The sequence below is a fragment of the Arvicanthis niloticus genome, chromosome 10, assembly GCF_011762505.2.
Source record: "Arvicanthis niloticus isolate mArvNil1 chromosome 10, mArvNil1.pat.X, whole genome shotgun sequence".
NCBI lineage: Eukaryota > Metazoa > Chordata > Mammalia > Rodentia > Muridae > Arvicanthis > Arvicanthis niloticus.
Genome location: NC_047667.1, coordinates 22,497,849 through 22,640,241, shown reverse-complemented (window position 1 = coordinate 22,640,241; position 142,393 = coordinate 22,497,849). Strand labels below are relative to the sequence as shown.

At 48.8% G+C, this 142,393-nt stretch overlaps 2 protein-coding genes and 1 pseudogene across 5 annotated transcripts; 2 read left to right on the top strand and 1 right to left on the bottom strand.

Annotated features, from left to right (window-relative positions):
- Positions 1 to 42,413: 42,413 nt before the first annotated feature.
- Positions 42,414 to 43,064, top strand: LOC117716638 (large ribosomal subunit protein uL29 pseudogene; annotated as a pseudogene).
- A 36,502-nt stretch (positions 43,065 to 79,566) lies between these two features.
- On the top strand, positions 79,567 to 123,775 carry Sox13 (SRY-box transcription factor 13). Of its 4 annotated transcripts, XM_076941195.1 has the most exons (15): positions 79,575 to 79,706; positions 91,835 to 91,906; positions 113,153 to 113,351; positions 115,552 to 115,663; positions 115,754 to 115,840; positions 116,688 to 116,860; positions 117,225 to 117,293; positions 117,649 to 117,763; positions 118,996 to 119,078; positions 119,236 to 119,398; positions 119,797 to 119,906; positions 120,011 to 120,107; positions 120,469 to 120,612; positions 121,417 to 121,633; positions 122,151 to 123,775. In XM_076941195.1, exons 2-15 carry the CDS (start codon positions 91,860 to 91,862, stop codon positions 122,422 to 122,424), a joined length of 1,890 nt encoding a protein of 629 aa, XP_076797310.1. In that variant the 5' UTR covers positions 79,575 to 79,706; positions 91,835 to 91,859; the 3' UTR covers positions 122,425 to 123,775. The 4 variants fall into 4 exon arrangements, with proteins under 4 accessions (XP_034369455.1, XP_076797310.1, XP_076797309.1 ...); XM_034513564.2 differs by lacking the exon at positions 91,835 to 91,906 and having other exon boundaries at positions 79,567 to 79,706; positions 122,151 to 122,572; XM_076941194.1 differs by lacking the exons at positions 79,575 to 79,706; positions 91,835 to 91,906 and adding an exon at positions 81,369 to 81,387 and having other exon boundaries at positions 117,652 to 117,763.
- Positions 123,776 to 125,829: 2,054 nt separating this feature from the next.
- On the bottom strand, positions 125,830 to 142,118 carry Etnk2 (ethanolamine kinase 2). Its single transcript, XM_034513279.2, has 8 exons — positions 141,568 to 142,118; positions 139,773 to 140,032; positions 136,749 to 136,871; positions 132,678 to 132,820; positions 131,367 to 131,450; positions 128,986 to 129,131; positions 127,501 to 127,574; positions 125,830 to 126,792 (listed from the first exon to the last, which is right to left on the bottom strand). The coding sequence occupies exons 1-8, from the start codon at positions 141,820 to 141,822 to the stop codon at positions 126,720 to 126,722; spliced, it is 1,158 nt and encodes a 385-aa protein (XP_034369170.1). The 5' UTR covers positions 141,823 to 142,118; the 3' UTR covers positions 125,830 to 126,719.
- Positions 142,119 to 142,393: the final 275 nt, after the last annotated feature.

Here is a 142,393-nt window from a genome sequence, read left to right as displayed (position 1 = left end):
GCTTGCTCCCTATGGCTTACTCAGCCTATTTTCTTATAACACTCAGGGCCACTTAGCCTGGGAGTAACACCACCCTCAGTGGCTGGACCCTCCTTCATCAATCATCAATCAAGAAAATGTACCACAGGGCTGGAGAGATGGCTCAGTGGTTAAGAGCACTGACTGCTCTTCCAGAGGTCCTGAGTTCAATTCCCAGCAACCACATGGTGGCTCACAACCATCTGTAATGGAATTGAATGCCTTCTTCTGGTGTGTCAAGTCAGCTACAGTGTATTCATATACATAAAATAAATAAATATATCTTTTAAAAAGAAAGAAAGAAAAGAAACAAAATGCACCACAGCTTTGCCCACAGGTCAATCTTAGGGAATTTTCTCAGTGGAGATTTCCTCTTCCACAAGTACTCCAGCTTGTGTCAAGTTAAAACTATCCAGGACACTTGGCTTGTCATGTCACTTCTTTTTTGTTGTTTTTGTTTTTGAGTTGAGACTTACACATCTGGTGTTAGGTTGTTGGCTATCCTTCTTTTTTAATTTAAGTTGCTTTTCTCATTTAAATGGAAATGTTTGCAGTGTCTGGGAGTAACTAGGTTGTAGTCGGATGAAGATCTCACCAGAGTAGAATGCTCTGTGCAACTACCACTGTCCAGGGTAGACCCACTATGAAAACAGTAACTGTCAACTACAAAAAAAAATCAACTTCTGTGCACCATCATTTTAGGAAGTAAGGGACATTGGTGGCAGCTTAAATAGCATATACTGAGATCTTAGCTTCTGGGTATGAGTGGAAAGGAGACGGAAAGAAGAAAAGCATTAAAACAGGGACTTCTATTGTGCTGGCAGAAAGTAGAAGAGGGGGCTTGAGAGACGGCACAGCTATAAGAACATTCATTGCTCTTCCAGAGAATCTGGGTTCCCAGCACCCACATAAGGGTTCACATCCACCAGTAGCTCTGATTCTAGATGATCTAAAAACCTCTAGAATTCTGGGAGCACTAGGCATGCATGTGGTGCCTAGGCAAACCTGCAGACTGTGGTGGTTTGGATATGCTTAGCCCAGGGAGTGGTACTATTAGGAAATGTAGCCTTGTTGGAGTAGGTGTGTCATTGTGGGCATGAGCTTTAAGACCCTAGCCCTAGATGCCTGGAAGTCAGTCTTCCTCTAGCAGCCTTCAGATGAAGATGTAGAACTCTCAGCTCTGCCTGCACAATGCCTGTCTGGATGCTGCCATGTTCCCACTTTGATGATAATGGACTAAATCCCTGAACCTGTAAGCCAGCCCCAACTAAAGGGTGTACTTTATAAGACTTGCATTGGTCATGGTGTTTGTTCATAGCAGTAAAACCATAACTAAGACACAGACAAACACATAAAACTAAATTTCTTAAAAGATAGAAAGGGAAAAGAAAAGAAAAGAAGAGAAGAGAAAAGAAAAGGAAGCAGAGGAGGAAGACGTAAATAGATGGTGGAACTATAAGTGTAAAAGTAACGAGAATAGAAGAGTTTCAGCTAGCCGGGCATGGTACTTCACCCCTTTTGATTCCAGCACTGGAGAGGCAAAGGCAAACAGATCTCTGTGAGTTTGAGGCCAGCCTGGTCTACTTTGTGTGAATTCCAGGTCAGCCAGGAATACACAGAGAGACCTTGTCTCAAGAAAACCATATTAAAGCACAACCAACAACAACTCTGTGTGTATGTGTGTGTGTGTGTGTGTGTGTGTGTGTCTGTGTTCTATGTTATCTGACAATACATATATAGATACAGATCCTGTCAGATAACATAGAAAGTTCAGTCTCTCAGGAGGCTAAGCCTCGGAGATCCTGCAAACCAGGCCAGGCTGTGTTCTTTGCAAGAGAAATAAAGGAACAATGAACACAAGATATAAATGTACAGGAAAGAGATGAAACCTGACTGGCCTGATTGCCGGGGTCACCCAGGAGTTCCTCCACCATGTGCAGTCTCTATCTTCTGAGCCCCAGAAGGTCACCTGCAGCGGGTAGTCCCATTCTCCCACTTAAGACGCTTGCACTACAGAGGCTGGTTCAGTCCATGAAAGAAGCTTCCCTGGCAGCGTCCCAGGTGCTGGCAGTATGCTGTGCATTCCCCTCAGGGTCCTGGTTGCAAATATAGATCTTCCCCACATCCCGAGTGATGGTTGCAGTCTGTGTGAAAGCTCCCCTGTAAACTCCGGTCCCACTGGGTTTCCCACTCCCTGAATTCTGTGCAGATCTGATTCAAAGTTTTGTTTCTGTGGTCTAGCAGGATTCTGTTAGCCCAGCTTCAGTTCATAGTCCTGTGAAATTTGGTCTGAGTTTGCTGAGAGTGTCTTAAGCTGCCTCGGGTTTCGATTGTTGGTGGTCTCGTTTGTTTGTTTCTCTGTTTTTTGTTAGTTTGTTTAATTGGTTGGTTTTTTGGGGGGTTTTCTTGGGAGGGGGTTGGTTTTTTGAGACAGGGGTTTTCCTTAGTAGCCCTGGCTATTTTGGAGCTTGATCTGTAGATTATTAGTCTGACTCTAACTTGGAGATTGTCTTGCTTCTGCCTCCCGAGCTCTCAGATCAAAAGCGTGCACCACCACTCCTGGCTGACACAGAAGCATTTTAAAATGGTGTCTGCTTCTGTTTTGTCAAGCTTCTACAGGTGAGCACCTAGTGCTGAGAGAAAGGGTTTTCTGGCATCTCCTGTTAGTGCTCTGGGTATGGCCTTTAAAAAAGAGTGTTGAGACTGACTGTCACTCTTCTGATAACTGCTTCTTCAGCTTTCCCAAGAATATTACCTAGAGGCTGGCAGACTCTGCTTGGTGTCATCTGTCATCCTGAAATGCCAGGGTACCAGGAGTGAGTCACAGTACTCAGTTTAGAGGGTGCTAAGGACTGAACCCAGGGCCTCGTCCATGGTTGGCAGGCACTCTAGCAGTTAAGCCACAGCCCTCAGCCCTCAGCTGTTTTTATGCAGGCCACATCTAGGCTTGGTGTGTTATTGATCTATTGATCTGGAATTTCAGGGCCTTATTTGTATTCTCTCTTTCAGCTTCTTGTTTGGTAACCTTGAATTGGACCTTATCTTATTGAACCTTGTCGAACAATCAAATTACTCTGATTGCCCTAGTGGTGAGACAGTGGATCCCCAGAGAGTGCCAGGTAGCACGGTAAACACTTGGAACAGTTGGAAATGAAAAGACAAAAGAGCCTGGTCCTGGAGGAGCCTGCCTGAGAGGGGGCTGATCAACACACACAGTGAGTGAGTGAGTGAGTGAGTGAGTGAGTGAGTGAGTGAGTGTGTTGGAAAGTGATGAGTACCTTCTTTGAAGAAAAAAATAATAGAAGAGCCTGGGAGAGGGGGGCAGAGGAGAATAGGCTAGAGTGTGACATCTGAACAAGATGCACAGGAGCTAAGTCAGCCTCCTGAATACCTAAGCACACACATTCCACAGAGAGGGAGTAACTGCTTTGCAAGCCTTGGGCAGGTGCATACCTGGCATTTGGGGAATAGCCAGGTGTCTGGAGTGGTGAATGTTACTGGTAGATATGGCCAGAGGAGCTTGAGATCTGGTTATATCCAGCCCTGAAGCCATTGTATGATCTAGCATATTTCATCTGAGTGACACGGGAGTTGTGTCGGGGTGTATTGTATTTTATTCTAGTCTCTGTGTGGGGGTGTTTTGGCTGCATATGTCTGTATACCACATGTGTGACAGGTACCTGCAGAGGCCAGAAGAGGGTGTCAGATCCCCCTGGAACTGTGTTTATAGACAGTTGTGAGGTGCCATGGGGTTGCAGGTCCTTTGGAAGAGAAACAAGTGCTCTAAACATCAAAGCCATCTCTTCAGCTCTCGCTGCGTCAGAATTTTGAACAGAGGAGTAACAGGACTAACAGGCCTCTTAAAAAGATGCCAAGTAGCCATGTTTAGAACAGACCTGAGTTCCAGGGCAGGAGCTGGGTGGTCCATTATTATCCTGCTAATCCAAACCAAAGTAATGGCGACAACGGGGAGAGAACAAGAAAATGGTTGGATTCTGGGAACACTTTGAAAAGAAACCCACAAGACAAAATGGGTGTGGCATTTTGGAGAAGAATGTTTTTAAACTAAGTGAGTAGTTTAGTTTGTACCTAAAATCCCCATGTACTCAGAAGCTGAGTCAGGAGGATTAATATGAGTTCATGAACAACCCCCAGTACATAGTGATACACTGAGTCAAGAAGAGGCAGGGTTGGAACTGAAGAGATGGCTCCGTGGTTAAGAGCACCAGATGCTCCTCCAGCAGACCCATGGTTCAATTCCCAGCACCCACATGGTGGCTCACAACAGTCTGTAGTTCCAGTTCCAGGGGATCTTATACTCTGTTCTGGCCTCTGCAAGTACCAGGCACAATCAAACACATTGTGGTGGTTTGAATGAAAATGTGCCTCCAAGGCTCGTAGGGAGTGGCACTATTAGGAGGTGTGGCCATGTTGGAGGTGTGGCCATGTTGGAGAAAGTGTGTCACTGGGGGTGGACTTTGAGGTTTCAGATGCTCAAGCCAGGCCCTGTATCTCATTTTCTTCCCGTTGGCTGCAGGTCCAGATGTAGAACTCTCAGCTACCTTTTCAGCACCATGTCTGCCTTCATGCCACCATGTTTCCTACCATGACAGTAATGGACTAAACCTCTAACTGTAAGCCAGCATCGTCAAGTGCTTTCCTTCACAAGTTGCTCTGGTCCTGGTGTCTCTTCACAACAGTAGAAACCCTAAGACACACATTTAAAAAAAAAAAATTAAAGGTGAGGATAGGTTGTAGCTCAGTTGACAGAGTGCTTATCCATCATGCACAAACTCCTGGGGACTCAGTCTCCACCACTGCACAAAACTGGTTCATGTCCGTAATCCCAGAGCTGAGGAGCTGGAAGCCAGAGGATCCAAAGCTGAATTCATCGTCAGCTACACAGCAAGTTTGGGACCAACCTGGAGTATGTAATACTCAATTCAAATAAATAAAATATGACTTACTCTCAGGCAACTGGAAAGAGAAGGCTGTCGTTGTCAGCTGAAAGGAGGGCAGTCTGAGATGTTCTTTACTCCTGATGGGGAAGTTGGGGGTTCGATACCTAAGTCGGGAGCTCTGAAGCTAAGTCTGGGTTAGAGGGGCAGTACCCTGCAGTCATTTCCTTTAAAGAGCAGGTACATCCATGGATGCAAACGCCATGGGTATCCTGGGAAAGTCTCCCAATGCATACGGAAGAGGGGCTGCTATGTGTGGCAGTTGTTAGCATATATAAACTACTCGAAGCCATTGAGCAGCACGAGAGTGTTCCTTCTGGCTACCTCCGATGATGCTCGCTCCTTGAGGGGCTGAGTGGGAAGATCACTGAAGACCAGGAATCTGAGAAAAGCTCAAGCAGCAAAAGTCTCAACACACAAACCAAAACATACCCCAGGCAAAATCCTGCGATCTCAGCGGAGGCAGGAGGACCAGCAACAGAACCCAGAACCGAAGCTGTTCAGGTCACAGGCACCTGCAGCTGTGACTGATTCTGCACACAGATTACCAGACTCCAGCCACCCAGGGCTGCCAGTGACACATCCCACGACGTGATGAACACTCATTAGCTAAAAGGACCCTCCTCCCCAGTCTCCCACGTTCTCAGGGTCACAGATTCCTTCCCCAAAATGCAAGACTCTCCCTCCCCTGCAGTCTGGAAATCAGAAGCAGTCTGACTACAAACAAGCCGTGTGTTCGGTTCTACTCATAGACCACGTGGCTTGGAAACTCCTCCTTTCTCTGAAACCTGTACAAAGGGGCCTCCACTCTGCCTTGTAGACCTGAACTCTCCTCAGAGCCCCAGCCATGCTGTCTTCCTGTGGTACTGATAACTCCTCTGATACATCTCTTAGAGAAGGCCAGTCTGCTCAGTGTTCCCCCTGAATCCCAAACCTGAGACTTCTCGATTGGTAACCTCAGCTACATTCTGGTTTCAGGCCAGTCTGGGCCACATGGGTCCTGGTCACAAGCAACCAAGCAATAGAAAAACTCCTGCAGGAGCTAGCTGTCTGTGGAGGGAGGGTCCATGGCGGGAACTCCGAGTTGCAGTAAAAATGGACAATGGAGTTAAAAGCAAGGGTAGGGTTTATCACCAGACTGTCTCCACCCGCCAGCTTCCAATAATGACATAGAGACTTATATTTATTTATGAATGCTTAGGCCTTATAGCTTTAGGCGTGTTCCCAACTAGCTCATATAATTTAATTAACCCATATATTCTAATCTATGTTCTGCCACATGTCCCATTACTCTCCCTCAGTCCCAGCACCTGTCCCTTTCTCTGTGTCTGGCTGATGACCCCTGGCCTCCCCCCATATCTGATTCTTTCCCAGGGTTTCTTTCTCTGCTCGGATGTCTCACCTTCCTCTCCTGTCTCAGCTCTTTATTCAACCAATCAGAAGGTGATGGAGAAGAATGTTTACAAAATGTGATGCAGGTGCTGAACAGTTAGAATAACAATAGACAGAATTCGACACTCTGCTGGTACTGAAATCAACATTTCAAATAATACAGAGACAACCTTTACACCGTGCACAGGAAGAGTATCCCGATGGGGGGAAAACAGACAAATCAACCTTGTGAGTTACACAGTGCATGAACACTATGGGAATAACCTAATAAAAAAATAAGGACACGATGGCTTTTAGGCATGATGGAGGAGGGGAAGGATTTTATTGTAGATTTGAGGGAGAAAGGAGCCAGATGCATCTGGAGGGCAACTCAGCTGGGCCGTGAGAGGAGAGGGAGGAAAGCAAGAGGAAGAGGAGGTGGGCAAGTGTACCAGGAAGCCAAGACAGCACAAGGGAACCAGGAAACCACGCAGCCTGGGCTGGAGAGATGGCTCAGTGGTTAAGAGCACTGACTGCTCTTCCAGAGGTCCTGAGTTCAATTCCCAGCTACCACATAGTGGCTCACGACCATCTGTAATGGGATCTTCTTCTGGTGTGTCTGAAGACAGCGACAGTGCACTTGCATATATAATATAAATAAATCTTAAAATGGCTGCATTTATATATGAAGAGAGGAGGGGGAGGTTTAGGGTAGGGGTGGTGTGAGAAGTTCTGGGAGGAATCATAGGTACAGAGTAAGTCTGGGAGAGCTGGGCAACTTTTATTTTGATGTGTTAATAGGCACCTCAGCCATTTGTTCCAGTTTCATGGTCTGATTTGACTTAAGACCCAATACACAGGAGGAAACTCATGCCTCGTGCTACAAATCTGCCCAAGAACCTATGGCTGACGAGTTCTTAGGCCTTATAGGGGGAACCTACACTGTTTTGCTTTTTTTTTTTTCCAACACAGTACCAAACAGCCATCTATGTTACTATACTAACTTATTAGTGCATATGTCAGGCCTCAACAGGGAACTGTCTTTGCACAGTGAACAATACAGCAACTGATCAAAGCACAGAGAATAAGAGACTATGAATACTCACCCCTAAACATGACATTGATAACCCATTCCTTCTCCCTCAAAGTTCAGGAGAAGGGGTGGAGAGATTGTGAGAGCCAGAGGTAGAGGAGGATGAGGCAAAAAAACAAAAACAAAAAAACAGGTCTTTAGATGAATAAACATAAAACAACTCTGGTTGTCTGCACACAACCTGCACAAGATCAAGCCAGTCACAGTTAGAAGGGGAATGTTAGTGAGGACCCAGGAGAGGACTTGGAGGGGGAGGGGTGAATCTGATTGAATTACATTGTATGCATAGGTCTGACTGGTTTTATATGAAGTTGACTTAAGCTGTAGTCATCTGAGAGGCAGAAGCCGCAATTGAGAAAATGCTTCTTGAAGATCTGGCAGTAAGCAGGCAAGCCTGTGGGGGTTTTCTTAATTAGTGAGGGATAGAAGAGAGCCCAGCCCATTGTGGGTTGGGCCATCCTTAGGTTTGTGGTCCTGGGTTCTACAAGAAAGCCTGAGCAAGCCAGAAAGCAGCACCCCTCCATGGCCTCTGTACCAGCTCCTGCCTCCAGGTTCCTACCCTGCTTGAGTTCCTACACTGACTTCCTTCAATAGTGGATTATAGTGTGAAATTATAAGCCAAATATACTCCTCCCTAAGTTGTTTTTGATCATGGTGTTTCATCAAAGTAGTAGTTACCTAAGACACCATGTATAATATTATGAAGAATACATCTTATATATATGAATATATATAAGATACAACATCATATTATATAATGTATTTATATATTGTATAAATTATATATACTTAGATATAATTATATATAAGAATAAATATTTTTCATATATATATATATAAATAATGTATATATGTGTGTATGTATGTGTTTGTATATATAGCAGGGGAGGGCTTTTTTTTTTTTAAGATTTCTTTACTTATGTATATGAGTACACGGTAGCTGTCTTCAGACACACCAGAAGAGGGAATCAGGTTCCATTACAGATGGTTGTGAGCCACCATGTGGTTGCTGGGAATTGAACTCAGAATCTCTGAAAGAGCAGCCAGTGCTCTTAACCTCTGAGTCTCATCATTAATCAGCTAACTGTCCAGACATCCAGGCATGGTGGCACATGATTTTAACAGCAATTTTCATGAAGCAGAAGCAGATAGATCTCCGAGTTTAAGGTCAGCCAGGACTACACAGTGAGACCCTGTCTGAGAACAATAACAAAATCAGTCAAATCAGGAACACAAGGGATGGGAAGCAAAGAGCTTGCAGCTGGGGAAGAGACGACAAGGCTCACAGATAAGAAAAAGGACAGGGCTTTGAGCCAATGTCTGCAGGCTGGCTGGTTCTCTATCCCCACCCCCCAAAGCCCTTGAAGAACACATGAGAGACACTATTGTCCCTCTAAGAAAGCCTACACCTATTTCTGGAAAAAGAACAGACCCCAAATTACCCTCTAGACAAAGAGCTAAGAACAAGGATAGCTATTGCTTTTAGTCTCTGTGAGATCAGACAGAACTCAGTACAATTAACGAGACATCGGCAAGATCGGAGGAAAGCAATGTGGCCAAGTGAGTAACAGCTAGAGACAACCAAAGCCAATGATGAGCAAGCTGGAGTCAGCAGAGGTGGGAAGAAAGAGCTTCAGCCACTCACCGCTAACTGGATGGATGGGCAGTGCATGATCTCCTCACTTGTTGAACCGGAAAACAGTCTCTGGGCCTCCTATTGGTTGAGCCTATGATAGCCTGGAGGACTAACCAATCTTTCAACCTTTGTCTTGTTTCTGCAACAGCCTGGCCGATGGTCCTAGGTGGTATAAGGCAAGCAGGGTGAGCAGGCCAGTAAGCAGCATTCCTTCATGGTCTCTGCTTCAGTTCCAGCCTCCAGGTTCTTGCCTTTAGCGCCTGCTTTTACTTTCCTAAGTGATGGATTGTACCTTTGAGGTAAAATGAACCCTTTCCTCCCCAAGTTGCTTCTGGTCATAGCCTCTTATCATAGATATAGCAAGCAAGCTAGGACAATCTGGACCAATTCAAAACAAGCACCACAAGAGAGACCAAGAGTAGGGAAACAGGAAGAAGCTAAGCCTGGGTCCTAAGACACTTCAAGATTTAAAACTGTGTTGAGGGTCAGATACATGGCTCAGTGGATAAAGGTGCTTGCTACCAAGTTTAAGGACCTGAGTTCAATCCCTGGAATCCATATGGTGGAAGGTGAGAAACAATTCCACACATCATAATTTGACCTTCACTTGCGAGTAGGTGTGCACGCACATGTGTGTGCACACACAAATAAATAAATAAATAAATAAATAAATAAATAAATAAAACAAACCTTCAATTTAAAATAAAGCAAATGGGGGCTGGAGAGGTGGCTTAGTAGTTAAGAGCACTGACTGCTCTTCCAGAGGTCCTGAGTTCAATTCCCAGCAACCACATGGTGGCTCACAACCATCTGCAATGGGATCTGATGCCCTCTCCTGGTGTGTCTGAAGACAGCAACCCTGTACTCATATACATAAAATAAATAAATAAATCTTAAAAAAAAATAATAAAGCAAATGGCCTGCAGAGATTGCTCAGTAGTTAAGAGCTCTAGCTGCTGTTCTGGAGGACATGGGCTCTTTTCCCCATCCTACGAGGCAGTTCACAAACATAAAATACCAGCACACATAAAATAATAAAAATCAACCTAAAAGATGTAAACTAAAAGTGAAGAGAAGTGTTGGATGGTGGTAGTGCACGCCTTTAACCCCAGCAGATGGATCTCTGTAAACTGAGGCTAGCCTGGTCTACAGAGCAAGTTCTAGAACTGCTTAGGGCTACACAAAGAGAAACCGCACACACATTAGAGAGAGAGAGAGAGAGAGAGAGAGAGAGAGAGAGAGAGAGGTCCGGTGGTGCATGTCGATAATGTCAGCAGTCAAAAGGCTAAGGCAGGAGGATGAGGCAGGAGGATGGTAAACTATATTACTGCAGGTTCTATTTGGTGCTGCTCATGAGGTACAGGCTGGCTTGTTGGGGTGCTCACATGGGGCTCTCACACTACAGTTTGAGGAGAAAGGATAACCACGGAGGCCAAGAAGGCATTGTCTGAGAAAGAAGAATAAAGACATTGTACTGTGAGGTGGCCAGTCAGATTAGCAGACTAGAGTGTTACTTGGGATGAACTCCCCCCTCATCATGAGCTTGGGACTCCACCCACTGTGCCTCTGTTGAACAGCCATTCGAAGAAAGGAGCAGGTATCACAATTGCTTCTCAGGCTTTGAGACACTCTGTATAGGGATGGCTGCCACTTAGACAAAGGGGAGGGGGTGGCCTGACTTTGCTAAGCCCCATTAGGGAAAGGCTGTTTCCTCCTGGGAAAACACAGCTATTTTAAAAGATTTGTATTTTTTAATCTCTTTAATTCTTTTAATCTTCTTTGTTACATGATTTTTTCTTTTTTTTTCTTTTTTTCTTTTTCTTTTTTTTTTTTCTTTTTTTGTCAAAAGAAGAGGATATGAGATGTATCTCTGGCTCTGAGTTGAGATAGAACTCTCAGGACTGCCAAGAAAATAGTAAGATTAATTTCTAGCGGGAAGCTTTCTGGGTAAAGAACAAAGACATACTATTATCCCCTCCCCAGAGTAAATCCAAATGGGCCTGTCAATCACTGGAGCAGAAAAACACCCCTCAGGAAAGCTGTCTGTTCCAGAGACTTTAGAAAATGGAATGGAGCCTGCCTGAACATGTAGGGCCAGACAATGGCTCCTCTGGCTATTGTCCCCTTACCTTTGAGTGTGTCTTACTATCTGTAATGCGTCTTATCTATCTTCTACTTTTTCTCTGTGTCTTTCCTGAACTCTTTGATGGACATCAGAAGAACTAAAGAGACAAAGGCCAGCTAGCTCAACATACCAGAAACAGTATGTTCTAGAAGCCAGCAGGTACAGATGTTAATCTAAAGGAGTTATTTACTGAATCCAGCCTGGGCGGCTGGTGGTACACACCTGTAATCCCCCCAGAAGGATCAAGAGTTCAAAGGCCAACCTTGGTTACATAGTGAATTCAAGGCCAGCCTGGCTCTATGAGACTCTTTTGCAAAGCAAACACGTGGGGTGGGGGGAGTGTCTTTTCTGATGTTTCTATGTTGCCAGTGAAGAAGCAACCAAGGACTGTTGCATAGAATGAGAGTGTAGAAGGCCTCAGGGCACCAGAGGGGACATGAGAAATAGGAGAGTAAGGAAGAAGAGAAAGAATAGGAAAGTATAGGGGATTGAACTCAGGGCCTTGTGCATACCAGGCAAGCACTTTACCACTGAGCTACACCACCAACCCAATAGTCAAGCGCTCAGAGTTGCAACCCAGTCAATGAACATGGGTGTTCTTCCTCATTGCATCTCAGCAGGGTGTGGATCTATACCTTATTTCTGGATGCCTTTTGTTTTGGATCCTTGTTGTGATATAGTAAATAAGAAATCAGGCCATAGTGAGTTCCAGGACAGCCAGAACTACACAGAGAAATCCTGTCTTGAAAAACCAAAAACCAAAAAAAAAAAAAAAAAAAAAAAAAAGAAAAGAAAAGAAAGAAAGAAAAAGAAATCAGGCCATAGTAAGTACATCCAAAAGAAAATTTCTGAGAAGGATTTTGGAACTCAGTGCTGCCCAGAGAGACAGGAAACTAGTGGCTGTCAAGCACCTGACTGAAGAGCTCTTGCAACAGGCTGGCCTCTTCCACTCCGAGGCAGGTCCTTTCTCTTTCTCTGTCCACTGCCTGCAAAGGGAGGTCCCATCATTTCTACTAGGTTTGTTTGACTTTTCCTGGGGCAACTGTGAATAGATATCCTCCTCATGCAAAATCAGACACAGTGACAAACTAAAAACAAATTCCACCCAAGTCTAAATAGGTGAACAAAATTATTGATCTGGGTGACTTATAGAAGGATGGGTGAGAAATTACTCACCGGATCATGTATGACTCAAAGGCAGTTGCATCACCATTGGAAAGCCCATTTGAGCATGTGTGATGACTTATGAAAGCTGAATTCCCAGAGTTCCTCTGTAGAACTTGCAGGCAGCTTGGCTGGTCAACACCACCTCTCCTGAGCTGTCCTTAGTACTCATATAGCCTTAGAGCAGCGTTTGGGTAGGGGCGGGATGCTTAAGAATCTCCTAAGTTTCAGGGACTTTCTAGGACTTTTGAGTTTGCTCCCTGACTGAGCCTTCTAAGTTTACTTTACTTCCTGAGAATTACAGAACTTCCCTCTGAGACTTAAGGAACCTCCCTCTAGGATGGAATGTTTTACTTCAGAGGAATTGCTGTTAACATATAATTATCACTATGTATGTAGCCCAGGCTAGCCTAAAGTTCACAGTCTTCTTGACTCAGATTCTTAAATGCTGGGATTATAGGCATAAACCACATGCCTAGCTATAAAGGGTAGTTTTTAAAAAGAGAAAACCTGATTGGTTAGGTGGCTGAGTAAGTAAAGGCACTTGCTTCTGAGCCTGACAACCAGAATTTGATCCCTGGAGCCCAGATTGTGGAAGGAGAAAACAAATTCCCACGAGTTATCTTCTGACCTTCACATGTACACTGTGGCATGTACACCCATATATACATACATACATACATACATACATACATACATACATGTGCACAACAAAACAAGTGTAATTTTTAAAAATCAAAACCAACTAGAATATGGTGACATGTGATTTTACTCTCAGCACTGAGGAGGCAGAAGCAAGTGGACTTTTGTGGGTCCGAGGCCAGCCTGGTCTACATAGCAACTTTCAGGCCACACTCAGTCTTCATGCTCTCAGTATTGTTTGGCAATATTTCATTTGAAAGGCAAAGTTTTCCACCAAGTTGCATGACATTCGACAATAATCACACACAGTGAGGCATGAGACAGCCATGTTTCATGGTGAATGTGTCTTATTTCGTCCCTGTAGCCCCCAAATTCTATCCTTTCCTTCAATGGTCTCAGGCATTAGCTGTACCAGATGGATGCATCTTACAACAAGCAATGAAGAGAATTATCAGCCCTTGTGAGCAAATGCTCACAAAATTATGATCAACTTCAAACAGCAGGATGAAGTGAGCCTACCATTCTCCCTTCATATTTGCTTTGAGAACATAATGCCATATATTTCTCCTCGCTAGAATTAGCAGCTATTAGCTGCCATTCTTTCTAGTCCCTTGTCTACTGAGGCAGATCAGATTACTGTCCAGAGTGATTCCTGTCCCTTCCTCAGAGAATTACATCACCTCTCTTATTGCTCCAGGCTTGGAAGACAAGTGTCCCTAATTGCAGGTGTCTCCCTGACTTGTTTGGAGGGTAAAAGGCTTTTGTAGCCTCCTACCAGATGCTTGGCTTTACTGGGAAACAACTTTTTCCCAATAGAAGTCTCTGCTTCTGCTTAAGGTTTTAAATTTTAAAAAAGCTACAAAGCAGAGCCCTGAGGAGCCTGATGTCCATTAGGCAGGAAGCACAGTTCCCTGATTACGGGACTTTGGGCTACTGATTGGCACGATAGATTATCTATCTATCTACCTATCTATCTATCTATCTATCTATCTATCATTCTATCTATCTATCTATCTATCTATCTATCTATCTATCTATCTATCTATCTATCATCTATTTATTTCATGTTGATGATGCATCTCTGGGACTTGCACATGCTAAGCAAGAACTTTACCACTGAGCAACACACCCTAGCCCAGTCCTTGTGTTTGCATTTGAGTTCATGTGCACAGGCACACGTGTGTGTGTGTGTGTGTGTGTGTGTGTGTGTGTGTGTGTGTGTGTATAGGGACATGTGTGTGCAAGCAGAGGCTAGAGACCAACCCTGGGTGTTATTCCTCAGGATCCATCTCCTTTGTTTTGTTTTGTTTTGTTTTGTTTTTGAGACAGGATTTCTCTGTGTAGCCCTGGCTGTCATGGAACTCACTCTGTAGACCAGGCTGGCCTCGAACTCAGAAATCCCCCTGCCTCTGCCTCCCAAACACTGGAATTAAAGGCCTGCGCCACCACTGCCTGGCTCCCTTGATTTTTGTTTGTTTGTTTGTTTTGTTTTGAAACAGGATCTCACTATGTAGTCCTGGCTGGCATGCAACTCACAGAGACGTGCCAGTCTCTGCCTCCTGAGTGCTGGAATCAAATGCATGTGCCACCACCCCAGCCACATTCACATATTCATCCATCCATTCATTCATTCACTTAAGAAAGGGTCTCTCTCCCTGGAACCTGAGGCTCACCTATTAGGCTAGGATAGCTGGCCACTGAGCCTCAGGAATCTGCCGTGTCTGTTTCCCTGATGCTGGGATTACAAGCATGTGGTACCAGGCTTGGCTTTTCTCCTGGGTGCTAAGGATGGAGTTTGGGTCCTTGAGCTTACACACCAAGCACGTCACAGGCTGAGCATCGCCCTGCCCCAGTACTAGCTTAACAACAGAGCACGTGGACAGGACCCTCCGTCTCATTTTGTAGCCCACATTCTCTCCTTTGGGGTTCACCCTTCTTCTTGTTCAAATCCTTGCAGTGGGTTCTTATCTGTCTTCAGGTATCTTTTTTGGGTCCTTACTCAGGCATAGAATGTTCCATTAATTTTTTCCCCCTGCACTTTGGTATTGTATTCCTCCGGTTTGACTACCTGCCATTTCATGTGAGGTTTAGTTTTAATGTGACTGTATCATCTTGGTAAATAATCTGACTTCCTTCTTTGGTAATTTCAAGGCTTCCCTTTCTTGTTTTCAAATGTGGCTATGAATTTTCAAATCTGTTGTTCCTTTCCCTTTCTGTGTTTGACAGCAGTGTCGGGCTCTCAGCTTGCGTGATGTAAAGCGGGCTGACCAGTTTGGATGACCCGTACTGTTGTGAGTCACCCATTTTTATATTGTGTTGCAAGAGTCCGATGCCTATTGGGTCCTAATGGAGTCTCTAGGGCTCTTTGGCCTGACTCTCTGTGATACTGATAAGCTCCCAGGGCTTTGTTTCTAGTCCTGTCTCCTTAGTCTTCGCCCTTTTTTCAGCCTCGGGCTGTTAGCTGAGTACCATCTGCCTCAGGGTTTTATTGCTGTGAAGAGACGCCATGACCATGGCAACTCTTATAAAGGAAAACATTTCACTGGGGCTGGCTTACAGTTCAGAGGATTAGTTCATTATCACCATGGTGGGAAGCATGGTTGAATTCAAGCAGACATGGTGCTGGAGATGGAGCTGACCTCCAGCTTCCATGTCTCTGTTTCCTGACTGTGCAATGCCATGTGACCAGCCTCCTCACACTCTTGCTATGAAGGACCTCAAACTGTGAGCCAAAATAGACACTTCCACAAAGTGCTTATGTCAGGGAACTTTTGCAGAGCAGCTGGGAAAGTAACTAATACTGGGTGCTAGCATTTTGTCTAGCCTCCGCCCCACAGTCACCTGGCAATGGCCAGGTGTGCCTTACTCACTATAAAAGGGGCTGCTTGCCCCTTCTCTCTCTCTTGCTCCTGCTCTCCCCTTTCTCCCCATTCCCTTCCTCCCTCTCTTTCCAAGTGCTCATGGCCAGACTCTACTCCCTTCCTCTCTCTCTCTCTCTCTCTCTCTCTCTCTCTCTCTCTCTCTCCCTCCCTCCCATTCTCCCCTCCCCACGCCCTGAATAAACTTTATTCTATACTATACTGTCCTGTGGCTGGTCCCTCAGGGGGAAGGGATGCCTCAGCATGGGCCCGCAGAGGCACCCCTTACCCCACACCTTACCACACATCCACCAAACACATTCCTTCTCTCCTTATCTTTTTATAAAACACAACACTGGGCCTCTTCCTCACTCTCAGCCACCTCAGAGGATGCCTTAGCCCACAACTGGTGCATTCTCTCTGGTCTCTGTCTCCAAGCTCAGCTGTGACCTCGCTTTCACAACTCACAGGAATATCACTCGTTTTAGAAAATTATGGGACAGCTCTTAGGATTTCGCAAACAGAAGGAAATGTGTTCCCTTATTAATAAGCAGACATCATTGTAGCAGTGAATTGTTGGAGTCCCAACAAAACATCAAATTAAAGGGTTTAATCTAATAAAGAAAAAAGACACCCTTTTATCCATTTTACATAAGAAAAAACAATTTGCTGGTCTTGGGGCTACACACCTTAATACCAGCACTTGGGAGCCAGAGGCAAGTGAATCTGTGAGTTTGAAGCCAGCCTGGTCTACAGAGTGAGTTCCAGGACACCTAGGGAGGGATACCCAGAGAAACCATGTTTCAAACAAACAAGAAAAACAAAAACAAAACAAAACAAAACAAAACAAAAAAAAAAAACAACTTTAGAGTCGGACCATTTGGCCTTAGATGACGCGTATCAGTAGTCAAGAACACATATTTTTGTTTGCTCTGCCTTTATACAAGACGTTGCAACTCCGTGTTTCTCTGGTCGCATAATGACTGCTGGGGCTCCAAACATCATAACCACATCCGCATTCTACGCATGGAAAAGACACTCTGCCTCTTCCACTTATATTGGATTGGCTCTCTGTAGCCGTAAGGAAAATCTTTGTTTTCTTGAATAAATTCAATATATTGTGTTTACTTTTCAGGTTTGCTCTGGTTTTGGTTTTGGTGGTTATTGAGACAAGGTCTTACTAGATAGCACAGGTTGGCCTCAAACTCTTTACGTGGTCAAGGATAGTCTTAATTCAATGATCTTCTTGTCTAGGCCTCTCGTGTGTGTGTGTGTGTGTGTGTGTGTGTGTGTGTGTGTGTGTGCACATGTGTGTCCATCACCATGCCCAGCCAGCATATTGCCTTCCCTGACACCTTTGAGACAAGGTTTCAAGTAGCCCAGGTTGGCTTTGATATAGAGCCAATGATGACTCCTAATCCTCCTGCTTCTACCTCCCAAGTGTTGGGATTATAGGTGTGTGCTTCCAGGTATTATGGGGTGCTGGGGATCAAGCCCAGAGCTTTGTACACACTGGACTAGCTTTCCACCACTGAGCCGTGCTCCCCACCCCAGACCTTGTCTTACAACAGAGCTTCCGATCCTCTGCAGCCTCCACTACCAGCTCGCTTCCCACTTCTCGACTTTGTTCTAGTTAGATGCTTTGATTTTCATGGCCCCTGGCTATTTTCAGAGATCAAATCAGTAGCTGTAAAATGGATAAAACACTAAACATCAAAATCATTTGACTATATCAAACTTGAAATGCCATCCAGGACACTGAAATCTTGGCAAAGAGTGATCGTCAGTTAACTCAACTCCACATTTCCTGGGCTACGGAGCCATAGCGCTGCTGACCACCTGTAGTGAGCACTGGGGACAATGGGCCTGACCTTGAGGAACTCCCATTTCACTGATGTGTGGGCTGGGCACAAAGTGGATATGCCAGTAGTTTCACACACAGGCCAGATTGGGGAGGAGGTTACACCCACATCTCTGGAGGTATCTTCAGATATGCACCATTGCACGTTGCAGGGTGGGGAAGTTGGTGAGGGGCTCGGAAATGGACTTGAGACCTCTGGTGGGTCCCAGCATCCTTACCACCGCCCCCTGCCTCCTCCGATTTAGGGTTTCTTGTATAAGGCCCTCCTAGAAGTCCCGAGGTAAAGTCCAGCCACCACGCCCTCCCTAGTTCGACTGGGAATCTCACTGCCCACCAAGATTACAAACCGGATACTACTGGACCCCTGCCTTCAAGGCAGACACGGGTACTTCGGTCGTGTTGTTGCTTGAGTCTAAGAATCCTGCCAGTCATGGCTGGGGAGGTGAGGTAGGCACAGGACAAGGCAGGAATCCAGGCAGTCTGAGACTTGAGAGGATAGGGCTATCCTCTGGGCCTCCCAGTAGCTTCCCCTAACCCCAGACTGCCCCCTCCCCTTCCTGTTCCCCTCCTTCCTCCAGCTCTGAGCAGCCAAGCTTAGCTTCCATTCAGGAAATCCCCTACCCAATTTCCACCTCCTGAAACAAAGACTCTCCAGAGACTATGCCCATTGTCCTTGGGACAGGAACAATGAAAGGGCGGAGCCGCCTCCGGCTGAGGGCGGGCGCTGGCCCTACTCCTGGCGGGTCTCCTGTTAAAGCTTTGGGCCAGGCAGGCGCAGGGTCCCACACTCTTGGGCAGAGCCTGCAGCCTTTCTTCTCTTAGCAGAACCGCAGAGTGGAGCTGGACACCTGCAGCGCCTCCCGCAGGCTTAGGGTGGCCCCCGCTGCCTTCTAAATCTCCTTCGTCCCTGGGGCTATTCTGTTCTTGCCCACCCCAAACTCAGAGTCCAGCCTAGCTCTGACCCTGGGGGACCCGGCCTCTTCCCTACGGCTCGCCTTACGGGGTAGGGTCACCGGAGGCCGGAGGATTCAAATGTGCAAATAAACACAAGTGGCTTTGATCGGGGCGATTGGCACAAGAAAACCTAACGCCCTGGCCGCCAGAAAGGGGCGCTTGAAAGCGGGCTGAGGAAGAGCGCGGGGGAGTTCTATTTCTTTCGCTGCTCTGAAAACCTATTTTGTTTGAAAAAGAAAATAGGCGATGCTGAGAGAGGGTCCCCGCCAGGCATTTCAGACTTTCCCTGGAACCGAATATCCCAAGAGTGGTTCTTTCTGTTCCCAGTAGGTGGTGGGCTGCCTGGACCCCACCCTCCCCGGAGGCCTCGCCTTTGGAACATCTCGGGTGCCCTAGGGAGAGACAGAGGCAGAAAGGAGCCTGGCTGGGGTGGGGTTGCAGGCTGGGAGGGGGCCGGGCCTATTGTCTCCCTGGGCACCAATCCACAGCCCCAGGCAGCTTAGAGAGGGCAGACAAAGGAGGGAATGGGAGGCACAAAGGGGCGCGGAATGAAACGGTAAGTAAAGGCAAACAAAAGTGAACCAGGGAGACAAAAGCTGGGAACAATATTCCCCAGGCAATAGGCTCAGGGAACAATAGGGACACTGACAGCCCCACAAAGACACCAGTGTCTCCAAGTAGACGTTATCTCAGGCAGTGGTTGGCAGCCCCACTCTGGCTGCAGCTATTTTCAGTGCCGCTTTTGTGCCATGCTGAACAATATTCCTTGCATGGCTGCTGATAGAAAGATGAGAAGGTTTCTGTTTGATTCTCCCCTTCCTTCCCTCCTCCTCCCCCAGTTCCAGCCCCACCAGCTCCAAGGCACTGCAAGCCCAAGGCGCTGGCCCCATCGGGGCTGCTTGCTTGTGTGTGTGTGTGTGTGTGTGTGTGTGTGTGTGTGTGTGTGTGTGTGTACGCACTGGAGAAGACCCAGGCAACAAGCCAAGAGGGTCTCTTGCAGCACTTCCGCCTGCCCTCTGTCTGACCAGGGCCTCTGAGTGAAAGACAATGAGGAGCATAGGTTAAGGCTGGGCAAGTAAAGCTTGGGAAACCAAGAATGTGAGGTGCATTGTTCAGAGGGTGGCTCTGCCTTCACCTCAAGTCACCAAATTACCTAAAGTAGTGAACCCTTAAAGAGACCTACTTGGCATTCTTGGCCTCACCGTTGCTAGCGCTTGACCCGAAAGGGGTCCCACCCTGCCGCGATGCTGCCTTCTCCTGTTGGTGATCCCCACCCACTGCTTCTTTCCTCCCAGTTCTTAGCCTTGCTAGCGCCCCACTCCACCCTTCCCACCTCCACCATAGCAAACCTAAGGGGCCAGCAAAGCCAACCCTACTTTAGAAAAGCACTGTTGTGGGGCACTGGCCACTCTTAGACCAGGCAGACTTGGCTCGAGGCTGCTCTGTGTTAGCCTCTCTGCGGTCAGAAACTCTGGCCTGGAATTCTGATCCAGGGGCCCCTTTCCTGTGGCTACCCTGTCAATGAAGAGAGTGCCTCAAGTCTCTTGGGATTCATGATGTCTGGCTTTACTATGAGCTTCAATGCTGCCTCAGGTTCTCTAACTGTTATGGATAGCATCGTGTTCAGGCCAGTCTTCTAAGTGGCTCGACTCCTATGAGGTCTCTAGCTTCCTTTGACAACTTGCAACCAAACTAGTTATAAAGGCACCGATAACAGGGCGTGGTGGTCCATGCCTTTAAATCCCAGCATTTGGGAGGCAGAGGCAAGTGGATCTCTGTGAGTTCAAGGCCAGTCTGGTGCACAGATCGAGTTCTAGGACAATCAGAGAAAGAAAGAAAAGAGAAAAGGACAGGAACTGATAAAAACCTAAGAAACCAAAAGGCTGTCACGAATCTCTGCCATCAGAAGGTCCAGCTTTGTCAACGCATTAGTGCCCCGAGGGGGACGGCACCTGTGCCTCTGTTGGCCGCACCTAGCTTTGTGTTAAACAGTTCGTGCTCATGGAGTTGTTGCTGGGCTGCTGGGAGTTAGGAAACCAGAGGCCTTCAGCTTAGCTGGCAGCTTGAATGTAGTGTCTGTGCCCTCGGCTCCAGCCTCTCCCTGCGAGAAACATGTACCTACAGGTTCCTCAGAAATGCCTCCCCTGCATCTGCTTCCACCCAACCCCTAAGACAAGAGCTCATCAAGAAGCCCAGATGGACTCGAAGTTGTCATTTTTCTGCCTCAACCCCCTGAATGCTGCCTTTAGAGGTTTATGCCACCACTCCTGGAAGGGATTTACATGTTAGTAAGATTTCCCTGTCCCAGAATTCCTGTGTACTGGGTGACAATCTAGCAATTTGCTTCTGTTTGTCATCTGACTAACACACACACACACACACACACACACACACACACACACACACACACGCAAGTTTGGTCCTAGCATCTGTACACTCAAAACATGGTGTGGGAAAAATAACCCTTCTGTTATGGCCCAACTCCTTATATGAGCCTCTGATGATTGTTTTTTTTTTTTTTTTTATGTGTCAACTTGACTGGGACAGGAAAGTACCCAAACACTTGGTCAAACACTAGTCTGGATGTGTTGTTAAAAGAGATTAACACATAATTTAGAGGGCTGAGGGAAGGCCTGGACGAGTGGCTGGGCAACAGAGCACCTGGCTACCACACAGAGGCCGAATAACAGAAATAAAAAACAACGCAGAATGCTGTTGACCATGGGAGTGGACCTCACTGGCTAAAGACATGCTGAAAACAAAGGACTGAGGAGGAGGGTCCTCCCACTGGGGTCCTCCCACTGCTGTCTTCCCAGGGACTCCCACCTCCATACCCTGCTGCCTCTCCATCACCTGCCTTTGCTAACTCACTGCTTTTCCGTTCTCAGACTTTTGACTGTTGGACCTGACTTCACAGATTTGACTCTTCTGTTTCTCTGGTCTGGAGACTAAAACTAGACCACACCATTGTTTTTCCAGGTCTCTAGCTTTCTGACAGAGACTTTAGGCACCAGCCCCTCTCCCACGCTTCCTTACACTAAACCCATTCCTCTCTCTCATGCACGCACCTACACCCCAGTGGCTACAGCTTTTGGTGCAGAGAAGTAGAGTGTTACTTCATGAATACTTGAATGTGTATTTTCTTTTCTTGTTTCTTTGGGTTTTTCAAGACAGGGGTTCTTTGTGTAACAAGAGCCCAGGCTGTCCTGAACTCATTTTGTAGACCAGGCTGGCCTCCAGCTCACAGAGATACTCCTGATTCTGCTTCCTGAGTGATGGGATTAAAGGCACGTGCTATCAAGCCTGTCGAGTGTGTTTTCTTGTTGTTTTTTGTTTTGTTTTGTTTTTTTTTGGGGGGGGGGACAGTGTTTCGCTATGTAGCCTTGGCTATCCTGGAATTCACTGTGTGGACCAGGCTGGCCTCAAAGTCATAAAGATCTGCCTGTCTCTGTCTCCCAAGTGCTGGGATTAAAGGTGTGCTTCAGGCAAAGGGAAGATTCAAAAAGCTAGGAACAGTGACACGTATTTATAATTTCAGTTTAGGAGCAGAGGCAGGAGGATCATGAGTTCAAGACCAGCCTGGGCTGTTTAATATGATGATAAGAGAGCTTGCCTCCGTTTGGCTCTGGATTTTATCCTTGGCCTTGCATAAACAAGTCAGGGTGGTATAAACCTGTAATTGCAGCACTCAGGCGATGGAGACAGAAAGACTAGGAATCTGAGGTTAACCTCAACTATGCGGTGAGTTCAAGGTTAGACTGAGCTACAAGTCTAGTTTTAAGAAGAAAAAAAGAAGAGAGGGCTGGAGAGACAGTTTAGCTATTAAGAACAGGGTCTGTCCTTCCAGAGGACCCAGGTTAGATTCCCAGCACCTACATGGCAAGCTCACAATTGTTAGAAATGCTGGTCCTAGGGGATCCAGCTCTGCTGGCCTCCACAGGCACTGCACGGATGTGGTACAAACTTAAATTCAAGTGAAACGCCCATACACATAGAAAGAAATAATAATAAAAAGTAAAAGAGTAAAGAGGTCATCAGAGCTACCTTCTTGATGTCAAGGGTGAGGTTACTGCCCCAGTTTCAAGATAGACATGGTCTAAAGCTTTAAGTGATCCCTTAGCAGTGAGATGCTACCCAGTAGTGTTTCTGGAGTGCAATCCATCCTGGCAGAGCTGTACGGGAGACTGCTGTCCAGTCTGAAAGGCAGCATCAAGCCAAATAGAACTACTCATGAACCATGCCATCTAGCAGACTATGGCTGGTATGACTTGGGTCTTTGCTTCATTATACTTTTTTTTTTTTTTTGGAATGAAAATGACTCCTAGGCATCTCTGACTTCTCATATTCATAGATGAAGGGTGCTTTTTGCCTCTGGCTTTGCTATTTCCAACCTACCTGCTTCTGCCACCCCATTCTCCCTAGTTCCCCACCACCACCAAGGGCTCTGCCTCCTGGCCCATGGTACTTGTGGGAGATAGTGACATTTGATGAGGTCAGGCCTGGCTGAAGAGAGATCATTAGTGGTGGTGGTTGTGGGGTGCATTTGAAAAGGATTATGGGATACTACTCTACTACTCACTTGATACCCACACAGCCCCATCTTTTTCTCTCTGTCTCCTACTCTCCCCCTCTTTCCCCTTACTGGCCATTCTGAGGTAAGGAAGTTCTACCATAGGTTCCTGCCCCATGACAGGCTCCAAAATGCAGGAGGTCAGTCAAGCCAGGGCTGAAAACAGGCAGAGTAAAGCTTTCCACCTTGGGAGTGGATTCACAGCGACAACGTAGCATGCTTACACTTGGTTCTCACCGTCTCTGAATGACACGAGTCTTTGCACTCCAGGGCTGAGCTTAACTGGGGCCCCACTTTGGATGAAATAAATGCGCTTGGTGTGCAGTAAGGGTGTGAACGGGACAGGGTGCTGTGGACTGAGTCACACTCCGTCCCATTCCTGGGTCATAACCCCCAGTGTGCCTGCATTTGGAGCAAGGAAGTACTTAAGATTAAATGAGGTTACAAGTATGGGCTCGGCGGGATTGATATCCTGATAAGGAGAGGACTAGGGAGTTCAGTCTTTCCTTCCTGCCTTTTGAGGACACAGTGAAGGGCTGATTAGAAGCCAAGATGAGCGCCTTGACCAGAAACCTTGGTCTGGGACTTTTACTCTCTAGAAGTGGGAGAAAATAAACTCCAGTTTATACGTTTCTGAGTCACTACGGTTGGTTTTGTGGCCCCAGCACACTAATATAATCTGTAGTGATGGAGGGGCCCTGCACAGGACTGCAGGGCTCTGTAGCACCCTACCACAGAGGACACATGGAGCCCCATTAACTTTCAAAGGAGGCCTCTTATGGCCTCTGATATCCTTGGCACAAACAAGACAAGAGCAAAATGACCTATGGGGTGCTGCTGTGTGCCTCAGGTTTAAACCCAGTTCCAGGCAGGGCTAGGAACCAGCCATGAGGACTCTGCTTCAGAACTCCTTAGAGGGCCAGAGAGATGGCTCAGTGGTTAAGAGCACTGGCTGCTCTTCCAAAAGACTTGGGTTGAATCCCAGCACCTACATGGTGGCCCACAATCATCTATAACTTCAGCTCCAGGGGCTCCAATACCCTTTTCTGGCCTCTGAGGTCACTGCATGCATGTGGTGCACAGACAGATGCAGGCAAAACACACCCATACACATAAAGTTGTAGAAATAAGGTAAAAAAGTAAAATTGGGAGCCGGTGGTAGGATATAGCCCTGTTGGGAGAGAGTTTGCCTAGGTTTCAGAAAATCCCGGATTTGGTCCCTAATGCCACCAAACAGCACACACAAAACCATAAAATAAAACAAAACAGAAAAGTCTCCACATTAATTACACACAAAAGAAAGTCTTTGTTGATGTCTGTGTCTATTTATTAATACACATTCTTGTGGTTATTTTCCTCTTAATGTGTTAAAATTTTTGCATGTTGTATTAAGATGGGGATTCCTGTGTGCTCAGCCCGTCCAGATTTATGAACTGTTGCAGAATGTTTGTGTGGCTGCATTCCTCTGTCCAGGAAGTCATTTCCTTCCAGTAGAGGGACAGCACTGTCTGAGGAGGTCAAGTCTCAACTGGATGAAGGTGGTCGGGCTGGCAGCCTATATGCCTATATAACCAGCCAAACCGGAAGATGAGCGCCCAACTCCTCCCGTCACACTCTCCATATGGAGAGAGGGCAGACAGAGGGAATATTAAAGTTTGGGATCGACCATCTCGAACCCACTCACAATTCATTCTGGAAAAGTGGTCAGCAGAGGTGAGGCTGAGGGGTCTTCCTTCTCTTGCTGGTTTTCAGCATTTCATAAGCCGAGGCAGCCTCTGTGGCAGATGTGCTCAATGGGCCCCTGTCTACTTATCACAGGCACTGGGAAGGTCAGGAACGCCAAGAACCACGTGTGCTCCAGCACCCCTCCTGCAGGTCCAGCTGTCCAGTGTCCAGCGGAGCTGATCTGGTGTGAGTGAAGGACCCTATTGCAAGGAATCGCACACAGGGGGACAGCAGCAACTTACAAAGAGCTGAGTCCCACAGGAGCTCAACAAAGTGCAAGGTAAGCACCAGAAGGGAAGGCCTGGCAGGAGGAACAGGAGCCTACCAGACGATGTTGGGACAAACTGGCTCGCAGGGGCTTAGAGGGTCCTCTCAGGCTGCTCTGCCAAAAGATGGGAGACTGGCTTCTACACCACACATCTGCCTCCTGCTCCGCTGGAATCGGGCAGGTCCTGGTTAAAGAATATGGTTTCAGCATATGGTGAGGCTCCTTTCTTGGTTCTCAGATGGCTGCCTTTCTGCTGTAAGCTTGTATGGAGGAAGGGACAAGGGCAGGGTTTCTCTGGAGAATCTTGTAAGGGCTTCAATCCACTCAGAGTGTGCAGCTCTCAGGACGCCATTCTCCCTCCAAAGTCCCGCCTTCTCATGCCATCTTCTACTGTGGGGTGAGGGCTCGCCGGATGAATCCTGAAGACTTATTGTGTGAACTTTGGTGAGCTTTGATGGGAGAGTAAACTAAAAGAAAGAGCTTTCTGCAGTATAGACGGTGGAGAATAGATTTTGTTTCTGTTGATGAGCGTGTGAAATACACTCATCATATACAGCTAGACGTTTGAGAGCCTTTTCTTCTGTCTCTCAAGCATTAGGGGTAGAACCCAAGCATAACTAGGAGGTGGCGGCACACACCTTTAATCCCAGTACTCCGGAGGCAGAAGCAGGCAGAGCTGAGTTGAGACCAGCCTGGTCTACATAGCTAGTTCCAGAACAGCCAGGGATACACAGAGAAACCCTATCTCAAAGCAAAACAAAAACAAAGAACCCAGGCCTTCAGGCATGCTAAATAAGCACTCTACCAGGGGGCTAGCCCCATAGTCTAGGCTCTTATTTTAGAATTAATAACAAAGAGACTGGCAAAAGATAGGTCAGTGGATAAAAGCACTAATTGCACAAACCTGATGACCTGAGTTCTATCCCCAATTCCATGAGAAAATAACTAAATCAGGCATAATACTGTCCATCCATAATACCAGAGCTGCCATAGTGAGACAGAAGGCAGAGACTTGAGAACCCCACCACCCCATTCCTTCCTGAAGCTCCAAAGCCAGCTAGCCTTATGTAGGTGGCACAGGGGCAGAAACAAGCAAGATCTGGTCTCAAAAACAAGGTGAAAGAAAGAACCCACCTTGGAAGTTGACCTTTGACCTCCACATGTGCTGGCCATGTAAAGGTGCTCACAGCCAATCACGGTGACCTGAGTCTGATCCCCCAAACTCACAGCAGAAGAAGAGAGCCTACTACTGTGAGCTGTCCTGTGACCTCCACACACATGGAGACAAACACATGTGCATTTGCAAACAGACATACACAGGCACACACGTGAACGTACACAGATAGAGTGGAACACACATGCACACACAGGCATGTACACATACACAGGCATGTACACATACTCACATAGGCATGTACACATACACACACAGGCATGTACACATACACAGGCATGTACACATACTCACACAGGCACATACACACATATGCACATACATATGTGTGCTCAGGCATGAGCCCACCTGTTGGAAGAGATGCCCTGAGCGGGAGTTCACCTGCCCTTAGAGAACCGAGAGCTAGCTAGAGAGACAGACATAGTTACGTGTAAACTTGGATAGGATTCAGTTTTAAGTCCAATAACTTAAGATGACAGTGAAATACAAGTGGGAATACATCTTCACACCTGGTGGAATGGTTACAATCCAGAACATTGACAAAACCAGATGAATGTGTAGACCAACAGAACATTCACTCACTGCTAGTGAGATCACAGAATACCACAGCAGCTTTGAAAAACAGTCTGGATCTTTCTCTTCTTTTCTGTTCTTTTCTATTCTTTTCAGGTTTTCAAGACAGGGTTTCTCTGTATTACCCTGGCTATCCTGGAACTTGATCTATAGTCCAGGCTAGCCTAAAAATCAGAGATTTGCCTGCCCCTGCTTCCCTAAGTGGCTGAGATTAAAGGCGTGTGTCACCACTGCCCAGTTATCTGGATGTTTCTATGGTAAGCACACTCTTACCATATCATATGGTCCAGCAACACTAAAGCCCGCAGGTGCATTTTTATAGCAGCTTCACAGATGGTTGCCAAAATTTGGAAGCAACCAATATATTCTCTGTAGATGAACAATAAGCTATAGTACATAAAGTTGGAAAAATATTATTCCGTCCTAAAAAGGAATGAGCTGTCAATCCAGACAAAAAGGAAGCTTAAATGTTATCATATATACATACATACATACATACATACATACACAACATGTGTAACTATATATTCACAACATGTGTGACTATATATTTGCAGCATATGTAACTGCTCTGATGCAGACACTGATAATGGGAATGGGGTATATGTGGGAGCAGGAATATTTGGGAACCCTGTACTTTCCGTTCAATTTTCCTATAAATCTGAAACTGCTCTAAAAGATAAAATCTATCTTTAAAAAAAAAGGAAGGAAGCCTGGAATATCCAGAGAAGATAAGATTGATATCAGTGATAAAAGAGACCTTGGGAAGCAGGCTTTGAAGACAAGGTGGAACTGGTCTGGCAAGAAATGAAGAGCCAGGCAGTCTTGGGAAATGGCGGCAGGCCTGCTGCAAAGTTCTTTCAAACACATGAATTTGTTCCAGCTAGGCTCATACATTAGAAAAGCCTCTGGCTGGAATGCAGATCGGCTTCTGCTTGATTACCAGGGGAGAGCTCTAAGCAGAGGGAGAAAGCCACACCCAGCTGAGCCAGGCGGTGAGGGGGATGCCAATGAACCTGACCACCCATGTGTACATTCATAGGTGGCGTCTACATGCAGAACTCCTGTGCTTGAGACAAACATCAAAGGTGGGCCTGGCAAGATGAAGTAAACCCTTCCCTTTCCAAGTTGCTTTTGGTCATGGTATTTATCTCAGCAACAGAAAACATACCAACACACTTCCTCTCTTCTTCCCTTCCTCTCTTCTTCCTTCTCTCTTTCCTTCCTGTTTCTTAAAACAGAGTCTTGTTGTGCAACCCAGACTGGCCTTGAATTCATAATCTTCCTGTCTCGGCCTCCCAGAGGTGGAAGGCACAGGCATGCTTTATACCATGCCCAGCTTACCAACGATGCCTTTAAGAGTTGGATTCTCCATTTTCTTTACAAACCTTAGAGTTTTTATTTGGGATTTTTGTATAACGTGGTAATTTATTTTTAAGTGCGTATATCGAGGGCCGGACAGTGGTGGCGCACGCCTTTAATCCCAGCACTTGGGAGGCAGAGGCAGGTGGATTTCTGAGTTCCAGGCCAGCCTGGTCTACAGAGGGAGTTCCACGACAGCCTGGGCTACACAGAGAAACCCTTTCTCGAAAAACAAAACAAAACAAAACAAAAAAAAAAGTGTATCGAACTGCAACTGAACTCACCATGCAAGTTTTAAAGTAAAAATAATGCGTACGTAGAGAGGTGTTAGTAAATGGCTGGGATCATCATTGACATGTGGAGAACTTTCAGACACAGGCTGGAATCAGCTCTATTTGCTCATTGAGCATCTGACCAGTACACTCTGAGTGCCTGCTATACACCAAAATGTTCAAAGCCATGGGGACCTGGCAGTGGAAAAAGAGACAAAAATCCATGCCCTGGGCTTGTATTCTCTTTGGGGAGACAGATCAAAAACAAGATAAATCATTAAAATACTTGTTGTGTTAGATAGTAATCAATGCCAGGAAAGGAAAACACAGAGCTGAGAAAGTGTGGTACCTATCGGGGGAGAGCCTCGGAGACAGTTCCACATCAGTTATTACTGTATAACAAATTGTGTGTGTGTGTGTGTGTGTGCTGGGGACTATCAAAGGCCTTGTACATGCTAGGAAAGTGTTAATCCCATCAGGTGAGACTAAGACCACTACCACATTTTTTTGAGCCCAATTTGAATGAAACAAACTTTATTAAATACTAGCCAAGATGATGTACACTAGCTGGGTCCAGATCCTGGACTCCCAGAGAATAGCTACGAATTACATCAGTCTGGTGCTTATAAAGGTAAAACCCACAAGGCTATGTGCTTTCCACCTTTATCCAGTGGGGGCAAGCATGCATCCTGAAAGACTTTCTGCATAAATAACTCCTGCCTAAGTGTGATCAAGCACATCCTGTGCAGTTGAGGCAACCAACCTTGTTTACAGAAATGAAAACACGTGGCTTGTTTATCTTACAGGAATACCAGCTCCCAGGGTTCCAGGAAGTAATCTGTCCTTAAACAACTGGGTCTTTTGGGTTAGAGACATTTTTGTTTTATAAATTTCTTAAGCACGGTAAGTAAAACTTAAAACATAACTTTAGCCCTCACAAAAGTATTCTATGAGGAAGGTACACTGGAGCTGCGTCCACAGCAGGGCTCCTGTACCGAGAGGTCGTACTGGTGTTGGCACCATGACCAAGACCTTTGGAGGACATCTGAGAAAGGATGTCCTTTATCAGGATCTGCCACTTCAGTTGAGGCTCTAACAGTGTGGCCTGCCTGCTAGATTCTTCTAGCTCTTAAGGGGTTGAGATAGTGGGATAAAACCAAGATTTGGGAGCCACAAGCAGACATCCTAGGGACAGAGGAACCATTAGAATAAAGGAAGTGGGATTAGTATATTGCCTCATTTGGAAAACAAGAAGGGAGAGAGTGAAAAAGACAGGGAACAGAACTCTGGCCTCCTCAGCTCAAGAGGCATGTGTGTTGAAGGGTCTATATTTATATGGGGGGGGTCTACTTAGCAAAGTTCCATGGTAAATCTCTGTGTGTATACATGTGTGTGCGTGTGCAGGTGTGGGTGTTTGTTTTTAAGAAAATCTCACTATGCAGACCTGGCTAACTTGGAACTTGCTATATAGGTCAGGTTGGCTTTCAGCCCACAGCAGTCCTCCCATCATTCCCTCCCAAGTGCTGGGGTTAGGGACGTGCACCACTCTGCTGGCTTACGATCACAAGTTAGAATTGTAGTTAGAACGGCTGTGGTACATCTCAGTGGTGGACTACTTACCTAGCACACGGAGGGGACCTGGGTTCCATCCTTAGTATGTATGGGGTTAGTGTTTACTCTGGTTAAAATGGAGACTGAGAACATAGCTCAAGGGCAGAGTGTCTACCTAACCTGAACAACACCCTAGATTTGATTCCCAGCACTGCAAATATGAAATAGCGTAATATTAAGTTGAAATAAACATTTGAAATCAATAGGAAATTAAAACCTTACTAAGATGACGTTAAAAGAGGGCGACCATAAAGTCGAAAATGATAAGGAAAAAATAAGAAATATAATTGACAGAGAACAAAAAAAAAATGTAAGCAAAACAAAACAAAAGGATTAAATAGGAACACACTGATCTGGGTGTGGTGGTGTACTAAAAACAGCTAAAGTTCCTCAAATCAGTTCAAGTTGAAGCAAGTAATTAAAAGGACCACATAACTCATAAGAGCATTATTAATAGCAGTGAGTACAATGTAAGAAACTAGGAAGCAACAGTTGGTCCTGAAACAACAGCTGCTGCGGGTGGTGACAGCACGGTGACAGCATGCCTTCTATTTCAACCCTCAGGAGGAAGAGACAAGCAGATCTCTGTGAGTTTCAGGGTTACAACATGAGGTATTGTCTAAACAAAAGAAAAAGAAACTAAGAGGTAAGTGTTCTGGTTTGAATAGGTTTGGCCCCAATAGACTCTCATGTTTGAATGCTTGGCCCATAAGGAGTAGCACTATTAGGAGGTGTGGCCGTTTTTGGAGTGGGTGTGGCCTTGCTGAGTGGGTGTGGCCTTGTTGGAATAGGCGTGTCACCGTGTAGGTGGGCTTTGAGGTCTCCTAATGCTCAATTTCACTCAGTGTGGAGCAGTGTGGCTCCCTTCTGCTGCCTGTGGATCAAGATGTAGAACTCTGAGCTCCTCCAGCGCCATGTCTGCCTGCACGCTGCCAAGCTTCCCACCATGATGATAATGGACCTCTGAACCTGTAAGCCAGCCCCAGTTTATGTGAGTTTGCCTTAGTCTTTTCACAGCAATAAAACCCTAAAGAAGGCAGTAAGGATAAGAGTAATGGTGTTTACATCTGAAGCAACAATAGATTGAAAAGCTTAGTAATGTCAGGCTAAGTCAACTAGAGACACTGAGGCGGCTCCAGCATCAAAGCCCCACTGCTTCCAAGAGTGGCTTCCAGACAGGCTCCCTGTTGTAATTGAGGGACACAGAAAGCTATTCAAGTGACTCTGTTCACTCTCTTCTTCTTTCCTAAGATGATAAGCAACAAGGACCAGTTAAACCAAAAGAGGAGTTGTGTTGCTACGCACTGGTTGGCTACAACAGTTGAGCTGCTCCCTCTTACAAAACTGGCTGATCTGTGACAAAAGGCAGAACAGGGTGGAGAATTTGCTTGGTACCTCACATTTCTGGCTCTGAGAGATTTGTATCTCGTGGGCCTGAATGCTTTATGAGTAAGGGATGGAAACAGAAGTCAGATTCCTGGGGTGCATCCCCACTAAGAGCTGCTCTGTCAGAGGACAAAGCAGAAATCACAGGTTTACAATGCCAGTGTACAGAGTACAGAGAACACTTGTAACTTGGCGTCTTTCAAAAGAGAAAGAAGCCGGGAGTCAGAATTTATGCCTTTAATCCCAGCACTCCAGAGGCAGAGGCAGGTGGATCTCTGTAAATTTTAGGCCAGCCTGGTCTACAGAGTGAGTTCCATAATGAGCAGAGAAACCCTGTCTAGAAAAAAAAAAGAAAGAAAAGAAAGAGGCTCTTCCAAATTCCTAGTTCAGTGGTCAGCACTGCTGTCATCTGAGGGCTGACAAGTGAGTGACTTGGGGTGGTTCCCAGACTCATGCCCCTCCCCCCACAGTAGTGCCTAAATGAAGAGCCAGTGACTTGAGGGTTACACACAGTCAATTTCATCATGGCCAGGGACTCCTGCAAAAACAGAGTTCAACTTTGAAACAACCCAACAGGGCACAGACAGAAGGTAACAATGGATAAAAAACTCTGAGATCTTTAAAGCTTGTGCCTAGTTTGTTGGCGATCTTCTATCATGCACACAGTATGCCAAGCTTTAGTGGCCTATGACAACAGATGCCCTGGATGTTTCAGAGAGGCGGGAGTTCTACAATGACATATAGCAGGCAAAGTCCCGGAGCCTTCACTAGAATTGTCTAGTTTCCTCTTGGTGTGACAGCAGCAACTTCCCTAACAGAGAGGATACCCTCATGTGTCACTTCCACTTGGCTCTTTCTATAGAGGTGAGTCACTGTGCTATATGCAGTCCACACTTTAGGGAGACAGAATCTCACATCCACATTGGTTTCTTCTTTTGTGTGACAGAGTCTCGTTGTAGATCTCAGGCTGGCCTTGAACTTATAAATATCTTCCTGCCTTTGCCTCCTGAATGCTGGGATTAAAAGATGCGTACACCACACCCAGCATGCCATGCTATGCTGGGCAGAGTTTGCTGGCTCCTGGCTAAATCATCCCAAACACCCAATCCCTCTTGTCGATTCCAATTCCTTGAGACTCCTGATGTATCCATTCTTAAAGGGAGGAACTGGCTACTTACTTTGAAACTGCCACGTGTGACAAGAATTGACGGCCCCTCCACCATCCTGCGTCTATTGATCCCCTGAGCATCCTTCTGTGTGGCATTTTGCTCTCTCTGTTCCTTGAACATTTGGTTTCTGGGGTTCCCTCCTCATGTTCATGTTTACTTCCAGCTACCCTGAACACCTACCTCTCTTGCAGTTTGGGTACAAACATCCTCCGTGTGTGTGCGTGTGTGTGGTAGGAAGAGAACCCAGAGCTTTGATTGCTCCAAGCATGCCTTCTACCACTTGCCTATATATCCAGCCCAGGCACAAACTTTTCCTCAAAGAGCCATGGATGGCTTCATGGGCCAGTCAGACTCTTAATAACAATTTTACTAAGCTGCCATTGTGGGCAAGTGCCATGGACAATATGGCAGGGAACATCTGTGTGCCAGTAAAACTTTATTTGCAAAGCAGGCTGCCAGCCTGCTTGGCATAGCTTGCTGACTCCTGGATAACTCATCCAAGTCCCTCGACCCCTCTTCTAGACTCAGTTCCTTAGGACTCCTGATGCATGTCCCCCTGCACTCTGAACAGTGCTTCCTGGTTGTCCCTGAGGGGGAACAAACATCCCGAGTTCTCCTCTCTACACTTGGGTTTTCTTTTCTGTTCTCTTCTTCTAAATGACAATTCCAGTTTGTCAGTTGCTAGAGCCAGAAACCCAGGTGTGATCCCAACTTATTCTTCTTCCCCACGTCACCTGCACATTCAGTCTATGACCAGTCTGCTTCAAGTTATCTCAAGACTGTCCTCTTGGCCACATCTCCATAGCTACCAACAGGGCTAAGCTTGCACCATCTTGTGCCTAAAATAACTCAATAGTCTCCAGGAGGGGAAAAAAAAAAAAAAAAAAAAAGAACACCTTGGGAGTATGTTACCATATGTGCCAAGGGGGCTGTGCATATGTAACCAAATTAAGGAAGCTTGCTTGTCTTAGATCTCTCAGTGTAATCACAAAGGATCAACCAGAGAGGAAGTGACAGGGAATCAGAGATCGGGAAGGGATCATTTGAAGATGGAGACAATACCACATGGCTCAAGGAACAACAAAGACATTCGGGTGCTGCTGGAAAAGAAGGACAGACTGTTCACATGGACCTGCAGAAGCAGCCAGCCTCGCCTGTCCCTTACTATCAGCCTACTCAGTCAGGCTTTGTGTGTCTAATCTCTGGAACTGTAGATAGAGCAGCTCTGATGTCTGAAGCCACTGAATCATTACAACCACAACAGGAAGTGACCGAATCTCCCAACCCTTCCTCCCAGCTCGTTCACTCCAGCCTGTTTGTCCACACCACCCCAAACACAAACGTGACCTATCACTCCCCATGGAAAACATGCCAGTGACTCCTCCTCCACCCTTAGTATAAACTTCAAGCTCTTGGTACGGCTGCACCATCCACCCTTCCCCCCACCCCCACCCGTTATGCCCTGACCATAGCCGAGTTTGCTGTCACGCTCTTTCAATGTGAACTGGATGCTCTGATAAAAATGCCTTCTTCTCTCCTCTCTCTTTCCTCTCTTGGTCTCCCTAGAACAATTCTTCTAAGCCCCCTTCAGTTTTCTGGCTTGAGTGTCATTTCTAGAAGGAGCTGGTCCATGGCCTCCGAGGGCCATTCTGAAGTCAATCTTATTGCAAGTGGTATCATACTGTTGAAGACTATACATCCATGTGGGCAGCACAGTATGTACAGCTCCTGACGAGTTGGCTGGTGCAGGGAGGGATGTGTGGACAGTCAAGGGAGGCTCCCTGGGGTGAGGCTTGGGGGGGTGTTCCATGTCTGTCTTTCCCCTTGAGACAAGCAGAGCAAGGGGGCCCTTGGGGACAGAAAGATGGAGCAGGCCAGGAGGTGGCAGCTGAACTGCCCTGATTTCCCTCTGCTCAGCCCTGGTGAGGAAGATACTGGAAGGATTGCCAGACAGCACTGCCCCACTGCTACAATTAACTGAGCCTTTCATTCCTCTCTACAAAGAAGAGCAAGCAAATCAAAGGGAGATGAAAGTGAGCGTCCCACAGAGGACTTTGAGAGAGGGAGAAGGACCGGGAGGGCGGCAGCAGGACCAGGCAGAGGCGGAGAGAAAGCCCCACAGGACAAACAAAGACGAAAGCCAGCAGATCCCAAGGATCAGACGTGGAGACACATGGACAAGAAGAGACCAGGCCACGTGGGACAGCAGCCTGTCAGGCCAGGAGGAGGGGATGAAGAAAGATAAAAAGCTTGTGTGAATGGCCGGAGAAGAGGGTGGAGAGGGACCCCAAATGGAGTTGGGACAAAGGCGTGAAAGGACAAGACTGCCACTGTCCCAAAAGCCACCAAGGAAGACAAAGAGGAGCTGAGACAAAGGCCGAGAGGAGATGGAAGGGAGCCATGTAGCCCTGTGTTGGTGACAGGGCTGTCAATCTGAGCACTTGGTGTGCTGTCCAGCACTTAGTAAGCTGGCTGGGAGAGGTCATCATGGGACTGGCCTCTGTTTAGTGCCTGCTTCCTGTTTTGGAACTTTATCTCAATGTAATTTAAAAAATAAACAGAAAGAAGTTAGCAAGCAGCTTTCAGACAGGTCGATAGCCCTTTGTTTGGCTTCTTTCTCTCAAAGTATTGCAAATTCATTGTTAGTGTTGTATAATATTCCACCATGTGACTGTGCCAGAGTATTCGTCCATTTGTCTGTCTGGTAAAAAGATTTTGGGTTAGACTCACTAGTCCTTATCCGAAACATTAGGTTGAGGTACGCTGCAAGGTTTAGAACAGAAAGTGTACACACGCACGCACGCGCACACACACACACACACACACACACATGCGCGCGCACGCTCGCACACACACTGCTCCTCACGAAGGTCTGCTGTAGTGTCCTTAGTCAAACACAGAATTTCTTCAAGGACGAGGGTGAATTTACTCTGCAGATAGCCTTTCGTTGGTTATACGTTTTAAGTTTAACTTTCAAACTGAGGTTTGAGTTTAGTTTAGTTTGGGGCCCTTTGGGTTTCAGGACTGAGGATCTCTCCTTTACTACTTCTCAGTGATGTTTGATCTTCTGGCAGAGAGGGATGGATTGAATACTACGTTAAAGACAACCATAGTCAGACGTTTAGGGTGGGCCTCAGAGTTGGCCAAGGGTTCAAGTTCTGACTCTGTGGGAGTGGGGGGGGGGTGACACTGGAGGACAGCCTGGCTGCTGAGCTCAGTCCCCTGCTGTGGCTGTTGGGACATCGTAAACTTCTTTGTTTTTCTAACCTCAGCCTGTAATCCGAGGAACAGTTGATTATATTTTTTTGGTACGATTTTTAAAAGCTCATTTCTTTCCTGTTTGCTCTCGTGCTCTCCTCCTCTGGCTCTGTTCTACTTATCTTCATCGCTCCTTATCTCCATTTTGTCCTTTATAATTTTATATTGCCTTCTTTTATCTCATCTTATCTCCTTGTTTTTTATTGCTATTGTGTTATTTCTTCCTGACTGTGAGGAGACCCCTGGGGTTTGGAGGGGAAAGCTGTGCTGTCTCTCCCCCTCCACCCGTCCCTGGAGCCAGTGTGCTCTGTGCCTGGGAAAGTTTCCTCCCCTGGGGAAATTCCTGGCTGGTGGGGAGCCTCAAAATTTAAGTTCAAGCCTTAACTATTAATTGGTGGTGGGACTTTTGAAGGCTTGGGAAACACTTGGGCTCCAGCAGGAAGCTGTGATAAGTGGCGGGGATTTAATTTTAAGCAAATATCTCTTTGTCTGCTGAACACTATTCCTCTCTCACCAGCTCTCTGAGTTTGCTGAGGTGAGGCCTGCAAGGATGGTGAGGCTTTGGTCCTGGTGCCTGGCTCCCCGCATGGTTTATAATGGTGCAGGAAGCACTGTCCCCACACATGCAGGAGCAATAGCATCTCCTTTCTAGCCATTGCCTTATGGACCTCAGAAAAGAAAAAGAAGCTACCCAAAGGATGGTTAGGCCTCCTGGTCTAGCAGAGGTGACCTCCAGCTGCCAGACTGCAGTGACCTTAAAACCAAAAGAAATGCTGGGCCTTGGTAGACTAAGAAGCCCTGGCTTTGGGAGGAATCAGCTTGTGGTGGGGGTAGGGGGGGAGCGGGTTACTAGTGTAACTCAGAGCTGGGGCTTTGCAGATTCTTCTGTCCCCACACTACAAACGCTGAAAGAGGAATGTGACCTGCAAGTGGCTGCCAGTGCCTAGGGGCTCAGGATCCCCTCACAAAGGACTGAAGTCTCCTTTTCCTGAGGGGTTGCGAGGTAGTAAGCAGCCTGGGCCAGTGCTGTCAGTAGCCTCCAAGCCGACTGCACCAGGATTCTGTACCACACATTCGTCCAATCTCCAACCCACCCCCCACTTCCACCCCACCCCCCACCCCCGAGGTCCGATCGTCACTCAGCTTTCTTGAAGCTGTGCCTTCAGATTCCACCTCTGTTGTGGTGAGCAAGGACAGTCGTCCACTCACTCTGGGGACTGAGTGGCAAGAGAGCCCTGCTTCCAGAGCCTCTTCCCCAACAGTGCAGTGGGGACAGGTTTCAGGGAGACCGGCAGTCCTGTCTGGCTATCTCAGGATTGAGTAGCTGATGAAATGTAGGGCTGAACAGGAATTATTTTTATTTCATTTAATCATTTTGCTGTACATTGCCTTTATATTGTTTTAATAATCTTTTCATTTACTCAAATTTGCTTCATCTTTTTTTATTAGCTACTCTACTTTCTCTCTCTCTCTCTCTCTCTCTCTCTCTCTCTCTCTCTCTCTCTCTCTCTCTGTGCCTATGTTCTGTTTTTCTCACCTTAATAAACTGGCTGCTGGGAGCACAGGTCTCAAAGGACAGCCAGGAGACAGGCTTCAGTTCACAGAAAGGAAGCCTTCTGCTCTCTCCTCTCTAACTGGCCCCAGGTTTCTTTGCCAGACATCTCCTGTCCCCAAGGACCCTTCTGAATTGTTAAAAACTTCTACTGTGGAATATGGAGCCTCTGGGCAACAGTTGTCCCCAAGGGAGACGATAATGCATTCACCCAAACTAACAAAAAAAAAAAAAAATACAGAATGCCGACACGTCCACTGTTACAGTCGGAATGATAACGCATATACAAAGTGCCAAAACATGCAGATACTAGGCCGAGAAGACAGTTCAGTGAGGCTTGCTTAGCATGCATGAAGCCTGGGTTCAGTTCTCAACAACAGCAAAACCCAGGCACATCTATAATCCCAGTACTCAGAGAGGGTGGGGAGGCTAGACGGCTCAGCGGGCAGATGTGGTTGTGGTGCAAGCCTGTATGCGGTGCAACCCATACAAAAACAGAAGGGAAGAACCAACTTCACAAACTTGTCCTCTGATCTTCATACAAGCATGATGGCACACGTGCTTATGCACACACACACACACACACACACACACACACACGATATCAAATAAGTAACTTAAAATAACAGTAACAAAAGAATACTATGAAGAAAGAACTGTTTTTCCTCCAATTCTTATTCCTATCTCAGAGTAACTTCGCCAGCGAAAGCAAATGTGGGCGTAGATAGGACAGGTCAGCAGCTTAGATAGCATAGCCCATTTAAAACGGTCAGTTCCCAGGCTAGATGGATTTAAGCAGGGGGTTTCTATGAGTAAACCTAGCCCATCAGTCACAGGAGAGGCAGAGAGAGTCCTTGCTAGGCAAAACTCCTGTCCTGGCTTCATCATACCAGTTTGTTACTGTCCCTGTAAGAATGTGCTTATACTATAAGCCCCATAGGGTCTTTGCAGCCTCCAGATAGTTATCTGGTCATGCAGGAACACCCACCCCCCACAACCAAGACTGCTTGACGATGTCTGGTGGCCATTTCTGTCTCCAAGCTTAGAGATGACCATCAAGCATCAGTAACAGTCAGCCCCATAAGTGTATTACGATTTTCTCCCAATCTTGCCCTTCTCCCAAAAGAAGTTGGCAGAAGCCATCCTCCCATCCTGTCTAAATCTGGAGGACACTGTCAATATGACATGCTTACCTGGCTGGGTGGTGCAGGTAGAGAGGTGGGTCTCCCTTCTAGCACCCCACAGTGGGGTGGGAAGAACATAAGAAGGTCAGTCGGGAGGTAAGGAGACAGGAGCAGGAGAGGAACAGAGAGAATGGGAAGAAGGCAGGCTACCTGCATCCCTGGACCTGAGTGACATCCATCTCTCTGAGGCCAGGTACCTAATTGCAAAGTGAGAACCACTCATCATTCCAGACAGCTACTCTGTACCCAATGCTCATCCTCCCTTCAGAGAAGCAGCCAGGAATTTTGACTTGAAAGTTAAGCAGAGCAGTGCCTGGTGAGGGTTGTGCTGCATCTACAGTCACTTCACTTAGGAGAAGCAGAAGCAGGAGGATGTCCGCAAGCACACCCCCCCACACCCCCACATAAACACGCATACACATAATCTGAAACAAAATGAACCTTTTTAAAGGAACAAAATGTAAAATAAATGCAAGGGAAAAAAAGGAAGAAGAAAGAAAACCATCAAGACAACGTCATCTTGATTCCTCAAATGGTGAAAAGGCATGGCGGTGTAAGGCAGGGATGTCCCACAGACAGCTCAGACAGCTGCAGCCCTGATGCCAGGTTTGAGGTGAGGTCATCAAGGGGTGTGCTGAGTGTGGAGGTGACAGATCCCTGCCCTGCCTCACTCCCAGTAGAACAGACACATCTTTTAAGGATTTGAATCAGCAGACATCTCTAGTCGTGGACTGATGCATCGCAGACTCTGCAGAGTGTTCTTTAGCTTGCTGGTTTCTACACTAGCAACTGGAAAAATAAAAGCCGATTTTTCTCATCTTCTGTAGCTGAGGGGACTCATGACAGGTGGGAACTTACTTGGTTTCGGAGAGATGTTTCCTTTTAATGAACGGAATATATGTATTTGACACCATTTCCCCCCTTACTGGTGGGAAAGTTTTTCTCACCTTGAATTCGGATGTAATGACATTTTTATTGTGACTTTGAGAAAGGAGATCAGGAAAAATACAGCATGCTCTTCCCTCTACCACGGTGCCCCAAGGCAGTGCAAGCCTTCGATAACCCAAACTTTGTGCTCTGTGAGGAAAACAGATCCACATTTATTTAAACCTTTTTGTTTCTTGTCTCTAAGAAGCTACTTTATCTATAAGTGATCCAGTAGGTATGGCTGACTTCATAAGAAAGGGTCTTTGTGGAGCCTCTGACCCTTCCAGCTGAGATGTGTCCCCAAATACCCTGCATCTAGAAAGGAAAATTCTAAGTCTGGTGAGGAACCTTCTTCCTCAAGAGCTTTGGACTCATAACTCGACTCAGATGCCCCCTGTGGCCTTTCCTCCAGATGAAGGCCCCCCCCCCCCCCCCACTGTTCCCTCTGTAGGAATCTAGGCTCTGGGCTGAGTGCCAAGGAAGTGAAAAAGACAGCTGCACCCTGATGGTACCCCTGCCCCCTCCCCCAGGACCCAGGAGTGCTGGGATGCTGGGGCACAGCCTGCTGTGAGTCAGGATGGGCTATCTCCCAGGATAGCAGTACACCTGACACAGAAGCATGTGTTTGTCGCCTCCCCCTTCCCTCAGCCTGGGACTCTGGAGATTCAGGCAGCCTGGAAAATAAAAGGCAGGCCCCAGGGACTGAGCCTCCATCACTGTGCATCACTGTGCACTTCCACATGGCTGTGGCTGGGGTGACTTAGTTCATCCTCAGCAGCTTTCTCCTTCCTCCATCCTCCTCTCCACCCTCGGCCTCCTCCCTCTTTGTCTGCCCTCCCCACTCCATCTCAAGGTCACCTCTCTGTCCCTTTACATTCTCAAACACTCACCTCTTGCTCATCTTACCCCTCCCCCTCCTCACATACTCACCCCCTCACCTCTTTCTGTGTCCTCTTCCAGCCTCCCCCCTTCTCATTTCTCTTCTCACCTTTACCACCCTCCATTTCCTTTTCCTGCTCCAGAATTATTTCTACAGTTCCCACATCTCCTAAAACTCTAATGGTCCGTAGGTTTCTTTCTCCAGCAAGACTCCCAAACTCCAGTCTCAGAAAGTCACCTGCTGCTTGCCCATGTGCCCCTAGGTACTGTTCAGATCATCAGTATTCCTTGTCCCCAACTACCTTAATGTCACAGTTATCTACTATAGTAATTTCCTACTTCTGCTAGAGTGCATTGCCAATAAACTTACGGGTCTTTGTTTTGAGACAGTGTTTTACTATGTGGTCCAGACTGGCCTCAAACTACTGATCCCCCGCCTTAGATCCCTGAGTGCTGGGATTGCAGGCATGATACCATGCTTTGAAAACTCAGTGGTTTATAACTCCACAGATTTCTACCTTACAATCCTGGAGGCCAGAGGTCTGAACTGCATCTCACTAGGTGAAGATCAAGGGTAGGCAGCCTTGTGCCCTCTTTGGAAGCTCTGGAGAAAGTCACACCCTCATGAGCCTCCTTGGGCTGCTTGCACTCCCACCCTTTCATACCTTTCTGGTTTTATTTGTTGTTTTGTTCTGCCTGTGTTGGGGATGGAAACCCAGGACCTTTTCCTACTGCCTGCCTATGCTCTTGGCCCATGGCTTCCTTACATCCTCCAAGCCAGCCACTAACAGTTCCTACGACTGCATCAGGTCTACCCGGATAACCCAAGAATCTCCTGGACTTGAGATTCTTATTTGCACGTCTTCAAAACAGGAAATATATTTACATATTCTGTGGGCTACAATGTGAACAGTTTTGAGGAGGGGTCATTTTTCTGCCTATGAAAAATGTCTTTGCCTTTTTTTTTTTTTTTTTTTTTTTTTTTTGGCTTTTTTTCGAGACAGGGTTTCTCTGTGCAGCCCTGGCTGTCCTGGAACTCACTCTGTAGACCAGGATGGCCTCCAACTCAGAAATCTGCCTGCCTCTGCCTCCCAAGCTCTGTGATTAGAGGTGTGCACCACCACTGCCTGGCTTGTCTTTGCCCTTTAAGAGGAACTGCTATGGGTTATTTGAACATAGCATTAGAGGTCCAACCCAAAACTTCATACATGCTACAGTGTTTTGCTGCCCTCTGAGTTTTTTCAAACATTATAGAAAAAACAATACCAAATTAAAAGTGACCTTTGGACTCTCCAAACCCTACTTACTGGCAGGAGTCTAGCTGACAGGGCTGGGCTGCAAACATAAGCTGGCTTTCATGAGGACGGCAGGATGAGTTAGAAGCCAGAGGAAAGAGCCAAGAGCCATAGAGGTTTATGCTTTTTTGCCTGGCTAGAGTTGTGTATAGCAGCCATCCTATCACGACATAGATTGCATGTTCACTGCAATAACACCTCTTGGTACCTGGCCAAGAGGAGGCTATTCTGTGTGTGTATGGGGGTAGGGGGCTTGTCAGAATCTGAAATCTCCTGAGATGTACTTCTGGGCATGCCTATGGAGATTGTCTCGATTATATTAACTGATGTGGTAATATGACAATATGGAGATGTTATATTAACTGATGTGGTAACTCATCTTAATTTGGGTAGGACCATTCCCCGAGCAGGGGACTCTGGACTGTGGAAGAACAAGCCAAATGCTAGCATGCATTTATTCCCTGTTCTCTTCTGACGGGTCATAATGTGACCAGCTGCTTCAGGCTCCCACTGACATCCTGGCATCTCTGTCACGATGAGCTGTCTGGCCCTTGAACTGTGAACTAAAGTGCTTCTATCAGAGTTTCTATTGCAGCAGCAGGAACAGAATCTAAGACACTCACTTAAGCCACTACTACATTGTGGAGTCTTGTCTTCCTGGACTTGATTTAAATGATACAGTTGATGATAATGATAGGGCCGGACTTTGGGGTCTGTGAGGGGCGGTATTTTGCCTATAGAAGTAGACCTTAAGAATATCTAAGTTTGCTCTAGAACCAGGCGGCCTCAGCCGTGAACAACACAGCAATGGCCAAGATTAAGGCTCCGGACCTGCACGGCAAGAAGAAGGAGGAGCTGTTGAAACAACTAAATGATCTGAAGGTGGAACTGTCCCAGCTTTGAGTTGCCAAAGTGACAGGCAGCACGGCGTCCAAGCTCTCCAAGATACAAGTTGTACGAAAAGCTATCACCCGTGTCCTCACTGTCATTAACCAGACTCAAAAAGAAAGCCTCAGGATATTCTACAAGGGCAAGATGTACAAGTCCCTGGACCTGCAACCCAAGAAGACAAGAGCCATGCGCTGCCGACTCACCAAGCACGAAGAGAAACTGAAGACCAAGAAGCATCAGCAGAAGGAGTGGCTGTACCCACCATACAGGTATGCAGTCAAGGCCTGAGATGACAATGACAATGAAGTGCAAGACTGACTGACAATTAAAAAAAAAAAAAAAAAAAGAATACCTAAGTTTTTCATTGCTATGACCATATACTCTGAGTCAAACAACTTAGAGATGGAGAAGTTTTTGCCTCACAGTTCCAAACGTTCCTGTCTGTCATTAGTTGGCTCCATTGCTATGGGCCTCAAGTGAGGTCATAGCAGAGAGCCTGTGGTAGACCAGTTTACCTCCTGGGGGCCAGAAAATGCAGAGGAACAAGAGGCAGAGGCCAGGGACAAGGTAGATCTCTCTCAGGCACACTCTCAATGACCTATTTTCTCTAAGTAGGCCCCAGCTTCTGATTTCCATTATGTTCCAATAATGCTGCTCATGGAGAGCTGGGCTAGCATACGGGAGCCTGTGAGGGACACTCTATAACCAAGTATAGCAACTGAAGGCAGAGGAAGTCAGCTCTCCTTGCTCACCAGCTCTTCATAGTCTCACACACTGGATGCCACTCGGATTAGGTCAGAAGGATGATGGTTGCTGACTGGGTGTGTTATCTTTTGGTGGTTTGAATGAAAATATCCCCCACAGACCCATACGGAGTGGCATTATTGGAGGTGTGACCTTGTTGGGGTAGGTGTGGCATTGTTGGAAGAAGTGTATCACTAGTGGGGCAGACTTGAGGTTTCAGAAGCTCCAGCCAGGCCCAGTGTCACTCTCTCTTCCTGCTGCCTTGAGATCAAGATGTAGAACTCTCAGTTCCTTCTCCAGCACCATGTCTGCCTGCACACTGCTATGCTTCCCATCACAATAATGGACTAAACCTCTGAAATGTAAGCCAATCCCAATTAAATGCTTTCCTTTATAAGAGTTGCTATGGTCACGGTGTCTCTTCACAACAATGACAACCCTAAGATGTATCCCCGCATCTTTTCCCTTTGGATCTTTCATTCTGTGGAAGACCAACTGCCATGTTGTGAGTAGCCGACAAGCCAAGGAAGAAAGACCCTGGATTAGAACTGTTCCAAGAATCAGAGACAATATCACTATTGTTTTACTTAGCCAAGTTTTGGTGCGATTTTCTATTTGGCAATAACTCTTTTAAGAGCTGGAGAGACAGGAGCAATTCACTGAAAGCAGTCTCCATGAGCAAACTTCCTTATGTAGCTGGGTAAGCCTTTTTGATGGTATTTCTTCTGCATGATTGTAGCTTTCTTCAGCTCATACCAGAAAGTGTTTCTGCTGACAAATGATCAGTAACACCGTCCTTTGCCACAGCAGCTCTCTGGCCACATTGATCATTCCCATAGGCTGTTGATTTGTTTTCACCACCTCCCCTGCCAGAACAGAGGCTCCACGAGAGTCTTAGTTACTTTTCTATTGCTGTGACGGAACACCACAGCCAAGGCAACTTCTGAAAGAAAGTGCTTAACTGGGCTTATGGTTTCAAAGGGTTAGAGTCCGTGATGACAGAGTGAAGAAGGCTTATTGGCAGGTTTCTGGAGCAGCACCTGAGAGCTCACTCAGGACTGCTGCAGGATATCTGATCACATCGTGAACTGGGAAAACCTTGTTGTGATTGGCCCAGCTCTAGCACACCCCTTTAACCCAAGAGCTTTCTGTAAACACGATTAAATAAAGTCAGTCATAGGTCTAGAGGCAGAACAAGCAACCGGCTGACAGGGAGTGAACATAAGGAGAAGTTGAAGGGTATGTAAGACAACATGAAGATGGAGCCGTTTCCTTCTGGGATGTCAGTGGAGTAGGAAGGTCAGCTGGATGCTTTCTCTGACTCTGAGCTAACGGGGTTTCAGGATAGCATCCAGCTCCCTAGTCTTCATTTGGTTAAATCGAAAGTTTGGGATTTTGTTTTAAAACCGACAGTGAGAGCTAATTGGGAAGGCCACAAGTCTTTCCTTAGAACTGCAAATCCCACCCTCAAGTGACACACCCTCTCCAACAAGGACACACCTCCTAATCCTTCCCAAACAGTTCCACCAATTGGGGACCAAGTACTCAAACATATGAGCCTATGGGGGCCATTCTCATTCAAACCACCACATCAAAAGAAAAGAGCCTGTCCCTCTTGCTCGGTCTGGAACTCAGAGCAGCACCTGGGTGACAAAGGAAGCCAGCCGGTTCTCATCTGTCATTTCTCCACAGTCCATAATCCCTGTGCTATTTCAGGGGTCCTCTGCAGTCCTGTGCTCCACACATTGTTCCTTTTCTAGAATGTTTTCCCCTTTCTTCCTCAGGTGACAGACACACCATCTTTGAAGAAAGTTCAGTGCCTGGGCCCTTGCCAATCTGGGGTGGGAGTGCTGCACAGGACTCCAACTCCTTATTCTGCAAAGGTGCATGGTCTGCTGAGGAGTCCAGGCCCTGTCAAGTGTACATCTGTGGAGGGCTTGAGCCATGTCTCCTTCACCATTGGATCCAGGGCTCAGCCAGTGTTTACTGAATGGATTAGGGCTAGATACCACCAAGTCCTTATCCCCAGGAGACATTATAAGCTACCATAGAAGAGCTGTTTTGTGGTTTGGGGGACGGTGTCAACTTTTAAAAAGTCTTAAGATAAGAGTGGTAAAAAAAAGTGCTATGGAAACCTACAACTAAAGAAGCTTCTTAAAATCTATACAATCTATAAAAACCTTAAATGGGGCTTCCCTATAATGGGATGGCAATGCCCTACTAGATACCACAAAAAAGAATCCCAGAACCAGGGATGGGTTACCCCTTATGAAGGCTTTAAATGTATTAGCCAGTGGGGTCCCTAGCTCTCCCAACATTAGTATCAATGTTCTTGCTTGCCCTCAGAACTTGCCCTTTTGCTGAAGACACCATATGTCAAGTGAAGACACTTGAGTCATGAAGAAATCAAGGTCCTACTTGTGGTGATTTGAATATGCTATTTCAAATCATATTTGAATATGCTATTTGAGTGGCACTATTAGGAGGTGTGGCCTTGTTGGAGTAGGTGTGGCCTTGCTGGAGGAAGTGTGTTACTGTGAGGGTGGGCTTTCAGACCCTTCTCCTAGCAACGTGGGAGCTAGTCTTCTGTTTGCCTTCAGAACAATATGTAGAACTCTCAGCTCTTTCTGTACCATGTCTGCCTGAATGCTGCCATGCTCCTGCCTTGATGATTCTGGACTGAACCTCTGAACCTGTAAGCCAGCCCCAATTAAATGTTGTTCTTATAAGAGTTGACTTGGTAATGTGTCTGTTCACAGCAGTAAAACCCTAACTAACACAGTACTGATCTGAAAGCTTCATCCCTGTTGTCTCGCTTTCACAGTTATAGAAGGTGTTAAGTAGGCTACTAGAAGAGAAAAGGAGCCGGGCAGTGGTGGTGCACGCCTTTAATCCCAGCACTTGGGAGGCAGAGGCAGGCAGATTTCTGAGTTCGAGGTCAGCCTGATCTACAGAGTGAGTTCCAGGACAGCCAGGGCTACACAGAAAAACCCTGTCTCGAAAAACCAAAACCAAAGAGAGAGAGAGAGAGAGAGAGAGAGAGAGAGAGAGAGAGAGAGAGAGAAAGCAATCAACTTTACCCAACTGTGAACCCCAAGAGCTACAGTAACAACTGTCTTGGAAAGGTATGCCCAGTGGCATGAACATCATGGAGCAACCAACCACTTTCTGACTGGATTTAAGGTCCATGCCACAAGATGAAACTGATGCCTGGCACCATTACTTGAACCAAGAACCTGAGGCTAGACAGGCCATACACCCTGAGGGATAACCTACTATAATTATTCTGCTAAATAAACATAGTGATCTCTAATGACATTGCTACAGCCATAGACTGGTGCATCTCTCAAGCCTTATCAGAGAGCTTCTTTAAGAAGTGCATGCTGATTAACACAAGACCTACAACTGGTGAAGGGACAGAGAATAAGAGACTGCATATAGGTCGCAGGGACCATGGTAAAAGAGGGAGCAGAAAGGTTACAAGAGCCACAAGATCCAGCCAAACAAAATCCCAGCATGGGAAGGCGACTGCAAAGTCCCACCCCGACTTGAGTAGCTACTGGCAAGTGATAGATACTATGAGACGGAGGGTCGGTTTTCTTTAAGGGTGTAGCCTGTGGTAGGTCAGCTGCACCTCAGTAGAAGACCATACACCTAAGAGTCTATGGACTTGATGGGGTTGGAGGCTGAGGAACAAAACTGAGTGGAGCTGGGAGGAGTTGGGGCAAGCATGGAGATGATCAAACCACGGGAAATTCTCAAAGAGCTGAAAGAAAGAAAAACAAAAAGACTTGTGCTCTCAGCTCCCAGGAGGGGGGTGGGGCAGAGGCAGAAGGATGGCAGTGGATCCTAAGCCAGCCTGGGCTACATAAGAGTTTCTACACAGTGAAACTCAGTCTCAAAACAACAACAACCACAATAAATAATAAAGTCTACATATATCAGTCCAGATGTAATTTTAAAAACAAAAACTTTCAGCCCTCGGTTGGTTGAATCCATAGTGTGTCTGCTGTGTGTGTGTGTAGGGCTGAGCGTAACCTCATAACTTAGTGGGAAGAGGGTGGGTGGGAAAGGTCTGGCCTCTGTGGCTGGGACTAGGGCCAGAAGAGCTTTGTCTTCCTCTCCAGGTGGGTTGTGGCGGCTCTTGCTACCCTCAGGCTGGTTCGGTGGGCTCCATGGATCTCGGCTCCCTTAGTGGACTGCAGGCTACCGAACTGAGGGGACAATTCTGTGTGCCTTACTTTCCTCCCGTGGAACCAGGGGCCACATGGAGAACACAGCACTCGTGACAGAAGAGAGAGCATGAATTTGGGCATAAAAACCCAGTGAGGGAAAAGACAGGGCAAAGAGGAAGACAGGAGAAAGGCACCACGTGACTTGAGGCTCTCCCACATTGTGGTTCCAAGCACAGCCCCCTAGATACAGCAGAACATATTCTTCCCCAGCAAAAAGCCTTCCTCAGAACAAAAGGCCTGTCACCAAAAGCACTTATTTAGCAACAATAACAGCAAACATACAAGGTACAAAAAAACATGCTTCTCAAAAAATTTCCAATTCAATTCAGCAAATATTTATTTTCCTGAAAAAAAAAAAAAAAAAAAAGAAGCAGCAGAGATATATAAAGAAATAGAAACATGGATTTTTTTTTCTTGGTTTTGATTGAAAAGCCTATTGGTACAACCAAGAGAACAGCTTTGCCCCGTGAGTCAAAGCACAATGGGATTGCATTTTTAAAATAGAAAAGAACACTAATATATAAATATACCAAGGTAATTTTAAAACACGGTGGTATCTCAGAGCTCCGGTGGGGGATGGGTCCCATGCCCAAAGGAAATTTATATTCTGTCTTTCTCATGGGCTGTCTGGAGATACAGTCAAATCCAAGGTGAATTCCATCATCATGTTAGAAATGTAGTTGGGGTGGTAGCTGAAGAGATGGCTCAGCAGCCAAGAGCACTTGGTATTCTTGCAGAGGACCTGGGCTTGGTTGCCAGCACCTGCACACAAGTTCACAGCAACCTTTACCTCCAGTTCTAGAAGATCCAGTGTCTTCTGTCCTCTGAAGGGACCGGGCATGCACATGATGTACATGCATACTCACGCACACAGAATAAATAAACCTTAAAAAAAAAAAAAAGGTGTGGTATCTGGACAAATGTTAAATGAACAAATACACTTGATCTTAGCCAAAATGCCAAGAAATAATAAATTTTCATCAGTAAAGACATAATATGGCTAGCAAAACCCAGCAGGAAAGAGCCGGGTATCCTGGTACATTATTGTAATCTCAGAACTCAGGAGTTGGCAGAGGGTCAAGAGGTCAAAGCCAGCCTGATGTGATGCCAGCCAGATGTAGTGGTGCACACCTTTACTCCCAGCACGGGGAGGCAGAGGCTGGGGGAGGTCTATGAGTTTAAGGGTAGCTTGGTCTACAGAGGGAGTTTCAGGATAGCCAGGGCTACACAGAGAAGCCCTTTCTCAGAGGAAAAAAAGAGTTCAAGGCCAGCCTGAGTTACTTATGGAATTTGAGGCCAATTGGTGCTACACTGCTACAGGTGACAACTTGAACAAAAAGAAGAAGAAGGAGGAGGAAGAGGAGGAGGAGGAGGAGGAGGAAAGGCAAAAGACAAAGGAACGGAAGGATAATTTAGAAGCCAATGGAATTCCTATGAGCCAGTTCAGGGTAGGGAGAGGAAATGAAAGCCCACTTTCCTTCCCTCTTGTTGTGGCCCGCTCTGCCCCTCGCTTGGGGGCCAAAATGCCCTGGACTGCTCTGCTGCTCTGGTCCGCAGGTCAGGGTCTAGCAAGAGAGAGTGACTTGAAGAATGGCGACAAGCCAGAGTGTGGTGACAAGCCAGAGTGTGTGATCAAGTTTCTAGTTTATTGTCTCCCTCATTGTCTCCTTCTTATTGTCCCCTTCCTATTGTCTCCTTCTTATTGTTTCCTTCCTATTGTCTCCTCTATTGCAAGGAAATCCTGGGTATTTATAAGCACAAGCAGGGGAACACAGCTGAAGACTCTTTACCATGCAGCTGGGGTCACTAAACAGCAAAACAAGATATGTGGGATAAACAAAATGTTTATCAGAGTGTGCTCAGCTGTTGTAGGCTGTTGAAAAACAAGTCTCTTGTCAGGGTATATGGCTCAAGATGGCTGCAAAGTTGATAGCTGCTTTCTGCTAAAAGTCAGCTCCCAACACCCTCTGTCTAGGTTTCTTCACTCTTAGTGAGGGTTTCTGTTGCTGCGATAAAACACCATGACCAAAAAGCAAATCTGGGGAGAAAGGGTTTATTTGGCTCACACTTTTTTATCACTATTCATCAACAAAGCAGTCAGGACAGGAACTCACACAGGGCAGGAACCTGGAGGCTGGAGCTGATCCAGGAGCTGATGCAGGGGCCAAGGAGGCTTAATCAACCTTTCTTATGGAACCCAGGATCATCAGCCCAGGGATGGCACCACCCACAATGGGCTGGGCCCTCCCCCATCAATCACTAATTAAGAAAATGCCCTGTAGCAGGATCTTGATGAGGCATTTTCTCAATTAACTTCTCCATTTAGATAACTAGTTTATGTCAAGTTGACATAAACCCAGCCAGGACACTCACATATAAAATGGATTCAGTCACCTCTAAGTGTTCCTTCAAGCTGTAGTGAGCTGTGAGTCTGAAGAGGTTTCGGAGGGACCTAGGGTTGAACACCATGCGGGAATCCTGGAAGTTCTGCAGGAAGCTTCTGGTACTTCCATAGTAAAGGAGACCCAGGGAAGTCAGTCTAGACCAAATGCCCTAAAGAAACCTAGAGGCTCAAGCCTAATCCCAGCAGGGGTGTTTAGCATGGGGCTGTAAGACTGTGCATTTGAGGGAGAATGTAACCCTGGGTAAACTAGATGGGGAAGTATCAGACTGGGCTTCCCTGCTGCCAGGCAGTGGCAAAAGACAATAAGGGAAGGAAACACTTCCCAGGATGATGCCAGAGAGCCTTGCCATAGCAACCTGTCTGCTTCGTTTGGGATGATAACTAGTTGTCCTGAGGTCTCTAGGACGGACTGAAGCAGTTAGACAGTGGCTCTGCTGATCCACCCAGTGTCATCTAGTGCTCTCTTTAGTCTGTCAAGGATGGTCCAAAACCTGTAGTATTTGTAAATGGGTCATGAGCACTGAAGAGAGCCCTAGGTAGGGAGAGACACCCAGGATCCTGCCTGGCTGTCAGGGAATGAGGTTCTCCGATCTCCATCTGCCCTTATTCCTTGTGAGAGCACTTGCTGTCCAGTGTCCCGGTGTCCTCTGCTCTGGTTCTCTGTCACCCACACCCACCTGATGACGATGCACGCTGAGGGCACCTGCTGCATCCCCCCACCCTTAACACCCACGGGCACTTCCACACTTCTGTCCTGAAGGCCATTCCCTGGTTTAATTATTTGCAGATCTTCTTTCTCTTTGGAGTCTCCCAAAGTCCAAAGACTCTTCAATGATTAAACCCAGAGACACGGAGAGGAAGGGGCCCACCCCTGGGCCTTTGGAATGGGCTGGGTGATTAGGTCATCACTGATCTCTGTTGTGAATCTGAAGATTATTTCTCTCCCAGAGAAGCTGAGAAGCGGTGTCACCATATCCCCAACCCCCATCTTTCCTGAGGCAGCTTTGCCTGATGCCGAGCTCTCTGTCCCTACAAGGAACTGGGCCATGATGGGTGTTTACTCAGTTTCTCTCATTTGGAGGCCTCCCCTTGCTGCCACACGTTTCTCTTTGTCTTTCTCCAAGCCACTAGGCTTCCGTGCCTTGGCCTCTGTCAGAGCAATTGCCCCTGCACACGCAGCCTTCCTTCCCTGAGCTCCTGTGCTTGCTTTCCCAGGCCTGTCCTGGAAAGGAAACAGCCAGAGGCAGGAGGATTCCTAAAAATACACTGCTATTTCCTAGCGGCTGGGTGAGCAGGAGGTGGGCAACATCACTGCAAGCTACAGCCGACTTTTAGCTCCACCATCCCTGGGGTGCAGAGGAGTGTCTGGGAAAGAAAGTATCTGGAGACTGTCCTGAGCTGCAGAGGTCCGCTGTGTAGTTATCTGTGATAATCCTGCCTTTTGTTTCTATAGTGCTGAGACTTTTTATTGATTTCATTTTGCTCAGAAGCACAATGACCTCATCTGTCCTGGGCAAGGAGGCAGACTAGATGGGAACCCCCCCCCCCCTTGAAAAACAAGGCAGCTAAAGCACTTTCCCAGGTCAGAACCAGAACCCGTGCCTAGGAGCTGGATCAGCCAGTAAAAGTGCTAGCCTGGCGGCCCAAGTTCAATGTCCAGAACCCATACAAAAAGCAACATGTCACTATAATCCCATTATTCCCACGGCGAGAGGGAAGGCAGAGACAGGAGAATTGCCTGGAAGCTCACAGGACCCCTAGTCTAGAGTATATAGCCCAGCTGCAGAAACCTTGACACACACACACAAACACACACTCACACACATACACACAGATACACACACACCAACATAAATAAATATTCAAAACCAGGATCCCAGTCTTCTGGCTCACATCAGAGTGATTGTCTGTCTAGCTTTACTGAGACAGTACTGGGGTCTCATGGAAGGGGTGGGGTGGTAGAATTTTCTTTGAAATCCCTTAGTAAGACCACCTCCCCCATGAAAGATCTGGGTCTCCTGACCTCTTACAGGTCCTTCTTGAGTCTGAGTGTTGTCTTGCTCAAGAGCAGTGCCTTCTGTAGAACGAAGGATGTTCAGAGTGGCCAGCACTGGCCCCTGCTTTAGGTCAGATTCAGTGCTTGAGTAACCTCAGTTCCCAGGAATGCTGGGGAGAGGGTTCGATGGGTACTCTTATTTTGGGATGAGGTAATAGGATCAGAGGCATTAACATGCCCTGAGTTGCACAGCTAATAAGAGGCAGGAAACAAGATTTGAGACCAGGACTTCCTGAACTCTGAAGCAAATGACTTTAACTGTGAACGATGTACCTGCCATGGTTGGATACCCTCCTGGAGGGAGGCACCCCCCTCCGTTTGGGTTACTGTTGCAAAATGCATAGACAGGATTTGTCTGAAACAACAGGCCTTTCTCACAGTCCAAGGCCAGGGTGCTAGCTGCTTTCTCCACTAGCATTGACATTTTACCTTCTCCGAGCCCCCCTTCCCAACCACCTGCCATGTCAAAGGTCAGCAGAATGTATGATGAGAAGCCTTTTCCCACCTGTAAAGAAACTTGTGCTAAAACAAACCTCTGAAATCAAGCAAGATAACATTCATTAAGTCTTATAAGACCGCTGAGCTATGTCCCTCTATAGTCTGCCCAGTGAGCATGGTGGCACCTGCTTGTCAGTGCATCATTTCAGAGGTCACGAGTTCAAGGACAGCCTGAGGTACATCACAAGACCTTATCTTTTTTAAAAAGTAGAAAGATAAGAAAGAGGGGCTGGGTGAATGGCTTAGTAGGTAAAGTTCTTGCCACCAAAGACTGAGGATCTTAGCTTCGATCCCCAGCACCCCAGAAGCAGCATTGAGGGTGCAATCCAGTGCTGTGTAGGCAGAGACAGGAGAATCCCTGGAGCTTGCTGGCCAGTCACACTAGCTGACCAGGTCTAGTGAGGAAGCCCGTCTCAAAAACTAAAGTACAGAGTGACTGGGGAAGACACTTGATATTGACAACTGGCTCTAAGTGCACACACGTGCACACACACACATATGAATTAATGTACATGCATTCACCACATACACGTCCATATACATATGAATGTATACACATGCATACACTACACATACATATGCACACACAGGAATTCATACACATGCATACACCACACATACATATGCACACAAATATGAATTCATACATATGCATTCACCACACACATATGCACACACATATCAATGCATACACATGCATTCACCACGTATACATATGTACACAAATATGAATTCATACACATGCATACACCACACAAATGTGCACACACACATGAATTCATACACATGCATTCACTATACAATGTGCACACACATATGAATGCATACACATGCATGTACCACACATACATATACACACATATGAATTCACACACATGCATACACCACACAAATGTGCACACACACATGAATTCACACACATGCATTCACTATACAATGTGCACACACATATGAATGCATACACATGCATACACCACACATACATATGCACACATACGAATTCATACACATGCATATACCACAACACACATGTACACACACATATGCACACATACACATGAATTCATACACACGCATTCACCACACACACATCACAATATGTAAAAAAGGAATAAAAAACAAGAGAAATGAACAAGGAGGGGGAGGAAGAAAAATGGTGTCCCCTGCCATCTGTTAGCCTCCACTCAGGTGGCTCCCATCCGGTTCTCCTCGTCTTCCAGTCATAATTCCTTGTCTCACTTCCTTTTCTGTCTGAACAGAGGCAAAGAATCCCCCAGAGCTATGGCCATTTTAGCATCCAACATACAGCAGGGTTCTGAACACATCACGCTTGCAAGTTTTGAGGGCCGATGTGTTGGCACACCAGTGTCTGGTCCAGTGCCTTCACTTTGGCTTCTTAATGTCTAGAACTCAGTATGGTACAAAAGAGAATAGTTCTCTCTCCAGAAGGGGATTCCAGCACCCTGTCTCACGGCCTCCTCAGCTTACTGACTGGGTTAGCAGGCCTCTGGTCTCCTGGAGTCTGTGTCCAGAGGTCAGGTGAGCTACACTTGGTTTGGAATTGCTCAATGAAGCCCAGAAGGGGAATGCCAAGGGGTCCCAGCAGCCACAGTGAGTCTTCCAACGAGCCTGTCTTGTCCCCCACCCATGCTATGCTAGATCACCATATCTCAAGTAACACAAAATTCCCTGATTTGTAGTTTACTGACAGTGATGGAATTAAGACTTCTACAACCACCAATGTCATGCCACCAGGAATTAAACTCTCCTGAGCTCATCACACTTGGGAGTTTCAAGAGCTTGTGCGGTGTCACTCGGGTGTCCCTTCCAATGCACCTGTTGTAGCTCCCAGGTGTCTCTGATTCAGGGGCCGTGTTTGGCTTTGTCTCAGTCCCTGGCAGGTGTCTGATGAACAGTCTGGGAAAACCAGACCCAGACGCTCCATCTCCCCAAGCACCCTGGTTCCAGCCACAGGGGAAAGGAGCAAACAGTGGGAAGCCTTGATGTCTGAAAAAAATTTTTTTTCTTTTAAGGAGTTCAAAGTAGTTCTGCGTCTGATCTTCCCTTAGCCTCCCGATACTCTGGGGAGGTGGGGAAGACAGCAGAAATTATCTCAGTATGCCCCTGAAAGATGGAGCCACTGAGGCCCCAGAAATCTCAGACAGTTGGTTCAAGGCCACTACTAGCAGTTGGGAACAGAGCTGATGTGGGAGCCTTAGCATGCCGCATAGCTCCCCCCACCCCCACCCCGCCACCTGCTCTTGACCCACGGAAGGAAGCCTGGGTGAAGAAGCAGGAGAGCTCCCTGTGGTTTTCCCAGACAGAACCCAGGTCTCAACTTCTCAGCTCTCCTAGTCTCAGACCACACACCCTTAGTGCCTCCAGGGGAGCTGGCCCGACAGGCTTCCCTTGGGGCGGAGCCAGCTCTGTCTCCGCTCATTAGCAGGTCTGTTTCCAGGTGGATCTAGCACTGGGTCATTAAAGCAATAAACAAGCTGCTGATTGTCGGGTGGGCTAGACCTGGCACCCACGCTCCCTGCATTGTACTGAGTTCCCGCGGGCCCACACAGCCCCTGAAACAATGCCTCACTTCCTCCCAGGAAGCTGCAGACCCAAGCCAGCCTCCTGGGCTCGCCCACGTGCTCTGGCCAAGCCATTGTCTCGGAGTCCTACGGATCCAGCCATTCCCATGACCAGGGAAGTTGTATCCTCTTTGCAGTCCAAAAGGAGGGGGTCAAGTGGCCAGGACAAAGAGCTGTCGTTTCCCAGTGGGTGCTACTGCCAAATCTCCAGGCTCCTGGTCGGGAGTTCCAAAGCTCTGGCTATGCAGGGTCCATGACCCAGCCTCTCCCTGGAATATGGATACAGAGCAGAATCTAGACACAAATGCAGGAAAGGAGCCCTGACCACGCCTCTTAGTCAGCGGGTCTCAACCTTCTAATACGGCGACCCTTTAATACTGTTCCTCATGTTGTGGTGACCCCTCAACCATAAAGTTATTATCTTTGCTATTTTTAACTGTACTTTTGCTTGTACTTTTGTTATGAGTCCAAGTGTAAATGTTTGTGTTTTCCGATGGTCTTAAACGACCCCTGTGAAAGCCTCCGGTTGTGACCCACAGATTGAGAAACCCTTAGTCTTCCAGACTCCCTTTCCTTAGGCTTGACTAGGCTTGCTCTCTGTCACCAGAATATTTCTGAGTATATCCCCTTCACACACATACATACGCACACATGCACATATACACACATATATACATATGCACACAAGCACACTGGAGACAGCCCCGGCTACAGGAGGAATACTGGCAAACTCAATGGTTTCTTTCTCAAAAGAAAATTCTAAGGGGCATTCTTTTTCTCATTCCCAGAATTGAGAGGAGGCTTGCTATGCGGGAGTCACAGAAAATCTGGGGTTCCACCTATCCCTCCTCTCTCTCTCTCTCTCTCTCTCTCTCTCTCTCTCTCTCTCTCTCTCTCTCCTTTCTTTTTTTTCCCTCTGCTGCTAGAGATTGGATCCAGGCTCCTATGAATTCTGTGCACGAATTCTACCATTGAGACCCATCCACAACTGTTGGGTTGTGGGTTTGGTTTCTTGCTTTCTTTCCTCCTCCTCCTCCTCCTCCTCCTCCTCCTCCTCCTCCTCCTCCTCCTCCTCCTCCTCCTCTTCCTTTTTTTTCCTTCTTTTCTTTTTTTTTCTTTCTTTTCTTTTTTTTTTTTTTTTCGAGACAGGGTTTCTCTGTGTAGCCCTGGCTATCCTGGAGCTAACTCTGTAGACCAGGCTGGCCTTGAACTCAGAAATCTACCTGCCTCTGTCTCCCAAGTGCTGGGATTAAAGGCATGTGCCACCACTGCCCGGCTCTTTCTCTCTCTCTCTCTCTCTCTCTCTTTCTTCTTCTTCTTCTTCTTCTTCTTCTTCTTCTTCTTCTTCTTCTTCTTCTTCTTCTTCTTCTTCTTCTTCTCTTCTTCTTTTTTTTTTTTGAAATGAGAACTCACCATGGTAGCTCTGAACTCTGAACCATGGTGTAGACCAGGCTGGCTTTAAAACCACAGAAATGCACGTGCCTCCCAAGTGCTGGGATTAAAGGTGCGTGCCACAACGCTTTGCAAGCTTTTTTTTTTTTTTTTTTTTCTTTTTTTATTGAGACAGGGTCTCCAGATATGTAGCTCAGACTCCCTTAAACACCCCATACTGAACCTATCTCTTGAGTGCTGGAATTATAGGTGTGTACCACCATGGCTGACTTTTCCTTTTCAACATCTCCTTTTGGGATACCTTATGGAATGAAGCCTTAAGGCACAGGTGAGGACGTGGGACAACACGAACTTAGATCTAAAAGAGGATGAGATTAGGGTAAGGAAACTAGAATGCCACGGCCAGGTCTGTGGGAACATATGTGCAGTCTAGGAAAGGCTGTGCCAGAGGCCCTTAGGGAAGTGTTGAGGGCTGAGGCAAATGTGCCAGAGACGCTGTGTGCAGTCCTCTCCTCTGCCAAGACCCGAAGGAGCGGAGGAAGCTGGTGTGTCTGAGGCCCAACTGTGTATCTGTCCAACACAGTGCAACACAGCTTGGCCCAGAGCCCTGAGGTAACTTATCCTGAAGCCAACTGTAGAGCTGAGGTAGAGCTGTGGTCTACTAGAGGCTTCTGATTGTGAAGGCAGGTGAGGAAAGATCTTGGCTGGGGGCAGTGGGGACAGGCAAAGAGCCTTTCACAGGGGAAGGAGCCCAGATGTAGATGGCTCTGGAGTAAAAGACAATAAAAATATGTGAATGAGTGTGTGTGTGTGTGTGTGTGTGTGTGTGTCCAAAGGTGAGTTCAAGACTGCCTTCACATTGCCTCAGTGTAGACCCAGCAAGGTGCGTTCTCTCTCTCTCTCTCTCTCTCTCTCTCTCTCTCTCTCTCTCTCTCTCTCTTTCCCTCTCTTTCTCTCTCTCTCTGATTCATTTCTCCTTCATTCTTGTGTTTATTGTGAGATCACTTGAACTTGGTGTGGTGGTGTAAGGCCAGCACTTGGGAGGTGACACAAAAGAATCAGGAATTCAAGGTCCTCCTTGGCTATTTAGTGAGTTTGAAGCCAACTCCAACTACTTAAGGTCATGTCTCAAAAACAGAGCAAAACAAGCAAGCAAACAAAACACAGGAATAAAGAAACAAGAAAAAGAAAAACCATCAGGAAGACATGTAGGTCTATTCCCAGACTCTCTTGCTGTATGTTCTGTAGAGGAACCCTTCTCTGGCTATAATATTGATGACAGAGCTTCACAACAAGGTGACATGAAAGCTACTTTGCTCTTCTTTCTTAAGATAGCTTTAGATAGTCTAGGTTCTTTGAGTTTCCAATTTGCCAACTTTAGACTTAGCGTGCCATCTTTGGCAAAAATTACTGAGTGACTGTGATTGCACTGCATCCAGAGTTCAGACTTAGGAGAGTTGACATTTTTTTTTTTTTTTTTTTTTTTTAGAAAAGACTTATTTTATATATATGAGTATTTTGCTTTTATGTATGTAAGTGCACCAAGTGCATGCCTGGTGCCTGTCGAGGTCAGAAGAAGGTGTTGGTTCCTCCAGAACTGGGGTTATAGAAGGTTGTGAGCCCCCATGTAGGTGATGAGAATCAAACCTGGGTGGTCTGCAAGTACAAGTGTCTTAACCACTGAGCCAGTTCTGCAGCCTGAGAATAAACTCTTCCTGCAGCTAGACAGAAAACTCCGCAGTTAAGAGATGTTCTGCTCTTGCAAAGGACTAAAGTTTGATTCCTAACAGCTCACAATTGCCTATAACTCCAGCTTGGGGAGACGGAGGGGATTGATGTGTGTACCCTACACATATATGCATATGGTTTCAAAAAATATATGGGAGCTGGAAAGATGGCCCAGGGGTTGAGAGCACTTGCTGTTCTTCCAGAGGACATGCATTCAGTTCTTAGAACCCATATCACAACCACCTTGTAATTCAGCTAAGGAGAAGAGATACCCTATTCAGATGTTCGTGGTCCGTACTGCAGCCTAAACCCATGTTGATGTCCATGGTCTGGGTTGCCTCTGAGGGCCTTGTCTGGGTCCATGGTCCTCCTGCAGCCTGGGGCAGTGTTTGTGGTCTGTGATATACCCAGAAACCATGTGGAAGCCCATGATCCGTGCTCCCACTGACTGTGAAGGAACAAGGAGGCTACTTTTGCTGTAATATCAATGACTTCAGCAACACAGTCAAGAGGGAGGGACATGAAAGGCTTCTGTGAGAATCCTTAGCTCCCCCCCAAAAGTAACAGCATAGACAAGAAACCACTTAAAAGTATGATGGGGATGCTGAAGGGTAACTCTCCACAATTGATGGTTTCTGGTGGGCGTGAGGAGAAGAGGGACTCAGTTCTATTAAAGGGCAGGCCATTGAGAGTTTGACAGTGTTCCAGTGAGTATATAGATAACACAATTTGAACTTATTTTTTTAAAATTCTTATTTTTATTTTTACTTTTTGAGGGGAAGGGAAGGTCACAAGCAAGGGTTGGGGACAGACAAGAACTGGAAAGTGAGTGTGATCGGGTTTGCATGGTGTGAAATTCCCAGAGAATCAATAAAAATGTATTGAAAAAAAAATGGGAGCTGGAGAGATGGCTCAGCAGTTAAGAGCATTGGCTACTCTTCCAGAAGACCCAAGTTCAGTTCCCAGCACCCACAGTGTGGCTTGCAACCATCTGTAACTCCAGTCCCAGGAGACCTCATGCCCTTTTAGCCGGGCGGTATGGCGCACGCCTTTAATCCCAGCACTTGGGAGGCAGAGGCAGGCGGATTTCTGAGTTCGAGGCCAGCCTGGTCTACAGAGTGAGTTCCAGGACAGCCCGGGCTATACAGAGAAACCCTGTCTCGAAAAACAAAACAAAACAAACAAACAAACAAACAAACAAAAACAAAAAAAAAAAAAAACAAAAAAAAAAAAAAAAGAAAAAAAAAAGAAAGAAAGAAAAAAGAAAAAAAAGAAATCTTTAAAGGCTCATGGTGGCTCTCTGGAGGGAGAGGCAGGCTGATTTTTGTGAGTTTAAGGCCAACCTGTCCTACTTAGTAAGTTCCTGGCCAGTGTGACTCTGAGACTTTATTTTAAAAACATACATGTATATACACACACACATATATATGGACTCTTGCATGGCTTTGGACTTGACCAGACTAGAGCAACAGGGAATGGAGAAACAACAGATACACATACAAAGATCTGTTAGGCTGTGCACTCTGATGGAGATGCACAGGCCATCAGGAAACTCAGTGTATTTATTCCATAAGCTCAATGAGGAGACAGACAAGTTTATTATACACAGCTGAGTGAGGAGGCAAGCTAGCAAGTCTTGGCAGGGGAGTCTCTGTCGGGGAGCAGTTCCTGAAAAAGTCATCTAGAGGACAGAGCTGTGGTTGACACCCTCGCCACACACTGTCAACCATAAGTACTAAAGCCCTGGAAAGGCCTGGCAACTCACATGGGTCTGAGGCATTGGGTCATGGTCCTTCATGTTGGCCATGCTCAGGTCAACAGTATGCATCCTTATAGGTTGTACTCTGTGTGCCTAGACTCTCATCCATGAATATGGTATATCTCTTCATATATTTAGATTTTTGCCAAGGACCAGCCTCAGCTTGGAGAGGGGTTCCTGAGAAAAGGGGTGTCTGGGAGCAGGAAAACAAACAACTCAAAGTCAAATCATGGGTTCAAGCTGACAGCCTATGTTCTGCTCGAAACAGCTTTCTAGAAAGCTCTCTGCTCTGTGTTCTGCTTTTCTCTTGCTATTCTAAAGAATACTCTGGATCCAAATCTCAGTCTTATTTATATATCAATTCAGTTATTACCCCAGGTTCCCTTTTGATTATCCCATGAATCAACATCCCATGACCCCAACCCCTTGATTCTTAGAAAGAGATATCAAGTACGATCACAGACAATAAGATAGCTGGGTGGGACCCTGCTCTGAAATTACCATTCCTATTGCACCTGGACCTGGACCTAAACTCCCTCTGTTCCATAGACGTACACATACACTTACACATGTATATGGACTTTTGCATGGCTTTGGACTTGACCAGACTAGAGCAACAGGGAATAGAGAAACTTTAAACTGACCTTGAACTCAGGAATCTGTCTGCCTTTCTAAGCATAAAAAACTTAGCTGGGTGGGATCTCCTGTGATCACCTCTCCCTAAAGCTCTTTATCCCCTTCCTTAGTATCTTTCTGACAAGTTAGCTCATAGTGCAGCTGCCTCTGTTCCTTTAAATCTGTGAAGTTCCTTATACAATTCATATTGTGTCCTTATATTTTGCATAGTTGAGGAATTATATATATATGTATTTTTTTTTAACTCAAGTTTTCAGAGTTCTTTCCCACAGCCATAAGGGCTGTCCTGAAGGTCACAGTATTCTCTGATTATCATGGGATCATTAGCCTTGGTAGAGAAGATATTCCTCAAAGGATGAACATGAGGTAAAAGATATATATTGAAACTCATGAAAGCCCACGCCCTGCTGACTTTGCTCCAGGGGCAGGAACCATGTCACACCATCTCTTGCACATGGCCAAGCAGGACTCAGCAGACTTTTAATTTCTCTCAGAAATGTTTTGGGCTGGAGAGATGGCTCAGTGGTTAAGGGGACCGACTGCTCTGCCAGAGGTCCTGAGTTCAATTCCCAGCAACCACATGGTGGCTCATAACCATCTAATGGGATTGGATGCCCTCTTCTGGTGTGTCTGAAGACAGCTACAGTGTATTCATACAAATAAATTAAATAAGTCTTTAAAAAAAAAGAAATGTTTTATAGTCTTCAGTGTAAATGTCTTACTGTTTATTAAATTTATCTCTAAATAGTCCATATTTGATAATGCTACTATAAATAGTACCTTATTTCATTTTTCAGTGTATATAACTCATGTGTATATAATGTCAAAACTGGGAACTTATGAATGCTAGGCTAGTACTCTACCACTGGGATGGAATGGAAGCCACATCCCCAGCCTCTTACAATTGGTTATTGTACCACTGTACAATATTCTATATTCTATAATATTGTATATTCTATAACCTATTTGAGTCACTTACTGGGTCTCAAAATTTGTTGAAATATTCTTAGGGTTTCCCATATGTACTATATTAACTGTAAATAAATTTAATAAAATAATAAAAACCGTCAATTTCTTTGTTTTCCTATTTCCTAGTTGAGCATATTTATAACTTCTAGAAAGGCTGAAAGAGACACTAAACTCAATCCTCAGAACAAACAAAAACCTACAACAAACAGGGATTGGAGATATGGGTCAGTGGGTAAGAGTATGTGCTCCTCAAGCAGGAGAACCTGAGTTCAAATCCCCAGTACCCATTTAAGGATCAGGGTGTTACAGGTTGCACCTACAACCTCAGCACCATGGGTGCTGGTCTGGGGCTTGCTGGCTACCAGCTTACCTACAGGTTCAGTGAGAGACGCTGTATCCAAAGAATAAAATAGAGACCGATAGAGTAAGGTGCACATGTCTTCTCTGGCCTACGTGAACATGTACACAGATGTACTTACCCCGCTATACATATGTACATACCTCTCTCTCTCTCTCTCTCTCTCTCTCTCTCTCTCTCTCTCACTTACACACACACACACACACCCTACACATATCATACACACAGCAAACAAACAAACAGGCATAACTATTTTTGAGCCCTGCCTTCCTGGATTACTTCCACTTGATCCTAATGTTTTATTCTTTTTATATATTTCTGAATTCAATTAAAAATAATTAAGGCTTTGTGTCTGTGCTCATGGGGTACGCTAGTCTGTGGTATGCTTTACTTATGTCATTGACTTCCTTTCAGGGTATTGTCTCATAGATAGAATGAAGAGAAATGTTTCTTCTCTCTGTTTTGAAATGCTGTGTGATTGAAATTATTTTCAACTTCAACTGTTTGATAAAATTGTGTACTGTTTTGGTGGTGGTGGTTTTGGAAAGGGATAGTGAGACAGGGTCTCACTCTGTGTGCAGCTCAGGCTGGCCTAGAACTCACTATGTAGCGCAGCCTGGCTTCAAGTTCATGGTAATCCTGTTGTGATTATAGACATGTGTCACCAGGCCCAGCCACATTCTTATTGTGAGAACAAGCCTTAATAGGTAGAGAACTATTTACATTTTCTATTTTTTTCTGGGGCCAGTTTTGATAATACATGTGTCCCAAGTAGTTTGTTCATTTCATCTAAGTTGCTAAATTTATTCCACAACATTGCTAATAATACCTTTTTATTGTTTTAGCTTGGCTTGAGGTTTAGGGGGTTCTGAGACTGGGTCTTATGTAACTCAGGATGCCCTAAGCTTTGCTATGTAGCCAAGGATAATATTGAATTTCAAATCTTCCTGCCTCTACTTCTCAAGTGCTGGAATTACAAATATTCACCTCCATGCTGGTGCTCGAAAACCAGTGCTTCACAAATTCCAGGCAAACACTTTGAACCGACCCCTACCTCTAGCCTCAACATGCCCTTCTTATCCTCTCCACTCCTGTAGGATCTGAAGTAATGGCACCCTGTCTTTTTATTGCTGATACTGAAAGTTTGTGTCGCTTTTTGTTGTCAATCAGTCTGGCTAGAGGATTATTGATCTAATTGATCTTCTCAAGGAACCAGCCTTGGACTCATTGATTCCCTTTATTTTTAGTCTGTTTTTCTTTTCAGTGATTTCTGTTCTTTTCTTCCAGCATTGCCTTGGGGAGGACACAGCAGAGAACCGGCTTGCACTGCCGTCTCCAGTTATAAACCACCACCAAGAGTCTGTGAAAAGTCAGCTCAGACATAGTTCTGTGGATCCTCTCTGTTTTATAGGAGAACACAAATCTAGAGGTGAAAATCAGTATTGTTCAGGTCCCTTAGCCATCTCATTCCTCCTTCACTGATGGATTCTTGCAGGAAAACATGTAAGATATATTTCAGGAGTTTATACTGTGTTCCAGAGGCTGTCTTTAAGGGGGGGAAAGATGCACAAATCACTCTCTTTGCTTTCAAAATCATTCCAGTAAAAACAAAATGAAGCAAGCAAACAAAAGCAAAACCATGTTCCAGTTTACTGAGGAAGACAGGAAGTTCAGCCAACCCCACACAGGCCCCAGAACAGAGTCTTCCTGGGGTGACATGAGAGCTTGGGGGCGGGGCATGGTGACTCCGATGGCTGCTGTGGATGAGAATGAGGATGGGAATGAGGGGTCAACACACTTCAGAGAAGACTTTTGGAGTAGATCCACCGGCAGTGGATACCTCTGCAGTCCTAGCCCTTGGGAAGCAGACGCAAGAAGGACCAGGAGTTCAAAGCCAGCCTGAACTATGTGAGACTATCTCAATAAATAATAGAAGCTACAGATGGAGCCCAGTTGGTAGAGTGTTTGTTGAACATGCAAGAAGCCCTGGGTTCCATCCCCAGCGCTGTATAACCTGTCTCTGATTGGAACACTCCTGCAATGCCAGCACTTGGGAGGTGGAGGCTGGAGGATAAGATGTTCAAAGTCATCTTCAGCTGCAAAGTGAGCTTTAGGTCAGCCTGGAACGTATGAGACCCTGAGTAAATAAAACAGAGCCGGTGTGGAACATGAGTCCCTTCATGCAGACTGGCCTTGACTTACACCGACTGTATGGTCTTTCCCTGGGGCTCCAGTCTTGTGACTGGCTTGGACTCTAAACTCACTGTGGGCAGGTAGCTTCAGTCTTTTCCACTGGGTTGTCTGACACAGCAGATGACCCAGATGCCATCCTCCGTTTATGGTTTGATCTGTCATCCATTGTAACTTCTGTCTGTTCTAGGTATTAGAAATCAGTCATTAGACCAATACACACACTCACTGAGAAGAGATCATTCTTGGGTACTATTATGAGCACCAAGTGGTGGGGAATCACTGGATACTTACTGCCATGATAGTCTCATAGACTGACTACAGTTTTTAAAGAATCTTGTCAAAGCAGTAGTGGCTTATGCCTTTAGTCCCAGCATTCCAGAAACAAAGGCTGGAGGAACTCTGTGAGTTCAAGGCCAGCCTGATCTACAGACCTAGTTTCTAGTTTCAGGACAGCCAAGGTTACACACGCACATGCACACGCACACACACACAGAGTCCTGTCTCAGGAAACAAAACAAAAAAGGAGAAGAAGGAAGGAAGGAAGGAAGGAAGGAAGGAAGGAAGGAAGGAAGGAAGGATGAAAGGAAAGAAGGAAGGAAGGAATCTGGAAGTCAGGCTGGGTGTGGTTACCCACACCCTTTATCCCAATCTTCTGGAGGCCAAGACAGGTAGATCTTTGTAAATTCAAGGCGAACCTGGTCTAAGTATCAAGTTCCAGGTCAACTATGCCTACATTGTGAAACCCTGTCTCAAAGAAAATAAATACATGAGCAAACATGAAGACCCAGCTTGCCTTCTCAGACTCCAGAGAGTGGACAGGAGGAGCAGGGCAGGTTTGCATGGATTCAGAGGCCCAGTCACACAGTGGTCAGATAATGCCCCATCAGGCACCCTGATGACCACAGAGGGCTCTCCTTGCTTACAGTAACCTCTTAGGGACAGAGCTAATTCTTTTCTAAAAGTTGTCCAACTGATAAGACTCCAGCCTGGCCACTCTTTAGCTCTTAAAATGTCTGACGGTTTTAAGGAGAGAACTAGCGTCTCAGAGAATTGATTCTCCTGCTGGAACAAAGGCTCCTGTCACTCGGGCTTACACAACCCGAGTTTATTGTCCTGTGGCTGTTAAGGAACAAGCATTGCAGGGCTTTACGAGGGCTCCAGGAGCAGGGCCCCCGCCAGACTTTTCACCGATGCTCAATACTCTTCTTTTATCTTATGGCCTGGGAAAACGGCTGCAGCTCCTGCCGCCATGCCTACATTCCAGCCAGTGACAGGAAAAAGAGAGGGGAGAATACCCCACTTTCTTCTGTGAGACATGACCAGGAAGTTGCATGCATCTTTCTGCGCAGGTCTTGCAGGGCAGAACCAGGAAGTATGCATCTCTCAGCTTTACTGGGCAGAACCAGGAAGCTGTAACTTCTGCCTAGGGCAGACTCCAGGCACTTGCCCATCCTCAACAGCCAGAAGAGGCTGAGAAACGCAATCTCTTTATTGATAGTCATTTTCTCAGTTAAACTTGTATTAGCCAAGAAGGGAAAAAACTGATATTGGGGAGACAGCAGTCTCCCAATGTCCCAGCAGTATTTTCCACAAGAACCCTGTAATCTTGCCTGGAAGAAAGACAAAAGTGTTCACAACATAGTCAGGTACCTAAACTCTTACTAGAGTGTAACTTTATTATTTTTCACTGCTGAGACAGAGCCCAGAGTCTCACACATGTCAGGCAAGTTTTCCACTGCCAAACCACAGTCTAGCCCCTAGGATATCAGCCATTTGATGGTGTGTAATATGAGAGAGTTAGGTCAATTCAACGGCTCTGTTTAGCTTTGAAACAGGATCTGTTTGTGTAGTCTGAGCTGACCCACACTATGGAGAGCAGGCTAGCCTCTAGTTCACTGCCATCTTTATCCTACCTCAGCCTCTTAGGTGCTGGGATTATACATGTGAGCTTGAGAGATGGTGTCAGCTGAGGCTGGTCTGGGGCTGATCTTTCTGCCTCTTTCTCCCAAGGTGGTTATAGGCATGTGTTACAGCCAGCATCTGAGTAGCAATTCTACTGTGTGGCACTCTAAGACTACCTATCTTCCTGAGGGAATTTTATCCTTTAGTGTCCTATACCATAAGGAGAGGCTAGCTTTGAGGCCAACGAGGCATTAGGGGTTTCTGCAGAGCCAGCTGGGAAAGCAAAGGGCATGTAGCCTCTGCAGCCTCCTCCCCGTGGCATCTGGGCTAGCCTTGAAGCTTCTCCTGAGGGCTGTGTTCCCATCCTCCACATTTAATAAGCTGAGAGCATTGAAAACAGTTTTTTTTTAAATAGCAGAAAATACAACAGACAATAAAAAGATAAACTCAAAAGAAATAAAGAGATGGTTAAAAACAGTTAAAGGGGAGAGGGGACAACAGGCAATAAAGTAAGAACTAAAAATAAGCCAGATATACTAAGAAGAAATTAAAAGATAGAACAAAGACACGATAAGGCAAGGGTTAGAAATAAAAGACACTGAAAAAAGAGATAATATAATAACAATAAATCTAGACGATAAGAGGAGATAAAAGGAAATAATATGAAATAGCTAGAAGAAAGACACAACAGATTAAAAATGACAGAGATAAGTAAAATCATTAAAACTCCAACAATAAAAGACCAAAGAGATGAAAACAATAAAATGTATCAAAAGGCTAAAGCAGCAGAAGCTCCAGCAGGTGTGGTGACCCAATCTATAACCTGAGTGCTTGGGAGACGGAGGCAGGAAGATTAGGAGTTCGTGGTCATCTTCAGTCACAAAAGAGTCCCAGGCTAAACTGGCCACATGAGATGCTGTCTCAAAAAAAAAAAATGAAAAAGAGAGCAAAAATGTATACATGTCCATGTATGAGTGTACGTGCATATATGTATTAAAAGGCTGGGCTGCAGGGGAGGGTAGCAGGGTAATAGACAATTTCCTTCCAAGGTAATGTAATACTGCAACATAAGTACACAAGTACACAACCCATGGCTTATACAGACCATAGCCTCTGAGCATCTGTAACAACTGCATCCCAGAAGGAGGAGCTCACATGACAGAAGTTATGGACTCCCAGCCCTGGAGGCTGGCAATCATGGTCCAGGAGAGAGTGGGGCTCTGAGGGAGGATCTGTCTCAGGCTCCCCGCTAGCTATCACTTGCAGATGGTCCTATGGCTTTTGCATGTTATCAGCCCCCTACATGGTTTTGGGTCCAGATATCCTGGTTTCATAAAGATACTGTAAGTCAAACTGAAGTAGGGCTTGCTGTAATGACCACATTCTAACTAAATCACTTCTGTAGAGACCCTATCCCTGCCTGGCATGCTGATACATGCCTTTTATTTCAGAGTATCTCTATGAGTTTGAGGCCACCCTGGTCTACAAAGTGAGTTTTAGGACAGCCAGGGCTTCACAGAGAAACCCTGTCTCAAAAAAGCCAAACAAACAAACAAACAAACAACAAAGGAAGAAAGAAGGAAAGAAAGGAAGGAAGGAAGGAAGGAAGGAAGGAAGGAAGAAAGAAAAAATGTCTTCTCTCTTGTTCCAAAGCAGACATGCCAATTTGTGTAGAATGCTGGAACAAAATTCTGAAGACTAGGTAATTTACAAACAACAAAAATGTTTAAGTTCAAAACCAGCCTGCTCTACAGAGCAAGTTCCAGGACAGCCAGAGCTACACAAAGAAACCCTGTTTCTAAAGGATGGGAAGGAAGTCTGACATCCAAGTAACAGGTAAGGGTTTGTTCCTCAAAGAGGGCATCTTCTGTGTGTTCTGACCATGAAACCTCAGCCCACACAACACAGCCAGCTTCCCAAGTCACCTTGGAGAAGAAGCACACAGTGGAATCCTGAAGGTCACCCAAAGATCATGCAGTTAAATCTCCCCAGTGGCTGAGGAAAAACAGCCAGGCAGCCAACTTGGAGTGGTGGTTCACACCTTGTATCCTGGCACTCTAGAAACGGAAGCAGGAAGACCACCACAAGTTTGAGGTCAGGCTGGACTCCAGAGTGAGTCTATCAGTGGAGAAAAGACTTGCCCCAAAATGTTACCCGTTTATACCTCTTACTCAGACTAACTAGGCCAACAGAGTGCAGGCCCCAGGCTGCTTCCTGGAGAGTTGGCTTTGTCACTGGGAAACCTTCGGCTTTGATTTCACAATCTGCTGTCACCATTTAAAGCTCCTCATAACTCTTGATCCGGGGACTCTACACTTCATTTTGCTCTGGGCCTAACAAGCACAGAGTTGGTTCCCTCTATTGCCTTATCCTATGACAAGTCTGGAGAAGGAAGAAGGAAGTCAGCGCCGCAGTCAAGCTGGCTTTGATCAGGCGCTGTCTTTGGGTACAGTTCTTAGGACAAAGTAAGCCCTTCAGAGGAAGGGCTCGGATGCCTTTGATTTGGTCTTCCTTAATTCCCCAGCGGGCTCTTAGGGATCCAACCTTGGAGCCGATCTCCTCAAATCTCTCCTCTTGAGACTTGGCCAGTCCTAGCCCTGCTCCCTTTAGGATCTCCCTGGTCACCCTGGCAGAATCCCAAAGTGGTGCGAAAAGGGAGGGACAAAAAGAAAAGTGAAAGGATCGGCCTCTCTGGATGGCCCCTACTCCTCCTCCTCCTCCTCCTCCCTTGCCACCCCCACCCCGTTGTCATGGAGACCGGAACAAAGCCTCTCTTTCCCCTCTTTTCTGGATTGTTAATTGTCTTTACTCCATGGTGCCTTTGTTAATTGTTGCCAGTCCCTCCCAGTATAGGGATCTAGGCTCCTCTATACAGGGAAGAGGGGTTTTTAAAAAGTTAGGTGATGGGGGTGGGGCGCGCTAAGCTTGGCTGGTGTGGAAGTGAAGGGCCCCTGAAGCAGACAGAGGCAGTTTTTCCTACAATGCTCAGGATTCTGGGAACAAAAGGCTTTTTTCACCTTCCTCCCTTTAACTTCCCCCCTTCCTCCTTCAATCAGCTGCCTTCTCAGGTGGGTAGGAAGAGGTGGGAGAGGAGAAAGGAGAAAGGCAATGCATCCTGAGTGCATACAAGTGGGCATTGATGGGTGTCTTCTCAGAGGCAGGTGGCTCTTCCTTCCAAGTGAAGCAGGAAGACATATACAGCCTGCTTATTACCCCAGCATGAAATCTGGATGCAAGTGGCTGGAGAGGTGGCACAGTAGTTAGAGGACCCAAGTTCAATTCCCAGCACTAACACTCACAAACATTTGTAAGTCTAGTTCCAGGGAATCTGACACCTCTGTGGGCTCCAGGCATACATGTGGGACACACATATGCAGGCAAAATATTCATTAAAACACATGCATACACATACACAATAAATGTAATGTAAAAATGTACAGAGTTGTGTTTTGGGGGTGAGGGGCAGATAGTGAGAGAGGGGTGGGGGAGGAAGACACATGCACAGGCCAGGCCCTAGAGTAAGAATGATCAGCCTTAGCCCTCACAGTGACTAAGATGTGAAGGATAGAGTGGGGTGTGTGTGTGTGTGTACACTGTGTTAGGGGTGGTATGTGTTGGGTCTTCCCATTGGAAGACAGAGCTGACCGTCCCAGGGAAAGCAGATAGCTGTTTGTTTTCCTAGGGTCTAGGATAAGATGTGGGTGTTAGGAACACTCCAGAGCTGGTTTATATGGTTCAAATCCTATATTGATTTATTCCATGTGGCTTGCCTTGCTCACCATACCTGTAGCAATCACTGCGACATCAACTTTTGCAAATGAGTCAGAAGGTAGGAGCTTCCGAGTTTCAACTATGTCTCCCTGAGGATAGGTTTTGGGGCATTTATGGTGGTCTGAAGCATGGGGAAATGTGACAGGTGTGGTGTCCTTAGTATGCTCCAGTTAGAAATCCTGACCTCCTGAGGTCAAAAGGTCACCTCTCAGACACCAGTACAGGCCTAAGGGAAGGGCAGTAGCGGTTCCACTCCTTGTAAAACAGACAACAGAGCACCTGTAATTCCCACCTCCAGGAGAGTATTTGTTTGGTCAGTATTAACAAGACCTGATATCATCAGATAAGCCCCACTAGGTGGGCCTGCACAATCTAACCCAACCTGCTTGATGGCTCTCTCTAAGCTTTAGACAGAGGAGGACCAAATAGGTACTGGAAGCTGGCAAGGCAAAAGCAGACAAAAATTCCATCCTTCCTCCTCTTTCTGCTCCTCCCTTCGCTTTCTGTTTCAGCAACTTTCTCAGGAAACTGCCCCTGACAAAGGGAAGCCATTCAGACTTTCTCTGCGTTTAACCCCTTCATGCCTTCCAGCAGAGTTATTTGCTTGTGACATCACTAACCTCAGAAGTGGAAGAGAACATCCATCAGGAGCCTTGTGTACCTGGGTGGTCCAACTCCAGCAACATTTTAGGAGCCAGCTGCATGCAAAACACATTGGAAATTGGAGTGGTGGTCCACTCGGACATCCCAGAATGTGAGAGGTGGAGGCTGGAGTGTTAACAACGGTCAGTGGGCTCTGGATTGGGTGTTTCCAGTATCTGGAATATCTTATTCAAATGATTGAAATAAAGGTGTGTGCTTGCTACAGCAGCACATACAGTAAAACTGGAATGAAAAAAAAAAAAGGCAAACAGATTGCAAAGTATTAAGGAAGCTGTTCAAAAGCACAAAGAAAGTACAGACAGCTAAGCTACGGCAGTCACTCAGGTTACCAGAGTAAGAGACCACTCTAGGGCTTGAAGTTACTCTCCAGGGCTTCTTTTAGGGGGCCTCTTAGGAAGGAGAGACTTAGTTGCTAAGAAGCATAGTAGGACAGGCTTCTTTATGATTGACAGCATATGTCTTTTCCCAAAATGCATCTTTTTAATCATATGAATACCTAATTTTTGTGGTTTTTTTTTGTTGTTGTTGTTTGTTTTTCGAGGCAGGGTTTCTCTGTGTAGCCCTGGCTGTCCTGGAACTCACTCTGTAGACCAGGCTGGCCTCGAACTCAGAAATCCACCTGCCTCTGCCTCCCGAGTGCTGGGATTAAAGGCGTGCGCCACCACTGCCTGGCCAATACCTACTTTTTAAAGATCATCTTATACCTATTATGCATAAATAAGATGGCGAACAGGAGATTCTTCTGAAAAGTTCACAGTTTGCCTTGTGTATACATCCCAAACCAGTTCAGGCCAGATCAGCCCCTTACTACTAATATACTGAAACAGAAACAGTATACTAAAGGAATAAGCCAGCTTGCCTCCATCTTAGGCTCGAAAGCCATCTTAAAGTAAAGACAAACTAGATTCCTTCTTGTTTATGATTAAATTTGTTTCTCAAGGATTGGGCTACGCAGCACCTATAACTTAACTACAAATGGCTCTGTACTGCCTCTTCCAGGACTTGGCAACCATGACTTTGTTTCAAAAGGTTGTTATAACCATCTGCAACCCTACCTTTGTTTCAAGAAGTTATTACCTTGTTGCGACCACCCTGTTGTTCTGATCCTGTAACCCCACCTATTTTGCCTGCCAAATCCCCTATTTGGAACCCCCTACCTCTGAGCTATAAAACCTTGTCTTCTTACATACAGTGCTGAACCCTGCCTTAGGGAGAGGCAGTCCATGTACACCGATTAAAAAGCTTGTTTTAATTAATTAGTCGTGATGATTTGGGTCAGTGGTCTTTCTCCTTGTATCTTTGGGATTAGGAGAGTCTTAAGTGGTTGTCAGGAGCAGAGAAACATGTTCAGAGTTCTGTTCAATGCAGGTTGTTAAATATATTGTCAGGAAAAGGCATGTGTGCATAGTACATGTAGGTGGAGATCCAAGGTTGCCAAGTGAATTGTTAACCAAATGGAGTTCTAGGTTATTAAACCATGCCCTATACTTGTCTGTCTTAGGAAGATCAGGACTTCAAGGCCATTTTTAGCTACAAAGAGAATTTGAAGCCAGTCTGGACTACGAGAAACCCTGTTTCAAAAACAAAAACAAATAAACCAAACATACAATCACATTAGAAGAAGGGCTTGATTCATGATTCATATCTTTAATTCTAACTGGCTGAGGCAGAAGGATCACTTCAAGTGTGAGACTGACCTATGCTACACAGTAGGTTCCAGACCAGTTTAAACTCTAGTAAGACGCAGTGTCTCAGAATCCTAAATCAAATGAGCAAAACAAAAACAAAACCAACCAACCAAACAAACAAACAAACAAACAACCCACACAGAGAGGTGCTCCCTGATGCCAACTTAAGTCAATCCTTGAGTTGTTTATAAAAGTGTTGTTTTGTTTTATTTATGCATGCATTTGCAGGGGCCCACAGAGGACAGAAGGGGATGAATCCCTTGTAGCCACTGGATGTGGGTCTGAACTACTCTTCTGGTAATAACAGTAAGTACTTTTAACAGTTAAGGCATCTTTTGGGATATTTTCTGTATACGCTGATATACATAAACTACATACCCTACATGTTTCCCATGCAGTGCCCTTGGAAGCCAGAAGTAAGTGCCAGGTCTCTTGGAATGTGTGGTGTAGATGGCTGTGGAACCACCATGTAGATGCTGGGAATGGAACCCAGGTTTGCTGTAAGAGCAGCTACTTCTCTTAACCACTAACCCATCTCTCCGCCCCCTCTGGGTAATTATTTCTTTGAGCATCTACTGTAGACTCTAGAAATTAAATGAGGCAGAGGCCAGAGGAGATTGTCCTTCACAGAGCTTACAGTTTGAAGGGGGGGGGGGGAGACAAAAACAAACCAGAAACAGACAAAGTAAGTGCCCACTGTGGGCGACCTCTAGGGATGTCTTGTTCACATTAGATTATTGGGGTTGGTCTTGTGCACTGTATATTAAGATGCTGAGTTCTGTGCCCCAAGATCAGGTTGCAGTCTGGACATTGGCATTGTACTGACCGATGTGCATCCCAATAATCTTTGGTAATTAAAAAGCTAGAGCCTGTGACTGGGCAGGGAAGATGGAAGGGGGAACTTCGGATCAAGTGAGGGGATATCATGTAGGAAACATATAGAGAAGGGCAGAAGAGAGGAAGAAGGAGGTCACCATCAGGCAGGATGGCCCATGAGGATGAACCATAAGGATAGACCATAAGCACATGGCCAAGAGAAGTTTGCCCCGAGGACACACATGAAACAGAACCATATTTAGATGGCAAGTGATGGGACACTTATCTGATTATTAGTAGCCTAGCTGTGTTAGAGTAGCTCAGAACCTGCCCAACATAGTGCCAACAGCTTGTTAATAAAATCTGATGTTTCTGTGTTGTTTATACGGGAGCTAAACAGGTTAGAGTGGGGCAGAAACCCCCTTTAGATATTTGAGGAAAAAAGGTATAGCAAGAACCCTCCCAATAATCCTACAACATTTGGTGTCCAACATGGGACACTAGCCCATGCCTCCAAAAAATTTGTGTAACAACAACAAAAAAGAGCCTTTTATTAGACTAATAGTGAGTTGTACAGATAATCTCTTGTGCAATGCATGGAAGCTTCAACAGTCAATAAAAAAAAAAAGCTTATGGCCACTGAGCTGAGGCAGGATTAGAAGGTGGGACATCTGACAGAGAGAGATAGGATTTGGGGAAATAGTGAGGTTCGAAGATTTGCTTGAAAACACTGGAGGTGACAGTCGTGTGAAACTGAGGAGCAGGTAACCAACCACATGGCACTCAGAATAGAATAAATGGGTAATTAAGGTACGAGCTAGGCAGAGAACAGCCTTAGTTTTGGCTTCCGCAATTATTCATAGTAATCCAGTTTCAGAGTTGTCATTTCAGGGAACTTGGGGGAGGGTGAAAAAGCTTGCAGTTACATTAGATGATGACAAGGAGCCTTCTCTATAACAAATAAAGTTTGGGGAAGCGCTGGCGAGAAGAAACATCTAGGGTTTGTGGTCAGTCATTTAGTCATCTTCCCATATGGTCCTCTGGTTGGGATTAAGCGTAACTTGAGATTTAACTGGTTAGGATTAAAAGACACAAAGAGAGCTGGTTAGAGTGGTGCACACCTTTGATCCCATCTTTTAGGAGGTGTAGGCGGGAGTATCTCTGTAAGTTTGAGGCCAGCCTAGTCTATATAGCAAACTCCAGGAGTCCAGAGAGAGAGCCTGTCTCAAAAATAAAGAAATAAGTAAAGAGAGAAAGGAAGGAAGAAAGGGAAAAGAGAAAGAAAGAGAGAGAGAAAGAGAGAGATAGAGAGAGAGAGAAAGAAAGAAGGTAGGAAGGAAAGAAGGAAGGAAGGAAGGAAGGAAGGAATAGAAGGCACTACAAGAGGAGAATAAGTCAGTTTTCCTAGTAAAGCAATTATTGAAAAAGGTGACTTTTTGTACAGTCTATTTTCAGGTCAATTATTTTCAAAAACTTACTGAAGCAAATAATGAAGTTACTTACTGGTGTTAAGTGTTATCTTCTGGGACAAATATCAAAGTCCTGTGGAGGTGGCCTTAGAAGCAGGGATCCTGCTGATCTATTCTGGCTAGGACACGAAGGTAACAACAGAGAAATGGATGGGCTGGAATAGGTTTTTGGAGGAAGAACAATACTGCTCACTAAATAAATCTGTTAGATAGGAAGAAGGCAGGATGGTGATTAGGTATTTGCCTTAAATCACTGGGTGGGTTGTGGTACCATTAGTTGCTGTGATGGCTATTTCTGGTTGTCAACTTGACTACATCTGGAATGAACTATAATCCAGAAATAGAGAGCATACCCGTGATCCAGATCTTGACATGGAATGACACACAATTTTGATCCAGATTGTGAGGCATAGTGGCCATGAAAATCTTAGGCTCAAGGCAAGGTAGTGCATGTCTTTAATCCCAGGAGACAGAGGCAAGCAGATCTCAGTTCAAGGCCAGCCTGGCATAGAGCAAGTTCCAAATCTAAGTGTGGGGGTACACTTCTGCTACATCTTCTGGGCCATATCTTCTGCTGGGAGCCTATATAAGAACAATAAAAAGAAATCAAGGGTTCATTTTTCTTTGCCTGCTTGCACTTACTTGCCAGCACATGTGTTGGAACCTACATCTTCAGGACTCCAGCTTATACAGAAGACCAGCTGAAGCAACTAGCCTCGTAAGACTACAACTATTAGATTCTTGCACTTCCCTTCACAGCTGACCGTTGTTATGTTAGTTTGACTGAAGCCCATAAGTCATTCCAATAACTTCCCTTAATATATAGAGACATTCCATAACTTTTGTGACTCTAGATAGCCTGAATACAGTTGGGATAGAAAAAAACAGAACAGGCCTGTGGCAGTAGTGTGTGTGTGTGTGTGTGTGTGTGTGTGTATGTGATTGGCCTAGGAGGAGTTAGTAATCCTAGTTACTCTGGTTATGAGGGAAAAGAGTCATGAATTCAAGGCCAGCCTGGATAACTTAGTGTGACTTTGTCTCAAAATTAAAAACAATGCAAAAAAGAAAGGGGCTGGGAATATAGCTTAAGGAGGGGCAACTTTTGCTTGCCTAGCATACAAGACCGCCTAAATAGTTGAATCACAGGTGGTGTGGAGAGGTTAGGTGAGGCATTGGTACATAGTAATGTCGGGAATGAGTGAAAGGAACTTGTCCTAAGTTCTATCATTTTATTTTCAGACTCCATTTTAATCGTATGGTGAAACTAAGTGAACGTTCACAGGCCCTAGGGGAGCTGAGGACTTCCCGATAGCTGACCAGTTTCCATTATTCATCGTTTGCTCCCCCAAACATAACGATTGCTCCTAACTACAAAAGAACAAATGGACTTAATTGGTTGAACTGTAAAACCTACATTCTATATTGGTTGGCGTAGACCAACCACATAAAGAAAACCCCATTCCTAAATCCTGATTGGTTGGAAAAATGTAACTGTAACTCGACTCAGATGTTTGCAGGTTTTCAGGCTTAAAAGCTCTGTAACATTGTGGCTCAGGGTCACAGTTCAGCTTCCAGTCAGTAGTGGTTTGATTACATTTTTGTAATCTGGATTAATCTGGTGTTTGAGTTTGGACCTCATAACAGTATTCAACATTTTGAAAACAAGTAAAACTTCATCTTGGGGGACTGGAGGTGGGGCTCAGTTGGTAGATTGCTGCCCTGGTATGCAGAAGGATCCTAGTTTCCATCCCCAGCCCCACACAAACCTTCCCATGCTGTGCGCTCTTATAATCTCAGCACTTGGGAGGCAGAAGCAAGAGGACCAGAAATCCAAGTTCAGCCTATAGAGTTTGGGAATAACCTGGGCTATATGAACCCTTGTCTCAAAATAATTTTTTTTCCATCTTAGGATAGAAGGTAGACAGGCAGGAAACTGGGGCATGGGAGAGCACCTATGAAGACTGGGGCATGGGAGAGCATCTCAGAGGAACAGCCACCTAGAGACAGTGCAGAGGGACATAAACAAGGGAGGCTGTGAAAGAATAAGCTGTGAGGTTGGAGAATATTCGGGAGTGTGTGGGTGCATGTGTATTACAAGGTATACATTTGATATTAAAATGTATACATTTGATGGTGTGGTCATAAGAAAGACCTAGCATCTTTCATTAGTTTCCTCCCTCCACTTACTTTCTCTAACTTTAAATTCATCCCCCCCCCCCCCCCCCCGTCCACGTCTAGAATAATGTCAAGGATACTGGTGCCACAGAGTCAGTAAGGGGCATCAGACATTTTATGGGGAAACAGACACTTCATAGCTTAATTTGGTGGCAGTGACTGGGAGGGATGGAGACAGGAACATGTATCTCTCAGTTCCCTGTTGTTTCCCTGTTGTCTTAACTTATGAAGACAGTGTCTCACTATGTAGACCAGACTACTCCCAACAGCAGACAGGGATCTGCCTGCCTCTGCTTCCTGAGGCTGGGGTTAAAGGAGTGTCTCCCAACAGCAGACAGGGATCTGCCTGCCTCTGCTTCCTGAGGCTGGGGTTAAAGGAGTGTAACTCCACACCCAGTTCAGTTCAAACTCCATCCTTGTGTGTCTCCACCTGCTACAGCTAGTGGCGGGGACAGGGAGGGGCCCACAGAGAAGTGCACCACTGGAGCTGACCAGAGGCCAGAGAGGAAATCACAAGGTATGGATGCACAGACATGTTGTCTGGGAGGAGGGAAAGAGGGTGGAACTTGGATAATTCTTTACTGGCTTCTGATATGATCCTATCCAGTCAGCCTAAAACCATACCCTCACAGTTAATGTTGAATTCCCCATCTGCTTTCCCACACTCCTAGCCCTACCTTAGCTCAGGCCTTCATCTTTCCGAAGCTCCTCACTGGCCTGCATCCACACCTCAGCTAGACTGATTGCATCAGAGCCCGGCTTAGAACCCCTTTCTCTTTAATCAGCCAACTGATTAACAACATATTAAGGGCCTGCTCTTTGTCAAGTCCCATCCTGACACAAGGGATGTAACCATGAACAAGAGGCATATCCGTCCATCTCACGTTGCGGACAGGCAAATGACCTCTGCAGGGTTCTCAGAGCCCATGGATGGAGCTCCTGGCCATGATTTAATCCTCAAGAAAGATTTCCTGAGAAACTGACACCAGACTGAGACCCAAAAGACAGAAGACTATAAAAGAAGTTGTCATCCAGGCAGGGAAGCAGGGACTGATAAAATACACTCATCCTGTGGAAACTTCCTGGCTGACCACTTCTCTAGACGGTCATACAGTCTCACAACTGGCATCCCTTCAACCAGCCCTGCTCCCGCATGTCCCCAAGACCCACCTCAAACTGTGGTCTCTCTAAAGGAGACTGATTCCATAGCTTAGCATCCTTGATAGACCCTATGACTCTAGTATTTTCTAGTACTTTTAAGATTTATTTATTTTATGTGTATGAGTACACTATAGCTGTCTTCAGACACACCAGAAGAGGGTGTCAGATCCCACTACAGATGGTTGTGAGCCACCATGTGGGTGCTGGGAATTGAATTCGGGACCTCTGGAAGTGCAGTCGGTGTTCTTAACCGCTGAGCCATGTCTCCAGCCCTCTAGTACTTTCTTGGAGTAGCCACATTCCTTCACAGCATGGGAATCCAGGATGAACAGTCACCTGCCATTCATCTTGGGTCAGGTCTGGTGTGGATATTCAATAGATGGACGGAATGAGGAGAATCCGCTCTCCAAACACGCCTTCTTCCTTTATAAACAGGGAGGGAGGAAATGAAGGGCTTTTTGGAAAGATTCTGAAAATGATAGGACTAGGGAGTGGTCGGAGACATTGGGAAACTGTCAGAGATCAGAACAGGTTAAAGCAGGTCTCTCCTCCCCTCAGGCTGATTTCAAATTGAGATCCTACTGCCTCAGCTTCCCTGGTATTGGTATTATAGGCATGAGCCACTCCCAGCTCCTAGGGCATCTCTCAAGTACAATTTTTTAAAAACTCAACCTAAAACTGGCCCAGGTGGAACATTCCTTCGTGGAGGCAGAGCCAAGCAGGTTTCTGTGAGTTCGAGGCCAGCCTGATTTACCAGTGAGAAAAATAAAGTTCAATCCAGAAACTCTGTTTGGAGGAGGCTGTGCACTAAACAACTAACTTCTTAGAGCTTATTAAAAGGAATGAAGATTCCCTGTAGCAACTCTTGAACCTGGGTGGAGGGAGAGGGCAGAATTCACCTTCTTCCTCCTATTTTCCCTACCCAGTGGTCACTACACCTCCACAGGCTTCATTCACTACGGAGAACCTCTGCTATCCCCTTCCCAGCACGGGTCTCCAGCTGTTGAGGCCTGGCTTGACCAGCAGCTGGGAGAAGGAGGAGGAAGCTCTGTCCCTCCCTCTCCATCTCCACACCCTCCCTCCTCCATCTCCACACCCTCCCTCCTCCCCCGCCCGCTCGCGCCCTCCCTCCCTCCCTCCCTCCCTCTTTCTCCTCGGAGGCTGTCGGAGTGGCTTTCGCAGAAGCGAGCGGCGAGCGCCCTGCTCCAGTCCCGCCTGCGAACTGAAGTGTACGAGCGCGGCTCCTGGAAGCCGAGCTCCGGAGCGGCCGGCAGAGGTCGAAGGCCGAGTACGGCGCGCTCAGCTTCGGAGGCCCTGGCTTTGGACCCAGCGAGCTCGGTACTGCGCGGAGGCGAAGAGCGCACTGCCCGCCGGCCTGGCCGGCGCAGCGGCCGGGAGTCCCGGAGCCGGACTGCGGAAGGGAGCACGGCGGCGGCCAGCCGGGGGCAGAGGGCAGAGTGCCGAGCGGCCTGGCTCGGCGGAGGGCGCCGCCCGACCCGTCCTCAGCTCGGCGCCCGCGACGGTGGCCAGCGGAGCCAGGCGGGCCGCGAGTCCTGAGCGCTTCCAGCCCACGGCGGGGGGCGTGCCTCCGCCCGGCCGCGCCGCCCCGGCCCGCTGCCCGCCGCGTTGCCGGGGCATGTGAGCGGGAAGGCCAGGCTGCTGGCCGCCGGGACGCACTGAGCAGGAGCCGGAGCGCGGAGTTGCGACCCCGGGACAGCGCCCGACCGATTAGTAAGTGCACCCCTCCGCGCCGCGCGCCCTTCACCCCAACCTCGCGAAGTTTGACACGCGCGTCCCCGCGTTCCTAGGGACACGCTGGCTCTCTTCCGCGCGACTTTCCATCTTGGGCAAAGTTTTGCCAGGCGGAGCCGATTCTACCGGACCCCTCACAACGCCGGCCGGTGGCGCCGCGCTGATCCCGTGTTCTTTTGGAGGGCAGTGGCCGCAGGCCGTTGGGGGTGTCGTGCGCGCGCCACGCGAGCCGGGCTTCGGGGGGGGGGGGGTCCTGTACCCGCCCGCCCTTTGCGACCCGCTGGCCCTAGGTCTTTCTTCCCAGCCTGACCATCGCGCCCAGTTTAAGCACTCCCAGCCTGAGCTTAGGTGTCCCCCTGCGAGCCCCACGTGGGGCTCGGTTACCCGCAACCCGGAGCTCCAGCCCCTGGGTGCATGGGCCGCCGGGGTCCAGCGCGCGCCCTTCCCACGGCTCCGGTTCATTCCCCGCGGACCAGCCGGGCGCCGCCTCCCGTTTTTCAGCCGTTGCTGCTCTTGTCTTCTCTCCACGCCACCCTGCCCCTTGCCACCTCTACGTCCCACGGTGGAGTGTCGGAGGAGCGCCTTTCACCATCAACCCCCTTTCACGGTAGAAATAAATTGACCACAGGCCTGATGGGATGAGGAGGGGGGGTGGTCGCGTAGTCCCAGCGGTTCGCCATTGTTTTCCCACCCCACGTTCGGTACGTAAACACACACTCACGCGAGTGTGTTTGTGTGTGCACGCGCCAGCTGCGGCTGCTCAGATTCCCCAGGAGCTCTAGGGTCGCCCGCGGGATCTCCCCGCAGCCAGCTTACGTGTCCTGGCAGGAGGTGCCCCATTAGTTGAAGCTGGGGGGAACAGGCACCCGAGAGTGGAAGCTGCCCCAGAGTCCTTGGCGAGGCCGGGGATCTGGCCCAAGGTAGACCTGAATTTTGAACTTCAGCCTCGGATCTTTCCGGGAGGACCCCGGGGGCTCGACCGGCGGCTCCCGCCTGGGAGGGTCCCCAGCAGCTGGCGCTCTTGGCAGCATCTCCGTGACAAGGGCTTAGAGGAAACCGAGGAGTTTTCCTGGGAAGTTTGCTTTAGCTCTGTGGGAATTTCCGGGCCCGGCGCCTCCGCGCTGGCGCTGGCGGAGGGGGTCTGACCTAAGGCAGTCAGAGAGATGCTGCCACTCCAAGCAAGGTTCCCAGACACACTGTTTTCAATCTCTTGATGCGGTAGGAAGTCCCTCTCTGGGTGCTAGATTCAGCACACTTGGGTCTTGTTCCTCACCGAGATGGGTCGCTTGATCCTGACGATTTCCAAACATCGTCCGATTAGAAAAAAAAGGGAGGATCTGTGCATCTATTTTTGCGTATGTTGATGGTTTGAAGGATACTGGTTTGGAAGGCTTGTACCACGGAACGCCAGATAGCCTTGTAGTCAGAACCAGGAAGCTGGAGTGGTACAGCAGTGCAACCTCTGGTGGTGCCTTGCTCAGGTTACTATATCTGTAAAATGAGGTTAAATTCTGACAGTATCCACCTCGTGGGGGTGGTCTTAAGGATGAAAAGTCTGAATGCAATCTCAGCGTCGCGAGGCACAAAGTAAGTGCTCTGCAGTTGTTAACTGTTGGTGGAAGGAGGAGGGAGCTCTAGCTCAGCGTGCGGGAAATCCTAGGTACTGTATTCAGCGTGAGCATTTGGGAAGTTTGCTGTTCATTATTACTAATCGTATTTACACTTGTTATTAGTTTGCTTTTCAATACAGGGTCTATGTGTAGCTCTGGCTGCTCTGTTACTTGTTTTGTAGACCAGGCTGGCCTTGAACTCCTGCCTCTGTCTCCTGAGTGCTGGGATGAAAGGTATGCACAACATGCCCAGCTAGCTGTTATTACTGTAATAATTAGTATTATTGAGCCCAGGGCCTGGTTCATGCTGGGGAAGTGACTACCACGGGGCAGCATCTCCAGCCTGGGCCATTATAATTTAAATGACCTTGTACAGCGCCCAGAAGAACTCTTTGGGATTGTGTCCATTTGAGCAATTTTAGTAATTATCACTTACGGGGAGGGAATGACCTCACTGTCCTCTTTTGGATTTTGATCCTAACCAAACTTACCTTCTTGTTATAATCTGCTTCCACCTTCTTGAGTATTTTTTTTTCTTCCATCTTCCCTTTCCCTTTCTCTACAATTTTTGTGCAAGGCTCCCTCCTTTTCTCTTAGCATTTTCTCTGGAAACAGCCCCAGGAAGGAAATGTCTTCTAAAGGATATTCCCTGGACACCTTGGTCTGTGCTGCAGACTCGGGATTGAATGTGCATTTGTGTCTCGGGGACTGGATGGATTTCCACTAAGAGGATCCCAGGTGTCTGGGGCTCAGGGGAAGTCAGGTGGGACAGGCAGACTGCCTGCCCTAGAGGGTTCCGTTCCCCAGGTAGTATCTGTTTCCTGTTGCTGGGGCTCACTTGAGAACCTATTCTAGCTAGCCTGGCAGCCAGAACGTATACTGCATCTGAGACTTAGATAAGCCGGAGGCAGAGCTGTCTCCTTCAACTTGACAGTGGCAGTTGGAGTGGTTTCTGGGAATGTAGGGTAGGTACAGGCTCTTGTTGCTGCATAGCACAGGGAGGGGAGATCCAGAAGCACCCCTTTCTTCCTAACCTGACCTTCTGACCCTTACCAGGCACTCGGGGGAGGGTGGCCAATGTGGGAAAACCTGGTGTTGGGAAGATCCTGAAAGTAGGCAGTTGGCAGATGAAAACCAGCACAGGAAACATGTGCTTCCTTCCTTAATGGAAACTTGGGGAAGGAATATGCAGATTACCTGCCAGGCCTGTGCTAGGAGTGTGGTAGTAAGTGGACAGGTTGTCTACCTGTAGAGAGGTTGCTTTCTAATGGGAGTCTGGTGAAGACAGTACTAAATCCTAGGAAGAAATACCCCCTGTGGGGAAGTAGAGCCTAGGGCAGTTGGGGGTGTTGGGAGGCGGGTTAAGACAGCTCTGGGAAGAACTCTGGATAGGCCTGAAGACAGAAGGATCCAGCTGCACACAGCTGGGAAGAGGAACATTCCAGGCTGAGGCGCCAGCAGATGCTCTCCTACTCCCAAGTCAGAATCAAGTACACAGCTCTGTGGTTGGAAAAGAGAGCCTGTAAGATCAGGAGCGTCAGAGCCTGTGGCACCTGATAGAGTGACTGCCAGGGGTGGGGGTGTGTGTGGCATAGGCTGCATTTTATTGTCAGCTCCACAGGAAGCCATTGGAGAGTAGCGTGATTTATGATTTTTAAAGATGATTTGATACTGAAGAAACTGATCCCGATTGTGCCAGGGCAGGGAATGACGGCTGAGGAAGGGAAGAGTGTGGTTTTTGTTGTAGTTTATTTTGTTTTTTATAAATTTAGTACATGGGCACACATATCAACTATGCCCCAACCCCCAAAATACTTTTAACAGAACATCTTAAAACCTGGAGAAAGTAGGAATAAAGCTGATACATGTACACACACTGATAGGGTTAGGGTATGTATGATACAGCTTGGTGCAGATAATTAGATGTATACATACAGGAGTTTTTTGTTTTAAAAAAAAATCACATTTATCTGGTGTTTGTGTGGTGGTGGTAGGGACCTGTGGGCTGCTGCATTTGTGTGGAGGTCAAAGAGATGGTCTCCAGCCGGGCGGTGGCCCACGCCTTTAATCCCAGCACTTGGGAGGCAGAGGCAGGCGGATTTCTGAGTTCGAGGCCAACCTGGTCTACCAAGTGAGTTCCAGGACAGCCAAGGCTAAACAGAGAAACCCTGTCTCGAAAAACCAAAAAAAAAAAAAAAAAAAAAAAGAGAGATGGTCTCCGTCCGCATTCAAAAAAAATTCATATGTCCAGGTGGAGACTTACTTGTAAGAAGGGATGCATGATGCTTGGGGTTCAGGAGAAACCAGAGCTTGTGTGTGTGTGTGTGTAATCCAGAAGCACTAGGACCAGGAATTGTGAAGAGACATTTCTAACTTCAGGTCTACCCTGCAGCCTTACTTCCAGATGGGAAGTAGCCCAACATAGTCTTTTTGCTTAAAAAAAAAAAAAAAAAAAAGGAACAGATTTGGGAACTGTGTGTCCCATGAGAAAGACTTAAAGGTAGATCAGATGGCAGATGTCCTGTTTCTGGTCTATGAGGTGAGAGACAACATCCCAGAGAAGACCTGCCTCTTAGAGCTGCTGAGGCCCCTGGGCTGAGGTTGTGAGGTAGGTGTTATAGCTGCACCTGTCCCTCCTGGACACTCACGGTTCTTGCCCTTGAGGGCTGATGCTGGCTCACACACTAAGGTTTTCTCAGGAGGTTTGGGGTAGCTTTTCTTGGGTGACCATAGGTGTGCTTTCAGGAGGCTGATGCCGTGGTAAAAGGATTCCACACCCCCGGCTTGCACCCTTCACCTCAGTACGTTGATGGGTGAAACTCAGTGTTTGCAAAGGCCTCCGTGCATCAAGGGCTGCCCCTCGGATGGGAGTTATTCTGTTTGCTTAGGAGGGCCTGCTTCTTTTGCCTCAACTTGCTGCCATTCCTACCTTTTGCTAGTCCCCTCTCTGAAACACAAAAATGCCAGATGCCGTGGGGTTGCTGTCAGAATTCCTGTTAGATGAAGAGGTAGCACCCACAATCTCTCTGATGCAAAGACAGCAGGAACGACCTGAATGCTGGTCCTTCTCTGGTGACCTGCGTGCTCCCAAAGACCTACCTTAGAGATTCATTATTTGCCATTTGGGCAAGGCCACCTCCACCGTCTGCCAACTGTCCCTGAAGGGGATGTGTATCACCATGCTTTCTTAAAATGCAGCTGTATCCTACATGTCCCTATTCTTTTCCAAAGCATCCTGCATGTCCCTGTTCTATGCTAAAGAGACCCAAGACCCTGCTCCTCCAGAATTCTGGCCTTCATAACCCAAGCTTGGTAGGAGACTTTCCTAGCTTTAAGAAGACGTACTTTTATGGTTTGGCGACTTTGGGTTGGCTTGGGGGGTTCCTAGGACCGCCAGGCTGTGATACTGTCAAGGACATCAAGTCCTGCAGAAGTTACTAGACTGTGATCAGACCTATAGGCTGCGAGCAGAGGAAGTGGCTTGTTTCCCTGCTTCCATCCAAGAGCCAGCCACAGCTTAAGCTGTGTTTGTGGCCTGGTACCCACCGGTACACCTGCGACCAGAGCAGCTAGAAGAGGAGGAGCTCCAGATACTGAAGGGGCAGAGGCTTATGGGTTACAAGACTAGGAAGAAGTGGGGACATTATCTGCTGCCGTTTTCCTAAGTAACATTATCTAGCTAGGCCCCTCTGGTCTCTGGGAAGCTGCAAACCTGGAATTCGGTTCCACAGATAGAAGTCCACATCCCACTCCCACTGGCCTTAGCAGTAAGCCCGGTAAACTGTCCGTGGTGATGGGGCAAGGATTGGGAAGGAGCATTAGTTTCTCCCTCTACGTTGCCCCTACTTCCCCCGCCACCCCCTCCCCCTGCTTTGTGGGGACAGGTCCTAGGTAAGGTTTCAGTGTTCTGGCATGAAAGAAGAAAGGGAAGCCGCAGTTCAGGGCGCTCCGCTGGCTCCCGGCCCCTGGTGTTTGGGTCTGGAGTCCCCGCCAGGCCTGGCTCCCTGGGGACCCGCCCCAAGGCGGCCGGCCTGTCCTCCTAGCACCCCGCCTCCTGCCTGCGGAACCGGCCGGGCGGAGAACCGGTTCCTGTGGGCCGCCCCGCCCCTCGGAAGGACAAGGGGTCGGCGCCTGCGCGGAGTTGGGTCGAGGCAGGTGCCTTGGGATCCAGGTGTGACATATGGAGGAAGCAGCTGACGAGGGGGCTCCCTTTGTCCCGATAGGCCCGGGGCACTGCAGGGAGAGCTGGCAGCCCCAGCCCCAGTATCCCGGTGGCCCTTCTGAAGCCAGCGGCCATTGCTGACTTTTTTTTTTTAAGTTGTAGTTCATTATTTTTATTTTTTTCTGTGCTGGGGAAGGACCCCAGTGCCTTGCTTGACCATGCTAGGCATAGCACTGAGCCACATACTCAGTCATTTCTAGTGTCTAAAAGTAGTATAAGGAATTAAGATATATCTCATTACGTCAGTGAGACAGAGAAAGGAATGGGAGTTTCCATGGGAGACCTCCAGGAGCTGGGTGCTAAAAGGGGCTTCCTACCAGGCGGGTGACCATCACAGGACAAGGGACTTGTGATGGCTGGGACAGACCATTTTGTAACAGCCCAGGGGCCCCAGAAACACTCAACAGCATTGACTGAGCTGTAGTCAGGGACTTGCCAGCCCCTATAGCTTTGGCCCTGGTGCAGTTTGGCTAGACCAGGGGGATCTGGCCCTCCCCTTCTACCTCCAAGCTCTGCTGAAGGAGTCTGAAGTCATTCTACCAACCCAGGGAGGTCTGAGTTCTCAGCCTGTGTCTTGAGGGGTGGAGTGGGGGAAGGAAGAATAAAATGCTGGCAGGAAGCCTGGGTTCACGCACAGTGGGGCTCTGGGAGCAGGTGGGGTGCTGGGTGGGACAGGACTAGGAAGCCTTGAAAGCATCAAGGGGTTCGATTGCTTGTGTGTGTTCTCGTTCTCTCTCTCTCTCTCTCTCTCTCTCTCTCTTTCTCTCTTTCTCTTTCGGAGTTTTATATATATTCATAGGAACTGTACCCTGGAGGCCCTGGTCCCCAGAGTCAGGTGGTACATCTGAGAGCACCAGGGAGACCTTGAGGACATCAGAGCAATATCTCCAAGGGAAGGGAAGAGTGACTGGGAGGAAAAGAACGGATCAGAACAGAGCCCTTGGGGAGGCATGGTGGAGGGAGGTGCAGTTGAGGTTTCACCTGTCCACTGGCAGGGGCAGTCAGCAGGCACTCTCTTGCTCTCTGTGCCTGTTTTCTGCAGATGCAGTTTCACATCCATGGGGCCTCAGTTTCTGTCTCTCACTAAGAGTAAGTTGATGGGTGGGTGGTGGGAGGGAGAAATGGGGCCCTATAAGGGACTGGGAGAAGAGTCTGTAAGACAGCCTTGTGGAACCCAGCAGGACCCTAGCAGGGGTAACAGGAGAGAGGTCTTTTCTGTAGGCTTAGTATGTTTCCTAGCCAATAATACTCTCCCCTACCACTCACCCCAGTGGGGCACAGGAGACAGAGAACTGTGTCACGTCTTGGTTTGCAGTACGAAATAGCAGAAGTGCTTTCTCTTTGGTGTGTGAGTAACAAGGCATGGATTGACTGCTGTCTGCCAGAGGACTGTTGGAATGAGTTTCTTGAGTGTTCCACTCAAGGTGACCGGTACTTGGTGCTTGGAGTTTTACAACTGGCTGCTTCCGGGACCTCTTTAGACTAGGTGTTAGACTCCCTGGTAGGCAGATGAGGAGAGGGGCCGTGACTAGATTGTTAAGATAGGGAACTTCCAGTATGGCCTGCTTCTTCACCCAAAGCCTGACAGCTTGAAACTAAAGGGCCTTGTAGGCTTTTGTCTCCCACCAGCAGGCCCCCTGCTGATGGACTGGCTCAACCAGTTGAGGCTGGATCTGGATGTGTGACACAACAGTGTTCAAACTGGCAAGTTGTGACTTTAAAACGGTACCTTCCCTTTTCTTGGGCGCACACATCCGTACGTCAGAGGTCAACTTTCAGGAGTGAGTTTTTTCCGCCATGATGGATCCAGGGATTGGACTGAGGCTTAGCGGGAAGCACCCTTTCCTGGAAGGCGAGCCACAGCTTGCCCTCCATCTTTTGTATTCTACTAGGTTTGCTTAGTTTTAGATCAGTGTTCTTCAATGTGACACCTCAAATTGGAGAGTGATCTTGATCTGTTTGACTCTGTTTTGTTTTGTTATGTTTGAGACAGGGTTTCTCTGTGTAGTCCTGGCTGCCCTGGAACTCACCCTGTAGACCAGGCTGGCCTCAAACTCAGTTTGAGATTGCTGGGATTAAAGGTTGCACCATCTTGCCCGGCCTGATTGTAGCTATCTGTTCCTCTTTCCTCTGCACTGATGGGAAATCATGGGAGAGCAGAGTTGAGGGGAGGACTTGTGTTCAAGTGTGGTACCTTTGGCAGTTTAGAGAGGGACCGTGTTTCTGGCCGGGTGATCACAGGAGTAAAGTGCTGTTGCCCAAGTCAAGGCTGATTGTAGTGCACGGATGGGCCCCAGCGTGATGGAAGGAGAATGGAAAGAGAGGGTGTCTTGCTTGCCAGCCTGGTCTCAGCACACGGGATTTCGGCATCAGAGCCTTCCTGTCTTCGCTCATCATCAACTCACCGACCCGTGTCCTTCATGGGGAGTAACTACTGTGCCATGGCATCTAAGGTGGTGACTGTCTGGTCAGATGGAACCTAGGCACATGGGGTGGTGGTAGCTTTAAAGGCTACATCTAAGGCCTTGACCTGTAAGGCAGCTGGGGCCTCATTAATCCAAAGAGTGATGTTTAAGGGGGACTAAGGCCAGGGTGGAGCTGGCTGCCTTTTACTGTGTGTGATATGCATAGGGGCTGGAGGCAGCTGCCTTCCTTTCTAGTAGAGCTTGGGCACCAGGTGACACAGGGCACCAGCCAGCACAGGGACAGCATTGCCAGCCAAGCTGGCATGAAATGCTTGTGCTGCTTGCCCACCCTTTGTGGCCCTCCCCAAACCCAACAACAGTGTCAGCATGCGTAATCTGTGTTTGACTGGAGCCTCTGGGCTCCTAGGACCAGGCAGGGGTTGGCAGGGGCTGTGGAGCCCCATGCAGGAGTCAAGCCACCAGTGCCAGCACTACAGGACAAACAAAGCTGCTCAGAGGCTGAGGGAGGGAGGCCACCAAAGGCAGCAGAGGAGAACAGGTGTCTCAGGAGCTGCTGACACAAAGGGCCTCTTGTTCCATCTTCCCAACTCAGGGGGCACCCTGCCCCCTCCCTCCCTCACCAGAGTCCAATGACCAGGTCAGCTGAGGTGCTGTCTCTCGGCCTGTGTTTATGCTTGCTTAGAACAGATCCTGCAGGTACATCCCAGGAAGAGGGGGACCTGCCTCTCAATCCCATAGCCCATAGTCCTATAACTCCATTGCCCTGTGGGTCTGAGGTTGCCCTGTTGGGCCAGTGAGCCCAAGAGGAATAGGAGAAGAGAAAAGAAGAGAAGAGAGCCTGGAGCTTGGCAGAGGACAGGGTATAGTGAGTGCAGGACTGGGGGATCCCAAGGAATCCATGGGGTTGGGGGAGGGGGCTTGGGACTTGGGTAGCTAAGTGTGACAACACCCTCTCCTCCTTCATAGTCATTCATGAGAGACCTATGGTGACCTTTACTGCTGGCTCTTTTGTAAGGACTGGGGACAGTGCCAGCAGTCAGGAAGCCTCTGCAGCAGACTAAGTCTTATTTCCTCATCTGTAAAATGGGGTGGTAACAGTACTATCTATCTGCCTCATGCTCTGATGGCTCGCCCGGGGAGAGGTGTGAATTAGCCTAGCATATGGTAGGAGAGATCTACTGTTGTCGCTGTCCTTGGGAGAGTTTCTGCAGGAGTCTGGGAATGAGACAGGAAACAAGTAATCACAACCAGTTAAGTACTAGAGAGCAGGGATGTCCAAGGTCTGTCTATAGGATGCCTCTTATGGATAACTGACTCTTCCAGGAATGCTGGGAAAGGCTTGTAAAGGGATGGGGCGGGGCCCTTAAAAGGGGTTTTGAGTGAAGTGTAAGCATTCACTGCTCAGGACTGTGGGCAAGCGCAGAGATGTGAGTTCATGATGTACCTGGAGTGCAGTGTTGGGAGTCCGAAGGGTGGCCTGGGCCCTCCTAAAGGCACATGAGGGAGACTGGGCTCCTCCAGATCAGGTCAGTGTCTGTCTTGTCAGCATCTTTTATCCTCCGTACCATGGTAACACCGTTGTTTACTCTGGGTTAGTGTTCAGTTTACAGAGAGGCAGGATAGCTCGATGTGGGAGTCAGGACATTTTAGTCGTCTAGGTTTGAGAGTTGTTTATAGGCTGTTTTCCCAGCTTTGTTGTTGTTTTGTTTGTCTGTTGTTTTGTTGTTGTTGTTAAATCTTCCTTATCTACAACACAGGAAGGTGGTGGCATCTCCCACACAGGGTTTGTGTGAGGATGGGGAGGGAGCATGGACAGGTATATAGTGCCCGATGGGTGAGGGTGCTCCCTGAGATACGCTTGCAACACAAACCTTTCATGTCGTTAAAAGGAAACAATGGTCCGTGTCTTTCTTTGGCTTTCTAGAGCTGATGGCCAGGCTGCCTATGGCCTGCGTGCATGGTGGAGGCTGGGAGCTCCAGGACCCCGGCTTTGTTGAGGACTCTGTCACTGTGCAGGACTGGACAGGGAGGCCTATACTCATGAGTGGGCATCAGCTGCTCCTGTGCCTTTGCTAGGGAGGAGCCCTCTGGCATCTCCCCTGATAGTTGTATATGTTGGGGGTGGGGCATGGGACTGTGGACACCCTGGTGTTTGTGGGCATGTGTGTTTGTGGGCATGTGTGTTTGTGGGCCTGGTTTCTTGGAGGTTTACTTTGGAAGGCCTGGAGGAATATATAGAACCTTCTGGGCTCCAGGGCCTCCAGTGCAGTGGGAAAGACCCAGATTAGCCCCCAACAGACCCAAGCAGGGCCTGAGACCTAGTTATCCACCCATGTGGGCAGGCCGTCCGTCATCCATTCTGTCTGGGTGACAGGGCCCTTTAGGTCATGGCTGAGTCCTAACAGCCACAGACAGCTCTTCGCAGACATCTAGAAGGACATGTGCTCAGCACAGGCTGCTCCTCCTTTCCTTGCCTTTGTCACTTGCCACTGTGACTGAGTCCAGTGTGAATGTATAGCCCTTTTCTCTTCCTCTCCCCCAGTCATGTTTCTTAGGTGTCCTCACGGTGAACTGAAGCCAACAAGCCCCTGGGACCCTGCTCTGGGTTCACACAGTCAGGTGGTGAAGATGGCTTTGTAGGAACTCTGATTGCACAGACAAGCAAGAGAAAGGAAGGAGCAGCAGGCCCTGGTCTTTCCACAGGACTTTGTCTGTATTTAATGTAATCTGAGTACAGACTGTACATAGAACTCGAATTTACAGCCTGCGACTGGTCACTCGGGTGTATCTCTCATTGTTTTTTCTCGATGGGGATGCTTCTGGCTTTTGGTCATACCTGTGTCTTTCACTCCTGTTCTCCACCCCCTCACTATTACAGAGGGCAGGTGCCCAGTCTTTCCCCCTGCTCATAGCCACCTCTGTGCTGGGGTCAGGGCACCTTGAGGCTGTACTCAACAGGTACTCAATAAATGTGACATAAAGCAGAGTGACAAGGACCAAACTTAGGGTTCCTGTGGCCCGGCTTGCACCTATGAAGGAAGGCTTCATAGCCTTCATAGGTGGTGAGGGGTTGCTACTAGAAGGGAGAGCCAGAGGCAGAGGTGAGCCAGCAGGAACCGGTTTCTCTGGAAGTGACTGGCCTAAAGGAGCCTTTCTCTCCTTGGCCTCACAGGGACTAGCGTTGAGCTCGAGAGGAGCAGAAGGGAAGAGGACTATGGTTTTGTTTTTTTCAGACTGAGTCTGTTAATAGCAATTTATTGCATCCGGGTCTCCAGCCAAGCACATTCTGTTCCCCACTTGGACATGGCAGGGCTAGACAGGAAGGAGGAAGGGAGCAACAGTTGTGATTGACGATGGTGTCTTGGGCGATGAAGGAGGCGCCAGTATCACCACAGGTTAGCTTGAGCCTGGCCTGTGTCGGGAGATAGATGCACAGGAGGCTGGGAAGCAGGGTGGTCAGCTCCTGCCCTGCACCATGCCTGAGGGGCCTTGGCCGTTCAGCTTTCTGTTTGTCAAATGGAGTTTGGACCGTGATGTTGACCAGACCTGAAGTGTTTTCTTGAGCACTCTGGAAAGACCCCTATAAGGAAAAGGAGGGCAATCACATATGTAAGACAACTCCAGAAGAGGGGGAGCAGGCAAGATGGTCGCCCCCGTGGAAAGAATGGTGCACGAGCAAAACACCCCCTTTTTGCAATGTGCTGAGCTGGTGGAATTTTACTCAGTGCCTGCAAGATCGGGCTGCAGATAGAGGTCTGTGGGCTCCTGGGCTGTGTGTGTGCTGACTGTCATGTGGGGGTCCAGGATGGAGAAAGCAGGGCTGACATCCGGGGTACCCCTTCTTCCCAGCTGCTCTCCGTGGTTCCCGGAATGCATGACTGATCCCCACTTCTGGAGGCAAGTCCCCCACGTCTCTCTCAGGTAAGCGAACTTTCCCCTCCTTTCCCCATCGTTCTCCCAGATGTTCAGCACTGACTACAGGCGATCTCCTCACTTACTCAGGCTCACTCCTAGAAAGCATCCGCATGATGGGGAACCTCAGCTCAGGAAAGAAAGGTCGAGCCTGATCCCAAGGGCTGCTCATGGCTTTGGTTTGGGAGAGCGGTGACCTCTTTTGCGTCAGCTGCGTCGTGCCACTCGATGGCTGTTGAAGGTCAGGTTCACTTTTTGGTGAACACAGTGTGTGTTAGGCAGCAGAAGCCTGGACGTGCTTTCTGCCTGTGAGGTTTTGGTCCATTGTTGTTTCTAGGGACAGCTGGTGGCCTCCTAGGCCAGTTGTTTGTCCTCTCTTCTCTGGATGGAGACTCGTCTTTCTCAGAGCTCAAGGCTCCTGCCAGGGGCCCACAAAAGGCAGACGCAGGTCACCGCACCCAGGCTGGATCCATAGCATCCCCGATGCCCTTCACATCCACATATATGGGACACTGTTGGGCCAGGTACTATGAGGGCTAGCCCAGGGACTCAGGAGGGAGCCCTGCCGGGTGAGAAGGAGCAGTGGGCAGAAACTGGGCAGAAACGTAGAGTGCAGTTAGACGGAGCCCACCCAGTTCAGCCAAACGTTGGACCCAGGCCACAGTGCCTGGACTTTGTTAACAATGGGGAAACAGAGGGTGTTTCAGAGAACTTTGAGAATGGGTGGCTGGTTCATTCAGACTGAAGTGTCTCTCATTGTCCTAGGAAATTTCCCAGCAGTCTCTGTTCTTTTCCTTTCCATTTGAAGCCATTGTTGCTGCCTTCCCATTATGCTGAATGGCTGGTGACTGAAGGCCTTGCCTTTACTTGCCAAGGCTCAAGGGTGTGGGCTCAGGCTAGCAGCTTGGGAGCCATGTTGCTCTACCCATCTGCCCGACCCATGGTGCACAAGGCTTTTTGGGTGTCACCACCTTGCCTAAGACTCCTGCATGCGTGGGTCTCTGACGAATGGGCAGATGATATTTCAGGCTGACCTTTGGCGTCCTGATTTGGTGGTCAGCATTTTTGAGACATGGTCTCGGATAACCCAGACTGCTTTTGAGCTGTGTGGTTGAGGATGGCCACGAACTCCTGCACCTTCTGCCTCCACCTCTTCAGTGCTTTCAGGAACAGGTGTGTGCTACCGTGCCCTGCCTGGTTCAGTGTATATTTTGAAATGAATGACATTTCTGGAAACTTTAATCATTGATCAAACATAATCAAGACCTCACTGTGTAGGAATGATTGGGTGATGTGGGAGATGGGGCAGCCAGGCTCAGCTCTCTCTGGAGACTTCTGTGGGACCTGACAAAGTTGGGGGGCTTACAGCCAGGCTCATTTCCAATGCTGGTGTCGCTGGACAGTGAGCCGAAGTGAGACGCCTGAACTATGATTTCTGGCAAGTACTGGAATGGACTGTCTGTCTGTTTGTCTCTGTGTCTGTCTGTGTCTGTCTGTCTGTGTCTCTGTCTCTGTCTCTCTCTCTCTCTCTCTCTCTCTCTCTCTCTCTCTCTCTCTCTCTCTCTCTCTCTCTCTCTCTCATAAATTTATTAGATTTTAAAAAGGAAAACCCCTGGGCAGGTAAGCTGTGACTCCCAGCAGCTGCTCAGAGGAGGAGAATGGAGGAGGGGAGGGGTTGAGTTAAGCCATCATGGATGTCAGCTGGCCACATGGTGGAGGACAAGCAAACACACGGCAGGGAGGGCGGCTTTAGAGGAAAAATAAAGAACCCCAAAGAACCAGAGAAACCTTGCTTACAGCAGAGACCGAAGAAAAGGAAATTGTTAACACCTTTTTGAGTGTCCTGGAAAAGCAGGCAGACTGACGGAAGCTGTGTGCTGTGGCCGCCAGCCTGGAAGCTGTTTCTTTAGAGCAGAGTTTTCTCACAGTAGAAAAGGGGAATAACAAAAGATGAAAGGAAGATCCCATTCGGCAAAGGGATGCCTGTGTACTCGCTCTTCATCTTTGGTGAGTGTGGAGCCGGCTGGCCACTGAGGCTTGTCCTGGGTCGGTATGGAACCATCCTGGGCTCTGACAGAATGCCGCCCCATACCCTGATCATGCTCTCTGGAAGATTTAGTGAGAGGAGTACCTCTTTGGGGATGGTGGGCACAGACATTGCATCTACAATGCTGTCTTCAGCTTCCCACAGCTTTCTTCCTGTGGATGCAGGAAGCAGCTGTACACCCTGGCCACCTGTGCAGGCTTGGGGCGGGTTCATCAACAGGCGACTGTGAAAAGTGCCCACGGTGGAGCCTGGTATGGAGGGATCTCATCTAGGTTTGCTGCCATTACTGGCTGCTATGCCCACTGTGTTATCGGTGACTATTTCACCCAAAGATACCAAGGTGAGACCTGCCATCCTAGGCATCTCCAGCTGGGCTGGGCCACGGATCTTGGAAGCATAAAGTTACAGGGTAGTGACAGCTCGACTCGGGACGTCGCCTGTTCTGTCCCCTTTAGTTCTTGCCAGGTAGAAACCAGTGGAGACTCATACACGTGCTGGAAGCTGGGCTGAGTGAGCATTTTAATCATTTTTAATGGTCAACAGCCTGTAGCTAACCTTTGGACCCTGATGCTGCAAAGAGACTGCTTCCTCCTCAGACCATGGTGGCAGGGAGAAGTCTTGCTGGATCACTGTCCTTGCTACATGCAGGTTCCACGGATGGCATCGTTCACTGGGGCCTGGAGAGTCAATAAGAAGTGGCCTCTTCAAAGAGGTCCTGGTCTGTGGTTTGGGATTTGGAGTCAAGCTGGCCTGAGATTGCATCCTGCTCTTCCCACCTCTTAATCTTGCTGTCCTAGTCTGTGAAATGTGTCTGGCTCGCAAACCAGCCCTAGATGTCCAAGTTGAGGGATGCATGCCACCGAGGACGGCTGTCAGTGGGAACAGACACAAAATCATAAGCTTACTTAAAATGACATGATGTTGTTGCCGTTCTTTGTTTGTTTGGTTGTATGGTTCTGTAGATAACATGACAGTGTTATAACAGTGGGCACGAGCCCTTTGCGATCACCCAGTAGATGGCCGTGCCTGCTAGGCCTGCTGAGTCCTTTCCCCACGTGGCCTGCTCCTGGTGGAAGTTAAGGCCTTAGCACACGATCTTCACCCACCCTGTCCTGCCTTTGCATCAAAGGCTGGAGCCCCCTCACTTATAATTTAATCATTGGGAGAAGTAATAACTGACTCTGTGCAAATGTCTGGGTGATGTGCGCCATGCCTCTGTGAACTGAAGGTGTCCAGATGACTGGGAGTGCATAGGGTTGTGTAAATCATTTGATGTATCAAGTGCTTGGACAGAGAATAAGTGTGCGGAGCCCCTCCCCCACCCGTCTCAGGCCGGGAAGGGTCTTTTGACTACTTTTGTGTGGAAGGGGAAAGCCGAGGCTTCAAGACCTTAAGAGGTATCCGAATTGCATCCGAAGGGGGTTACCATCTGGGCGGGCTCTCTCTGACCACTCAGAATGCTCTCTAGTCGGGGCTGTTAGGGTGGATTGTCCCTGGCTGGGAGGAGGAGGGTTAAATTCTTCCTAAGTGCAGAGCCTGGCTTTTCCAGTGACCCCATCATTGACCTCCTGCCCTCCCCTGGGTCAGGTCTGCAGACTGTTGGGGGAGGGAAGCCACGGGAGGAGCTTCAGCCCTCTGATGGATAAGAAGTGCCCCAGGGTTGCCGCCTCTCTCTTTCATCAAACAGGGATGCATGAAGGCACTGGTGGCTCTCCAGTTGGCATAGGAGGCCCCTAGGGTCGTTGGGGTGGGCCACCATTAGAAGGTCCTGCACTTTAATCAAGCTACAGAATACAGGCCGCTCTGTAGACACAGCAGACTCTTGGATGTGTTCTTAGCCAGGAGGGAATGGCCATTGTTTTTTGTCAGTAAAATACTAGATTAAAAAAAAAATCAGAAAATGAAACTTCAGATGGCCCTTGGGGCTAGTGGGACTTCGGGGCCAGCTTTTGATTTGTTGAGGAGGAAAAGGATGCCCGGGTGGCCGACGGAAGCTAGTGTCCATGACCTCAAGTGGATTATTCCCTGAAAATTGGGACAGTAGCGGTCTGTCCTCCCCAGTGGCTCCTCCGCACAGGGCATCTGTGGTGTCACTTCACTGTCCTGTGTCATCTGTAGACAGTGGGGGACTCAGAGGTAACGTTATTTCACAGCCCAGCGTGTGCAGCGAGTCCACAAGGAGTCCAGCTTCCAAAAGCAGCCTAGAGGGACCTGTGAAGAAGGGGTTTCCAGGAAAGGCCGCTTCCTGCCTCTCAGCCAGAGAATCTAAGTACACCTGTGTCTGTGTTGCAGTTAGAAGCCTTTAATCTTTCTTAGAGACAGCAGGGAGAGGCCTGGATGGCAGAGCTGGGTGCACACTGTCTGGCTCTGGCCATTTCTAGACTCTTCAATTAGTGACTTTAATTATGGTCTTCTGAGCAGCCTGCTGCCCTTCCTACGCTGTGTCAGAGGCTAGTCACCAGTCTACGGAGCTGTCACGCACTTGCCTCAGCCTATATGTGGATTAAAGGTGTGTGAAGTACAGTTTATTAACCGCTTCTTACTGATTTTTGTTTGCACGTGTGTATATGGGGTGTGTGGGGGTTACTAGGTATGGAACCCAGGTCCTTGACACATGGTATAAAGGGCATGGGGGAGTAATCCAGACGTTTGAGAAGCTGAGACAGGAGGAGGTAATATAACTTTAGTGTCAGTCTGGACTAGAGATTAAGGCCTTGTCTCTACAAAGCATAAAAAGTATGTTAAAATATACATAGCATCAACGTTACTGATAATATCATTATGAAATTATAGTTCAAGGGTGTTCTCTGCCTTCCCACTGTTACACAACAATCACTAACTCCCCCATCCTACCCCGAACAGGCCATCTACCTGAAATGGCTGTTCATGGAATTCTCCGTTATGCCCCTCCCTGTCCCTTTGGCCCCTGCATTCTGAGTCCCTTACAGGTGACAGCATACAGTGATTGTCCTTTACATGTGCGGCTTTTTTCACTTAGCGTGTTTCATGGTTCAGTCAAGCTGCAGTGTGTCATTTCCTTCCTTCCTAAGGCCAAAACTCCGTTGTATCTATAAACTGCTATTGTTGGTTTGCTTCCGCCTTTTGGTTGTCACAGTGTTGCTCTAGAGGGAGAGCTTGCTTTCGGTTCTGGGGGTTGTATATACCTGGCAGGGATTGCTGGACCGGATGGGAATTCTGTGTCCAGTCTTTCTGAGGAGCCACCATGCTGTTTTTCAAAACAGCCTCACTTTACATTCTAGCTGGTACTTATTTCCATCTTTTAAAAACCAACAAAACAAAAAGCGTCATTTGAGGCCTGAGAAGACGCTTCAGTGGGGAAGGGTGCTTCTGCACCGGCGTGAGGACTTGATTTCAAATTCCCCATGCCCTTTAAAATATGCTGTGTATTGTTGCACATATCTGTAACCCCAGCTCTGGGTAGGTGGACAGTGTGGAGACAGGCTTCCTGGTGCTTGCTGGGTGCCAGCCTATTTCAAGATGAGGGCCAGAGCAGCCCTGTGCCCCTCATTTGCCTGAAAGATAGTGTGGATACAATTGGGGTTTGTTCCTTGACCCTGCAAAAGCTGTGAGCAGGTCACAGAAACCCTCGCCTGTACTGATGGGCTCCATGGCCTGGGCACCTTTTCTTCCAGGCTTGCTGTGAACATCTTTAAGCCGGGGAGCTTTGCTGGTCACACAGGAGTTGGGGCTGGTTCAGGAGTTGGGGCTGGTTCGCGCTCCAAGTGATAGCTGTCCTAGGCAGGCCGCAGTGAGCTTTAGAGAAGGACTCTGGCTCTGGGCTCAGCCTCTGAGTTGCCATTGGCTGTGACTTTTGCCTCCTCCTATCTGGTGTCTCATCAGTAGGAGAGGTGATTGATAGGAACTGTTTCACAGGACTGATGAATGACAAGACAGAGCTGAAGCTGACACTCCACATTGTTAGTCAGTTCCTGTTTCCTGGTTAACAGGCTGTCTGGGCTGAGAACGTCCGTTTCTCCTTAACAAGGATGCCCACCTCAAACAATTCCTCTGAAGAATAAGGAAGTTAAGAGGAGTAAAAACAATTTGAATAATGCTGGGCACGAGGTAAAACTCACGAAGTAAAACATGAAGTGAGAAAGTTAGCTACGGTTGGAGGTCCTCAGGCACACATACCAGGGCGACACCACCTCTCCCTGAAGCTGCTGTCTGCAAACTCGCCTGATCGCCTAATAGTCATGGTTTTAAAAGGCGATTTGGATGCCAGCATTGCAAGTGTCTTTCTTCTTGGTGCTTCCTCGGGATCTCTCTCTTGCTTACTAGTCATCCTACCTACCCCTTTGCCTCAGTTTCCAAAGAGTGTCGGTGGTTGACCCAGAGCCTGGGGCAGGGCAGACTGCAGGGAAGGCTGGCCACTGTGGGGCTGCTGGTTGAATGCTTTTAGATGGAACCTCGATGATTAGACTGTGATTGCCTCCTTCTTGCTTCCCTGAGCCTTTGAAAACGGGCCAAAGCCAAAAGTAAACACCACCTATAAAATTAAAGCTAAGGACACCTGAGGAATGACACCAAAGCTTGAATTCCGACCTACATGCCAATTGCACGCGCACGTGTACACACGCGCGCGCGCGCGCGCGCACACACACACACACACACACACACACACACACACACACACACACAGAGCAGGGTAGGAGCCAGAAATAAAAAAGAAATGTCAATTTTATGGTTGGCCCTCGGGTAGATAATGGGTGAAGGAATTCGGCCTTTGAAGAGATGATAAACACTGTTCATTGGTGAATGAGCATTGTGTGAATGAAAGCTGCTGAAGGAGGGTTTCTGAGGAATGTGGTCTGGGGAGATGGTGACAGGTTTACTCCAGGCATAGGTAGTATCCCATCTACTCCCGGGATGGGGAGAGGCAGTGGAGGAGAAACAGACTGGGATGGGTTACTGGTAACAGGGTTGGTGACTGAGTGCCACTGGCCACCTACTTTGTTCTTAGTGCCAGCTTAGGCTGGAGAGAGGTAGATGCTTGCAACTCTCAGGAAGCCCTCACACCTGGGGACAGCTTACATAGGTGGTCCTCTCAGACTGTTGGCATGACAACCTTCCTGTCACAGTGCCTCTTCTTTCTTGGTGGCTAGCATCAACTGACTGCTTTCTTTTTTGAAGAACTCATCCATCATCTTGATTGCTGACGGCTGCAGGCAGGAGAGTGAAAGGGACAGGATTAGAGCCCATTCCCCAGCCTCTGGGGACCCCAGGATACTGTGGGCAGTTCCCAACCATGGAACAGGATGTGGGCTCATGAGGCAGGGAGGCTGGTGTTTAAATGCCTTTAAGGAGTGCCTTCAGAACATATCCTGCTTGGGGCTAAAACTCTGGGCCAGCAGAGATGCATACTTTATCCAGTTCGTCCGTCCGTCCGTCCGTCCGTCCATCCATCCATCCATCCATCCATCCAATCAACCAACACTAAAGTACTAAGTCCTACTCTGTCTTCTGCAGACTTGTGCTGAGTGCTTTATTTACAGTAACTCAAAATCTCTTCAGTCTGCCTGCAAGAAGGTAGTGTGAGCTCTACCACAGATGGAGAATGGTAAAGACAGGCAGTCTCATGTTCACCAAGCAAGGTGGGCAGTTCCCCACTCCTGCCCTCCAGCCTTCTAATCTGTCTGATTGCTGTGGCAACAGTCAGCATGGTCAACAGGTTAGGAACTTTGTATTATCTCATTTTACACAAATCCACAGTGAGTGTGTGTCCACATTGTCACATTCAAAAACAAAGTAAGTGGCAGGATTAAAGAGTTAATAAATTGTCCATTAAGAAAAGGGTTTGGCTTTGGATACAGGACCCAGAGGATGGGAGCTAGGTTTAACTGGAAAGCTTCCTCCTGGGGACTACCTTTCATGGTAGCAGGAAGGCATCATGCAAGCTTTGAAACAGTCCTATCCAGCTATGATGCCTGAGTACCACAGCAACCACCAGCATAGCCCGAGAGCCTTAAGGGTGCAGTAGTGGCACACGAACCTCAGTGGTTACCAACAGCTCTTTAATGAGATTTAAGATGGCTCAATAAGAGAGAAGTCATGCCTGTACTAGAAATCTAGATGACCACTCAGGGCTGGTGAAGTCATGGAGAACCTCTTAACCACCAGTCTACTAAGCCAGCATATTTAGACTACATTCTAAATATCCATCCTTACACTCACAGATAGGTTTTCCTTTATCAAGGAAACTTCTTTTTGCAACAGATGGAGACCATTAAAACTCAACTGCTCAAAATGTGGAGTTGTGGAGCCCAGCCCCAGTGGCTAGATACATTTACAACTCCTGCACCTAAGGTTCGAGGATCATTGCAGAAGACGAGCCAGAATAGGAGATGCACTGTAAGATTGTGTCTCCTAGAAATGTCAGAAACCACACCCATGAAGTTTCGCCAACATGGCTGCCTAATGTGAACTGAATAGAGATGACACCAATAGTCATGCTCCTGTAGAAGGGGGAAGCTGGGAGGCCTGAACCCCACTCTGAGAACTACAGGCAACCAGAGAATGCTGAGAGCAGGAGGAATCGCCTTCTCCAGGGTGAGCACACCGATTGGCTATCCAGTACCAAATAGTCAGCCTTGAAGACATACTTCCAGGTGACCTATATAGACTGCCCAGGGTGTGATTATTTAAAAGTGCATTTGAATCCCAGAACTTGGGAGGCAGAGGCAGGCAGATTTCTGTGAGTTTGAGGCCAGCGTGGTCTATATCGTGAGTTCCAGGATGGCCAGGCTAGGTAGAGAAACCCGGTTAACAAGGGGCGGCGCTGGCGGGGGGGGGGGGGGAGGCTGTTTAAAATAAGAGCTGTTGTCACAGTGTTTAGGAGGGTTTTCTACCACATCTGTATTTTCTCCACAGCACCCATCCTATTAGTAATAGATAACATAAAGCTAAAAGAACACATTTAACAGCACAGTTAAAAAAAAAAAAAAAAGGAGAAAAAAGAAGGGATGGCCCAGTGGTTAAGAGCATCTGTTGCTCTTCCAGAGGACCCAGGTTTGATCCCCAGGACCCATAGTGTACTACTCTGCGGTAACTCTGGTCTCTGGATTTGGGCCCTCTTCTGGCCTCTTTGAGTTTCAGGTGCACACGTTGCAGCACAGACACATAGGCAAGCAAAACCCTCACTTTTATAAAACCAAAAGTTAAAAAGGTGGATACCTGGGTTTCAGCCCACTCTGCATGTCTGCAAAGTCACTATTTCACCTGATACCACCTAGTAGTTTGAAAGAACTATAGCTCAGTCTGCAGAGCCTAGAATTGTCACCAAGCGGAAGCCACATGCTGTCCGGCCCAGACATGGTAGAAGGTCTGTGTGGCAATGATGAAATTCCTCTTGCATGATGGGTAAACACAGCTTGTTATAGATTGTCTTGATCATTCCCTTCTTGTGGACATCCCTTTGCTTCCATGTTCCCCTTGTTCGTGAGCTTTTCATGTCACCGCCTGGGATAATAGAATGGTGAATGCCAGAGGCAAATGAGGATACACTGAGGAGCTGGTGAGTTCTGACAAGGTGTGTCATCCCAGGCCGGGAAGATGCAGTGATTGGTCCAGATAAGCAGGGCCTTCTGCTTACTTGGCTTTCCTTCACAAATCTGTATCCTGCCTGTCCCCCACTGTGGGTATCTGATGGCTCACAGTACTTGTCAGAGAGATGCTAGGTTGTTGGGGATACCAAGAAGACATTTAGGGTACACCTGTAACATCAGCTGCTAAGGAGGCAGGAGGACCAAGACCAGCCTGAGATCCTATCTCAATACCAAGGACTAGGAGGTGCTTACACCAGAAAAGGAGTATTAAACAGAAAGAGGGAGGAATAGCTAAAACTAGGGGCCATTTGAGGGGTAGTGTAGAAACCTACTAGAGTAGAAGTGTTTTAAAAAGACACACTCACTCACACACACAGTCACTCACACAGTCACACACACACACACACACACACACACACACACACACACACACATACACACACTGGCTGCTCTTCCAGAGGTCCCAAGTTCAATTCCTGCAACCACATGGTGGCTCAGAACCATCTGTAGTGGGATCTGATGCCCTCTTCTGGTGTGTCTGAAGACAGCTATGGTATACACATATACATAAAATGAATATGAATATATATAGAATCACTAAATAATGGAGAGACAAAGCCCCAACTAGACATCTTTTGCCACCAAATGAAACCACCAGAGTCGGGAATGCGTTACATCTAGTTAAGTTGTTGGCCAAAGAGGCACCATGGAAACCCCCAGACAACCCAGACTATTACCTAGGCTTTTGTCTTTGTTGTCCACAGAGTAAAGCACTGTTGCTGAGGACAACACCTACAGAACACACAGACCACAGGGAAGCAGGGCTGCTGCCTGCCTAGAGCCTTCACCCCACTGACTCACGCTCACAATACTGAATGGTACTCTGCACACTCTCAGGGGAGAAAGGTAAACACCAACGTAGGTACAAACCTTTAATCTAAAATAGTGACCTGCCCACAAGATACACTGTGCAATTGTGACACAACTTTGTGGGACTAACCAGCTATCTGATGAGAATTCATGCTCCACACTGGTAGAGAAGCAAGCACTACTCTTCTGCTTAAGGAACATAGCAGTAAAAAGACTCCTAAGGACATTGTACTAGACTCATACATCAGTGCCTTGCTCAGCAAGCATCAGAGAAGCAGCAGATGGGAACAAACACAGAGACCCACAACTGGACAACGTGCAGAGAGCGAGAGACCTTAGAACACTCAATCCTAAATGTGATGTCTCCATCAAACCCCTCTCCTCAGGGTTCAGGGAACTCTGAAGAAGAGGAGACAGAGAGTGTAAGAGCCAGTGGGGATGGAAGACCCCAAGGAAACAAGGCCTTCTAGACACAGCAGGACTGATGCACATATGAACTCGGAGACTGTAGCAGCATCCACAGGTCTGGGCCAGATGGGATCCCAGTGCGGAGGGAAATAGACACAAGACCCCATCCCTAACCCAGAAGCTATCTCTAGGTGATAAACTGCTTGCAAGGGAAAAATGAGTTCTCTTCAACTGAGTCCCACTGGGTGTACAGAACACCCTCAAGGGTAGGCCCCATGCCCAGTAGTAGATATGGCCCATGTAAAATGTACTTACTGGTCTTTTTTGGAGTGGTTTTTGGTTTTGTTTGTTTTGCTTTGGTTTTCCTTACAGGTCTTTTACTTACATATTATACTTTTCAGTTTTATGTTTTCACAAGGTTTCTGTCTATGCAAAGGGGTTTCTCTTTGTGTGTGTGTTTCTTGTGCCGCTTTGGCTCTTTGTTTTTGTTATATTTATTTTTGATGCCTGTTTTCTGATGAGAAAGAGAGAGAGGGGCATGGGTTTGCGTGGATGGGAAGGCAGGAGAGGGGGGCATGGGTTTGCATGGACGGGAAGGCAGGAGAGAGGGTCATGGGTTTGCGTGGACGGGAAGGCAGGGAAGGATCTAGTAGAAGGGCAAATTGATCAGAACATATTTTATGAAAAAGTATTTCAGTTTTAAAAAAGAAAAAAATTACGAAGAAAATACAAACCTAAACTCAAAAAAAAAAAAAAAAAATCAAGGGCTCGGATCTAGGGTTTTATAGCTTAGCTCTTGACAAGGCATGCATTAAACCCTGGATTTCATCCTTGGCATTGCGCATGTGTGCGCGTGCATCAGAGAGAGAGAGAGAGAGAGAGAGAGAGAGAGAGAGAGAGAGAGAGAGAACGAACGAACAGGGATGGGGGATGGACAGGCTGACAGAAGTCATCTTGAGTAAGGGTGTGAGATAGAACCAAAGGGTAGAAACCTGCGTGGTGAAGGCAGACTCGTATCTTTGCTTGTCTGGCCATCTAAGGATGGCAGCTCAGGTTCAGGGAGCAGAGTCGTAGTTTGTGTTTGGAAAGTCCATCTCTGTCAGCCTAGAGAGCTCTACTGTGGCTGCCTTTGTTCCCTTTCATCTTTTCATTTTCTTGCAGTGTCGTGACTGGAACCTCACACCTCCAGGGCCAGTGCTCCACCAATGAGCTACAGAAGTTAGGGATGCAGAGTCTAAAACTCTGTCCTGTTTCATTCTTGCTGCTTAGGGGCCAGAAACCTCGCCCAGATCTCTAACCTATAAACGGGGGTGGGGTGGGGGGTGGGGCAGACAGACACACAGACAGACAGATAGACAGACATGCAGATATGTGTTGCTTTGGAGACGGCAGGGGTCTTAAGAGTCATGTGCTTAGAGACTGAAAAGACCAAATATTCATCTCACAATTCCAGGGAAAGTCTAGGGAGCCCTTCTTGCTTCTCTTACTCCCAGGTCCCCAGCCATGTATGTGGCCAGATTCTTGACGTGTATATCACCCTTGTAACCACAAAGCAGGTATTAGATTCTTTGTATACAAGAAGAAGCAGAGGAGTATTTGTTGTTGTTTTCAAAGGGGATTTCATGTAGCCCAGGGTAGCCTGGAACTTCTGATCCTTCAGCTCCACCTCCAAAGTGCTGTTAATACTGCCTAATTAAAACCAAGGTTTTCAGAAATAGTCTTTCCTCCAAGTTCCCAAAGCTACCTTTCTCTTTCTTTTCCTCCTCTTCCTCCTCTTTTTCCTCCTCCTCTTCCTCTTCTTTCTGCTTCTTCCTCTCTCTCTCTATCTCTCTCTCCCTCTCCCTCCTCTTCCTCCTCCTCAAGAGTTTATTCAGCCCTAGCTAGCTGTCCAGGAACTTGTTCTGTAGACCAAGCTAAAATAACATTGAACTCATGAAGATCCACCTGCCTCTGCTTTGTGTGTCACCAACCCCTTTCCCCCCCAAATGTCTTGGTTTGTTTTATGGTTTATTTTATGTGCATTGGTGTTAGGGTGTCAGATCCCTTTGGAACTAAAGTTACAGACATTTGTGAGCTGCTGTGTGGTTGCTGGGAATTGATCCCAAGTCTTTTGGAAGAGCAGATAGTGCTCTTAACCACTAAGCCACCTCTCCAGCTCCAGCCTTGGTTTCTTTTGACCGCTTTTTCCTTATCCAGAACTCAGTCAAGAACTGACCTTGTGAACCTTGTGAACATAGTGATCAATCTGTCTTTATTGGGCTAAAATATAGTGGTGGGAGATTGACTGGGCACCTGCTAGAGGATGCAAGATGTAGGCTTGGGGATAATGAGTGACTTGAGACATCCCACCTCTGCCAGATAGGATGTCCTAGCCTCTGGCTTCTGTAGTGTCCTTTGTAGTGCCTGAGGCCAAGTAAAGGCATACTGTGACTACTCACACTTTGCTTTTCCTTTGGCAAATACCCAGGCCTGTTAATGGTGAGCTTTTGATAAGGTTGATCAGTCCCTGCTGCAACGGCCTAGAATTCTTCCTTTTCTGGGAGACAAGGATGGCCCAGGCAAATTCTTAGTTCCGTTAAAATGAAGCACGCATGGAGATCCCATCTGTTCTCAAGATCTCCTGGGGACACAGTGTTAACCCCAGCAGCACCTCAGAGGTGCCCTCTCTCTCTTGAGTCTTCCTCTGTATTGACAATGCTTTGGTCCCTCCATGGCTGGAAGACCATGTGGTGGTTGGGGGGACCATCTCAGGTACTGTCTCTTCCAGGCCACTGCTCTTCATTATGAGGGGCTTGTATCCCCAAGTACTGTGGAGGAAAGCCCAGTGCAGAGTTAGTTGGGTTCTGGGATAGAGACACTCGTTGGGTGGCCACCACCTTTCCCAGGCTCGGGGTAGGAGCTAGAATTTCACTGAGCCTCCTCCATCTGCCGATGTGGATAGATACCACATGGCCAGCCAGTGGGATCTGTCAGTCCTGAGGCTGGAGTATTGGCTGTTCTTAGCCAGCTGAGAGACTTAAAACCGCCACAGCTGGATCCCACCCAACACAGGCCTGCAGCAAGGGGCAAAGAGACCTGTCAGGAAAGGGTTGCCCTCAGCCTGCAGCCAGCCCAGCTCCCAACCCTGAGTAAACACAGAGATAGGATCGGGTGGAGCCAGGAAGGGTGGCAGGGTGCGGCCTGTGGGAAGAATGGCAGGATGTGGCACAGGGCACCAATCTGGGCACCCACGCCTTGGGACTATTGTTCAGGGCAGCCTGAGGCTCTCAACTCTCTGGGGTTTCAGAGGAAGTGACATTCCCTTTGGGACCAGGGCCTGCCCCACCCATGTAACATGGATCTCTTTCCCTGGCGATGCCCTTGGCACCAGCCACTCTTGACAAGCTGGGAGAAGGGCAGCCACGGAGGCTTGCTGTGCTCAGTGGCCCTTTTCGGAGGGTCTGCCTGGCTGTTGCATCTGTCTTCCTGTGCCCCAGGTCCGAGTCACGGTCATGTGATGATAACTTGACTCTCTGCACCTGCATGTGGAGGGAACTGGAATTGTGGATCTGGAGGGGGAAAGGCTGAGAGTGAAGACTTGTGATTCCCATTCTGCTGGGTCTGTGGCTAAGTGATTAGAAAAGGAAGTGGCTGATGGCTTGTTTGGGGTAGAATGGGGTTGGCAGAGGGTAAGAGTAGGGGTGGGGAAACCAGTTTGTGGGGAGCATGGGGGGCATATAGGTGGCCCCCTTCATCATCTTTGGAGGGACTTCTCCGCCCCTTTATCTGGACACTGACTTCAAAGTCCCAGGCACCAGTTCAGAACCTCAAGGGAGAAGATGGCTGAAGCCCCCTTCTGTGAAGGAGCAGCACCCTTTGAGGATGCTTAGTGACATAAAGTTAGAGGAAGGCGTGTGGAAGACCTGTGAGGTGGGCTCCCTAGGGGAGAAGGGGTGGGGCAGAGGTACTGTTCCACCTCCTTGTTGGTGGAAGGTCCCTGAGTAGTTCTGAAGTAGGGCTATCCCAAAGAGCATACAAATTCGATGATTCTAGACCTCAGTGTCTCCATTTATATAAAAGGGGAAAAAAAAGTCTGATGCTGGACAAGAGGGAGGGCTGCAGATAACATGGGGGAACGTCCACTGAGCTGGGTGCTGATGGGCTGCCTCTGATTGGCTCCTGACTAGGACTTGGGGCAACAGGATAGGGTAGAACTGGGGGAGCCCAAGTTGTCTCCTGTGCACTGAGGGCTTTGGTCTTGGAAAAAGGAGAATCCCCTGAGAAAGCATGGTGAGTACTTTGCAAGGAAAGAGTTAAGGAAGTTGATGGAGTCTTTAGCCCTTGGAATAGAAGGTGCTTAAGGGAGGCTCCTACCAGGTCTTTAAGAAAGTGTTTATCCCTGCAGGGAAAGAAAAAAGAATGAGCTTGCTCTGCTGCCGATGAGTGTCCTTCACACTTGGGAAGGACAGGGGAAGGACAGGGAGCGGCATCCGGTTCCCTTGCTCTAGGCACTGTGCTAGGACCTGGGGCTACAGTGATAAGTGTAACAGGTGGATTGGTTGAGTTCTCAGGCTATGGCGGGAGTCAGAAACATTGTTGGGGCATTCCAAGGGCATTGCTGGCCATGGTTAGTCCTTTGACCGAGTTCTAGGTGCCCTGAGAATGTAAAACAGTCACATTTGATAGGTTACCTCTTCATCTTGGGTTCTCCTGTTCCCATTGTGCTGAGGAGGAAACAGGTTCAAGGAAGGCCCAAGATGGCACAGCAGTTGCTACTCCAGAATTCAAGCACAGGTATCCCAGGTCTGCGTGACTCAGAGACATTTCTGTCATCCACCTGACTCAGCATCCTGAGCTATTCACATACATGGACAGGATGCTCACCTTGTGTTACTTCACCCCCACAGACTCCCGTGACATGTGGGTAACTGCCCAGTCTGCAGGAGAGGAGACAGGCAGAGAGGACACATTCACACAGGTCAGCCGGGATCAGACTAGAATTACAGACTCTAAAACCTAGCCCTGATGCCGATGCCGTACTTGAGACACTTCCCTTTTCACTGTGGCAGGTAGGGGACCTTGCTTCCTTCAAGGCTGTCAGTGATGGGATGTACAGCCCAGGGAGGTACCCCCAAGGTGGTACCCCTAAGGTCTGGCTTCTATGTCCCGGTTGTGCCTCTAAGTAAGCTCAGAGCAGACCAGCCATGAGCCTACCCCCTGGTCAGGTGCCTGTGAGCATGGATGTATTCTGATACCCCAACAGGATCTGGTAGGGTTGCCTAAGGGCACCAGGTTGAGGTGGCTGGGCTCACAACTCCAGACCAGCCTGATGTCACTAGGAACCATTTCCTTAGTTTACCAGTGCTGTGCTAGGTGTCCCAAGATGTCACTTCCTGATAGCAGATAACCGAGAGTATGGGCTAAAGGTACTGAATGGGTACGAGAGCTGGAGAAGCACACTGAGGCTCAGTGGCAGGAGCGTCCTTGAGGAACACGCTGGAGCTCATGTTCATGGTGTTGTGGTACTGGGTCCAACCCCCATTGAAAACCCCAAACAAAAAGATAAAACAAATAAGATGGCTCTTGGGCACTGAGGCAGGTGGATCTTGAGTTCAGTCTGGCTCAAGTTAGGCTCTGTCTCAGAGAAAGATAAAAAGAGGTGAAATGAATGTTTTGTCTAATGCTGGGAAAATGGCTCGAAGATTAAGAGTCATTACCGCTCTTGCAAAGGACAGTGACCAGGTGGCTTACAACTAACTACCCACAGCTCCAGCTCCAGGGGGATCTGATGCCTCTGCCTTCAGCACATCCACTTAAGAGGGCACACACATACATACGAGACACACGAAAAGAAAATAGACCTTTAAAAGATGTAAAAGAGGAACAAAAAGAGAGAATGTCTTATCTAACCTAACCCATCAGTTTATACCCACAACTGGTTATGAGCAGGCTAATGTACCTGTGTGCCAAGTTTTGGGACCCTTGGTGTGTTTGATATGGTACACTCCTACCCGCTGTGTTACCAGGTCTCAGTAGCCAAATGTAGCCAGTGGGGCTGGTTCTGGGCAGTCAGGACAGGCAGTGGTCTCTTCTACCTCCCCCTGCACTTGGGTAGATAGATGGTCACCACGTCCAATGGGGCAGCATTTGGCCTCTGGCGTTCATCTGACCGTGCTCTCTGGCTGCGGTGGCCGTGACTGCTTGGACTGAGGTAGGGGTTGGAAACCCAGAGGCTGGGCCTAATGAAGAAGAAAAACCCTTGGGACCCAAGTCTGGCCAGAGGAGGTGACCTGGTGGCAGCCAGTGGGTGTGGGACAGAGGTGGCTGTGAGCCGAGGGATCAGAAGCCCACAGGCCTTCATTGTGTGCCTGTCACACTTCCTCTGGCTTTATTGCTTTTGTCCAACACCCTATTGTCTGGTTTCCTTTTGTCCCAGCTTTCAGCACCACTGCCTTTTATTTTCCAGCCAGCCTGGTTGTTTTCATTTCTTTTGTCTGAAGTTCCTGAGAGGAAGGTTTTATTTTCAGCGGTTTGATTAATTCACAGCTTGAGCCCGGGTTTGTTTGTTATGTAATTGCTGCCCTCAGCTCCAGGATAATACCCCGCCCCCACTCCTGCCCCCTACGGGGCCTGGCTCCCAGCCCCTCCCCAGCCGGATGGGCTAAGCTGCCTGCTTTCTGCCGGTTCTTCAGGCACCCCCAGGACCCCTGGGCCAAACTGGGCTAGGGTCTCTTTTCTCTTCATCCAGGTGAGACTAGGACCTATGAGGGTCCACTAGTCTGCTCTCACCCTGCTCTCTCCTGGGTTTCTGAGGCACCTTGCGCCTCAGAAAGTGGGTGGGGGAGTCTGCTGTGGTCTGATCTGTAGGATGCATTCAAATTAAATACATATGTACCAAGTATAATATTCCTATAACTATTCTTAAAACACCTTAGTGTTCTGTTGTATACAAAGCTGTAACATTGTATGATTCAGTACATAGTACCAGAGTTGTTGGTGTAGTCTACAGACTACGGTATACCCTGTATGGGATTGATGTGATACAAATGCACTTTATTTTCAATCCACTGAAAGTGGTATGATCTGAAAGTAGTAGATGGAAAATTTTAGACGTAAATAATTCATAACGTTTTGTTGTTGTTGTTGTCGTCTTGCTTTAAATGTGTTTATTGTGTGTGTGAGAGGCAGGAGGAGGTATTTGTGTACAGTGTGTATAGCAGTCAGTTGACAATTCTGGAGTGGTTCTTACCTTCTACGTTTTCGTAGGTTCCAGGGATAGAACCTCAGACAGCCAGACTTGCACTGTTGGGCAGCAAGCACCTCTACCTACAAGGCTTCTCTTGGCTTTGTTGGAGTTTTAAAAACAGTCTGTCTCTTTAGGCCCAGGCTGTCCCTTGTTACGTAGCCAAAGATGACCTGCGACCTTCCTGCCTCTACCTTCTGAGGACCACTGGTGTGTACCACCACACCCAGTTTTTGTGGTTGTTTCTTGAGATACCAAGTCTCTGTGTAGCCCTGGCTGTCCTGGAATTTATTCTGTAGACCAGGCTGGCCTTGAACTCAGAGATCTGTCTGCCTTTGCCTTGAAAGTGCTGGGGTTAAAGGCAGGCACCACCACCCAGCTCTTAGTTTTGTTTTGGCACTCTCAGTTTGGTGTGGTGCTGGAGATGGAGTCTAAAACTTCATACAAGCTAGGCAAGCGCTCTACCCCTGAATTACACACACGCCGCGGCCGTAGGAGCTTAAACAGCCCACTCCTCAGGATGAAGATGAAGTCTGGGGTGTAGATCATTCTTTATCCAGTGTATCCGTTAGTGGCGCCCCCTTTGATCAGCTGCAGTGACTGCAGCGTTTGTGTTCAGTCTGTCTACTCCTGGTGCACTCAACAGAGACTCAAACCTGCAGTCACAGGAATGCTAGAATTCCAGGGCTTGATTGAGCAGGCTTATCAATTAAGAACACTTACTTGGATTCCAGCGCACACACGGTGGCTCACATGACCTGTAACTCCACTCCAGGGCATCTGATGCCTTCTTTGGCTTCCATGGGCACTGCATGTACACAAAAATTGACTCAGATACATACATATAAGAGGTGAAAGTTCTCGATAGAGGGAAAAATTGTTTGCTAAAGTTGATAAAACCTAGTGAGAAGACACCGACTGTGAGATCCTGAAGAAGGGAAACGGATTTTGTCATTTTTTGAAAAAAAAGATTTATTTATTTTATATATGTGAGTGCACTGTGTCTCTCTTCAGACACACCAGAAGAGGGCATCAGATCCCATTACAGATGGTTGTGAGCCACCATGTGCTTGCTGGGAATTGAACTCAAGTCACCTGGAAGAACAGTTGGTGCTCTTAACCATTGAGCCATCTCTCCAGCTCATGATTTTGTCATTTTTGCTGCAACATAAACTGCAAGTGAACAGCTTGGGTGTGGGACTGTAGCCTGTTAGGCTGGAGAGTGGTATGGCTACAGGAATCTGCTGGGGGTATGTCCCATAAGGTGGCACTCATGTGTCACACAGCCTCTTCTGTTTAAGGGTCTGTTGCTGCATCTGATGGTTGCCCTACACCTGCCCGGAAAACTGAATCCCTATGCATCTAAGTTCATTCATTTTCTACCATTGCAGAGGCTGAGAAGGCAAGTGCCGCCTACCTGTGTCATCCCACAGCAGGAGGCCACACGGGTACTAGTCAGCTAATAAACTAATGAGCTCAATTTTCCAATAACAGCACACACACCCGCCCACCTCCCAGTGATGACATTAATCCATTTGTGAAGGCAAAGGGCTCCTGACCCAATCACCTCTGGTGAGGCCCCAACTCCCAATGTTTTTGTAAGAGGCCAGGTTTTTGAGTGCCACTGGAGCCAAGAGCACACCTTTGAGTGCTTGCTCGGGGACTGGGGAGGGTGGGCAACTGCTGCTCTGGCCTTTTGCCTGACATGATCTTGGAAACTACTCTGCAAAGTCTGCGGCTGGTGCTCGTCCTGTGGTGATGTTAAGCAGTTGTGTAGCTGGAGAGGAGGCAGCTCTGCAGGAGAGTCTACCAAGCATCTTGCAAGTTGGGCATGGGGCACGGCCTGTGATCCCAGCACTTGAGTTCAAGGCCCTCCTCAGCTATATAGTTCAGTACTAGCCTGGCTGTCCCAAGACCCTTTCTTAGAAAGCAAACAAATGTAAAAACCCAAGGGATAGGGACTGGTAAGAGGACTCAGTGGTTAGGAGCCCTTGCTGTTCTTCCAAAGGGCCGGGATTCAGTTTCCAGTACCCGTTGGTGGCTCACAACCATCTGAAACTCAAGTTCTAGGGGATTTGTGCCCTGCTCTGGGCTCTGGGGTTACCAGGCATAAATGTGGAGCATGTATTTACATACAGGCAAAACGCTCACACACATAAAAAGAAAACAAGACTCCCCAAGCTCGGCACTACAAATATCAGTGCCAGCAGGGGCTGAGTCCTCTAGGGATGCTAAGCTAGAGAGCAGGACAGAACGCCATTCGTCTATACTTTACAATTAGGTGTGTGATATACTGATGTGTGGAAGTATCAGAAATGTTTCATTTTGACTTGTTTCTGCAATGAGAATAAGCAACTGGTATAGGTTTGTCAGAGAGTAGATTCTTAGCTTGTGTGAGGTCCTAGGTTTGATCTTCAAGTCCATTAAAAAAAAAAAAAAAAAAAAAAGCCTTGTACTGGGAAGATGGTTCTCAGCTTTCTTTCAGTCACGCTGGGAACTAAGGCGTCTGTACCCTGTATGTGAGGGCTCCTGCGGAATCTAGACACGTTGGTTGTTGGACTGGAAGTTCGGATCCAAACTCTTTTTTGGGGATAGGGTCTCAACTGTGTAGCTCTGGCTATTCTAGAACTCACTCTGTAGACCAGGCTGGCCTCTAACTCACAGACATCTGCCTGCTTCTACCTCCTAACTGCAGGTATTAAAGGTGTGGGCCACACCCGGCCTTCAAATTCAGGCTCTTATCATGCTGACTCTTGGTTTTAACCTGTAGTAGCCAGATCCGTTATATATGTTGACACACATAGAGTGTTCAGTTCTCTTGGGTTCAGAAGCAGTCAGTTAGCCCACACTGGCTTCCTTTGGTGAGCCCTTCAGTTCACTACACTCAACATTGCAAGAAACGGTGGACTGAGGGTGCCCCTCAACTGGCTTCACTTTGCATGTGCGAGGCCCTGGAACAGCAAAAGAAAAAGGAGAAAGCTGGTTCTAAAGTAGGCTTGTGTAGGCGTCTGCATCTTTGAGCTGTGCCAGGCGGTGCTTTGTTGGGGAAACACAGGGTGGAGGTACTTCCTGGCGGGCAGGGTGGGTTTATAACTGGGCCATGGACCTCATTCGCTCAGTGCCCTCTGTCTCTCCTTCTGCAGGATGTCCATGCGGAGCCCCGTCTCTGTGCAGCTGGCCCCAGACAGCGCTAGCACCATGGTGAACTGCACCATCAAGTCTGAGGAGAAGAAGGAGCCTTGCCATGAGGCTCCCCAAGGCACAGCCTCTGCAGTGGAGCCCCAGCCTGGAGACCCAGCCCTGGCCTCCCAGGATGCCGCCAACCCAAAAGCTCCTCCTCAGGTGCCTAGCACTCTCTAGGGACCCACCCCTGGGTCAGCATCCCAACTCTGCCTTTGTGCCTTCACAACTGAGACCAACCCACCCTTTCCAACAGGCCTGCATGCTCTTGCCTAGCTTGTGTGCAGAAATGTTCTCTGCTAGGGCAAGATGGGGCCCAGGCGAGCAGAGGCAAGAAGCCACTGTGGTCAGGGCTGCTTGAGTCACCTGTCAGAGCAGGACAGGGGCTAGCTGCCTCCATCCTTCCCTGCGTGACATTATCAGAGGCCACAGTCTTTGTACACGGTGACTAGTTGAGGATGAGATATATGTGACCTGGGAAAGAGTTGGAGTAAAATTGGGGAACTCAGGTTGGAGAGATGAGTCAGAGGGTAAAATGCTTGCTGCACAGGCATGAGCATGGAGTTTGAATTCCTAGAACTCTTGTAAAAGCCACAGAAGTGTGGCAGCTCCCTGGAGGCAGAGATTGGGAGTCCCTGGAACAAGAGACTTGTCTCAGTAAATAAATGACAGGTGCTTGTCAAATGTGGGTCTACACACACACACACACACACACACACACACACACACACACACACGCAGGCACCTGCCTCAGTAAATGACAGGTGCTTGTCAAATGTGGGCTTACAGACACACACACACACACACACACACACACACACACACACACACGCACGCCTCAGTAAATAAATGATAGGTGCTTGTCAAATGTGGACCTCCAGACAGACACAAAGAGGTACACCTACCTGCACACACGTACCCACAGTCACATGGGAACACACACACACACACACACACACACACACGAAAGGGAACCATATATAAAGATTCTGCAGGTGTTCTGTTGCCATACAGGAAATTTAATTTGATAACACTAGAGAGGTGCTCAATTTGGAAGAGTGGGAATGGTGTCAGGGAACGCGTCCTAGAGGACTGGCTGGGCCTCAGGCACCAGGAGGCTTGAGGCTTCCGTTAGATGAGACATGGAATATTGCTGCTGCTGCTTCTGCAGCGGCTGTGGTCATGGTGCCTCCACTGCTCCCTTCTCTTCCTCCTCCTCCCCCTCCTCCTCCTCTTGGTTTTATTTTGTTTTGTTTATTGAGACATGGTCTCTAGTATGATCAGGCTGGCTAGAACTCACAGAGATTCCCCTGCCTCTGCCCCTTGAGCTCTGGGAGTAAAGATGTATGCCAGCATGTCTGGTTGAACGCTTCTTATGTCATGTGGTTTTTGCCTGAATGTGTGTAAGTGTAACATGTGCATTCCTGGTACCACAGAAGTCAGAAGTAGGCGGCAGATCCCCTGGAGCCGGAGTGATTGTGAACCACTGTGTGGGCACAGGGAACCGAACCTGGGCTCTCTGCAAGAGCAACAAATACTTTTAATTGCTGAGCTCTCTCTTCAGCTCCGAACTTTTTGTTCGTTTGGGGGAATTTTGTTTTGGTGTTTATCTGTCTATGGGTGTGTACACGTTGAGTGGAGTTGCCCTCAGAAACCAGAAGGGGGTGTTGGATCTTCTGGAGCTGGATGTGGGTGCTGGGAACTGAACTCTGCTTCAGCTCCAGGGACTACTTAGGGAAGCTACAATGGGTGCCTATAAGCAAGTAGCCTGCTGGAGCAGCACACAGGTTCATAACGACTAGCTGAGGGTGAGCTCTGTGTTAGCTCCTTTTCACGTACTGGGTCAGATGTCTGAACAACCTAAAGAAGGATTTATGGGCTCACAGTTCGAGGGTGTACATCGTGGAGAAGGCGTGATGGCCAGGGAATTGAGGCAGCTGGCCATGGCGTGCCTGTAGTCTGGTAGGGGCCAGGTAAAACAGTGCAGGGTCCCACATTCAGAGTGAGTCTCCTCTTGTCCGTTAAACTACCCTTGTAGACAAACCTAGCGGTTGTGTTTCCATGGTAATTCCAGACCCATGGTCGGCTCCCTCCTGACATTGGCCTCTTTCAGATACTTTAGTGCATAGATCCCAGAGACAGGCCTGGCTTTCAGAGTTGTCAGGGACTTGTATGAGATCCAGCCCCCTGTGAGCCACCCAGCCTGGGATGAAACATAGGTCTCTTACCCCCGAGTCCTTATTAATGTCACTGTGTCATGTTGCAGGGTCCCTCAGAAAGGACACCTTTGTGGTGCTCAGCCCTCTGTGCCCTGTGCTCCCCTTTCTTGAGAATGGCAGTGATAATTCAGTGTCTCTTACAGAACTGTGCCTCACCAGAGAGCAGTGGGTCCCCAGACCCCAAGAGACCAGCAGCCTCCGAGGCTGCTTCGGGAAGCCAGGAGCGGCTGGACTTCAACCGCAACTTACAGGAAGGTAGGAATGATACCTCTCGGGTGGGTCAGAGGTGAGGTCAAGGCTGGTCTCTGCTGGGCCCTCACCCTGCCCTGACCTTGCCACTTCCAGTTGTGCCAGCCATTGAGAAGCTGCTGTCCAGTGACTGGAAGGAGAGGTTTCTGGGAAGAAGCTCTGTGGAAGCTAAGGATGTCAAAGGTGCGTACAGGCCTGTGTACAGAGGGCAGGGAGAGCCTCTCAGAGCCTTTCCCTTCTGGTCTAGTCACACATTCTGGCTAAATAGGGCAGCACCTCATGCACCTGTCCTGTGTCTTTGCTCCCACCTGGTTCTGAGGGTCATCACCATGCCTCGCCCAGAAGTCTCTAAGCAGTAGTCTGGCCCATCCCCAGTGGGGAGGCCTAGCTGGAAGCAGATCCCTGGGAGGGATCTAGGCTCTTATTCAGGACCCTTGGGACTAGGTGCTCAGCATTCAACCTTCCTGCTCTCAGTCTACCTTGTGAGCTGACAGTTTGCACTCACTGTTGGAGTTGAGGCTAGGCTTCCAGGACCGTATTGAGTGCTATTGCTTACCTCAGAGTGATCATCTTGTCAGTGTTCTTGACCACACCTACAGTGGGAGCTTTAAATCAATGCTTCCATTCCCCCCTCTCCCATTTACTGACTGGGAGTCCCAGGGATGGGGCCCCGAGCTTCTTGGGCATTTTTCAGAGGCATCCTGAGTATAAATGGTCCCCAGTTCAGCTGTTAAGAATAAACTGGTACATTAGCCAGCCAGGTTGAAGTAGAAGGCAGGGACATGAGCAAACATTGCCAGATACTAGCCAAAACAGTTTTCCACATATTAGCACGTTCATCCTCAAACTGCCCCTGTGAAGTGACTGTCATTGTCCCAAACAATAGATCAAAAAAAATCCCCTAAAGTACAGAGAGGTTGGAGACTGGGCTGGCAGGATCTTGGCGTAGAGCAATTGTCAGATGGGTGGGTGGGCGGACAGACAGGTGAACTAACAAGAGCTCCCACTGTGGTATTTCTCTGTGGAGCAGGGACCCAAGAGAGCCTGGCTGAGAAGGAGCTCCAGCTTCTGGTCATGATCCATCAGCTATCTGCCCTTCGGGACCAGCTCCTTACAGCCCACTCTGAGCAGAAGAACATGGCTGCCATGCTGTTCGAGAAGCAACAGCAACAGATGGAACTGGCCAGGCAGCAGCAGGAGCAGGTGTGCCTGGGTCGGGGCTTTGGAGTCCTTTGTGGGAAAGGGTGACTCCCAGCAAGAGAAGACCAGGTTCTGGGAACTGGCGCTCAGCTGTGTCCCCTAGAGTTAGGCTTGTCCCCTGGTGCTTTACTCTCTCCCCTGGCACTCAGCCGTGTCGTCCCCTGGAGCTCAGCTTTGTCCCTGGCGCTTTGCTCTGTCCCTTGGCACTCTGCTCTGTCCCTTGGCACTCTGCTCTGTCCCCTGGCACGCTGTTCTGTCTCCATGCTCTCTACTTGGCCTCCTGGGGAAGTCAGGGGTAAGCTGGGACAGGCACCCAAGGAGAGCCAGGGCCGTCTGTGATTCCCCTGTCAACTCCATGCCTCTCTAGATTGCCAAGCAGCAGCAGCAGCTGATTCAGCAGCAGCACAAGATCAATCTCCTCCAGCAGCAGATCCAGGTGATGATGGGAGGGGCACAGGCCGAGGGTGCCATTGGCCTGGGGAGCCGAGGGGAAAGGGGGCTGCAGAAAATCCCGCCTTCATCCCCCGGACTTGAAGAGACTATACTTTTGCTCCAGTTTCCACCGATTGTATTGTCCAGTTCTTAGATGGTGACCCAGGATGTCTCCCTCTGGCCCCCGTTGATACTTAAGGACAAGGAGATGGGCTCACAGATGTAATATGATAGATCCTTTGGAAAATTGTCCCTACTCTCTGCCCTGTGTATACCCACCGCACCCCAGGTCCTGGGCTGACCCCAGCTGGGCAGCTCTTTGGTCCTCAGGGATTTACAGTGGGTTTCTTTGCCTTCAGCAGGTTAACATGCCTTATGTCATGATCCCAGCCTTCCCCCCAAGTCACCAGCCTTTGCCTGTCACTCCTGACTCCCAGCTGGCTTTGCCCATTCAGCCCATTCCCTGCAAGCCAGGTGAGTGAGACCAGGAAGGACCACCCCTGGGGCAGCTTTCTGGAGATGAGGGAAGGAACCCAGAGCCACGCTGCATGCCCTAGTTTACACTGTGGCCTTTCTGGTAGAAGAATAAGTCCTTTCCGAACTTATGTGGGAGAATGAGAAGGAGGAGCGTGCCTCAAAGCACAGAGACTCGGGAGAGAGGAAAGTTGGGGAGGCTCCCTGAGGAGGTGGTGCTTGATGGTTGGGTCCTGGAGAAGGGGTGGTAGGATTCATCATGAAGGAGAAACGAACTGGGGTGCAAGGCTCAGGGAAAGGGCTTGCAAAGGCATGTGAGAGCGACAGGGATCTGGGAGGCTGTGGAGGACTGGAACATGGGGTCTGCGAAGTGGGTGCGTTGGACTGCTTGAGTGGGGAGTGTGCTCTCTCTGGTTGTGGGGGATGACAGTGAAGGTGACTTATGGGATGATCCCAATAAGATCTGGAGACAGTGCCCACAGACGGAGTTGGGACAGGGACAGGAAGGACATGCTGCCTGTAAATGCCACAACAGGATGGGTAGCAGTGCAGACTGCTCCTGAGTCCAGCCCCACAGCCATCCTGGACACGCCCCCTTTGAGCCTTTAGCTACCTGCCTGTGGCTAGCAATTTGTACACTGACTTATCTCCGCCACACTCCCCCTTGATTCTAAGCCTAGTAAGATAAAGCAGATAGGAGAGAGAGAACTGTACAGGCCAAGGGATAGGTTATAGAGTCTGGACCTGGGTTCAAATCCTGGTGCTGCCATTTAATGGGTTTATGGGCAGCCTGCTGAATTCACAAGGTCTGTTTTTCTTACCTGTTAGGATGTGCAGAGAACCCTAATAACACCTGTAAAATGAGTCTCATGCTCTGAGTCCCCTTACATACCATACGCTTTGTCATAGAGGGGAAGCATGTGGAGCTTCCTCCCAACACAGTAGCTTTGCCCCCTACACACAGGAGGTACAAGACTGGGGGCGGGGGGGGGGGGGAGGGCTGCTGTCCCTTGCATGAAGCTCTTTAGAGTGGGTTGCAAAGGGCAGGCAGGGCCATCAGCCTGCAGGGGCCATATGGGAAGAGGGGATAGATGGTCCCCTGATGAGAACAGAACAGGTTAGACCAGCTCTAGACTCTGCCCACCTACCTGTGGTCCTGGGACCTGTCACTCAGGTGACTGCTATTCCGGGCTCACCTGGGACTTTGTCTCTTGCTGCTTTTCTTTCTACAGTGGAGTACCCTCTGCAGCTGCTGCATAGCCCGCCTGCCCCTGTGGTGAAGAGGCCAGGGGTGGCCTCCCACCACCCCCTGCAGGTACTCCCCTCCCCACTGCCGCCTGGAACCCCCTCCCTCGCTCGAGGCCGCTGCCTCTCTTTGCTCTTGGCTCACTCTCCTTGAGTCCTGTCTGTCCTGTGTGATGGGGGTGGTCCTCCTCGGGTGTTTCTCATTCCCTGTCTTTCTGGGTCCACAGGAGCCCCCACAACCACTAAACCTCACAGCCAAGCCCAAGGTACCTGAGCTGCCCAACACCTCCAGTTCTCCCAGCCTGAAGATGAACAGCTGTGGGCCTCGCCCCTCCAGCCACGGGGCTACCACAAGGGACCTGCAGTCCAGCCCCCCCAACCTGCCTCTGGGTAAGCCTTTTCATCTGCTCTCTCCTAAGAAGCCGATGGTTAAGTCAGGCCACCTTGGGCACAGTCCTCTTTCTCAGTTCCAGATTGGGGTTTTAAACAGTTGTCACTGAGCCCCACCCCAGCCTCTGCTTTCTTAAAAGCCAGGGATGAGGCTTGCATGCAGGAGGCCTCCTCCTTCCTCCCCCCCCCCCCACCCCCTTGTTCTCCAGGATCGGATTAGACAGCACAGGGTCAGACAGCTGAGATGCACATTTGGGAGTGTTGCTTTGTCCCCAGCCCCTTGGCACCCTGTAGCTGGCAGTCCTGAAGGGAGGTATGGCGATGGGCAGGGAGTGTGCCACCACCAGGAGCCCCTAGGTGTGACATGGCAGGAAGCATAAATGTTCTCTCTCCAACAGGCTTCCTTGGTGAAGGGGACGCTGTCACCAAAGCCATCCAGGATGCTCGGCAGCTGCTCCACAGCCACAGTGGGGCCTTGGAAAACTCCCCCAACACCCCATTCCGAAAGGTATGGGCCACTCTTCCTCTTCCCAGAAGACGGGCAGGAGGTGGAAGATGAAGACAGAATGACACAGGAAGTACTGATCCGTACTTTGTCCCTGTCCCCTGCAGGACCTCATCAGCCTGGACTCCTCCCCAGCCAAGGAGCGGCTGGAGGAGAGCTGTGTGCATCCCCTGGAGGAAGCCATGCTGAGCTGTGACATGGATGGTGAGGATTCTGGCATAGGGCTGTGTCTGACTCTGATACCTTCCTTCCCTTCTTTCTCAGGTCCTTCCTAGCGTGTGTCTCCGTTGTTCCCTGGTGTCTCTGTCCGTAGGTCACCTTTTGGTATCTTGTAACGACTCAGTGGGGCCCTACAATTCTGGATCGTTGCTGTGCCTATTCTCTGGCTGTGGTGGCCCCCCTACTGCTGGCCTTTGCTTTCCTCCTCATTTTCTCCTTCCTGCCTTGCTAGGCCTGAGCTGATTTCTGTATGAGCCTCATCAGTGCCTCCTGGTGGCCATGCAAGGGATATCTCTGCCAGCCCCAGAGCTGTTGCCTGCCTGACTCCTACCTACCTGTCTTCCAGGCTCCCGCCATTTCTCCGAGTCCCGGAACAGCAGCCACATCAAAAGACCCATGAATGCCTTCATGGTGTGGGCCAAGGATGAGCGGAGGAAAATTCTTCAAGCCTTCCCAGACATGCATAACTCTAGCATCAGCAAGATCCTTGGTAAGGGCCAGGGTGTGGGTCCTCTGCAGCTTTCGTCTAGGGACACACTTCAGTAGGACTGGGTTGGGTCTCAGGAGCCAGCTGGGTCCATTTGGGGCTTGCGTGCCTTTTCGAACCCTGGTAGAATCTTACAGGGTGTAGCAATTGAGATGTTCTGCGTAGCAGGGCTCTTCTGGTTGCCCCTCTCCTTAGGACTTTGTGTTCCCTACCACCCCCACTCAGTGCCTCTTACAGCCTGTACTATGGCAGTAAATGGGAGACTGGTATTTTGGATCATCAGCACAAAGATTTTTTTGTGTCTGAGACTGAGGAGAGGGCAGGGCCAACAAGGCTGATTAAGGGTGGTGTTTTCATGGCTGAGTCCCCTCCAGTAACCGTGCAGCTTTCTCTTGTCTGGAACACCAGGGTTCTGTTTCAGCTTTGCCATGTCGGCATTGCAGCCTAGGGCCTGGCACATGCTAGGCAGATGCTCTACCACTGAGCTGCACCTCAGGTTGACACTGGATACTTAGTGGCCTGGAGTGGCTGCTCTTTCGTGAGTGCCCTTGGAACAGAGACTTCTCGGGGTGGCTGAGCTGTTTGACATGAGAGTGGTACAGACTACCTGTCATTGCCAGCCTCATCCATTCCCTGACCAGGATCCAGAGAGCATCCACACTTGGCCAGGCCTGGATGAGAGCATATGCCTGAATCACTTTTTATCCCAGTTGAGGACCAGGGTCCAATCAGGGCTTCTAGCTGGGGGCCTTGCACTGGGGGGACCCTGAGTGTCTGGCCCTTAGTTATTGCCTGGTATTGGATCAGGTTCTCGCTGGAAGTCCATGACCAACCAGGAGAAGCAGCCGTACTACGAGGAGCAGGCCCGTCTGAGCCGGCAGCACCTGGAGAAATACCCGGACTACAAGTACAAGCCAAGGCCTAAGCGTACCTGCGTCGTGGAGGGCCGGCGGCTGCGTGTGGGCGAGTACAAGGCCCTGATGAGGACGCGGCGCCAGGGTGCTCGCCAAAGCTACACCATCCCGTGAGCAGGCCCTCCCTGGTGGCCAGAGGCAGCTTGTGGCTGCCGTGAGGGACTGGGTTTGTGTGTGGCTGGTCTTTGTGTGAGGCAGGCAGGGCTCTGCCTGCAAGGATCTGGGTGCAGATTTGTGTGTCGCCTGCCTGTGTGTGAACCCTGATGACCGTGTGTGAGGCTGTGGTGACTGGGGGTTGGGCATGAGACTTAGACTAACTGTGGGATACCTGCTGTCGGACCAATGCAGGGCAAACTCAGAACACCACAGGTATTCATCCCATAGGAAGGTTCCTTATTTGATCATGGCAGAGTGGAGCTTTGTAGACTATGAACGAAGTAATATTCACGTGCTACCGTCCAACATACCCTCGGCTCTGAGTTTTCCAGCTATAGCTGACAGTGAATTTGGCCATCAGGAAGCACACAGGGGCCAGCGTATGCTGGTTACCCAGCCAGCGGGGAGGGCCGGGAAGGCAGGGAGGACTCATGGGTACATCTGTAATTTCGACTTTTCTCTGCCTCTCAGCCCGCAGGCTGGCCAGGCACAGGTGAACTCAGATATCCTGTTCCCTCGGGCAGCAGGCATACCCCTGGCACGTCCACTGGTGGAGCACTATGACCCCCAGGGCCTGGACCCCAACATGCCTGTCATCATCAATACCTGCAGTCTCCGGGAGGAAGGGGAGGGCACAGATGACAGGCACTCGGTGGCTGATGGAGAGATGTACCGGTACAGCGAGGACGAGGACTCAGAGGGTGATGAGAAGAGTGACGAGGAGCTGGTGGTACTCACAGACTGATCCCCAGCTAGCTGGGCTCGGCCTGTCACTGCTGGGGGAAAAGACCTTTTGTTCCCAACTGGACAGGCAACAGCCAGCCTTCCTGAACTATCTTGGTACTTGGACTTGGGTGTGCCCAGGTGATGGGTGAATCTGCACTTGTAGATACATTCCCAGGGTGGGGGTCCTCCTCTCCATCACAGTTCTGGGCACATCCGAGGAGCTCATGCCCTGACTGGGTGGGATTCACGTGGCTGTAGTGAACCAAGCTGGCTGAGGGTTTTAGCCATTGGGGCTGATGGCCAGGGACCATTGGATGTACGCCCTCCTGTATGTCCAGGATACATGGCAGGGATATACCTGTCCCCCCTAAGGTCACATGCTTTTTTCCATTTTTGTCTTGGCCCAGACCAACCATTATGGGACAATACCTGCCCTACAAGCTCCCAGGTCACCCGGGGTTACTTTGTACTCTGTGCAGTCTGGCTGTCCTGTCTTTGTCTTCCAAGTCCATGTGCCTCTGGCTACTGTGTGTCTGTGCGGGGCTCACCTCTTCATCTTGCCACTCCCGGCAAAAGATGCTTGCTGAGTGGTCACTGTGAGCCAGTCATGTCGATGAGCTCTGTGATGCGTGTCTTGATGCTTCTCTGGGGGCTGCTTCTGTGTTCCTTTGTCCCCAAATTGCTACCTCTTTGTCAGTCTGGTGTCTCAGGTTCTGTGTAATTTCTCCCCATGTACATTTTTCTCTCTCTCTGTCCCTGCTCCTACCACACCCGCTATATTCTCTGGGTGTTTATAGGGCCCAGCCTGCCCCTGGGACTGGCAGTTTCCTGACCCCATGACCCCTTTCCTCCCTTCTGACTTTGCCAGTCAGTTCCCATGGAGCCATTTTTAGCTCCCAGAGCCGTGAGAGCCTGCCTAGGTCTCCAAGAGGCTCTGCCCTGATTCCCAACCTGTGTCCCAGGCGTGGGGGACTTTTTGTCAGTGACAGCCCTGCAGAGGGGACCCCGTGGCAGCTGGTCTCCATCCCTTCTTCATGAGCTTAGAGTGGGTTCTTTTCCTCCCGCACCCTGTCCTGGGGAATGGACTTCACTCCTGTCAAGCTTCCTGGTTGTGTCCCAAGAAAATCAAAGACCATTAGCACCTCGCTTCAAAGATCTGGAGCTGCCTGGGTCAGAGAAATGACCCTAAAATCCCAGATGGCCAGGTGCCTCCCTCCCCATCTCTGTTGACCCTGTTTCTCTCCAGACTGTTTCTTTTTATGACTGTAAACATAGATAGTGCTTTATTTTGTTACTAAGAAGATAATGATGAATAACTTAACCAGCATATTTGTTTTCCGATGGTGTAATAAAGACCAACCATTTCAGAATGTGCCTTTTCTCTGTTGGGAGGCTGGTGCTAGCCGGTCGCTACTGCCCCCTGGTGGCAGCACATGGGAGGGTCAGGCAAAGTGTCTGAAAGAAATGGCTTTGGCAAGAGGAAGATGTAGGACAGGCCTACAGAGGAGGCACTGTAGCAGCCTGGAGGAACAGGAACAGTGGCTCAGCTATCCCTCTTTGGGCTTCACTGACCCACCTAAAAGGAAGAGACTTAAAACTTCTTCATGAATCCTACCCTCCCTTTGGGAGAGGGAGCCACTTGAGTCCAGTGGAAGCCGTGGACTCATCCCACAAGAGGGACACACACACACTCAGGAACTCCCTTGTGGGCTGCCTGCCATATTTATTAAGGGGACAGTCTCGGGTGCTAGTCCTCAAAACTTCACTTGGAATAGAGATTTCAAAGGCATAGTTGTGACAGAATTGTCTCTGGAGGAAAGGACAGAATTCCTCAAAATTACCGGGGTTCTCTAAGACAGGTCTTGGTTAAATTCATACCATCAGCGTGGTATGGGGGAGACAGAGCTGAGCAGCAACTCTGGTAAAAGAAATGGCTCAGATTAACAAAGACATATGTCCTCGATGAGGGGGTGATGAGGCAGTATATGTTCTCACAGGGCTTGGGTCCCGGGTGTGTTGCTCCAGTCCAAACTCCTTTAGGAAAAGCTGCATCATCTGGAGGGGCCCAGAATCAGCCTTTGAGAATGAGGCATCCTAATAGGTATACCCTTAGAGTAAGGGGCCAGGGTCATCCAGTCCACCAAACGAGGCAAGAGGGAAAAGACTGTTTCTGGTAAAGACAGATGCTCTGTGTACTGTGAGATTGAACCTGAGCTGATAGTCTCAAATTTCACTATTTTGGCTATAGACACACACACACACACACACACACACACACACACACACACACACACACCAGCAAAGATGTTGGGAAGTAGAAATTAAGAACTATGGGGCAGACTTGGCACTACAGAGGTTTTCTTAATTTTACATACTGGTGAGACAGTAGATAAAAGTGAGATAAAGACCACACACTGCCAAGAACCAGGGACAGCTGATGAGGGAGTGTCCTGACTCCTAGCTCTGTCCTTCAGAGCTCTGGCTGTCTCAAACCTTGGTCCCCTGTCCATCCCTGAGGGAGGGGCCAACAACAAGAGACCTGCCCAGGGTTCTGGAAACTTCTTTGGTCTCTGCCTGGCCCTGTTAAGTGGCCACTAGGGGGAGCTGCTTGGCTCAAAGCCCCTAACTTCACTCCAAATTAACATCTCAGACAAAATTAGATCCCATAATTTTGGGAGTCCTCCCAGTTCTTCCTTTGGACCTATGGCTGGTCCTCAATACCAGAGGTGTTCCAGATACCTTTGTCCACGGGGCCTCATCTAGCTGCTGTGCCATTACCACCCCAAGACCTCTGGCCAACTGGAACCTCAATCCTGTGAGAAGCAGGCAGATGGGCAGAAGCAGGGACAGTATGTTCTGGTCACTATCTGGACAGCTAGCTACAAGCTCGCCTAGCCCCTGCCTACCTCCACACAGGCCCAGGGTCAGCCCCAAGAAGGTGGCCTTGGCCTGGAGCACCTGCCTAGAATGACAGGAGTGAAGTGGGACTTAGGCTTGGTGCTGAAGCATGGGCCCTCTGTTACCCCAGCCACTCCCCACTCATATCGGTTGGCTGCAAGGTGGTGACACAGAGCCCTAGGAGGCTGCACATGAAGCCAACTTCGTAGAGGCTCACTCTGCCATTGGTTCTAGGATGGCTGAAGATAGTAAGGTGGGCATCGCTATATAATTTGTCTATGGCCGCCTGACTTTACAGGTGGCACCATTTGTATGCCTGGGCACATCTTTTCCCCCAGATCCTCCATTAGTATTCACGACCTTGAAGGACCCAACAAGGATGGCACAGAGGTGTACAGGCTGCTGTGCCTTAACTCAAGCAGGAGTGAACCCCAAAGGCATGGCAGAAGGGAGGCCGAGCCTGGCCCAGCACCTCCACATGCATACATACCAATGAGATTCCAAACCACTGTCCTCCAAGACCACATTCCAGAAACAAACATTTTAATGCAGAAAACCATGATAATCTACAAATGAATCACAGTAGGGACCTATACCAGACCCCCTTAGGAACTGTAAGGACTGGGAGGTGGGTACTGAGCTGGCAACACCTTCAGTATCTGGCCATGCCCAGGCAACTGTGCTGGCCTCTAGGTGCCTAGGCCCTGCCTTCTTGCCTTCCACCATTCATTCCCCAATGGGAAGACTTCTGTTACCTTCAGAATAGAAGGGAGAGAGGTGGAGGAGAATGCTAGCTCTGGTACCTACCACCTGACCCAAGGCCATGCCTGCTCCAGGTCTGCCATCCCTCTCTGTAGGGGATGGAAGGAACCTGGGGCAGGGGTGACTGGGTGGCATCTGGCTGGAGAAGTTGGCAGCCTCAGATGCGGCAGCTGCTACAGAAGCTGTCACGCACAGCTGGGACCTCTTTGCCGAGATGACAAACAGAGTTGGCTTCCTACCGGCTTGGAGCTCAGAACCTCTCACCTGGGGCTCACATGGCTCAACTGGGGGCTGGGGCACCAGAGGTAGAAATGAGCCCTTCCCCTCCCCTACTCGGAAGGGTCAAGGACAAACTGAGACAGCCCAAGCTCTAGCAGGCCTGGGCTGGCAACAGTGTGCTCTCACAGGGGGCCAGTCCAGGCCTCAGCTATCTGCAGGCACTTCCTCTCCAAGCCTGGCAGGGTGAAGGGGGTCCCACCCCCAATGCTGGGACTCATCAGTCCCTCCAAACAGGAAAATGAAGTCTTCATTGGCATCCACTAGGGGGCCTTCTCCATGGATGCCCACCTTGCCCCAGGGTGCCAACTCCAAGGCAGAAGGGTATCCTGGGGAGCAGTTCTGGCAGCAAGAGGACATGGAAAAACAGGAGGCTGGTCACTTTGGCAGCTCCAAGACCGACACCTGAGGCTTCACCTTAAAGTACTGGTTGAATCGGATCACTGCATACCTGCCAGGGAAAGGCAAGGAAGTGGGTGAGCAGGGTGCCCAACAGCCTACTGAGGACTACCTCCAAGCTCAAACTCATCCAGGTCTGGGCAAGTCAACTCTGTGTGTGTGTGTGTGTGTGTGTGTGTGTGTGTGTGTGTGTGTGTGTGTGTAGACAGGGTTTTTCTGTGCAGTCCTGACTGTCTTTGAACTCACTATGTGGACCAGGCTGGCCTCAAACTCAGAGCTGGGCAGCCTTCCATCCTTCACACTGGTTCTCCGGCTCTGGCTAGGCTGGCACCAGTAGTGTGGGCCCTGATGCTGAGGAGGACAGTTCAGGGCAGTGGTTCTCAACATTCCTAATGCTGTGACCCTTTAATACAGTTCCTCGTGTTGTGGTGACACCCCCCCCAACATAAAGTTATTTTCGTCGGTACCCCATAACTGACTGTAATTTTGCTGCTGTTAATGAGTCGCAATGTATTTTTGGAGACAAGTTTGCCAAAGGGGTCACAGCCCACAGGTTGAGAACCACTGGCAGAGATTTAGTGGGTGATGAGAACGCCTTCACTAGGTTTAGTGGGGCTCTTCAGGCAGCCCTTGCTGGGGCTGGGTCAGCTGCACACTGGAAGGACTCTGACGTTCTGTTCTGACTAGCTGTGATATGTGATGATGAAGGCTGTCCCTTCTCGCCGCCCACACCCATCTTCCCACAGCTCCCCGTACGCACCTGAGGAAGTCAAAGCTGATGGTGGAGTACTGGTTCTGTATGAGGGCCCAGAGCGCCCAGAAGAAGTGAGATGCCTGCAAACAGGCCGGAGAGCATCAGCCCACGGGGCCACACCTGCCATAGCACTCAGCAAGACAGACACAGCTACTGTGGGGGCCTTGCAGAGCTAAACACTGGCCAGTGTGGGAAGAAGTGGAGGCTGGACCTCTGGGCAGCACTTAGGGACTTTCTGCCTACCCAGATCCTAGCATCCAAGTCAGCAGAAGGTGGAGTCCCCCCAGACTGCCTCCCTCCACCCCAGGCTCAAAGAGCCAGAAAGCATCTATGATTCCCAGTTACCTCAAAGCTACAATACTATCCCCCCCACCCCCCGCCAGGCATGGGGAGATAACCCTAGGTCTTCCCCCATTGTATCCCAAGTTTTAGCCACACAGTTACTACGAAGGGTTCCCTCTACTTCCCTTCCCATGGCTTAGAAGGGGCATAGGTGAGCCAGCTAGAAATAGGGTTATTTTTGCTTAAAAGTTGAGATTTGTTCTCATGGTGCGACAAGGGAGGAAGAGGCCTTGGATTTGGGCTAGTGTGAACCAGGACAGTCAATCAATCACAGAAATGATGGATTTTCTAAGCTCTGATGAATGGTGAAACCTGGAGCGACTGGCTTGTCTCCCAGTGTGTTGGTAGTCCCCCAGGCACACACCAGTGGACACCAGGAATGAACTATTTTCCTTGGAGAAGTGGCATTCCCATTTGAATCCTGTAATGCAGTGCTGGTGGGAGGAGCCTGGAGGCAAGGCTGGTGAATTGTGAGCTAGGTAGCGGTTACAAGAAGGGTCTTACTGCATCATTAAATCCTAAGGTTAGCTAGCAGAAAGAACTGTCCATCCAAACAGATTTGCTGAATGAGGAAGGAAGCTGAAGTCTTTCTTGGAACTACTCTAGGGAGTGAGTGCCCAGGCTGGCCTGCAGGGGCAGCAGGAACATTAAGGGGCTAGCCTGTGATGGCTGTTTACTGGCCTTTTCTAGGTAGGGTACAGTCCTCAACTGGGGTAGCTAGTTTTACTTCAACTTTACACAAGCTAGAGTCGTTTTGGAAGAAGGAATCTAAATTGAGAAAATACCTCCACCAGATTGGACTGTAGGCCAGTCTGTAGGGCATTTTCAAGACTGGTTTGGGAGGGCCCAGTCCACTGTGGGCAGTACTACTCCCTAGGCTGGTAGTCCCGGATGGCATGAGAGAGCAGGCTGAACAAGGCGTGGGGAGCAAGCCAGTAAGCAGCAGTCCTCTGAGCCTCTACATCAGTTCTTACTGCCAGGTTCCTACCTTGTCTCCCCTGATGATGGACTTCAAGCTATAAAGCAAAATAAACTCTTTCCCACGCACATTGCTTTTGGTCATGGTGTATCAATCACAGCAACAGAAACCCTAACTAAGAACTGACCCTAGGCTCTGGGTGGGAGGCTATGGCGGGTCCCAGTACTCACCAGAGCAAACTTGTTGACTTGTACATAAAGCTGCTCCACCTCCCTGGGGGACGCAGCTGTCCCCTTCTGCGCCTCAAGATAATAACGCAGCCACTGCAGCTGGATCTCCCGAGCTGGGTACCGGCTGTAATCAACCTCATTCACACCTAGGGGGCAGGTGAGACAGAAGTCGCTAGAAAAGCTGCTCTCTGAGCCCAAGGAGTCTCCTCTGTTGAGCTGTGGGCTGGCCTGAGGAAGAGCTGTGTGGGGATAACCTAGCTGGTGGAGGGGTCTCCTCTTCCCAGCTGGGTACCATCTGCCTAGGGCTGAGGACTAAGGCTGGCTGAGGGGTCAAGGGCCAGGTACTGCCCTGCATGTGGTGGGAATCCCAAGGCAGTGCCACCATACGCCTGCCCTTCTGTAATGACATCCCTCACTGGATGTCTCAAGCTTGGCACCACTTGACCTCAGCCGGCCCTTTCCTCTCAGAGGCCTAATTCAGACAAGGAGCTGGACCTAACTACCAGTGCTAAATGCCGCTGCTTGCACGCGTGTTTCCCAGGGATGTTCCACCTCCACTGCTCCCCATGACTGACAGCCTTTGTACCCCTTCCCTGTCCTAAGTGTCCTCAAGCTGCTTCCCTGGATCTGCAGGGAGGCCAGGAACAAGAAAGTAGTTGAAGGTGGGAGAGAGCCTTCATTCCCTTCTATATCCCTTCTCACTGTTCTTTACATCCCCCCAGACACACAGTTCTTGAGTTCAAAGCCCGTGGGTAGTACATTTCCTTGCAGATGAGAAGGCTCAGCGCACACAGCACACAGCCAGTTGGAGGCGGGGCTGGGTTGGACCTGTCGCCTCCTATTGCCCGGAGCCAGCTCCTAAAGGATACAATCCACCCACTTCGGAGAAGCTCCAGCTGAACTTTGCTAGGTGCACCGGATAAAGGCTCAGCCTCTGCTGCGGCCTCTCCGCAGCTGAGCACGGCCAGCCATATGCCCTTCAGGGCAGGCCTCCCCCTCAGCTCATCACTGCTCAGCGGAGGCCCAGCCTCCTCCCTCTGATTGCCCCCCAGAGAGCTGGGCGCATGCCTGGTCCCCTAAGGTTCTAAAAGAGATGTGATCGATCAACCTGGGGTGAGTTGGATGGTTAGGGAGTGGCCAAAGGATGGTTTCACAGTTGGGCAAGGCACCTCAACTTTCCTAAATCCTAGAGGCCAGCCATGTCACCCTGACAAGCCCACATACCAGCCTGCAGATGGCTCTCCATCTGTGTCCAAGGCCATTGAGGAGTTGACTCCAGGGTTCTATCAAACTGTTTTTAACAAGCCCTGAAGCTGGAAAACATTGCCCTGTTACCCTTCCATGGAAGGATCTAGACTGCCATGTCTTTATGGTATGGTTATCAAGTCTGGGGGAGAGGGGAGAGACTTTGTTTTTTCTCTGAGATAGGGTCTCTCTCTATAGTCCTGGCTGTTCTGGAACTTACAATTTAGATGATGTTGTCTTCAAGCTCACAAAAGATCTGCCCCCCTCTCTCTGCCTCCTGAGCTCTGGGATCGAAGGCATGCACCACCGCACCCAGCCTTGTGTGTGTGTTAGTGCATGGTGTGACATAGGTATGACACCATCCCCATTTTACAGCCACAGAGGCAGTGACCTCAATTCCACCACTCGTAACAACAAAACAGGGATTGAAACTTGAGAAATTGAGTTGCAGAAACGCTTTTAACTAGCTCCGCCTAGATTATTCACTCCAGGACACCATGAAAACAGCTATTTACAGCTTATGTAGTCACATACTCACATTCAGGGCCTTCTTGGGCCATTGTACAAGTTGTGCTTGGCACGAGAGAGGGTTGCCAAGTTGGTGGGGGCTCTGCCTGTCCTAAAGGAGGGGTATTTTTTCTCTTTCTTCCCTTCTTCGCTTTTTTTTTTCTTTGTACTGGATATTGAATTCAGAGCCCTGTACATGGCAGGCAGATGCTCTGCCACTAAGATAAATCCGTAACTATCTTTAATTTCTAGATGGGCTGTCACTAAGTTGCCCAGGTTGGCCTTGAACACACACTATAGCCTAGAAGGGATCCTCCTGCCTCAGTCTTCCAAGTAGCTGAGAGTACGGGACAGTGTTTCTGAGCCCGGGTCTTATACCCTAACTGACACATCAGGCTGAGTAGCTCCCAGGAACCCCACTGTGAGCACATTTCCCTCATTTGTATACAACTGCCCCTCAGGCTGGCAGAAGTCAGCTCTGGGCAGGAGAGTTCCCTTCTATGAGGTCCGTTGCTCTTTAAAAGCACGCTGTACCCAACTCTCACCAAGTCTGGAACCATATGTGGGCCTCCCCACAGAGCTGGCACCCCATCATAAGCAGGGCACTGAGGTCAGAGCAATCCCCCTACCTGCAAACTCATTGAAATGGTTGCCAATGTCAAAAGCCTGGTAGTTGTACCCTGCATATTCGTAGTCGATGAAGCGCACATGGCCTGTGAGGAGAAACAATGAGAACTGGTCCCAGATCTGGAAATGGGACATGGTTAGTCTTCCAGACCTCCACAGTGCACCTCCGACCCTCCCTGATGTCTGTGGCAACCTTTCAGGCTGCTCCCACATGCCCTCCCCATAGCTGCATCTCCACTCCAGCTCAGCGGGGTCCTCAGGTTCCCCATCTAAAGGCACCTGTCCACAGCACAGCTAAGCATCAGAAGCAAAGCAAGTATGTCCGCCCATCATGTCTGTGGGTCCCACATCCATGGATTCAACTACAGGCTAGAAATCTTCAAAACTGGATCCGAGGGACTGGGATCCATGCTCATTGGTAAAGAGTATAGGCTACTCTTACGGAGGATCTGAAGCTTGATTCCCAGCACCCACATGGTGGCTCACAACCAACTGTAACTACAGGTCCATGGGACCCAGCATCCTCTTGTGTGGGCACCGCATCGACGTGGCATGCAGGCAAAGTAATCATACACATAAAATACTAAGTTAAAAATTCATGTATACCGAACACGTACAGCCTTTTGTCATTCCTAAGACAACATGCCTTAACACCTATTTAAGCTCATATTTCTACTGTATTGGGCACAGAAATAGCCAGAAGGTACCAGAGGTTACTCAATGGAAGTCACATGCAAATATTATACTATTTATTTATTTTCACTTGCTTTCGGGGGCGTGGGAAGTATTCTGGGTCTCACGCCCGGTGTGAGTACTCTCCCTGCCTAGCTCCACTCTGCAAGTTTTTAGGAGACTTAGACACACATGCATGTTGGCATACTTAGATGTCCCCAACCAATCTGCCCTGTATAATAAGGGACACCTTTATTTCCAGGCGGGCTGCATTCTCAGCAACAGTGAAAGGCAGGCAATCTCCCTGTCTTTCTTCCCCTTCCCACTCCCCCTGCCTGATCAAGGCTTGGAGAAGCCACGATATCCCCCAGAAGGCCATAAGATCACCAGGACACATGGCTGGCACGTCCTGATGTTGAAGAGCATCTTCCCATCTAAGATTTTGCGTTCTCGCTTAGAATGTGTTTTTCTAAGTGGGACTTTCCTGTTCTTTTCCTCTTCTTTCTCACAAATTAAGATCAATACAAGGCATACCCGTGTCCTCCATGAAAAAACGAAAGTCAAAACCCATGTCTCCTATAAGTCAGCAGACCAACCAACTGCTTGCATCTTCTGCATCTGAGGGGGGTGAGGGGCTGTACCTTTGTCACTATCATAGATGATATTCTTGCACAGCAGATCATTGTGACAAAACACCACGGGGGAATCCAACTGGGACAGGTGTTCCTTCAGCCAGGCCAGCTCCTGTTCCAACACCTCTACCTTAGGGACATCTGCAGAAAGGCTGGACAGAGCGGGAAAAGGTTGTACATTGGGGAGGGCTGACTCAAAAAGGCAGGCCTTAAACTAGCCAGACCATTTTTTTCTTAACATGGAGATCTCAGACAAAAGGCCAGTCCAGCAGAGCCCCTGATTTTGTCAGACATAAGTGTGTCCTGTCCTTCTGGTTCCCATGGTTACATTGAGGAGCAGATTAAAACCTGGTCATAAAAGTAGCTGGCAGAAGATGAAAGTTCCTGACTAAATGGCATCCCTGTTATGTAGTGAAATGGGCAGGGTGAGGAAGGGGGACCCAGGAGAAGACAGGAGAGGCAACAACAAATGTTAAGAGGCCATGAGGGCTCAGGAGGGAGCAAGAATGGGGTCCATGGCATTAACAGTGAGAAGGGGAAGAGAAGTGGCCAAGGATGCTGGGAAATCCCTAAGAGAGGTTGTGCTCCTGTAAGATGAGACCACTCAATAACAGAACCCCAGGATGGGCTGGAGAAATGGCAGAGGGGTGCCCTGGTGTGGCCCTCAGACCCCAGCAGCTGACAACGGCATAGATTGTGGTCTAATCAGTCATCTCACAGACCTGAAAGAAGGTGAACTATACACTGTCAGAGAAGCAACAGCACACGTACACGCACACGCACATGCACAGGCACACACCAACACACCCGGTGTGAGAGACCTGTTTTGCCACTCCCAGTAACTAAATCCTGTCACCTTGTATTATGAGAGCTTCCTGTCCCTGGCTCCTGCTAGACCAGCTTAAAGGCTGAGCAATAATGGATGGGGCTACATCCATCCACCTCCATGTCACGCCAAAGTAGCATTGTCTGCCAAGCATGCTGGGGAATGATCTGTCATAGGTCAATCGATGCAGACATTGGGTGAGGACACACTGTACTCAGGGGCTCTGAACTTTGGCTTTTCGGACACACAGGTCTGTGTACACTGAAAAAGCCAAACAGCATAGTCTTTCAAAAGTCAGAACTATCCCTGGGAGAGGGGTGCTGGGCCTGGTCTCTACTCCTGTTTCTCTGCCTGGGACAATAGTGAGATGGGCCCTAGTTCATCTCCCCACTGGACAGGACTAAGGTGTCCCTGTGTCCCCTGTAGAAAAGGGAAGGCAGAGTCAGAGGGGTCTTAGGTCTTTTATTTGGCACCACTGGGAAATGAAGGCTCCAGAAAGAAAAGAAGGCATCATCCAGATGCTTTGTAGTTTGGGCACACCAGACCCAACACCTCAGCCCACCTGGGTTCCCAGCCTTCCGTGGGTCCTCACCACAGGGTTGTGTACCCTGATCTGTTCCCTCTGTCTCTGAGAAGGCAGCCGCAGAGAGGAAAGACAAGCTCCATCCTCAGCCATGCACGTAGCCCTCCCTGAACGGCTACTTCAAGGCTCCCTTCTTACTCTGGGGTTATCTCAAGATAAGGGCTGAGGAGACTTCCTTTGGTTTGCCCAGGTCTGCCTGAAAATCAGGCTGCGACATCCGAATGCCTGTTCCCAGTCTCTGGCCTCAGTCTGACCCTATCCTGGCCACACCAAGGCCACTGTGATATTTGCTATGAGAACAATCCAGGCCTGTCTCCAGGGGCCCCTTTGACTGCCAGTGTCCCTCCCTGAACATGTGGGCCTCTGCCAGCTTTGCTGCCTAAACAGCACCAAACTCCTCCACCTCTGATGGCAGCGGGTGGCTATCACTGCCACCCAGAAACGGCAGAAGGGATGAGGGGCTGGGGTCGCTGGCCCCCAGCTTATCTCCCCACCTCAAATGCACAAGCAGCTCCGTCACCACAAGCGTCCTTATGCCTGAAAGGTCCCATCCTAAACCATAGTTCTGGTTCAAATACCTTCATAATACTGGGCATGGGGCACTTACTTGTAATCCTAGCATTTGGGAGACCAGGGTAGTAGGATCAAGGGTTTAAGACAGGTTAGCCTGGGCTACATGAGTTTGAGGCCAGTGTGGGCTACATATTGAGACTCTGTCTCAAATAAACAAAAACCACACCATTCCTGGTTTCCTGATGCGTGTTCCCTTCAGTCCTGGCTCCTTAGCCTGGTACCCAAGCCCCCTTCCCTGAGGTCCTGTTCCCCGCTCAAACAGCTTCCTGAACATCCGTTCTAGCCTCATCCACCTGCTTGGCAGCCTCCGGGAGACCTGTCTTCTGAGCCGGAGCAGCCCCTCTCATCCTGCCCTGCCGCCTCTGCCAAGATGACTTTTGCTGCCCCATCCTATCCCTGCTTATGCTTACGCACCGAGTACAGACATGTTCTGTTTACACAGCCAGCTTCTAAACTCTTCATGGGCAGAGCCTCTGTCACAATCATCTCCAATTTTCTACCATTTTAATCCCAGTCAATCAATGTTTGGGAAATGAAGCACTGAATAAGTCGGGGCCTGAGTAATGAATGAATATGTGGTTCCTGGAGTCCAAGGTGCTCCCTCTAGTTTTCCTAGCTGGTCAGCACTAACCTGCTGGGGGACGTGCAAAGCACGTCAAAGGGTCAGGGAATAATTTCTTAGGCTCAAAGAAGTTAAATTTTGATTTCCCAGAAGACGAAGGCATGTCAAGAACGAAGGAAGCTGGCCAGCTCCTCGTGAAGGACCTCTTTTCCTGACAAATTAAGTCACCAAAGCTTCATAGGGACAGCAGTCAAGGAAAGCTGGAGTCCAAGCATGTGTGAGTACCAGGCCCACACCTAGTGACCAGCAAGTCCCACCTCCATCAGTCAATAATAGTGCTAGCTGAAGGGACATACTACCATCTAGTCTTCAGAGACATGGAAGTCCTTGTCCCCGGATGTATTGTCAGACAGAGGGCAGGCTGGTGCCATGCTGGGCACTCAGAGAACAATCATTGGGTGTATAAAGTCATGGGTGTGTGCAAGAGACGCATCATGGGGTCAGAGTTAATGATGCCTGTCTCAGAGGAGGGAATGAGACTCCTTTCTCTTAGACCTCCCTCTTAGCACCCCACTCCTGTGACCCTTCAGGAGAAGTGGCATTCAAATTAACAGTATATTTCAACAACTGCTAGGAGAGGAATTTCAGTGTCCAGCACAAAGAAGTGGCAACCATTTGAAGTGAAGACATGTGTCACCCTACACACCGTATATATAATTATCCATCAATCAAGGGCATTCAAATACATTTTAAAAGGTGACGCTTGCTGGGTGTGATAACACACATCTTTAATCCCAGTTCTTGGGAGACAGAGGCAGGCAGATCTCTGTGAGTTCAATGCCAGCTTGTTCTACATAGTGAGTTCGAGGCCAGAGAGGGCTACACTGTCTTGAAAAGTAGGGGGGGAGGAGGAAGGAGGAAAGGGGGTTTGGGAGACCCTGTTGGAAACCACTGTCCCTGGAAAGAGCACTTCCAGAAGCAGTGGGCATGGTTAGGGACATAGCAGGGGACATGGTTCACAAAGCTACACAGGCACAAGAGGAATCCAGGCAGTCAGGAGACCTTGACATCCCAGGGGCTTGCTGTTTTCTCTTATGACCCCACTGAGCACAGGACCTCAGGTTCCCAGAGGCTCCACCCTCCCCTGGTTCCAAAGACAGAAGACTACTCACCAAGAGTTAAGTCCTGATGTGGGAGCCTAAAGTCTCACACTGACAGCCTGACTGGGGAGCAGAGCTTTCTCTAGCAACGCTAAAGAAAAAAAAAGGGGGGGGGGAGTTGTCCTAATCCTCCTGCCTGACACAGAAAAGTCAAAGAGAAATAGGTGCTAGTATGCAAAACTGCTGATCCCTGTTGCCGAGATGCAGCCAATGGCCTCTCTCTGCCAGCACAGTGGCACAGGATAGAAGGCGCTCAGGAGAAACCCCTCCTCACTGGCAACTGCATCTCTGAACCTCCTCTAAGAGTGGGCGGAAGCCAAGAGCAGGGGGCAGGGCAGAGACAGTGGCAGCCTTGAGCCCGCTCAGATCTCTATACCTGGGATTGATCTCATCCTTGACCAGCGTGAAGTAACGGTGCATCTTATGCCAGAGAGTGGGCTTAGGCAGGCTGCCATTGGCGTGGATGGTGTGAATCTTTGCCATTTCTAAGGCGATTAACCTACAACAGAAATGGGAGGAGCAGACAGTGTCAGTACTGGGCTTGTCCTCCTGCTCAGGCCCTCTTGATCAGAAAAGGTCTGGAAGGTTCTTCTGGGCACTAGCCAGAAGGCCACATGTGGGGTCATTACAGGTCCCAAGAGCCCTTGATCTCCCAAAGACGATTTCAGCAGAAGGCGGGAAAATGCAGTAAGACCTTTAGCCATTGCTGCTTTTGTAGTCCCAGAGCTGGGCCAGAGCAAAACAGAGGACCATTTGCCCCAGGCCAGTAGCTTGGCTCTTCTCAGCCTTCCCACAGCAGCCCCTGAGAACACAGGGGTAACCAGGCACAAGGGCAGGAGCCTTCTTCCCCCACCCTTAGACTTTGCCCCCCCTCTCCCAGGAGAGGTGGCAGCAGGTCCCGTTCTATGGAGAACTCAGTGGGTGTTGATGCTAGGGAAAGAGGAAATATTAGCCTTTTATCAGTCTGGCCAAGGTGGAGAGGCTGGCCCAGGGCAGCCCCTTCTGGCACCACTGGGAGTTGATGCTGGTGGGTGGACACCAAGGACTCAAAACAAGCCAGCTTTCCAGTTCTCCCACAGACATTATCCAAGGTCCTGGGGGAGACTGAGTGGTTGTCCTGGAGGAGTGTGAAGCAGGGAGGTCTGCTGGAGCGAGCAGGGATGAGGAGAGGGCTGGCTACTTCGGAGGGAAGAACCTTGATAAGAACCTAGCACCAAGGCCAGTGCCGAGGTCAGCATGGAGGGAGGGTGGGGTCCCAGCTGGGCTCTGCCGGCCCTCCCTCCGGTAGTCCAGCCCTAACTGCCTGCTAAACCTCCAACATCCAAGCTTCTGAGCTTCCCTTGGCCTCTGCCTGTTGGTGGAATAATAATCCCCGGAAAGGACAACAAAGGCGCAGCTTGTTTGAAACCTTGTTACACAGCTGTCCTGAGGACACTCCTCCCCTTGCCGGGCCTGGGAAGGGACCACTATCAGGATAGTGGCAAGTTCAGGCTCCTCCCCCAAGCCTCCCACTTCCTCGAGGGTGGAGGGCTTTGGGAGGCTGAGAAGGTGCGCGGAGGTCAGAGGTCCTGGGGGAGGTGAGAGCCCACTAAAGATCTGGGAAAAGCAGACACGGACCTGAGGCCCCGCCCTAGTCTTCCTTTCTGATGAAGGTTCTGAACTGAGCTGCTCCTTGAATGACAATAGAGCTGTTGTGTGAAGAGCAACGGAAGTAACTTCAGTACTCAGCATTTTTAAGCTTCAGAGCCTCAGCAGACCAGACTGGGGTGGGCTCAAGGGATATGGGGGTTGGATGGGGGTGGGGGTGGGACATTCCTACAGATACCCTGTCACCATGACAGGATGGGAAAAGCTCCATCCTGGGAAAGTCACCAAGGAAAGGCCTAACTCCCACACTCACCCCAATTTCTGGCTCTCCCCCAGACACCAACTTCTTATAAATCCCCCTTCAATTTTCCTGACAGTGGTAATTGTTTCCAGAGAAAGGGTGAGCAATGGCCTGAGGTTCAGTGAAGCAGAGAGAGACTTAGGAGTGGTGGGCACCTGCCAATAATTGAACTTATTTACAAAAGACTAAGGGAGGAGCCATGGGGTGGGGAAAGCAGGGCAGGGTCCCCTGTACTCCGCTTTGACTTCATTTCTACAAGCTGGGTGCACTCAGGTCGAACTCCAGTGACCCCTGCGTAGGTGGGCACACCCTTAACCCTCTCTACTTGACACACAGCTGTAACACAGAACTCAAGTACACTGTCCTGGGGCCACAGCAGTCTCTGAGGCAGCACTGAAGCCAAGAGGGCCAGCCATGTACACAAAGAGAGCAAAACGGACTTACTTGGGTTGACTGGTGGGCAAGTGAGGAGCACAGAAGAGGCTAGGCCTACCCTTAGGAGGGCATTACTGCCCTCAGTATGGAAGAAAAGGCTCCTTCCTCTTAGGTGAGACACAGCACATGCGAAGCAAAGGCCCCAGGCAGACCCTGCACTGCTAACCCCAGCATCAAGAGTAAACTTCAGGGCTCACCAAGAGGATACTACTTGAGCCTCGCCCTCCCTCAGTCAGAGCAGAGAATATGGTATACTCTGCTCTACTGCTTTACAGGAGTATCCACAGGGCTTGAAGGTTAAACACAGTTCCTGGGTCCTACATATCCAGGGATTTGCTGGGACTAGGACCTAGTCCTTGTGAGCCTTCTGCATGAAGGCCTCAGCAGTACTCCAAACCTGGGTGTTTTATTGTCAGGGAACCCAAAGGGCCCTCAGCTATGGGGGGGGGGGGGGTGGAGAGGGGGGAGAGGCTATTCCAGCCTGCTAAAGTTGAGTTAGTTCACCCTGCATAGGTTTGTTGGTCTTCACACTTTTCTGTCTTTGCAAAAGACGGGAGGGAAGCTGGTCAAGGTGGAGCACACCTTTGATCCCAACATTTGGGAGGCAGAGGCAGGTGTGTCTCTTAGAGTTTAAAGCCAGCCTGGTCTACATAACACATTCCAAGACAGCCATTGCTACATTGGAAGACTCTGGCTCCAATAAACAGAAAATAAATAAAAAAAGAAAGACAGGCAGGCAGGGTAGAATTCCTGTGTGCTTTCGGGATTTGGCTCGGACTCTATTCCTGGGCTTCTGAGCGTTTCCAGACACACAGGATGGACAAAGGTTTAAGAAACGGGGTTGGGGTAGGGGAACAACCTGGTCTCTGCTGTGTTCCCCTGGGATTCATCCTTCCACTGGGCACCACCGTGAGGCCCTGGAATGGTGCAGCCTCTGAGTAGAGTGTATTAGCAAACATTTGCAATACAATGGTGGGCCTTATGACTCTTCTTCATTGTGCACTGAAGAAGCCAGCCAAGATCATCAAAACCACAGCCTCAGAGAAAATAGTGTATTAGGCCCTGTGCCTTTCTCACCTGAAGAGCTGGGGCTCTCGGATATGCTCCGGTCCCAGGGCCACACCCTGCACATACTCGTAGCATAGCCCGTTCTGAAAGGTACAGTAGAGTTTGGGGGCGCAGCCGTGTGCTCGCAGCAGTTGGAAGTTTCTGACCTCATTCTCCCGGTCCACCAGCAACTCCGTCCGCTCCCCATACACCCGGACCAGCACGCAGTCCCGCATGTCCTCCTCCACGTAGCAGGCCACTAGCTTGTTGGTGATGCCGTCTTTGAAACGCTAGCATGTGGGGAGAGGGCAGCCATGGGTGGGAGGGTGCCGCATGATCCTCTGCTCTCTTCCCAGGGCTTCAGTCAAAGCAGAATGTGTTCATTTGAATACTGAACACTACCTCATGCCCTCTAGTACTAACCTCTGCCTTGGAGTAAAGAAAACTCAAGGTGGTGGGTGCTGGGGAGGAGCCACATTGAACCCAGCCGGGCACACCCACTCAGCCTAGCTGGGCCTCCGGGGCATGGAATTTGGCAGAGTGGGCATGTCCACACTAGGAAGTGGGTAGAGGTACTCTCCTCCTTTCTCCATCCTGACCCTGAAAGAACCCACTGCAGGGGAGAATGTAGCCAAGGAGGGCTGCAAGTTGCTCAGACACCCTGACCGGCTGCCTCTCACCACGGCAGGCCAGGGCTCTCAGAGCCTATCTCCTGCTCCATCCAGTGGCAAAGAGACAAACAAGGAGGTTACTGAAGTTGGCACTCATCCCAGGGCTTTGGTGGCCAGAGGTCCTTGAATCTCTGAATTCCACCCCGGGAGACAACAGGAGTGGGAACACAGACTCTGGGCAGGGTGATAAGGAGGGAGGAACCATGAACTAAAGTTTTTTTGGGGCGCCATGGGGCAGAGCTGGATGGGACTGCAGCTGGATGCCACCTGAACCCGTTCTGGGTGAGAAGACAGGCCTAATGGGAGTCCTGATTAACACCTGCCGTGTTGTGCTGGGCTTAATCTCAATCTACATTGCCTTGTTCCTGACCAGGTCTTCTGAAAATGCTACCACACTCAGCCCAGATTTCTCCTCAGAGCTGCCCCTTCCCTACTCGGAAGGCCTGTGACATGTAACCCCAGCCCTCCACAGGCTGCCCAGGGTGTAGGGCTGGGTAGGTTTTTAAGAGAATGCAGGACAGCTAGGGAGTAAGCTACAGCTGCAGCGGGCAGTTCTGCCCACAGGTGTGTGGGTGGGAGAAAGTATTAAACTGAGGACGGAAGAAAATGGGGTGGGGGGGGGCGAAAGGGGCGTTGTTCAGAGCTAGTCTGAAGCCATGTGAAGGTCTTCAGAGCTTAGCTGGAATTGCGAATTCCACAGGAAATGCTCAGATCCCTGAGGCTTGGATCTCACGTTAGGGTGAAGGAACAGCATGGGTGCAGGGGGAGGTTTCCTTAAAAGTTCGTGCCTCCTCGGGGTTTCAGAGTGGCTGGGTAGCACTTCTGAGCAACTAGGGGACAAGCACAGTGACAGGGGGTGGGGCTGCACGCGCAGTATGCTGACAGTGGGCAGGTGGACCTCCGGGCGGCATGCTTGAGAACCTCAAGAGCAGGAGAATGGGGAGGGTCCAGGGAAGCATGAGCCCAGCTTTGCATAGGGATCAAAGAGAAATGGAGAGCTAAACACATATACAAACCACAGTCCAAAACCTCTCCTGCGCAACAGCCGCACAACCCTGGAACCCGCACTTGGAAGGATGCACTGACGGGCGTCCACGCAGCCCCTCCGCAGCCCAGGCAGCGCCCTATCCCCGGCCTCGCGCCCTCTCGGCTACCTTGGTCCGAACTTGTTCGGGCTTCCAGTGCGGCCGCAGCTCCCGAATGAGACGCAGGGCACCGGGGAGGATGTCGTCCTGGTCCACCGCGACGCCGAAGCACGGGACAGCGGCCCTCGGGGGACCTGGAGGCTCCCAGCAGCCGGCGCTGGCCACCGCCTTCTCCTCCATGCTCCATGAGCACTGCGGGCAAGGCTCCTGCCTCCGCAGGTAAAAGGGCGAGCACGGCACTGGAGCTGAAGGGGGCACAGCCATTCCCAGCAGCCCCACCCCCTCGGAGCCGCCGCGCCCGCGTTAGCCCCTACGGGGGGGCCCTGAGAGGGAGTGGGAGTGGTCGAGGAGGGGCCAGGGGAAGTCCATGACTCATGAGCAAGCTGCCTGTTCCGATCTCCGGCGCGCAGCCCGGCGACACAGCTGGCCGCGGATCGCCAAGGTCTGCCGCGACAGTGACATCATGGGTCGCAGTAACGCCCCTTGCCCGCCCCGCCCCCGCCTCCGGGCCAGTGCAACGCGCCATCTCCCGCTGCTGGGTCCCTGGCTACCTGGAGCTCTGGGTAGGAGTGATGCCCCGCCTTAATGACGCAAAGGGCGGAGCCTCCCAGGCCCCGCCCCAGATCCCTACTCTAGTGCTGGTTGACCAGTTTCCCATTGGAGTCCACAGCTCTTTGCCAGCTCTTTCCGCGTAGTCTAGGGTAAGGGGCTGGGGCTAAGGCGGGAAGAGCTTGTCTTTGTCCCAGTCTCATTCTGGAATGTGGAGGTCGGATGCTCCTATAGTGTGGGCTTCGGCTTGTCATTAATGTCTGGACTCTTGGGAAAGGTTGGGCTG

What these genes read in the sequence shown, in the direction of transcription:
- Sox13 (XM_076941195.1), top strand. Translation starts at nt 91,860, where the DNA reads ATGACTGATCCCCACTTCTGGAGGCAAGTCCCCCACGTCTCTCTCAG. An exon ending in TCCTCCAGCAGCAGATCCAG is followed by an intron (nt 117,294 to 117,648) that starts GTGATGATGGGA and finishes CTTTGCCTTCAG; the next exon opens with CAGGTTAACATGCCTTATGT. An exon ending in CCTCCCACCACCCCCTGCAG is followed by an intron (nt 119,079 to 119,235) that starts GTACTCCCCTCC and finishes CTGGGTCCACAG; the next exon opens with GAGCCCCCACAACCACTAAA.
- Etnk2 (XM_034513279.2), bottom strand. Translation starts at nt 141,822, where the DNA reads ATGGCTGTGCCCCCTTCAGCTCCAGTGCCGTGCTCGCCCTTTTACCTG. An exon ending in AAGGATGAGATCAATCCCAG is followed by an intron (nt 132,821 to 136,748) that starts GTATAGAGATCT and finishes CGCTCTGTCCAG; the next exon opens with CCTTTCTGCAGATGTCCCTA. An exon ending in ATCAGCTTTGACTTCCTCAG is followed by an intron (nt 126,793 to 127,500) that starts GTGCGTACGGGG and finishes TTTCCCTGGCAG; the next exon opens with GTATGCAGTGATCCGATTCA.